Source organism: Ceratosolen solmsi, unplaced genomic scaffold (assembly GCF_000503995.2).
Source record: "Ceratosolen solmsi marchali unplaced genomic scaffold, CerSol_1.0 scaffold29, whole genome shotgun sequence".
Classification (NCBI taxonomy): Eukaryota; Metazoa; Arthropoda; class Insecta; order Hymenoptera; family Agaonidae; genus Ceratosolen; species Ceratosolen solmsi.
Genome location: NW_011948417.1, coordinates 11,995,653 through 12,139,831, shown reverse-complemented (window position 1 = coordinate 12,139,831; position 144,179 = coordinate 11,995,653). Strand labels below are relative to the sequence as shown.

The 144,179-nt window shown below is 25.0% G+C and overlaps 17 protein-coding genes across 25 annotated transcripts in view; 10 read left to right on the top strand and 7 right to left on the bottom strand.

The window, feature by feature from the left end:
- Positions 1–5,858: 5,858 nt before the first annotated feature.
- LOC105359933 (mitochondrial transcription factor A) lies at positions 5,859–6,782 on the bottom strand. 2 transcript variants are annotated; one of them, XM_011496701.1, is made up of 3 exons: positions 6,637–6,782; positions 6,340–6,575; positions 5,859–5,968 (listed from the first exon to the last, which is right to left on the bottom strand). In XM_011496701.1, the coding sequence occupies exons 1-3, from the start codon at positions 6,705–6,707 to the stop codon at positions 5,931–5,933; spliced, it is 345 nt and encodes a 114-aa protein (XP_011495003.1). In that variant the 5' UTR covers positions 6,708–6,782; the 3' UTR covers positions 5,859–5,930. The 2 variants fall into 2 exon arrangements, with proteins under 2 accessions (XP_011495003.1, XP_011495004.1); XM_011496702.1 differs by lacking the exon at positions 5,859–5,968 and adding an exon at positions 6,045–6,137.
- A 1,190-nt stretch (positions 6,783–7,972) lies between these two features.
- RabGGTa (Rab geranylgeranyltransferase subunit alpha) lies at positions 7,973–10,100 on the top strand. Its single transcript, XM_011496849.1, has 7 exons — positions 7,973–8,008; positions 8,075–8,185; positions 8,260–8,378; positions 8,487–8,674; positions 8,733–8,930; positions 8,995–9,480; positions 9,739–10,100. Exons 1-7 carry the CDS (start codon positions 8,006–8,008, stop codon positions 10,098–10,100), a joined length of 1,467 nt encoding a protein of 488 aa, XP_011495151.1. The 5' UTR covers positions 7,973–8,005.
- Positions 10,101–11,102: 1,002 nt separating this feature from the next.
- Positions 11,103–12,978, top strand: drongo (Arf GTPase activating protein drongo). The gene is made up of 6 exons (XM_011496700.1): positions 11,103–11,332; positions 11,499–11,992; positions 12,059–12,238; positions 12,300–12,515; positions 12,583–12,704; positions 12,782–12,978. The coding sequence occupies exons 1-6, from the start codon at positions 11,169–11,171 to the stop codon at positions 12,833–12,835; spliced, it is 1,230 nt and encodes a 409-aa protein (XP_011495002.1). The 5' UTR covers positions 11,103–11,168; the 3' UTR covers positions 12,836–12,978.
- Positions 12,979–13,948: 970 nt separating this feature from the next.
- On the bottom strand, positions 13,949–17,643 carry dock (SH2/SH3 adaptor protein dock). Of its 2 annotated transcripts, none has more exons than XM_011496699.1 (3): positions 17,268–17,643; positions 15,511–16,508; positions 13,949–14,237 (listed from the first exon to the last, which is right to left on the bottom strand). In XM_011496699.1, the coding sequence occupies exons 1-3, from the start codon at positions 17,284–17,286 to the stop codon at positions 14,013–14,015; spliced, it is 1,242 nt and encodes a 413-aa protein (XP_011495001.1). In that variant the 5' UTR covers positions 17,287–17,643; the 3' UTR covers positions 13,949–14,012. The 2 variants fall into 2 exon arrangements, with proteins under 2 accessions (XP_011495001.1, XP_011495000.1); XM_011496698.1 differs by lacking the exon at positions 17,268–17,643 and adding an exon at positions 16,625–16,721.
- Positions 17,644–28,123: 10,480 nt separating this feature from the next.
- Positions 28,124–29,802, top strand: LOC105359929 (integral membrane protein 2C). The gene is made up of 6 exons (XM_011496697.1): positions 28,124–28,220; positions 28,302–28,411; positions 28,732–29,220; positions 29,277–29,391; positions 29,458–29,604; positions 29,681–29,802. The coding sequence occupies exons 2-6, from the start codon at positions 28,322–28,324 to the stop codon at positions 29,785–29,787; spliced, it is 948 nt and encodes a 315-aa protein (XP_011494999.1). The 5' UTR covers positions 28,124–28,220; positions 28,302–28,321; the 3' UTR covers positions 29,788–29,802.
- A 19,090-nt stretch (positions 29,803–48,892) lies between these two features.
- On the top strand, positions 48,893–71,906 carry mnd (L-type amino acid transporter minidiscs). The gene is made up of 8 exons (XM_011496696.1): positions 48,893–49,238; positions 56,217–56,435; positions 56,974–57,244; positions 59,883–60,006; positions 64,445–64,645; positions 64,728–64,877; positions 70,347–70,524; positions 71,785–71,906. The coding sequence occupies exons 1-8, from the start codon at positions 48,917–48,919 to the stop codon at positions 71,844–71,846; spliced, it is 1,527 nt and encodes a 508-aa protein (XP_011494998.1). The 5' UTR covers positions 48,893–48,916; the 3' UTR covers positions 71,847–71,906.
- A 1,940-nt stretch (positions 71,907–73,846) lies between these two features.
- On the bottom strand, positions 73,847–74,953 carry LOC105359927 (uncharacterized). The gene is made up of 3 exons (XM_011496695.1): positions 74,679–74,953; positions 73,998–74,139; positions 73,847–73,931 (listed from the first exon to the last, which is right to left on the bottom strand). The coding sequence occupies exons 1-3, from the start codon at positions 74,890–74,892 to the stop codon at positions 73,847–73,849; spliced, it is 441 nt and encodes a 146-aa protein (XP_011494997.1). The 5' UTR covers positions 74,893–74,953.
- A 4,637-nt stretch (positions 74,954–79,590) lies between these two features.
- On the bottom strand, positions 79,591–85,742 carry LOC105360072 (fanconi-associated nuclease 1). The gene is made up of 9 exons (XM_011496848.1): positions 85,707–85,742; positions 84,774–85,248; positions 84,291–84,702; positions 84,106–84,225; positions 83,606–84,043; positions 83,133–83,544; positions 82,941–83,063; positions 82,752–82,863; positions 79,591–79,648 (listed from the first exon to the last, which is right to left on the bottom strand). The coding sequence occupies exons 1-9, from the start codon at positions 85,740–85,742 to the stop codon at positions 79,644–79,646; spliced, it is 2,133 nt and encodes a 710-aa protein (XP_011495150.1). The 3' UTR covers positions 79,591–79,643.
- On the top strand, positions 81,525–89,528 carry BCL7-like (chromatin remodeling complex subunit BCL7B-like protein). 3 transcript variants are annotated; one of them, XM_011496694.1, is made up of 5 exons: positions 81,525–81,627; positions 88,472–88,665; positions 88,756–88,831; positions 89,086–89,191; positions 89,250–89,528. In XM_011496694.1, the coding sequence occupies exons 2-5, from the start codon at positions 88,574–88,576 to the stop codon at positions 89,366–89,368; spliced, it is 393 nt and encodes a 130-aa protein (XP_011494996.1). In that variant the 5' UTR covers positions 81,525–81,627; positions 88,472–88,573; the 3' UTR covers positions 89,369–89,528. The 3 variants fall into 3 exon arrangements, with proteins under 3 accessions (XP_011494996.1, XP_011494994.1, XP_011494995.1); XM_011496692.1 differs by lacking the exon at positions 81,525–81,627 and adding an exon at positions 88,315–88,386; XM_011496693.1 differs by lacking the exon at positions 81,525–81,627 and adding an exon at positions 88,324–88,381.
- Positions 89,529–89,857: 329 nt separating this feature from the next.
- On the bottom strand, positions 89,858–94,201 carry sni (SDR family oxidoreductase sniffer). Its single transcript, XM_011496684.1, has 5 exons — positions 93,792–94,201; positions 90,729–90,780; positions 90,431–90,621; positions 90,197–90,349; positions 89,858–90,130 (listed from the first exon to the last, which is right to left on the bottom strand). Exons 1-5 carry the CDS (start codon positions 93,921–93,923, stop codon positions 89,906–89,908), a joined length of 753 nt encoding a protein of 250 aa, XP_011494986.1. The 5' UTR covers positions 93,924–94,201; the 3' UTR covers positions 89,858–89,905.
- On the top strand, positions 93,590–97,219 carry Trxr1 (Thioredoxin reductase 1). 5 transcript variants are annotated; one of them, XM_011496689.1, is made up of 8 exons: positions 93,590–93,606; positions 95,238–95,455; positions 95,539–95,669; positions 95,741–95,970; positions 96,042–96,253; positions 96,340–96,522; positions 96,582–96,940; positions 97,013–97,219. In XM_011496689.1, exons 1-8 carry the CDS (start codon positions 93,594–93,596, stop codon positions 97,140–97,142), a joined length of 1,476 nt encoding a protein of 491 aa, XP_011494991.1. In that variant the 5' UTR covers positions 93,590–93,593; the 3' UTR covers positions 97,143–97,219. The 5 variants fall into 5 exon arrangements, with proteins under 5 accessions (XP_011494991.1, XP_011494990.1, XP_011494989.1 ...); XM_011496688.1 differs by having other exon boundaries at positions 95,235–95,455; XM_011496687.1 differs by having other exon boundaries at positions 95,220–95,455.
- An 8,366-nt stretch (positions 97,220–105,585) lies between these two features.
- Positions 105,586–113,155, bottom strand: MESR4 (misexpression suppressor of ras 4). The gene is made up of 2 exons (XM_011496683.1): positions 112,222–113,155; positions 105,586–111,652 (listed from the first exon to the last, which is right to left on the bottom strand). The coding sequence occupies exon 2, from the start codon at positions 111,622–111,624 to the stop codon at positions 105,901–105,903; it is 5,724 nt and encodes a 1,907-aa protein (XP_011494985.1). The 5' UTR covers positions 111,625–111,652; positions 112,222–113,155; the 3' UTR covers positions 105,586–105,900.
- Positions 113,156–114,850: 1,695 nt separating this feature from the next.
- Positions 114,851–118,930, top strand: Not3 (CCR4-associated factor Not3). The gene is made up of 9 exons (XM_011496682.1): positions 114,851–115,083; positions 115,722–115,954; positions 116,029–116,184; positions 116,261–116,440; positions 116,542–116,829; positions 116,936–117,188; positions 117,272–117,960; positions 118,471–118,680; positions 118,756–118,930. Exons 1-9 carry the CDS (start codon positions 115,059–115,061, stop codon positions 118,852–118,854), a joined length of 2,133 nt encoding a protein of 710 aa, XP_011494984.1. The 5' UTR covers positions 114,851–115,058; the 3' UTR covers positions 118,855–118,930.
- A 1,160-nt stretch (positions 118,931–120,090) lies between these two features.
- pths (probable ATP-dependent RNA helicase DDX47) lies at positions 120,091–122,180 on the bottom strand. The gene is made up of 8 exons (XM_011496681.1): positions 122,089–122,180; positions 121,928–122,021; positions 121,692–121,856; positions 121,465–121,631; positions 121,165–121,401; positions 120,864–121,087; positions 120,538–120,799; positions 120,091–120,475 (listed from the first exon to the last, which is right to left on the bottom strand). The coding sequence occupies exons 1-8, from the start codon at positions 122,155–122,157 to the stop codon at positions 120,344–120,346; spliced, it is 1,350 nt and encodes a 449-aa protein (XP_011494983.1). The 5' UTR covers positions 122,158–122,180; the 3' UTR covers positions 120,091–120,343.
- A 4,210-nt stretch (positions 122,181–126,390) lies between these two features.
- LOC105360071 (uncharacterized) lies at positions 126,391–128,512 on the top strand (the record flags this gene model as incomplete). The annotated part of the gene is made up of 8 exons (XM_011496847.1): positions 126,391–126,458; positions 126,548–126,655; positions 126,727–126,832; positions 126,910–127,113; positions 127,273–127,419; positions 127,488–127,767; positions 127,828–127,854; positions 128,499–128,512. Coding segments are annotated over 8 exons (954 nt in total), but the record flags the coding sequence as incomplete, so codon positions are not given.
- A 5,513-nt stretch (positions 128,513–134,025) lies between these two features.
- LOC105359919 (uncharacterized) lies at positions 134,026–137,276 on the top strand. The gene is made up of 3 exons (XM_011496680.1): positions 134,026–134,442; positions 135,524–135,713; positions 137,047–137,276. Exons 1-3 carry the CDS (start codon positions 134,068–134,070, stop codon positions 137,256–137,258), a joined length of 777 nt encoding a protein of 258 aa, XP_011494982.1. The 5' UTR covers positions 134,026–134,067; the 3' UTR covers positions 137,259–137,276.
- A 6,658-nt stretch (positions 137,277–143,934) lies between these two features.
- The window catches only part of LOC105360070 (uncharacterized protein MAL13P1.304), a 24,954-nt gene continuing 24,709 nt past the window's right edge, over positions 143,935–144,179 (top strand). The window contains exon 1 of the mRNA XM_011496846.1: positions 143,935–144,179. This exon is cut by the window's right edge and continues 39 nt beyond it. Coding sequence (XP_011495148.1) covers positions 144,137–144,179 — 43 coding nt within the window. The 5' untranslated portion in view covers positions 143,935–144,136.

Genomic DNA, 144,179 nt, shown 5'->3' with positions numbered 1-144,179 from the left:
AAACGGAGTCTCTTATTCTCAAACATATAGTTTAAATTTAATTTGCATAAATGCAATTATACAGAACTTGTAATTCATTGAAATTTATATGTCTTTAGTATTGATTATAATAGAAATTTTATACGGCTATATAAAATGTAATAACTAAATTATAAATTTAGTATTGTTCGGGATTGACGCATTTTCCACGAATTTAAGCTAAAGAAGGGCATGCGTGCTCGGGCGATTGTTTATAAACACAACTTGATAAGTCGGAGCATGTTTTACGAGATAAAATCCAATATACTATAAGATCACACAAAGGAACGCCTACGAAACATTTAGAAGCTTCGTTTTATAACGCTACAAAGAAGTTTTCGGCATAGTGATAAGGGGCGGCATTGTTGCCCGCGTTGCATCCTGCTGCATGTATATTTAAGGGTAGCTCGTCATGCGGCGACGCTCATTGTAATTCTACCTCGTGCTCACTTAACTGTTACGACGGCTCAGTGTTTTAGTATATACTGTGACGATGACACGTGGCGAAATATTTGGCAGCCTACTAAAAATACACGTGCATTACTAAAAAGAAATCAGTAGATTAGGTAGTGATTGTACAGTGAAGCCAATTGGATTTGTAATCAAATGGGACACACAGCCACGCAGTAATTCAACATACCTTATCGGCAGTTCATAAGGTACATCTCCTTATATTATCAAATAAGCTAGGCATACGGACAAACTTATGCGCTCTCGAACTAACACTTCGACACCGTACAGGTCCACAAGAGCCGACACTAGTGGCGCAATACGTCAATTACATTGAATAATCGACTATAAACATTTTCATCAAGTCCTTCAAAGTTCGAAGGCTTGTCATTTATGACTCTTGCGTATGACTAGTCCTTTCTACTGTTCCCATTATAACTAAAACATAATTGATTACGCACCAATTTCCATCAAGACTTCTTACACTCTATCAAGTGTAGTTGTTCCATTAATGAAGCATACTTGATTCAAAAACCATATTCTCATGCTATCTCGTGAGCATGATTGACTACACAGGTTAATGTTTACATCAGCATAACCTCAATTTTCAAGACACAGTAATAGCCATAGAATCTGCAATAATCAAGAACACAAGGAAACACCCTCATTACTACAATAGAATAATCTTCTCTCTCAACAACAGTGCAATATTATTATAATAATTAACAAATAATAAACATTGTTTTTACTAAAATACATAATATTTTTCAGCCCTTCCACTTATTATTTACCTGAAGTTATTATGACGAGAGACTAATCCACTGAACTATTGAATTAGCAGTTCGAGCCATAAAGTAAATCCTTAAAATCGAACAAGTATATATGATTAAATCTACATAAAGTTCATTCGACAAAAATTGATTATTTTCATTTGGTTCCTTCCAATTAAGCTATTTTATTTAGTATATTATTGTCTGGGATCAGACTTAAGCCTCCTTATGATGGTGGGTGGAGGTGTTGCTGGCAAGTGGAAGGGGCAATGCAATTACTCAATACTGCCTTTAATGTTTATATTCTTTCCTTTTATTAAATATCATAAATATAACAATTAGTCAATGATCATAGATGTCTGAATGCAGGTGTGAGTGAATAAATATATGAATGTTTCTTCAATTGGTGTAAGTGTCGATGGTTGTGTGTGCCTACTTTCGATATAATGAGGCGCGATTCCTTCCCCTCGCAGGATGAATTGCTGTAGTGGTAGGCGCGCACTGGAAGGGAGAGTGGGACGATACTGCTCTTGCCGACGGTGTAGCGTAAGCGCCTCTGCTGTCGATGTGGTGGGGCGGATGTCCGTGCTGCGTCGCTGTTTGCGTGAGCGGGGGGTTCGATCGCGTGGTGTAGAGTAAATATCGGTAGTGTCCGTTACTTACATGGGCTTTGGGCCGCTCTTATACTTGTGGTTGTGAGTGATGTTCGTGGTACGTCACTGCTTCGGTAGTCGTGAGAACCGATGTAGTTGTGGTCGTAAGGAACATCCGTGATGCGTTGCTGCTTACGGTGATAATGGCGATTGTAGGTAGAATAGCTAGCCTGTCGTGAGGAGTGCTTGATTGAACTAGTAAGAGAGTGAGACGCGTCAAGCACTGCTCCTGAAATATTCTTGTACGAGCTTGCGACACCGGTACCGCCCTGGTGCCTGTTACTAAGCCGATTATTATCGTGATGTCACTAGGATATAGCTTTGGAGAGTTCATCGGCATTGTTAGTCGGAATTATAATGTAAATTCGGGTATTTTGCGTAGTGAAATTGTACTTTTGTATTCCGCCTTTAACTACTTCAATCCGTAACAATTATATATATAATTAATGTATAGATTTGTTAAAAAAATGTCTATAAATTAAATTTAATATATAAAACTTTTATTTTTTAAACAAAAACCTTTTATATTAAAAAAAAAGTGTTTCAAAAAGGTTCAAATAAGAATAATTTCTTAATATTACATTTTTACTAGTATTATAATAATTATTATTTAATAGACAAATACAAAAAGGATTAAAAAAAACAATTGATAAAGTAATTACTTTATTCAAATCACCGTATAATGGATCTATATTAAATAAAAAAATATTTAAAATATTTAAAACTAGTAGATATTTCTTAAATGACTATGTTTAATAAATATTCTAGAATAACTAGAATAGGAAAACAATTAAACGTTCTGCAATATAAATTATATTAAAACTTATTCCGTTAATTTTATTATTATTAATTAGATAAATAACATTTGAAAATGAGTAAGAAAACTAATAAAGATTAAAATTATCATAATCAAATAAAATAAAAAATAAAAAATGTGATAAATTAAATGAATATTTCAAACGATTTTGAGATTTTTAACTGTGACTGGCATCATGACAAAACTAGAATTGCTTTCATAGTAGTATTCAAATTAATATCGAAGAGATACGTTCTCGCTGAATCTATATTTCTCCAATAATTTTAAAGTAGATTTTGTAATATCTTTATAGAAATCATTACTGATTATACTGTTAGTTCGAAATTGAAGCATTTTTCAAGACCTTAGGCTCTCGGAAATTTATAACCCTTCTAGTTCTCGAATTTCTGTAAACACTTAATTACAAGAATTCTCAAATATTCCAAAGCTTTATATTCGAGCGTCCTATAATGTTTATCTCGTCTTCGTATAACAACGTCGGTTGGAATTCTCGTACCTTCTAAAGCTTTGCTTTCCCGGAATTCTCGAAACTTCTAAAGGGTTAGACTGGAAGGTCCTGTAATGTTTTTCGCATAGCAACACCTATGCATTGTTGTCAGCTAAGTAAGCTGCCTGGTGAATATTTAAAGAAAGCACACCACGAGACAAGACTTATTGTTACTCAGCCAGTAAACCAGTCAGTAATGTTAGTCAGCCAGTAAGCTATTCGCTACACACTATCAAGGTAAGGCCACCGAGAAAGGAAGACGCGTCTCCTGTGTTGCAAGATAAAAGAGTTGACACTATCCCCGTCAAATCAAGAAAATACCAGACTACAACTACAGTTAATTCATACATACGCAGCATCCGAAACGGTAAACCAAATTATCCATCATCAAGGAACATCTCGTCTAGGTAACTATTCACTACGGAATCAGCTCAAGCAACTGAATCATCATGATTGAATATAGTATTTACCCTTCCTTCACATAATTCCAACACAATACAATAATGTAATTGAGAATAAACTTTAATAGACCATATTAAACGCATACTGTATTTATGTAAAGTTCTTCCACTTAACTACTTCGCAAGCATCTACAAGGACGGGCGGCAAATTATAATAAGCTATCAAACATTTGCAGTTCTAGCCAGAACTTCACATTTTCGAACAAGATAATATATACAATACTTAACTTCATACTTATACTATAATAATACTTATAGTTAAATCTAAAAGCTATGAAGGTTATATAAATATATATATAGAAATTTTTAAAATATAAATTGAGTAAAAATTTATAAAGAAACAAATAAAAATGTTTACGAATAATTTAACAAAATTTTTTATTTATTGCGCTGATCAATTTCCAAGCGTGATAATAGTACTACTGCTATACACGCTTACTGAGAATTATTTGATAAATTTGTAAAAAAAAAAAAAAAAAAAAAAAAAAAAAGGAATAATATAAATTATATTAAATTTTATTAATTTTTCACTCATATTTACTATATATAAAATAAAATAATCGAATTAATCCGCGTAAAGCAGATTTACCATTTGCGCCTCCTATAGGAAAAAATTTATAATCGAGAATTGTATTTAGACATGGTTACATTTTTGTATAACGTGTAATCTATATTTTAAGTAACTAAGTTTTATATAATGTAAGGTGAAGTTATGTATAATTATATTAAAATAATTATTGATTAATATTTAAAGTAAATTGTAATATTAAAAATATAGAAATTATCATGGCTGAGCCTGGTATTAAAAGAGAAGCGAGAAGAAAACGTATTTTAGAAAATTTAGATGACCGGCTTAATAAAATTACTGGAAAAAATTGCATAAAAGGTAATGTACTCCAAAATAAAATTAAAAAATAAAATTAATAAAAATTATTTTATTTATTTTTAGAAAATTTAAGTAAGGATATGAATTTTTCAATAATACAATATTGAACTGATTATGTTGTTGCTAAGGCATACATAAATATAACTGCAAAAAAAAAAATTTCAAAATAAACCAAAAATTTTTTGTTTGGGAGGATATAATTCTATTATACCTACAAATTTATTATCATTAAAATACAATTACAATATAAGAATTAATATTAATTTTTATATTTGTGTATATTTAATAAAATATAGTTTATTGTATATACTTGTATTGTAAATTTTAATTGAATAAAAGATATAATTTATTCATTTTTATTATTTTTGATAATTAAGATTATGCTAGTAATTTAAATTTTTAACTCAAATTACACTGGTTTATTTAATTTAATAAATTAAATGTTTATGAGCAATACACTATGTATAATTATTCATAGTATTTAAATTAATTTTTGATACCTTACTTTTATACATATTACAGACAAAAATTTTGAAACTCAAGATAGTTTTAAACCAGATGAACAATTTCAGCATCCTTTAGGTTTCCAAAATTTAAATTATAAAAATTTTGATCAAGATAAAAAATGCAATGATTATAATATAAATGTCAATTCAACATTTAGTCCAGTTAATTATACTTGTAAAATATTTCAGTATTTATTTGTCAGTTCATTGTCTTATATATTTCTTGCTGCATTTATGAATATTTTACTTGTACATGTCGATTTTTATAAATATAAGGTATAAAATTAACATATATTAAAAATGTTTCAAATGAATAATATATTTTAATTTAATTTTTCAGGGGATTATAACACCTTATACAATAATGACAATAATGCATTTATTCATTGGAAATAAATTAAAAGAATTTAATAGCAGTATATTAATAGCTATATTAATTTTATGCAATATCAAACCTGAAATTTTACACAATGTGAAAAGAATAGTAATTTTATGCAGTACAGCTTTAAAAAATTTTGCATTATATTTAACCAGCTTTATATTTTTCAATTGGATTACATCTGTTTGGTATCATGACATTAATCAGATAGAATTTATTTGAAAAAATTAAATTATATAAGATTTTAATTTGAATAAGCAATATTATTCCGGTTTATAACATAAATTAAAATATATGAAAATACTTATTTTTACAATACAATTATAAAAGGTTTTATTCATATGCATTATTAAATTTTATCATTCAAAAGTTTTGTAGGGTGAACAACATCAGTATGCCGTTCTCTAATCATTTTCTCTTCCCAAGCTGTTATATCAGATTTATATTTTTTCAATTTTGATAAATATTCTGCTCTATATTGTTCTTTAATAAAATCTGATGTATTATGCATCCACTCTGTAGCTATAAGTTTTATCCATTCCTAAAAATACAAAGGTATAATTTTTTAATTATACAAGCATTCATACAAATACGATTATAATAAATCTCACTGTTTGTTTAATATTTTTATCTCTTTGATATTTTTTATCTAACCAAAATTTGATAAAAATTGATACTGGCTTTTTTGGTTTATTCAGTTCCAGACATTTCTGAAATTTTAACTAGAAATTATAAATTGCAAAACATTAAAATATAAAATAATCAATTGTAGTTTTACTCTTTTTGTTTTTAATAATTGTTTTTCTTTTTGCGCATCTTTTCTTAATTGTTTAATAATGTCTTGTTGCTCTATCGTTAAAGATTTTTTATATTTTTCATATTCTAAACAATAATTTTTTAATAATAATTTACTTTTGTTTTTTACTAATAACTTTTGTTCTGTGTTCAAATTATGCCAATCTTTTGCAATTAGTTTCATTATTTCTTGCTGTGACAAATGTGGTTGTGTTTGTAGCAGTTCAGGTCGACGTATTTGGGCAAATTCAAAGAATCCAGTTAATGGTTTCTTTGGTGGTAAAGGTAATCCGAATTCAACTCTTTGCTTGTTTGATATCCAGGCCTGCTGTTCATTACATTTAAAAAAAAAACTATAAACAGAAACATATTTATTAATAATTACTTATCAAATAAATATATTTTAGGGTTTACCTTAAATGGAAAAAATCTGTATAGTTTAATCTGCTATACGAATACAAATTGAAAAATTTATAAATAGACATAATTTATTTATTATTTTATCACTTTCTTTTCATCGAATTTAGTGTAATAGTTATTTAAAATTAACTTATTTAGATAGTATCTGTATTCTGTATAATTAATGAATTTCTTTTTAAAAACCCTACCTACATCCATACATCGTCTTAGATTATTTGTACCAGCATAAAATCAAAATTCCAAGGGAATAAATGAGATCAGCATATTTAATGACTGATGAAATATTACTCGTGAATTTTGAACATGCGCAACACAGCTCTAATTTTATTGGCTTTTCTAAATAAGCCTAGTTCAGTATAATGTTTAAAAAAATATTCCAACAATATAAATGATTCTATATAAATTTGTGAAAAAATTTAAGTTTAAATTAAATTGTGTTTATAATAATATTATCTACAATATGTAATTAAAAATTAAAGTACCATTTTTTAGATACAGTATTACCTATAAGAATTTAATATTATATAATTTGAATCTATAATTACATAAGTACATATTATATTAATATATTTTACCCATCTATAGATTAAAACATATATAAAATAATTTCTTTACCTATTTAATGTTATATTTGAATGAATATTTATCAATATATAATATTTTATACCTCTCTTAATTGAAATTAAATTAAAAGGATAGCTACATATAGTTTTTCATTTTAAGTAGATATTATTTATTCCAATATTAATAAAATATAATTAGTGTTATGTATTATAAATAATAAATATTACAATATTATTCAATGCAATATTCATACTTTAATAGGCAGAGAGTGTATTATAATATTGATATTATATATAATAAACATAAAAACAAATTTTTATAAATAATACATAGATGTTATAAAATTCTAATTTCTAAAAATTAAATATAATGAATTATTTAAAATTTATTTTGATTTTTTATTTATTATAAAGATATTATATTATTGTAAGTTATATTATTTATTAATTATAAACTTAATATTTATTTATATATGAACATATGTAGTTCGATTTTCATATATTGAAACCAATGGCCAATTAGCTTAGTCCTTAATTGCGCATGTCTGTAATTTATGCTTTCCATTTTCAGTTCTTGTGAATTAAGATCGTCCATTCTTTAATTTTAATTAAATATTAAACAATAATAATTATTCTTTTGTATATTTTTATATGTATTTAAACTTCAATTTTTATAAAAATTTTTTAATCTTTTTGCCTTGAACAAATAGCATGTTTTTTTAAAAACTATATATTTTAATCTAAAATAAAAGATTATCTAAATTATAAAAAAATATTGAAAACTAATTTTTATTCTAAACATGGTAATGGAAATTGATGTAATTATATAAATTTTTTATTTATTTTAAAAATATATTTTGAATTTATAGCATGGTAGAGTAAAAGTTCGTACAACTGAGCAACAAGAAAAAATTAAACAATTAGAGAAACAAAGAATAGCATTTGAATTTAAAAAAGAAATTACACTTGTTTTTGAAAAGGTATTTAATTTTTTTCTATTAAACATTTTATCTCCAATTTTTAATAATTCAATTTTAATGTTTATTATACTTAGAGAAAAAATCATAAATGGGATAATGAATTATTAATAATAACACAAAAACTTTTAATTAAACAACCTGATATTAATACTTTATGGAATATAAGAAGAGAAGCCTTTTTAAATAATAACTGGTAATTTATACATTTATATTTTAATTATATTTTCTACATAAATTTATTTATTATCTTATAATATTTTTAACTATTCATTTTAATCAGTATAGAATTATATATTTATAGGTCATCTAATGAGTGGAAACAAAAATTAGAAAATGAGTTGTTTCTGACTGAAATAAGTTTAAAAGAGAACCCAAAATCTTATTGTGTTTGGTTCCATCGTACATGGGTGATTCACCAATTATCAGATCCAGACTGGAAAAAAGAATTAAAATTATGCAATAAATGTCTTGATGTTGATGAAAGAAATTGTAAGTTTTTGATTATAAATATTTATTTGATTAATTTTGACTCATTATATTATTTTAGTTCATTGTTGGGATTATAGACAGTTTATAGTTAAAAAATCAAATTTGTCAAATGAAGAAGAACTTCAATTTACTACGTTTAAAATATTGAATAATTTTTCAAATTACTCATCATGGCATTATAGAAGTAAATTATTACAAAAATTGTATCCAAATTGTGGATATAATTCACCAATTAGTGATAATAAACTTATTGAAGGTATCGTTTTTGCAAAGTATATATTAACTATATAAATTATTTATTTTGTTTAATGTGTTTTTAGAATTAGATCTGGTAATGAATGCAACTTTCACTGATCCCGATGATTCAAGTTCTTGGTTTTATCAGAGATGGTTATTAGATTATAATAAATCATCCATTAAATTATGGCGAGCAATATTAACACAAACCACAATAACAGTTGCATTTCATGAAGAAGTATTATTAAATTTAGAGTTATTCTTCAATAATAAAAAAATTGATTGCAAATGGCAGTCTGCAAATGGAAAGAAATTTTCTGCTGTATGGTATGCAATATTTGAAAAGCCTTTATCTACTCTTCACAACAAAGTATGTTTGAAATTTGAAGAAAATATATATAAATTTAAGCAATCAAATTTATTTGAGTGGATTTATAAATGCGAAATATTAAATAGCAATTGTAACAATCGTAAATTACATGATCAAATTCATAATTATCTAATGCTTTCAAAAATGGAGCCTTCTAATAAATGGGCTAAATTAACTAGTGTATATTTTTTAATAATTAATAATTTTGTATATAAAAATATTAATATTATAGAAGAATTGAACGATTTAATAAAAATTGATCCTCTTCGAGCAAATTATTATAAAGATATGCGTAAGTATACAGTTATATTTCATTAAGACATAAAGTGTTTTTAATTATATAAATAACTATAAAAGAATAATAAATAGATTTTTACAGGTAGTAAATGTATTCTTATAAATAATATAGATGCCATTGAATTTGAAAATAGAAATAATACAAATCGTATTATTAACTTATCAAATATGCAACTAACAACTATTTATTTGCAAAAGCCTTATTTGACATTTTATAATGAAATAGATTTTAGTAATAACTCTCTTGGGTATCAGCTTTATCAACTTTATATTTTACAAGAGTGTATTAAACTTGATTTATCAAATAATAATATAAGTTCTTTAAAAGCATTTCCAACATTACATAATTTGAAGATTTTGTTATTATCAGAAAATAAAATAACAAACTTAGAAGAAGTTTTGGATTTGATAAGAAGACACAGTTTGAAACAATTAGATCTGAAAGCAAATCCACTCCTTAATTTCAGTTTATTAACCAAGGAAATAAAAAAGAGTTCTTTATACTTAGAAATAATATTTTAAAATATATAATGAAGTAATGTTTTAATTTCTTATATATAAAATAGTTTATTAATTTTAAATGGGCATTTAAAAACATTAAAAAATTTAAAAAGGTAATGAATTGAAAATCTTTGAAATATTTGGTTTATTTATTTTTACAGTTTTGAAAACAATTATTGTCTATAGTTATTAACATTTAATAAATTTTTATATTTTTAATTTTTTAATTACCATAAAGAAATAATTTATGTAATTAACAAATGAAGCCAGGAATAGTATAAAAATAACTGTTGCAATACAATTTAATCATACAATTCAAATTTGTCTATGATTTAGTTGAAATGGGAACAAATTTAATTTTAACTAATTGGTTGTATGTAATAAATAAAGTTATGTAGTAAAACTGTATGTGAGGAAAGTAATTTTCTATAGAGTTAAAATTGAAAGAATATAAATGATTCTTTTGAATGTGTAAATAAAAAAATGAATTGAATAATACTACAGAGGGCGCTCGCACGTGAACGTTCTTATTTTATATTTTCTTATATAGTTTTGACTGTTTAGTTTTATATATTTCTAACCTAATCTAATTCAAGAAATTTATGTACGCCAGTAAAGATTATATCGTTTTTTACGTGTTAGACTTAACAGGTTATCTAATTACGAAAATATAGATTATAGAATCAGAAGTGAAACGTCATCAAAAACTTTATGCTAATTTCAAAAAGCTGTAGAATTCAATAATACATGAAACGAGTGAAAGAAAAAAGAATACATTACTTAGTTATTACAAGCAGAGAAGTATTTATTTACATACTTTATATTCTGTAAAAAAATTGTTTTATGCAATTAATGAATACTAGTTTTGATGGGGCATGCAAAAGATAATTATTTATATAAACGATACCTCTCTCACTATACAAAACTTCTAGTTAAGTAAATTATCCAGCTGTGTTCAATCAACATTTTTTAAATTGAAACGTGTAAACAGCAATCTTCACAAATTTTTATAAATTTATTAAAATCAACTAATTACATCTTTAATTAAATATTTATATTGCAATACAAAATTTTTAAAATAAAGTTGACATGGCATCTGCAAAAAAGAAACAGGATGAAAAAAATTTAAAGACATTACGTGAATTAGTTTCACAATTTGGTAATAAAGAATGCTTTGATTGCCAACAGCGTGGACCAACTTATGTAAATATGACAATAGGTTCTTTTGTTTGTACAACTTGTTCAGGAATGCTGTGAGTATAATGGTATAAATTATACCTAGTTTTTGTGTAGTTAAAATAAAATTTCAAAAAAATTGAAGTTAAATATTCTTTTTTATTATTATTTATATTGGAAATATATAAATTATTAATATATTTTTTATTGGATCTATTAAAATTTTTTTTTTATGTATTTCAGGCGAGGATTGACTCCACCACATAGAGTAAAATCAATTTCTATGGCTACTTTTATACAAGAAGAAATTGATTTTCTAAAAGAACGTGGTAATGAATTCTGCCGAGCAATTTGGCTTGGCTTAATGACTCAAAGCAATGTATATAATAGTAAGGATGAACAAAAGATGAAAGATTTTATGAGTGCGAAATATGAATTAAAAAGGTATTACTTGGATCCTACTATGGCAAATCAATTTATAAACCAAAAAATCCCAAGTTTTACAAAATTGCAACCAAATGCTAAAACCATTAAAGTTTCTTCAGCTAAATCATTATCTTCTGTACCTATTTTGATTACAAATGTTAAGGAAAGTGAAATTTTAAATTCAAATTCAGTTGACTTCGTAGCTGATTTTAGTAATGTACCAGCTGCTTCATCACTTAACATTTCAACAAAATTTTCTCAACCTTCTTTTGCTAATTTTGATAATAATCCTATCTTCAATTTAAGTAAAGGTAAGTATGATTAATTGAATATAAGATTTGTTTATTATATTTTAATATTTTTAATTTTTGTATTAGAAAATAAAATATCACCAATGCCTGTTTCAAATACTAATGTAACAATAAATACACCACCTTCCGAAGATCGTTATGCTGCCTTAAAAGACTTGGATTCATTAATGAAACAAGCAAATATCAAAGATGATTCAACTTCTTTTGAAACATCATGGATTCTAAAAGAAACTAATGATACTACAGGTACTTAAAACCAAATTATGTAGTTAATATAAAACCAGTAACGATACAAAAAAAATTTTAGCTAATAATTCAACATGGTCTACATTTAATAAGAATAGTTCAGTTATTGGTAATCCTTTTGCTGAAGATACATGGCAGCCATCTGTTAATGTTCTCAATAATAATAATAATAATAATAATAATAATAATAATAATAATAATATTCATCAAAATGAAACAAATATTTTTAATACAGCAAATCCATTTAGATCAACACAAGTTCCTATGTTTCATGAGGGTAAGTGAAAATCACGTTTATTTCAATAAAAATTAATTTTTATACATAATTAAGACAATTTTTTTAGATTTTCATTGGTTTGGCCAAGAAACTCAAAATATAAATAATGTCCAATCTCATTTTTTATCATCTTTATCAAATAAATCATGGAAACAAAGTGTAACACAATTTAAAGCAAACCCATTTGTTGTATGTCATTTGTTGTATTTATGACTAACTTAAGCATATAAAATATAATCAATATTTAATATAAGTTCTTTTTATAGGTGGGTTCTGGCATTGGAGATATAACACGAAATTCAAACAATCCTTTCTTGTGATTATTTGCATTAAATTTTAGGACTTATAAAAAAATACCATACCATATATGTTGATAAAATAAGAAAATCTTTATTGTACATGACCTAAACGTGGTATTTACTGCTAATAATTTTAATTGCTCTAGGAGTAACAATCTTCTATTATTTTTAATTTACAATTGTAATTTTATTTATAAATTTAATTCACTTAGTTTTTAATAAAAATGAATTTGTATTGTTAATTATATAGATGTAAAGCTAAGACAGCATCTGTAAAATGCATTTAATGTATTTTTGAATATTTTCTTTTTATAGTACTTTTTTTATCAAGATAAAAATAAATTTCTATAACTGTTTTCAATAAACAAATCTTAATAAAAATACTTTTAATTAAACTACCTCTTTCAAGTGATGTAAACTTTGTTTTTTTTTTAATAAAAGTTTTAAAACAGATTGATTAAATTATTTATATATTATTGATTCAATAAATATCGGTAACTGATGTATTACCAATTATGAATGAACATATTTAAGAATAAAAATATGATTGCATAAGTATACATTTAAACATTTTATTTACTTAGAAATATTTTAATAAATACAAAATCACAAATAAATACTGAATTTAATGGTAGTAGGTCAATTCTTAATTGCACAAGTTTTATTCAGCTATTACACTAATTAATATAAGCTAAAAGGATGCATATTTTTATTAAATATTAAAATAATTAGTTTCTTATTTACACTTCTATTTTTATCTGCAATATGATAAAATGTAAAAATTTTTTAAATGATTCTGATTTTTCAGTTTTGTATACAAAAGCAATTAGCTTAAGAAAAGTTGAAAATCATTACTATTTCATTATAGGTCTATTTACTATACTAATGAACAATGAATTATCAAATATATTAAATTCATTGAAATTTATAAAAAATTAAATTAAAAATTATTTAAAAAAAGTGAAAATACCACTTTGTTTAATTTCTGTTGCATTATAAGATGTTATAACATAATGTATAACATAATCTATAGGAAAATTAAGTGTTATTTATAAGACCTGAGCATTTGATGAGATCTGATTTAAAAAAAAAAGGGATAGGAGATTAAATTCTGGAGGAGCATATAAACACATATAAACTAAACATTGTATAATTATTAATTGTTATTTTCAGTCGATAAAGAATGAAATGCACAAGCCTAGCAACCATTATTACTAGGATTTCCGGTTTTTGGTAATGATCGTACCAAGTACAATTTTTCTCCTTGTTTATTTGTATAAATTGGTGCTCGTTGATAATGATCTACGAGTTGATCCAATGTATGAAATTTTCTTTGACCAATACAATACAATGCACCTTCAACGTGTACCCTAAAATGTTTATTACGCCCTGGTGCTTTTAGTGAAACTGAGTAATCTCCCATCTAAAATAAAATAAAATAAAATAATATATTTTAGTTTTAAAATAAGTAATAAGTGAATTATTTCTACACTTTAAATACATCATAAACAGTTTAATAAATTTACCTGATAAAATTAATATTAATTTTATTTTTAAAATAATATTAAATATATTTACCCTATTTTATTTACACATATTTTCCATTATAAATATTAAAAATATAAATATATATGATCATTCAGTAATCTTGTTAAATGGTTAAATCTGATTAAATGGTTTATGCTAATGAACTGTTTTAATAGCATTTACTTTTAAAATAAATATATTCAATAACAACTTTTTATTTATATTGTTCAAATAATAATTTAAACAAAATTAATATAAGTATATAATTGCAATTAATGATTTACTTCATTTTTTATTATTTTAATCTTTACGTATATTAAAATTACTTGTAGAATTTGTAATAAATAAAATTGCTGTTCTTAGATAATTAAATACGAATTTAGTAAAGTAACTTTTAAATAAAAATTTAATTCTGGATATGTTCTTTAATTGAAGTTTTGAATCAATTTCTAAATATTTTTGAAACAATATTTAAAAAAAAAATGGTTTATAACATTTTAAGTAAATTTATTGAATTTGTTAAATTTATTTGAATGATTGAAAGATTATATACATTTATTTAGTAATTACTTCATTTTGAGATAGGATAAGTTTTGTTTATTTAATATATGAAAACTATGCACTGATTTGATTACACTATTTTGAATTATGTATACTATTACTATTATATAATTTATATTACAATACGTAGTATATTTACAACATACATATATATGCACTATAAATATTATTATATACTTTTTATAATTTGATACTTTATAAGTACAGAAATTGAATACTGAACATAGAAATTAAATACTGAAATATTAAATATATTAATCTTTTTTCATTTGATGATATTTTAGAATTATCTCATATATAAAATATATTTATAATATAAATATTTATTAAAAATAGATACAAACAAATTTTAATATATATGAAAATATTATTAGAAAGTAATATTAAAATATTATATTCTGATACTATCATAACAAATTCACATTTTTATAACAAATAGATTACCCAAAATATGTTTTCAATTTATTTGAAATTATTTAATTATTAATTAAATATGTGACATAAGACTACACAAATTTATATAGCATAACATAAATAGTAAATATATAAATGACTCTAATTTGTTTTAATCTTATATAAATATTAAATTCAAGTTTCAGTATACTTACATTGGTCTCACTGTCTCTTATTAAAAAGTCACCATCATGTCCATGTTGATTTAAAAGTGTGTCACATTGTGAACGTGTAATGCTACCATAATACCAGGGTTTTCCTAGTAAATGTGGTCTATCGGTTACAGTATTAGTAATACCAGTTGTAGAGTTGGAGCGAGGATGATCAGATCTTCTTTCTAAAGAATCACCTAACCCAATATCACTGCTAGTATTGGTACCACCACCACCTACTCCCACACGGTCACGATAAGGTTGCGTTAAGTATTCACTAAGTTCTTGAAGGTAATTTCGAGGAACCAGACCGATTTGTCCTTGACCATTTCTTGCTTTGTACCATTCTGGATCAGCTGGTGGCCGATCTAAAATTTCAAGGCGATCCCCTTTTTCAAATGAAAGTTCTTGATCATTATTCGATGAAAAGGAATAGAGAGCTACAACAATATCTAAAACATTTTCTGCCATTGCATAAGTATGAAGTGTATCATCAGCATCCCCTTCTTCTTGTGTATAATTAGATGGAAACCATCCAGCTTGTGTACCACTTTGTCCTCTCCACCAACCATCATTACTTTTCTCAAGTATTAAGATTCTTGTTCCTTTAACCAATGAAAGTTCGTCACTTTGTTGAGCTTGATAATTATACTTAACAACCGCAGATCCAATAGCTTCACTGGGATCAGCTGGTAATCGTCTAGGCATTATTGGAGACTCAACAACACGAGATGGTGAATTACTTGATGGTAAAGTCTTTGATCCGGAACCTTTTTTTACTTTTTTTTTAATGCTATCAAATAGTGACGGTTTTTCTTTTTTAACATAATTACTTGGTACATAACCTGCTTGACCTCTTGAACTCTGCACTCTCCACCAGTGTTTTGAATCATCCAGAAGTAAATATCGCTCATTTTTACGTAGATCCAATTCTTGAGCACCTTGAGCTTCATAATCATATTTTGCGACAACATAACAAACATCGTCTTGAATTGTTTTGCCTGTAAAAATCTTATTATTAACTACGCAACAATGATTGTTAAATGAGTAGAACTTAAATAATTAGGTAAAAATGAATAGATAAATTATCTAATTATTTTGTTAAAATATAACGTACCATGCCTCATGGCTGCCATGTGCGAACAAGAAAAGTGATATAATAATACTTGTGTATAAATGTTGATTTAATTATAGCTCTATTTTTCTACATATATCACGTGTATAAAATGAAAAATGTTCAAATACAAATTGTACAAATATTTCAAGAATTCATTCTTTATATTATTTCTTCCTTTAGTTTCTTTTTAATGTACAAGTATATTCCAATTAATCAACTTGAACTCTGTTTGCAGCAATACAAGTAGTAGATATATATTTAACACTTGATGAAAAGAATTTAAGAAATAGAAATAATTATTTATAACATTAAAAATTCTATTTCAATGTATTAATAATTTTTTTATTTTGTACAAAAAAGTAATTTAATTTGGTTCAATTAAAATTTTGAAAGAATTTTTATTATAAGATCATAATATTGAATCGAAATTTGATATAATTTTAAAATCAATACAGGTATTGTTTTAATAGAGATTTAGATATCACATAGTTATTATTAATATTAGAATACCTTTTATTGTTATAAAAAAATTTAAATTGAAATATAAAAATTAAATAAAAACACAAAAATAAAAGAATAACCAATACAAAGAAAACAAATGTAAGAATAGTTTAATGTTTATATTCTATCATTCGTATATTACCGATTCTTAAGCTCGTCATATTTCTTCATATGCAAGAAAGAACAAAATAAATAATCTCTAATCCTGCCTCTAGTTCTGCCTCGGATAAAGGGCCAAGGAGGGTGCACGACGACGCTCGGTGCAGGATACAACAGTAGTAACACCGACGGCTGTAGCAGCCATGAACGGATGAGCAAACTTGATCTAAGGAGCAATGCACTTTTTATAATGAAAATTAATTAAAAAGAGTAAAAGAACATTGAAAAGAGTATACAAATTTAAAAAAATTAAAACTCGTAATAAATCGGTTAATGCACATACACTTACATTATTGTTAAACGAAACACTGGTGTTTGTCTTTCTATCAATAAATAAAAAAAAACCAGGCAGAGAAACGCGCGCGCGCGCGTATAAGGTCCTCAAAAATCTAATATCAATTGATTTTTCGAAACTGTTGAAGGCATACACAATCTAAGGCCGGTACTAAGAGTAATTATAATTTGTGTCTTAATTACTTCAGCACTTCAGCATATAGTAAGTTTTAAAAATGCATATACTTTTCAAAAAATGAAGTAATAGTACACTTTATTTATACAAACTGAAAAAAACATTAAAATAAAATACTAACTATACTAGCAGAAATTCTGCTACTAGCAGTAGCTAATAGTTTTTTCTAGAGATGACATGAAAGATTGATAATCTAATGTTAAGACGGTTAAATTTTGATCATTACGAACCTAGCGGATGTTTAAACGAATTAATTTTACGATTTTCAGTAATATACAAAATAGTTAGAAAAGTGTTGAACGCATATATAAATATATATATATACATTTCTTTGACTCTTTTTAAGATTCGTAGAAATATGACAATATGACCTCTGAATTCTGTAAGCCTAAAGAAATCTGTACGAAGCTGCTTTGTGCCATGAACAAATATATCTGATAGAGAGATGAATAGATAGATAGATTGGTAGATAAATAAAAAGGTATGTATAAATATATATAGGTAGAGAGAAAGAGAGAGAGAGAAAGAGAGTGAGAGAAACAGATAGAAAGGTGTCTTAAAGTCGCTAAAATAATTGAATCGAGAAATATGTAATTAAACTTACTTTTATTTTAAATAGTTATATAATTACTAGTGTTAGTTTTATATGAAATATTGAATGTCTAGTCATGATTAACAGAAAAAAATTTAGATTAAGTAATAACACTTATAGTACATTTACTGAAAATTAATACAATTTTTTATAACATTTCATGTAATAAGATTCATGTACAATTAAGATTTTACTGAATGATTTTTTACTGAAATCTTTCAATGCTGTAACTTTCATTTCAAAGCGTTACTTTCCTGTATTTCTAAAATGAACTAATATGCTTCATTTGCATATTATGACCGCTCTACAGATGCAACATATGGAGTGCAATTACAAGATTTTATCAATCAAATAAAAATTTTGAGCGATGATTCGAATTTTGTTTCTAACTAAAATAATTTAAATACAAATTTAAACATATTAATAAAAATATTTTCATATACTTAAGCTAGTCATTTTTGTAAATTTTTTCTATTTCAAAAAATGCTCATATTTGCAAAAAATTTCATTACTTATATCTGGTTTTTTGTTTAACTGCTAATGGTTATTTTAATACATTTTGTACACTTTTAATATATCTTTATTACCATATATTAATTAATTTAAATAATAAATATTTATTTTTAAATTACTAGTATTCAAGGCTTGTATTTTCGCTATCATTTTATTTAATGTCAGTATCATCCATTTATATCAATAATCTATTCTTAAATCTCAAATTTATAAGAAAAATATATAAATTTTCATATAAATATATCTTTTAAATTGAAAAGTTTTTTTATAATTTTTTTAAAACTTTCAATATTTTTGACTTTGAGAATATCTTCGATTATCATAAAACAAATTAATGTATTTAAGACTTACCATAAAATTTTATAAATATGATTAAGAAATAGACCAAATGTATTTTTACCCTATCTAAAAAGTTTTTTATAATTTAAGAGTAATAAAATCATATATCTATATGTAATGAGGTTTGTATTATAAATTTTGTTATGGTTGAAAATAATCCACTCAGAAACGTGTAATAAGCAATGCATAATGTCTATAAGATGATTTAACAATTATTAGAACGAATGCTGAATATGCAATATGTATAGAATTTCCTTCATTGTTTCAATAACTACTAAGAATAATTCTTTTTTTCAAATAAGTAATAAATATCGTATTATTTAGTAATGCATTTAAGCGTGTAACTTCGTACGTGACAATTTAAAGAAATTAAATATATTTTAATTTCTAATTTAATATAACATTTAATATGTTTATAATAATTTTAAATTATTTAAAATCCATTGATTTTGTTATTTGATATAAAAACCAAAGATGGAGTTTATGTATGTAGAATATCTATCTTTAATATGAAATAATATAATATTAATTTGTGTGATAAAACTATTGTGAAAACATTTAGAAAAGAATAAGCGCTTATTTTCTAAAATTGTTCATGGTGATAAAAGTTAAAAAAATGATTAGTTATTTACATAGATATATACAACACAAAAATATAAAGTATTTATAATCTATAAACATTACTATGTTGTATATTATCTAAAACACTAATCGATAGTAATTATTTTAATTATACATTTAATTATTTTTGCAAAAATAATATATTCTTAAACATATAATAATAATTTTAAATATAAATATCACAAATTAATTATATTCAATAATAACGAATTATTATAAGCATTTTAAAAAGTTTGAATCCTTAAACTATAAGAAATCTGAACACAATACTAATATATAACTTGTTCAGGATTAAACTACCCAGCAATGAAAATTTATTGCTTTATTTAATATGATTCCATTATATTTATATTTATTATTAATGTGTAATATTTGAAGTATTTGCTACGAAAATTCTCAATGATATTTAAAACCTTATGCTGTATCCGCATAGCAATAAAGGAAGATTCTCGAATCTAATAAAGCTTGCTTTCCGAGAATTTGACAGGATTTCTAAGAATTATAAACTCTAAATGTACGAAATCATATAAAAGAAACAATAGACGACGAAGCAAATCAGTCTTATTGAGTAAGTCAAAGTGAAAATAGTGCGTCATAACAGTTAAAGTTCTGCACGTCTGTCTACAGGAATCCGTGCAAGGTATACTTATTTGTTTACATTATTTATTATCTATTGCTGGCCAGCTATCGGTGCGCCCTCCGCAACGTGACACTAGTCAGACCGCATTGTGAGTGACGACATTGACTGGCATCTCCAGCAAACTATATGTATCACATATTATTATTGCGGCTCAGCGTCGACACTATAGGTCAGGCCTCTGCAACTTGATTCTTATTAGACCGCTGAAGACGGCGCCGATACTGTCTGGTGGCCCCCACCACACTATCAGTACTGAGGCACAGCATCGATATTATCGGTCAGGACTGCAACTTGATTCTTATCTGACCCTGAAGAGGGCGCCGATACTGTTTGATATTCCCCACTAATTCATTTCTTGTGATCCACTTCCCAAGAATAATTGCCGATAAAAGCGCCCATGGATTCGCGACTCTTGCGATTCTCTCCCTCATTAAGAACAATAACGCGTACCCAGTACAACCAGCACAGTCTTTGCCTTGCACTCCCGGACGACGTTCTACAGTTTATGATCAACTGTTAAATCACGACGAGCTGAACAATTCTCATAACGATCGGTAACAACTACCTATGTAACATAACCTTAAATAAAGATCGCTAAAACCAATTGTGTTTACACTGAATTGATGTATTACCCCCACCCCATCGCCATTAAACCAGTTGTACGGTCTAATCCAACCACCTTGGTCTTAGATCAACTCTGGTGGCTGGCATTCCAAACATAACTATTATATACATTATTAAAAAAAGTTCTGTATAGATTTATATTTCTTATAAGTTATTTGAAATAAGAATAATATAACCAAAAGTTTTAAGCTTAATCTATCATTAAAAAGCTTTTCTCCTTCTTAATATTTATAAAACAAAAGTGACTAAATAAACAAATTTTTATCATCACAATATTTCACAAAGATATATACTCACATGTTAAAGACAGTAAAATATTAAATAAGTATATTGTTCGAAAATTAATGTTTTATTTTGTGGCTCGAACTACCATTTCAATAGTGCAGTGGATTAATCTCTCGCCATAGCGAAAGGCTGAAAAGTATAATGTAATATATTTGAGTTTAATTATTATTTATTCTGCTTATGAATTATAATTTTGTAGCGTTGTAGGTTGCTTCTATTGAGATAGAGAATTATTCTATTGTAGTGGTGCAGTTCTTTTTTGTGTTCTTGATTGTCGGAGATTTCAATTGAAGTTCGTGCTAGCGCAAGTGACACTGATGTGAGATGCACTAACTAATAATAACAATTAATGCACGAGGTGTAGAATTACAATGAGCACTAAACCGAATTGATAGTAGAAAACCTGTGAGTCAGATGTGTAGTGACTGAATGGATGTTAAACGAACAATGGCGCGGCGCGTGGCGTGCTGCTCTTAAATATTCTCGGCATAGTTTTTGATGCCGACAACAGCGCCATAGCCTGTTGCTACGCCGAAAACCGTTAAAATGTTGCTATGCGGAAGTATTGTTGCATATTAGACGCTATAGAGTGGGAAGAATTCCTGGAATCGGTCCCAATTTTAGATTAGAATTAAAAAACTGCTCAATCCCGAACATTCCGCTCGCCATCATCAATTTGTTGATGATAAAATTTGTGGTTCAGGGATTGGAAGTACAGCAAGCTTATGAACTGGCCTCGCCATGGTGGTAACAGCAGTTTTTAGTGTAACTACTCTCGTAAGTCCGTCACTACCGGGATGCAATTTTATTACTCGAGCGAGTGGCCACTTGCTGGGTGATGAGCGCTCATCGGTAATGAGTACCAAACTACCTTCCTTTGATATCATTACGTGGGTGATGCCATTTCGATATTGATTGTTGTTGTTGTAGGTAGTGAGCTGACCAAAGTGACCAAAATTGTTGGACACGTTGTTGGATAGAGATAGTCTAGGCATGGGTATTTCTTGGAGCGATGGTTCAGGAAGAGCCGTCAGCGGACCTCCTGTAAGGAAATGGCCAGGAGTGAGTGCGGTTAAATCTTCTGGATCGTCGCTGATTGATTCTAAGGGTCTGGAGTTCAGGATGGCTTCGAATTGAGCAAGCAGGGTAGTGAGCTTCTCAAAGGTCAGCAAAGTGTCTCCAATGGTGCGTCTGAGGTGATGTTTCACTGATTTGACTACCGCTTCCCACTTACACCCCATGCGGGGCGTTGAGGGTGGATTGAATTCCATTGTCTTGTACCATGATACCTTCGATTTGTTGCGGTTCGTGGGTGCCTTGAATAAATTGCATTTTTAGAGCAGCATCCGCACCTATGAAGGTAGTACCGCAATCCGAATGGATTATGCCTGGAATCCCTCGGCGAGCAACGAATCTTCTGTATGCGGAAATGAAGCCGCCAGTTGTGTAATCGGAAACTAATTCTATATGAATCGCTGAAGTGGAAAAACAGACGAAAGTGCAGATCCAGGCCTTATATGTTTTCGCACCTCCACCCCTTTTTGTTTTCAACGACATAGGGCCACGCCAGTGTGAGTGAATGGTCTCGCTGGTGTCACTCATGTGATTGGTAGTTGTCCCATTAGTTGTTTCGCGCGAATTGCCCTTTGTTGTGCGTTTAGATTTGAAGTAAAAAACTGCTCAATCCCGAACATATAATAAATTTAGAAGTAAAATATTTTATAATCATATTGTCTGGGATCAGACTGAAAACCTCCCGGTGATGTTGAGTGGAGGAGGCAAATGCAATTATTCAATTCTACACACAGTATATTTTGGTCTTTCCTTTATTAAATACAATAATATAATATTTGTTAATGGTATAGAAGTGTATGAATGGAGAGTATGAGTCACTTATGTATGAAGTTTCTTCAATTGCTTACCGTGCTGACGAGAGTGTGTGTACTCTCAGTAGTGTGAGGCGTGAATCCTTCTTTTCATGAGAAGTATCGCTGTTGTAGCCGGCGCGTACTAAAGGACTGATTGGGACGATGCTACTTTAGCCGCCGGTGTGAGCGTAAGCAACGTGCCTAACAACCGTTGCTGTTTGTGAGTGTGAGAGCCGCCGGTGTGATCCATCAATGTATGTTGTAGTTATAGTTTCGTTAATTTCACTCTTAATTTATATTTGCACTAGCGCTTCTTGAATATATGTTTAACGGATGCTGATAGTTATGGCGTCACTATTGGTTTGTTAGATTGGTTATTACTTGATGATTAAGTACTTGTATAGCTACAGACAGTGATAGCTATAAGTTGTATGCTTGAAGATAGAATAGTGAGCCCGTCATGGTGACTGCGTAATTGTTACTAGCACAGTGCACTGCGCATCAAGCTCTGCTCTTAAATATTCTCGTAGAAGCTTGCGACGCCAGCAGCGCACCGGTGCCTGTTGCTATGCCAAAATTTGTTGTCACGTCAATAGGATATAGCTTTGGAAGGTTCATTGGTATTGCTATTCGGAAATATAATCGTATATTCGAGTTTTCGACGTAGGAAATTTCCCGAATTCGCTTAATCGTGTTTACAAACATAAATATCATTATATTATAATTTATAATTTGATAATATTATATATTATATAATATATCGAAAGTGATTGTATTATACTCAAATTTGTAAAATAACGAAACATTAAATTCTTTTCTAAAGAAATTTTATAATGTTCGAGAATGCGAGAACGTTTTCTTGCCACGACTTCCCACGGTCGCTGGACATTCGAGTTGGTCAATACATCTGGAAAACTCCAGTGAATATTTAGCTATTTATTCTTTCTTATCTAAAAACGTGCTCATGCTTTTCCGGTGCAGTAAAAACTAATATGTTGTTTACTGTTAAGAAGACGTAGATTCTGATAGAGTATCAGATATACGTAAAAATACCGAATACTTACATTTCCTAAAATTCGCCGCAACCCAAAACTCTGCACGTGCGACAACAAGCAATAGGCGTACGTGCGCACACGGCTTTTAAAGGCAATGCTTGCTTTGTTCTTAACTATGCCGCATCTAGTCGATCGCATTGGAAGATCGACCACACCCAAGAGGACCCTTCGTTTAGCCAAGTCCCAAAGAAGGGAGAGGCGACCAAGGAGAGGTGACCAATAGTAAAACCTCCCCACTTTCCGACACTTTCCCGACTAGCATATTCGGAACTGAGCCCGGAAGAAAGTGGAAATGAAGGCGTGCATAATCCATTATGCTGCCCAAGGTCAACCTCTGATTGGATAATTAAAAGAAGAAGGGATTACAAGTGGAACCGGGTTAGTGAACTATTTAAGACGGGCAATGTAATGTACCGCTGCGTATTCTTTTCTAACCCTTCACACATAATTGAAGGATAAGTCACGACTTACTGTCACGGAGGAGGACCAGAGACAAAGTCGTTCAGCTGAGTCTAGTAAAAGTTCTTTTTATGACTGTGAATCAATATATAGTTAAGCATTGATCTCATCAAGATTAAATTGCATAGAACAGGCCTTTGTAATCTCACTTGGAGACAAGCAAGGAACTTAAGAGCTACAATTATTGAAAGGGAATTTCACATCAAGCCAACGAAGAGAGACTGGAAAATTCACGATACACTGCAAGTAAGTCCTTACCGCTAGTAGTGTGGAAGAATCACGCTACATTGCAAGTAAATCATTACTGCTAGTACTGATTTTATATCTCTCGGGTTTACTCTGAAAACGGACGGCTGAAGTCCAATTAGTGAAGCTTCCCAAACATACTCTAAAAAACAAGACCAGCAATAAACGCCACACAGTGGCTTTTCATTTCCTCCAACAAACAGCTATTCGCGACACACTGCACACGTGTTAAGGCAAAACACAATAAGATTGTAGTGTTCGATCAGAGCACTACAAGGATCATAACCTAAAAAAGTGATAATATTCAATAGATTATCACATATTTCTTTTTACAGTAAATCATAATCTCACCGGTATATGCAGAGAATGACAAATTGATTATCCTCTAGTTCTTCAATAAAGGGATATATCTCAAGCCACAAGAGTATTAAGAAATATAAAGGTCATTTGTAATTTCACCATGGTTAATGATCCAACTTGGAAATAAAGTGAAATAAATGGAATAAACAGCAATAATAAAGATATGTGTTAATTATTGAATCGGTGCATTAATCCTTTACGTGCCCAGCAATCCCACACAACATCAAGTGGTTTTTTTGTTCGAAGTTGATTTTGCACTTTTAGCTGACGAGTCAGATTTGTGGAATTATTTTTTGAACAGATAATAATTATTATGTATACTATTGATAATTGATAATTGATTCTACAGATACTAAAAATTCAATTCTAAGAATATAGACATACTTATTTCGTTTTTTCTAACCTTCACCACATATATAGTATCAGGTATTTTATATATTATTATAATTACTGTTGTCTATTATTATCAATTTTTAATATTACTATTATTATTTTCTGTTACATAAAAAAGTGTTATCTTAATTTATTTAATATTACTCGATAATATAAATTTTAGTTTAAGATAATTTAATGATAATTTTTTTCTTATATTTTCAAAATCAAATTTTTTGTATGCATACATTATTTGTTTATATGATTTATAAAATAGTAATTGAATATAATATTAATTGTTTTTTATGTTTGAAAATATTGTCTTTATTAATCGTACAAAATAAAATAAAAATATTTAATATACCTTAGTTTATTGCCCGATTTGATAAGTTTGGTGTATAATACAAAGCGATGTACTATTTACGCATGGTACGCCAGTTTTTTTGTAGATGATTAGTTCTTAAACTATTAGGTGTATCAATGTTTATTATTTGTTGTATGTAAAAGCTACTTTGGATTCGATGATCGGTCACTGTTTTCAAATATATAATATATTGTGTACAGTTATTTTATTACAATGAATATCAATAAAATTATTATACTACTATTGTATATAATCAAGTACAGGAACACACAATTAACCAACTTTAAATTACTCAGAATTCTTGTTTATATAAGTATCTCAAAAGTTTCTTATTCATAAAATATTTTAAATATTAAAAAATAGCAATGATTCACATTTTCAAAAGTTCATGATGCATTCCAAAATGTGAAATGCAAGTAAATGAAAGCAAATCGAAAAAGCCGTAAAAGCAGTTTTTTTAAATTCTTCAAATACGATTCAATATTATTAATATATTACAATTTTACAACTAATAAAACATATAATAAAATTGCAAATTACTTTATTTTTCGTATATGTAATATACTTATTTATAATAATTATCACATATAAATAAAATTATAATAGATTAAAATTATAATAAAAGTGGTATACATCAGTATCTAGGATTAGACTAAAACCTCCCAGTGATGTTCGGTGGGAGGATTGCTGGCAAGTGGAAAAGGAAGGCGCATTTATTCAATATTAGCACATAGCATGTCGTGGCGTTTTTTCTCTTTATGTATTGTCAGATTACATATAAATGTGATTCTAAGTCTATTCTATTCTTATATAAGGTAAATTAAGAACTTTTTAATATAGAAATATGAAAATATGTACGTAATATTAATAAGTGTATTCGAGTATTATTTTGTTTTCATTTTAATTTATTATTATTAAATGTATAAATATAAATATGACATTTAAAATAATGAGTTTATTATTTTCAGTTTGTTATTATCTGTAAATACAAAAATTATGTAATTTAATAAATTGAAATCTATAAAGATTCTTTTCCTGAAATAATTATTATTAGTTTTTATTTGACCAATTTGTGTCTATTTTTAAATTGCATGCATTTATAAGAGTCAATAAACTCTTAACACGATGCCTAATTTCTAATGCAACACTTCTTTTTTTTATATGAAATTATATTATTAGTATACATTTGTATTAATTTACTTTTTCATTTTATAAATGATTGATATCATAAATTTTTAATTAATTTAATAATTATGATTATATACCTTCGTTTTTTATTTATGATAAATAGTAAAATTAATAAATATATTTTAATGTGTAGTTTTGTATATTTTATAATAAAGATAGTGAATTAAAAAATATATTAAATAAAAATTGTATTATATTAAAATATTTATTTATTTTATCTAATAATTTGTACATTACTTATATTTTATATTCATAAAAAATAGTCATAGTTTTAATACATATCTAAGAAAAAACTTTTTTGTAAATATGCACTATTATTGAATTGGTTTCAAACCAATAAACTAAAACATCGTTTGCGCATGCTTTTACTAATTTTCAAGAGATTAACAATAGCAAAAACTAATCTTTACTTTTTGAATAATTTGTTCATTTTTTGCATCGAATGGAATAATTGTTTTGTAACCTTAAATACATTTCATAAATTGTGAGTTTTATTTTCTTTAAGTGGTTAATATTAGTCGATTTGTTTGGTAAAATGCATATACCTAAAATTTATTTTAGATATTAAAGAAAATTTAATATTAAACAAATTTATAATAGAAGTTAAATAAAAGTGTGGGCAATATCAATGTTAGACCGTAATAATTATTCCATTCATTGAATTTTTTTTCAAATGCAGGCATCATTAATAATAAATAATAGTACCAATTAGTGTAATGATTGTATTGAATAATTAAAATAATTTAATTTGAACCAATTAGCTTTTCTAATTAGTATTAGTAAAAACTAATTTATATATCTGACAATTAATTGTTATTTTCTCAATGTTTTATCTGTTTAATAGTTATTATTTAGTATAAATTTTGAGTATAGCTGAAACGGATGTAGTATTAAACTATCCTATTTATATTAGAATCAAGTTTGTATTCTTGTTGTAGCTGGTATTGTAATTTTTATTACATTAATTACAATCGTTGATTGATATTTAATCTCTACAAATTCTAATATTTTTTTTATTTGAGATATATTAATCAATTTAAAAATGACGGTTGTTACAAAAGTAATAAATGAGAAAAGAAAAAATTTAGAGAATGTGGAGCAACCATTAGTTGTTGGTATAGAAGATCAGACTGTAAGTAAACTTTTTTTTGCTCTTGTCCTTTAGGTTAAGTCAAATTAATTTTTTGTTTATATTTTTGTTCTGTATTAATTCTATTTTAAGTAAATACATAAAAACTAACTGATAGTATTTTGAAACAGATTATTATTTTATTACAAATAAATTAATAATACAGTCTACTAAATTTCATTGTTTATTATTTTATTATAGAGAATTAAAATTTTGTTCCAAAATATTTTAAATCAATCATTTGAATATGTCTAAGTTTTTTCCTAAATTATTAGTAATAATAATGTATAATATTTTGTTTATAAGGATCTTTTTATTGTTAGGATCAGGCTTGTATTGATTTAGAGGTTCAACATCATAAAAACGAATTTTTTATAAGAAAGAGATATCTCATTTTAAATAATAAGACATTTCGTTCAAGTATTAGAACAACATTATGTCTATTTATGACAGCAATTACAGTTATGAGCATCGGTGTTTTTGCTGGTGTTTGCATTTATAAACTACATGCAAGAGATCAGATGCAGTTATTTTGTACTGGATGGTACAGCATTCCATACGATATTTCAAATAAATTGCAGTATTCTATAGATGAAATTCATCAAAATCATCTGTTAAGTACAGATTTAGTATCTACTTTACCAAAAAATAATGGCCAACAAAAAATAACTTTAAAAGATTCAATGACAACTACTAAAAACTACTTCATGGAACATTTTGAAATTGATCTAGAAAATGAAAATTATGAAAAAATTGATGTACCTGATTTTCATGGTGGACGACAAGGACGATTTATCCATGACTTTAGTATGGTAAGTAATATTTTATTTTGTGTAGAAGTTTATATATTTAACATGAATGATTCCAGAATAAAACTGGAATTGTTGATATCGATGGGCAATGTTGTTTTGTCATGCCATTAAATCGTCAAAGAGTTTTAGCACCTCATAATATGCACGATCTCTTAAAAAAAATGTACAATGGTAATATATTAATTCTATTTAATAGGTAATTTTTATGAATGATAAATTAACTGTTTTATTATAAAGGATATTATGAAGTGAATACAGAAGTGGTTAGAGAATCTATGAGAGTAATTGTTCCTGAAATTGATAATTTATCTACTGTTGGAACATATATTGCTCATGAATGTTATAATATGCCAATATACTTATTACAGCCAGTTAATGAAATTAGTAAGTTAGAAATTTCAGAACAATAATTTTATTTCTTTGCTTTACATAGTATTAATTACAATTTTATAATTTACAGTATATAAACGAAGTTCATCTGATGGAATTTATGGACAATTTGCTGGAAAAAATATTATAGTATTTGATGTTCTTAATTTAGATAGTGTTATGTATATGAAAAAGTAATTATTATTTATATTGTATATGTTATTTGAATATTCAGATATAAATATAAGACTTAGATTCAAAACTTATCGTATTCTTTGATTTCTTGTCTAGAGTTATTTAAGATGTATTTCAAAAACGAAATATGAATATTTTAATGATTATTGAACAGCATATTGGAAGAATAACTATCCAATTATTGTAATGTCTACAATATATAATATATATTTGAGCGTAAATAAAATATTAAAGAAAATTATTACAAGAAAAACTTGTTAATCAGTTATTCAATTTAAATATCTGATAAGCAAGTTATAAATCACGAATAGCAATTAAAATTTTGAAGTACTGAAATAAATAAAAACTATCTGATGCTGATTATTTTTTTAATAAGTAAATATGATATGCTAATTATTGAATAATAAATTTTAAATATTTTTTAATGTATTGATCTGTTAAAATCTATATTTTATTTCATAGTAAAAATAATTCATTTATATTACTTTATGAATAAAGATTTTCAAAATAACATTCCTTTACCTGTATTGTAGTTTAAAAAAAAAATTATCTTTTCAAGAAAAATTTTCTTTCATTATTTATTTATTAACGACATTCATTATTATAATATTTTGTCATATGATAAAGGATAATAACTATAATTTGTATGAAAATTGAATTAGTTTAATATATAAGTGTTTATGAAATTTTTTAAAAGTTTAAAATATACAATTTGTATAAATTTTATTAATTATAATCTATAAAGGTATATTATTCTTAATAAACTTAAATATATTATTTCAATTAAAGAAATATATTAAACCAATCAATATTAAATAATTAAATTATTTATATTTCTTTAAAATAAAATGAACTTAATTGCTAATTTAAATGTTAGTAATATTATTTCTATAAAAAGTAATATGTTTGATTAAAGTAATTGCATATGTAATTTAAATTTTATAGAAAATGTTAGGTAAGATTGTAAATTAAACAAACTTAAACAGTTATGTATTCATTAAGTTTGTAAATTAATTTTCCAAATAAATATTTATTGCATTTAATAATAGATAATAATGAATTTTAAATTGTAATGTAGAAAAAACAAAAGTTTGAATAGTAAAATTAAGTATAGATTTCTATTGTTTCGAAATTGATTCTGAAAATAATCCTCAAGTACAATTGAATTCATTTACTACTTTTTGTCTTAACGAATACAATTTTTTTACCCATTTATCAAACTTCATTTCTTTGTCAACCATTATCTGAAAATAAGTTAAAATTAAATTATATTCAAAATAATGATAATATTACAAAATATAATATAAGGTATAACTATATCACCGATGTATGAAAAATACTATTGAAAGTGTCCAATGTTTTTGTAAATTGAGGAATATGTATAGTATCATTTATATCTATTTCAATATTTTTCATTTTCGTTTCCTTAATTTTCATTGATGAATTAAATTGTTTTGGAATAAATGTATCATTATCTATATCATTCAAAATAGATATTTTTATTTTTGTATCATTTATAAGATGGTTATCTAAATGGACATAAAAAATAAAGTATCAATTATTGCTACAAATATAAAAGCATAATACATACCTGTTGAAGTACTAGATTTAACAGAGTTTAAATTTTTAATATTTGATTGTGAAGTACTACATCTGTTTGTAAATTTTTCTCTAGAATCTGACCTTTTTCTTAAACAATTACGATCTCCAGAGATAGATCTTGATCTTTGGAAATGATATCGTCGTCGTTCTTTTGAACTACTTCTTAAGTGTTTATATTTTGTAAATTTATCTTTGCTTCTAGAGCGAGAACGATATTTTCTTACTTTAGAATATTTTACTCGCTTTTGATATGAAGAACTGTCACTAGATTCTAGTGAACTATAAATTTTTTATTAATTAAAAAAATATATAATTAACAAATTATTTATTTGATTTTTGTATTACTTTTTCATGTATTTCCAACATTATCATTAATTTTATAAATTTAACCTGCATTATGTAGCTTTCATTAAAATAAAATACATTAAACAAATTTTAAAAATGATTTGTTTATATTTTTTTTACTTATGAATAAAAAACAAAATTATTATTTTGAAAGTATTACAAATTTATATATAAGTCAATATCTGATATTCTTAATTTTTATTTTACCTTGATCTTCTTGTATGTTTATGACGATACTTGCTAGTATTTTGTTCAAAATCAGAATCAGAGGAATATTTAGCCATAATATTTATTATTTTAACTATACGAAAACATTTAATACAATTTGATTAATAACTTGATGATTGAAAACAAACTTATGGTCAAAGCCAAAAAGATTAATGTAAATAAAACTATAGATTGTAACTTTTAAATTTTCTATATTTACAACAATAATAATTTGAAATTTATTTATAATAATGCACTTATTTATTATATATTATTACGTAAAACACAATTTTTTCTTATATATAGTCTATGCAAGTTTCTAGTATTTTCAATTGACTATACTTTAAATAAGCTAATATAACAAAATTAATTAATTATTTATGTAAAATTAAAGTAAACAATTAGAAAAATTAGAAATTCATTTTAAAAATTTAATAAAGTATGATTTCAAAACAACGCGTTAAATATAGTTTTATAACCTTGCAAATAACTTTATTTGAATACAAAACTAATTATACTTTAAATTAGATTTTGTTTAAATTGGAAATATAAACAAATTGCATATGTTTCTGATCCTTCGAATTGTAATTGTTATAAATCAAATTATTAAAAAGGCATTAATTTTAAATATGCAAAATATTTCAATATAATCTAAAATTTATATATATGTATTTATTTTGTAATAAAATGCATCGTTTTCTGCTTTTTATGAGTATAGATCGTAACTAAAATTAATTTGCTTACGATAATTAAAAAAATGATTATATAAAACCAAAAAATTGGTGTCAAAACTGATAATTTTATAGTGTATATACATAGCATGTCCTTTTATTGACAATCTTGCTCGTTTGTGATATAAGAGTTCCTCCGATTTTTAAAAAGAATTAATAGTACAGCAGAACTCTTTTTAACCTGATAAAAGAAGTTTCCAAACCAATGTAGTTAAGAAAAATATTGAATATCATACGGCATTACCTGCTAGCGTATAATGCACAATTGATATTTTAGTACATTCCATAAAGAAAGTTTTTAAACAAAATGAATAGTGGATCCAGTCAGTACAGTACTAAATTATTACTTATATTATATTGAAATACCATATAATCTAAATCAGAAAAAAATAATAAACTATAAATAAAAATTGTCACAACAGATAATGTTTGAACGTTTGACCATCTTAATCAAAGAAACTTTAAGAAATCAGAAAATAATAAATTAAATTGACAAAGTGACATTAAGAAAGGGAACGATAAAACTATTTTCAAATTCCTTGAACTCGTTAATAAAGCTTGACAAAATTGGAGATAAAATACCTATATTTATTGGAGACGTTCGAATACATTCATAAAAAGGATATTTTTCATAAAAAAATACGCCTTGTTAATAATTTCAAGTAATAAATACTAAAAAGTGTTATTAATCGACAAAAGTAAGCCACCAATTGCCTACAATATTCCAAATAAGTTCAAAGCAGTTTACCATTCTACCATTATGATATCCACCCAATTACAATTCCATCCCTATATCCATTTGGATTATATTATAATAATAATTATCAATTTTTATAATCTGTTATGACTAGTATACGAATGGTTTTAAGATAAAATTAAGTCTATAATTATAAGAACGGTGTACTTAAGAAACAAAAATATCTGAAAGATAATTAAATAGAATTCCTAGAAAATTTGGAGTTCACAAGTTTAATAACTGGGTCACTTTTTCTATTTAATAGTTTATTATTTTAATAAAATGTCAATTGAACTGGAAAAAAATTTCAACAACAATGTGTAGTTTCATTACATTCTTATAAAGTTCTTTTTTTCTTTTAAGATTCATGTTCCAATGAATATGTGGTAAAGATTAGTATATCATTAATATTTGAAATATGAAAATGAATTTCGTAAATATTAAATTTATCAAATGGTGTGAAATAATTGTATTGTAAAAACCGTGAATATTTACCACAATTAAGAAAATATATTTTACACACATAATACAGTTCATTATATGCATTCAAAATTATTTAATTTTTATATTAATTTTAATTAACAATGTAGTGTATAAAATTAAATTACCTTTAATTTTAGAAAAATTAAAAAGTTTTATAATCGTGACAAATTTTAAAATTTTAATAATATGTACCTTATATTACTGTACCTTTATTAGTCGATTTAAAAAATATCTAAAAAACAGGGTATTTTTTATCACAATTACAAAAACGCTATTAATTCATTATCAAAAAAAATCATTTAAATATTTTTTATGTACTACAAAATGTATTATGGAAAAGTTTTGTGCTATCTTTCTCGACAAATTTGAGGAATTTATACTATTGTATACTACGTTTTTCCAAAAATTGGAATATTTAAAAATTTACTGCACTTAAAAGAATTATAAATAAAAAAGTACAAATAAAATAAATTTTTAAATAAATAACAGCTCAATTTTAATTTATACTATACTTTCATAATCAAATGATATATATTCTATATTGAAAGAGATTCATGATTCATACTTTAATTTTATAAATATAGTCTTTTAAAAATAAAAACCAAATATACTATTAAACACCAATAAATTTTTTTCAATTTTACAAGATTTTTTAAAAAATATCTTAAAGATTTATAAAAAACGTCAATTTGATTTTTCAATTTGCTTTAAATTAGTGCTTTCTGCTATACTATAATATTGTCAAAGTTAAAAAGATACTTTTATTGCATTATTTAACGAACATTTGACGTGAGTATAATAATATAATAATAATGTATTATTGCCGCACACTAACTGCATTTTATAATTTTGTGTCTAAATTTTTGGTCAAGGTGACTAATATTTAATAAATAATTAGTAATCTGATTATAATATATAGTCTTTATCGATTCTTTTATCGACGTGTACTTCAAAATTAATTATATTTAGCATTATTTTAAATATTTATAATACAATATTTATGACCTATTACAATAACTATAATGTTAATTATTTCATTATTCCATTTCATTCAATAGTATTTGGTAAATAATATTGTTCAATCTTTTATTATTATTTTTGAAATATATATTATCTTAAAGAATAATATAAACAGAATCTGCTTTACAATTGTTATATTATTTTATATAATTTTTACTATTTATTTATATTGTTGATTACTTAAGTCTAATTGATGAAATTAAATATTATTTTTAAAAAAAATACCTTGTATATCACTCTGAATACAAGTAGATATCGATATTGTTTTTATAATATTAACGAATGTTTTAATCATTTAAATTTTTTAACAATTATATTATATACAATTTTATCTATAAATTTGAGTTTCAATACTAATTCAAATTGATATTTTTCTTCTATATTCAACAAATTTTAAGTTGCTTTCCAATTCTGTTTCAATACATATATATATATATATATATATATATATATGTTTTTGACAATTATATTTTTGTAATATATATTTAAAATTTGTGAACTAATTTTCATTATATAAAAATATCAATATTAGGTGTATTGGTTGTTTTACAATTGAAAATCTTGAAAGCTATTTTTATGTATTGCATAAGACCTTTAAAATGGATTCTTTATACTATTTCGACACTATAAAAATTTCATTACAGATTAAAAATAAATGCTTTTTAATATCGAATAATTTATTTATAATAGAATTTGTTTGCTTGAATATCTATAGATAATAGATATTTCAAAAAATTTTTAGGTCAATAATCATTTTAAAAGTTATTAAACCTAAATTTTTAATATAATTTTATTAACCTATTCCATCATAGATAAAGTAATAGAAACTATATTAATTTAATTAAAAGTGTGTCTCATATTAATAAATATTTTATATTTATATATGTTTTTATACTATCAAATATTAATATTTTAAATCAATATCTTCTCTTTTTATATTAATATTTTATATTAATAATTATATTTTGAAATACTCAGAATGGAAAGCTACAACGGTTTTTCTTAAATATAATTTTTCGCAATCCTATTATATAATCTACAATCAATTTCTTGAAAAAATATGTTTATATTATTTTTATACTTATACTTATAAGTATATTTAGACTTATAATATTTTTATATTATTTTATTGTTTTAAATTCGGTAACAAATGAAGTGTTTAAATTAATTACATTCGAATAAAAAATTGATAAAAGAACCAATGTACGTTAGAATTTTCTGGAATACGACATTAGTACATATAATATTCAATATAAATTTTCAATATAATTAGAATGAATTATTAACTTAGAAAATTTCTTGGTAGTTAAAATAACAATGTTATTGGCATTGTTAGATATATTGTAATAAAATTTTTATACAATTTTTCGATTTATAGTATAGACATTAATGTAGAAAACTAGAATTGCTTAGTTTTTTTGTTTTAAATTTTTTTATGGTTCAAAAATAGTATTCAATTCTAAATTACATACATTTTTACTTAAGATTAATCAATAAAATTATTCAATATTTTAATTTTAATGCATTTATTTATACGCAAATGATTAAATTTTATAAAACCTTTCTATAAAATAATACAATAATAATTACTAATCAATAACATGAATAACAAATATTAGTAACATATTATCGTGAAAATAATTTTTAATCTAGAATTATATTTGAATCTTAAAAGGTTATTTTTTTTAAATAAAAATTGTGACTATGTTGCCATGTTGCGATACGCACGAAATCTGTTTTATTATTTAGCTGTAAAAATTGCCCGAGTCGTGGCGTGATCTAGTCGAGATATTAGAACAGCAACTATACTTGGGCACGGCCTTCACTCAGCATATATAACACATGTGTACGGAGTACATTGTTAATGCAGGAGTCATGAGACTCTCTTTGTAACAAATAAAATAAAAATTAGTGAATAATTATTAATATGTTAATAATAAAATTACTTATTTAATAAGTTTCTGTTATAGTAGATTTAATTGTATGAATATGCGAGTTAAATATAACATTCAGTGTATCTTAAATTCTAAAAAAATTTTGTTAATTATTTTTTATAGATTATTTTGTCACTATATATTTGTGTAATTAAACATAGACAATAAGGAACGGGACAACACATTTTATTTTATTTAGTTTTATTAGATATTATATTCTTTAATTTTTAAAGGATCTACCCGGAAATAAATCCTGCGATACAACTATCCAAGCGAAAAAGGAACTATCAGGGAAACCTGGTACTGTTACAAATATTAATAATTAATATGTAATATGTAAATTTAATAGAATATGAATAGGCAGTTTGTTTGAAAGTTAATAAATGTTAATTATTACGAATTTATATATATTTATGTATGTGTAGTGATAGTTAGGATATGTCATAACCATGATCTGACATATTATTTAAATATTAAGGAGTTCTAGTTTTGTAGATGTATTTAAATATGCATATGTACATTTTTATAAAGTAAAATAGTCTTAATATTATTATTCGTTGCGTAATAAAATAGCCTAATGCTGGATATACTTGGCCTCTATATTAAGCAATAACTGCCCTCTTGTTCTAATTTACCATTGATGTTAATACTTTCGTTCTTTGTAATAGATTGTAATAACTGTATCTTCGATTTATATTACTGGTTTTCAGTTATCCCAAATATTTCTATTATAGTATACTAAATATATATCGAAATGTTAAAATATTATAATTAGTTTACAATTTCATGTGATAATTTCAAATATTTGAATCTCATATATTTGTATTAAAAATTTTCTTTAATTTAATTGATCTTATAAACAATCAAGAAAAGTAGTTCGTACATTTCTTTTGTTGACAAAATTTTTTTTAAATAATATTATTTATTGAATAGTGATTGAAATTAAAAAATTAAAAATTTAATCAACAACTGAAGATACTATCTTATGTTTGCTATAAATAAAATATACTATAAATATTTAAATATGTTTTGTCCAATTTTTGACCAATGTTATTAGTGAAAATTGTAATGTCTTATTGTTTTATACATTACAAAAAATACTTGCATCCGTACATTGCATCGTTTTGAATAAATTAAGAATAAAATAACTCACAAGAAATATACCTTATGCACTGTCAATTTGCTTAACTAAAGATATAAAATGTAATCCCCAAATTTTTAAATTTTAACTTTAAAAATAAACCATGTTTGTAAACTAAATATCACTTGAATAAAACTTGAAGAATTTAATTTTATTCAATTTAAATATAAATAATATTCTTAAAACAATATTATAAAGAAAAAAGTTAGAGTTTTTTATTTTTTAAGAAATTTTGGAATTATTAATAATGTTTTAAATGCGCATTTCATCAAAAAAATTAATTTTCTAAATTTTTTTCAGTTCAATATTCTATATTAAATTATTAAAATTTGTATGTATATGAATACTTCAAATTCTAATCTACATCACCAATCAGTAATTAAATATATTGATATCAATTAAAAGTATTATTAAAATAAGTTTAAAATGAAATATTTAAAAAATTACAAAATTTCAAATGTACAATTGTAAAATATGAAAATAAAATTTATATGTTCTGTATTGAAAAATAGAGGCAGAAAATATTATCAATTAAATATATATAGTATGCTTCTGTAATAAGTAGGAAAAATGCATCGAAAGTTTATGAAATTAATATCCATAAAAATTGTTACTTGAATTACGTATCTATAGATAATAAATATTTTAGGTTTAAGGGAAAGTGAGGGAAAAATAGGCTAGTAAGGTTTTTAAAATTCGAATAAAAAAAGGGTGTTCAAGATTGCGAGAATCTCTTGAATATTATAATTTAGATGGAAAATCCTAATGGCTATCGCTTTGGGAAAAAACCCCAACGGCTATCATTTCGGGGAAAACTGCAACAGTTATAATTTTTGTGAAATTTTTAAAGGTCGTTGGAGATTCGGAAAAACAAGTGCATAATCGCACCCATTGTTGTTAGTACCACAATCGCATCCATTGTTTCAAGCACCACAATCGCCTCCTTATTATCAGCTAACAAATCTGCCGCGTGGATATTTAAGGCAAGCGCAGCATGAGATAGGCGCTACTCAGCCAAAAACAAGTCACTCCAGTTTCATACTAAGTAGAGTGTTATACACAGTGCCCCGAGTACGAAGCTGTTGCAGGCCGTTCTCAAACTAGCTGCCATCGTATACTCTATCAGCAGAGTCGTTACGAAATGACTCTCTTATAATCTGTGCCAATTGCACTCCCTCAAGTGGTTGTTTCTACAAGTCAGAGCAAGCAACTTCGACACCACATCAAGGTATCGAACCATTTTCTCACCCTTCTACACCACAAGACAGCTGGAGGAGATCAGAAATGAAATTACCACCAGATGATACTACACGAAGAAGTGTCAAGAAATTTATGACCTCTCACTTGTCAATGTAGTATTTCACCAAGCCCACTGCAACAAGAGGATTCGGAGATTTATGTCCTCCTTTCTCTACATGTAGTGCATGCTGACACCACGTGGCAACAACCATTAAGTGGCCAGATCTCACGATTCTCAACGTCCACGTAGAATCATTATATTGTAGTTGTAAAATAAACGAAACACTAAGCACGGAAAGCAGACGTGTTGAATACTGAATTCAAGAGCTCCACCTTCCACTTGCCCAAACTTTACTCCCTAATTATAAACAAAGAGAAAAAAAATCCTTTGACTATGTATGTCCTTGTATTATATTATATAAGTATCGACATATAATATTTATATAATTAAATATATCAACTACAAAATATTATTTGAGAATCTAATGAAAGTATAAAAAAATGTTTATCTTTAATAGAGGTAAAGAATCTTAAAGAAAAAATAATGTTTTTGGAGTTATACTAAAATCTAAATGTTCAATTAAAAAAACGATAAGAAAGAAGACATAAAGTTGATTTAAAAAGAAATTAAATTAACTTAAGTTACAAAATAATAATTCAACATACCATGTTTTGTTTGTTATTAAAACTATTCTTAAAAGATTTATTGAACAGATTTGCAATTTTTTAATGATGATTTGAAAATATATTAAAAATTGCATATGATGAAGACTCACGGAATAATAAATACAATAAAACGAATTGAATTTTTTATTAAGACATCATATTATTCAAACAGTTTAAGTAATAATTTAAAGAGTTGTATATAATATTTATATAATATATAGCATTCGAGATTGTACGAACGGTCCTTGCCAATAAAACATCTGGCAAAACAACATCGTAAATTTGTCGTTTTATATTTCGGGAATATCTTGCTCACAACCATCTAGTAATAGTGTCATATAACATCTGGCGAATCAAGATGATAAACTCGGGAAACCCCAACTCATTAGACATTTACATGAATTCGCTCCGCTCGGTAACTAAATTCACGTGGTATGTACTGGTCTTCTCCTTCACCCTGTCTACAAGCTATCATACTGTCGCCAGATGAGTCTTTAATTGACTATGAAGCCACAAGAGGCGCCGCCCTTGCATTGCAAATGAGGAACACTCTGATTGGACAGAAAATAAGGGAAAGGATTCAAGTGAAGTTCATGACCAGCAAACGTATTTAAAAGGCGCATTTTCAATATTCAAACACTCTCGATACAGTACTTATTCAAATAAGAAGTGAAAGACCCTTTTTAACGTAGTTCAAGATAACGGTCGTTACAAGTCCTAAAGAACAGGAGACGTATTCCCTTATCGGAGTCCGAACTCTCGTTAGAGAGACAGTTCGGAATAATTCCAAACTCGTCATCAAGTAAGTCATTCGCACCAGCTAATGCGAGTCTTGTCGGTCTTACTCTCACGTTGGTTTAAAATCTGGCACTTATGAATCTATACAGCGTGCCGTACGATACGTATCCTTCACGAGGTAAAATCCCTTCAAACTCTTATTTCCATCTGAATAACTATTGCAATATGACAATATCAGAACTAAGGAACGCTTGCTACGATCCGAGTATATTTTCAACTCATAACAGTTAAATGTGCCGCGCTACATTACAACTACGCTCACACGTGACGCACGTGCTCACACGAACAGCGCGAGAGTCGACGAATCAAACTTCGCTCCATTCTGCGCTCATATTCGAATCATCACGCTGCATTACATGAGTATATATTTGTCACAGCAAACGCAATAATCCACTACAAGAGAATTCAATAATTGATAATAGTAATACTAGTCAATGCCCTGTAATCGGATAAATAATAGAATAAACAGCATATACACCAGACATATTTATATTTAATTATTATAATATCCATTCCACTTTGACCTTTCATCGCTATTACACAACATCCGTGGTCTCTGAGTTGTCAACGGCATCAATTTGTATCCCTCTGACCGGTCTTGGTAAAATAAGCTGCAACGGGGAATACATTTTGCACATATATGAAATAAAATAATAATATTTTGAATCTTGTATACAAAAGTCGTAAGTTGATTTACGAAAAACTTTTTTATTATATTATAGATAAATCTAAAAAAAGTATGATTTAAATAAATCCATAACTAATTTAAAATATAGAATACATACTCTTTCAAAATGGAAGATCTTGAGTAATAAAGTTTGTCTTGAATTAAAAATTGAGAAACATTAATTCATTAGTTTTATCCGAAAACATAAATTGTTATCTGTTTATAATTAATTTATTAAACTTTTTTTTAATACTTCAAATAATATCTAATGATATTTTTATTTTTTGAAATAATGATTTTTATAATAAAAACCTTATGTAAACAGAGTCTTTAATATGATGGGTAGTCATATCACACAATAATAATAACTATATAGCAATAAGAGAAGTAAGTAATTTACGCAATAAATGTTTTTAATAAACTAGATGATTTATTAATTCACTTTAAAAATAATTTTTTTTTAATAATCCTTTTAACTGTTTGAATATCTTCAAATTCAGTATCTATCTCAATAGATACTAGAGAATACCTATCCATCTTTTCATTTTGATGTTAATTAATAAATAATAATTAATAATTAATTAATAAATTGCGTTACTTATAATTAGTTTTTTCAGAATTATGTCTCACCTTAATACTCCTAATTTATTATCTATTATTATCGAAAGCTAGAAAATCATTAAATAAGATTTTATAGATTTATGTGATATATGTACTTAAATAATACCATAATTTTTAATAATAATTTGTAATAGCATATTTATGGATAAGTAACTAAATCTATAATTTTAAATCCAAATTTTATTTGAAAATTTCTCTTTATGTAGTATAATAATTTTATGTCATTTCTGATTTATCTTGTTAGTTTAGAATTACATACAACATTGGTTATCAAATCCCAATTTAAAATATTAATAAAATATGATGAAAAACTATTATGTCCTGAACAGATCAGTTCTAATACATTAATACCTGTCAAAATTAAATACTGCCAATAAACTTAATCAAAAATCTTATTTCTAAGAATACCTGCAACAACATAACTAAGATTTTTCACACTCTCCCTACATTTCTATAAGAATTATACATTATATATATATATATATATTGTTCTATCAGAAGAATTATATATATTATTCTATAAGATTGTACTGTGTTCGAAAATGGTATTAGTTCCTGGCTCGAACTGCCTATGTTTCGATAGCTTTAATAATTTGACGCTGGCTCTAGCAGATGCTTGCGTGGGAGTCAAGTGGAAGGGTTATAAAAGCGTAGTATGTAGTATTCTTTAACACATGGTTTATTAACAGTTACATTTGTAATAAGCATGGTTCGCTTCTTATAGAAGAGTGTAAAACTCTGTCTTGTCTCAATGATGAGGTTACTCCTTGATGGTGACGATGTCGTGGCCTCTGCTAATGTTGTAAGGACTAGTAAAGATATATTCATACTCCTCTATAGGATGTGTGGCCTTAAAGTGTATATAATAAAGTGGCTTCTGCTCATATTGCCGAGAATTAATAGTAATATGCGCACGCTCCTATATAGGACGTGTGGCCTAAAAGTGTATGAATGCGTATACAATGCAAAGTGGCTTCTGCTAATGTTGCTGAAAGCGGCTGATTAGAAATGCTAGAATATAGCCGTTCCTTAAACGGGAACTCAGTGTCAAAGACCTTAAAAGGGGACGACACACACAAGGCTGATGTCTACCTGAAGAAGTCAAGGAAGATGGGGGTTCTCACTTAATGATGATGAAGTAGTGATTAAGTTCTAAGTGAACCACTGATAGAAGGAAGAAGCATCAACCCTCCTGTGCTGCAATCGAAAAGTGTTGACACTTTCTTCTTTATATTACGAGAGGGCCAGACTATTCAAGACACATTCCCGTATTTGGAGCATGCATAATCATTGCCGATCCTTGCAAAATCGGGAACAACTCATCACTATCAACAAGTAACATTTGTGATACTCATTACAGGATCATACCAAGGCTACTACATCACTATGAGTAAACAAAATCTGAGCTACTTAATTGTCGATTCTTACAAAATCAGCAACCGCATTATCTCTCAATTCGGGAGTATGCATATATTCGCTATTTCTTACAAGATTAGCAAGGCTATTATTATATAGCATAAGGCACCTTCTCTTACACCTAGTGTGCATTATTAGTTGTTGATTCTTACAAAATCAACAACAGCATTGTCTCCCACACATATATGGAGTGTGCATTCTCAGTTATTGATCCTTACAACATCAGCAACAACACACTACCTGACACGGAGCGTGCATACTTAGTTGTTGATTCTTACAAAATCAACACCATCATCAAGTAGCATCGCGTGTAAATAACTCATTCATCACAGGATCAGTTCGAAGCAACGGCTTCAACGTAATTGAATGTAGTATACACTCTTCCATCATATATTTCCAATGCAACAATAGTGTCATTCTTCGATTTTAAGGATTTATTTTATGGCTCGAACTACCAATACAATAGTTCGCTGGATTAGTCTCTCGTCATGATAACTTGAGGGAAATAATAAGTGGAAGGGTTCAAAAATATTATGTATTTTAGTAAAAACAATGTTTATTATTTATTAATTATTATAATAATATTGAACTGTTGTTGAGAGAGAAGATTATCTATTGTAGTAATGAGGGTCTTTCCTTGTGTTCTTGATTATTGTAGATTCTATGGAGAGTACAATGGATCTTGAATGTCGGTTTTTATGCTGATGTTATAAGGGTCAGCATGTATAGTCGATCATACTCATGAATGAGCATGAGAAGATGGTGTTGGAATCAAGTATGCTTGGTACAAAAAATGATCATACTTGATAGAGTGTAAAATGTCTTGATGGAAATTTGTGCGTAATAAATTATGTCTTTAGTTATAATGAGAACAGTATAAAGGACTAGTCACACGCAAGAGTCATGAATGACAAGCCTTCGAGCTTTAAAGGACTTGATCAAATGTATTTATAGTCGATTATTCTATAAATTGTTGTCTGGCCTTGACAACATAATTGACGTATTGCGTCACCTGTGTCGACTGTTTACGGGGCTGTATGGTGTTCGAAGTGTTAGTTCGAGAGAGCGTACTTATCGATTCTTTAAAGGATGTACGGTGTTCGAAGTGTTAGTTGGAGAGCGTACTGTTTGCGCGTATGTGCCTAACTTAATTGATAAAATAAAGAGATGTACCTTATAAACTGCCGACAAGGTGAGTTGATTTACTGCGTAGCTGTGTGTCCCGTTTGATTACGATTCCAACAGGCTTCACTGTAAATCACTACCTAAAGTTGAGTGAATGCGAGGTAGAATTACAATGAGCGTCGCCGCATGGTGAGCTGCCATTAAATATACGTGCAACAGGATGCAACGCCGGTGAGAGTGCTGGTGCTTATCGATATGCCGAAAACTTCTTTGTGGCGTTAGAAAACGAAGCTTCTAGAAGCTTCGTAAGCGTTCCTTTGTGTGATCTTATAGTGTATTGGATTTCATCTCGTAAAACATGCTCGGACTTGTCAAGATGTGTTTATAAACAATCGCCCAAGCGCGCGTGCCCTTCTTTGTATTAAATTCGTGGAAACTGCGTCGATCCCGAACAGTAATTGTAAATAGCCTATATTAAACATATTTGTCAAAGAAGCACATACTATATTTTTACAGCCCTTCCACTTAACTCCTTTCTAACCATCCATTAGGACGAGCGGTAACGAAATATTGGCAGTTCCAGCCAGAGAATAAAACAGTTTCGAACACATACCAATAATTATTTTTTATAAAAAATCCTGTTGTAAGCATATTTCTGCATAATTGATGATAGTATAAAATATATTATCCAATAATCATTTTTATTAAGTTAATTATATATATACACATATATATATATATATATATAAATTTAATACAAGTCTAATACTTGTAATAATGTTATATTAATATAATTCTTATATATATATGTGTTCTATATATATATATGTATATATAGAGTGAAAAGAAATCTGTCGAATTGTATTCATTAGGAAAATTTCAACGGCTATCATAAAAAGCATTATTGAACGGACATAAAATGTACATTAATTTTATTATTTGTACAAGCTAGTCACCCATGAGCGAATTACGTTTCATATAAAGTCTGCCGAAATAGTCGACACAGGTGCGCAATACGCTTTTGTAGGCTAACAAGCCGGAAAATGCACATTCATCGCAGGCTAACAAGCCGGAGAACGTACGTTCACCCAATACATGTAATTACATTGTCAAGGCCAGACTACAGTTTATCAAATAATCGACTATAACTTCATTTCAGCAGGTCCTTCCGAATTAGGAGGCTTACCATTTATTGTTTCTGGGTGTGACTAGCTTTCAACTATTCCCACCCTCACTAGAGGCATGATTGAGTACGTAACAACTACCACAGAGACTTTAGTATCCTCTTCCGTTAGAGTATAGTTTACTCTTCCTGCTAAGCACTACTAATTACCGTTACCATCTTCCCATGCTTGTCTCATGAGCATGGTCGACTACTTATGCTGATCCTTACAACATCAGCATACACCCAACATTCAACATCTTTTGCTAACATCAATAACAGTAGCGACATCGCCACCACTACAACAATGTGAACCATGCATATTATAAATGTAATTGTTAATAAATTATATGTTATAGAAGTTTGCATATAATACACCTCTATATACCCTTCCACTTGACTCCCATTCAAGCATCTGCTGGAGCGGGCGGCAAATTATTAAAGCTATCGAAACACTGGCAGTTCGAGCTAGAAAATAACATCATTTTCGAACAAATATAAAAGAAAGATGTAAAATTCATTTATATAATAACTATTATATTATTTTTAGGTAAGTAATAAAAATTAGTGATATTATTCATTACAATTTAATTATACAAAACAATGAAATAACAGTAAGAAATATTTCTTAAATAAAAAAAATAAAAATAAACATGTATAAATATTACAACTTTTCTACTTTAAAAAAATTTCGCGTTAACAATTTTTCAATTATTTTTATTATTTAATTGTTCATAAATATTTATATTGTAATATTATCAAATATTATCTTTGTTTTAAATCAATTGAATTAGTTTACTATGTGTTGGAAATTAGTGATGTAATTCTTGGCTCAAACTGCCAATGCTTCAATGCCGCCCGACCTAGTAGACACTTGGGAAAGAGATAGTTGGAAGGGCTGTACAAAGGTCGTGAGAATTTGTTAATTACACATTTATTATATAATTTATTATACAATTTACATATGGGTGTTTTGGAATATTCTTGAATCTAGTGTGAAGATACGATTTCTTGAACGGGTTCTTGTATTGAATGTTTCACTACACAAGATGTTCTTAAGATCGTTAAGTTGACGTTGAATTGAAAGGTTGTAAAGACAAACAATTACTGCGCACTTCTTGTTAGAGAGTGTGAGATACTGTTAATGGTAATGTTATGCCGGTTTTGACGCCGGCTGGTAATAATTGAGTAGGTAGCGCGGATTTATGTGCTCACAGCGATACAGTAATTTTGATCTGATCCAGGGGTGAGTGGTTCACCAGGGAATGCGGCAAAGCAAATGCGTGCAGGATGATCCTTGTACTCACAGGGATACAGTATTCTTAGTCGGGTCAGTGGGTCACCGCAATATACTTGTCTCTAGATTATTAATACGTACTACTGCGTTGCGTTCTCCTCAGACCTGGCTTCTCTAGGCGAATAGCCCTTTTTACTTGACTTTTTCTTCAAGACAGCATTTGGCTTGCCCACACGAGTAGCTTGTTCGAATTCTCCCCGCGAACAGTTGCTCTCAGCTGTATTGCCCCACCTTTAAGGCCTCTTGCCATGAGTCCCCACTGGAGGATCTTCTGGTCTTAGTTTTCCAATCAGGGCGCGCCGCTATGCGGCGGCATGATGAATGTGCACGCTCTTTTCCCAATTCAGAAGAAATTAAGCTTAAAGAATGAGAATATCGAAGGAGTATCTCTGGCCGCAGAGCATATTATGGAAAAATGCCCCTCTCCGGGCCTCAGCAATTTAAGGGACGCATTTTTAAAGATTCAAACACTTTCGATACAGTACTTATTCAAATAAGTGTCAAGTGGTAGTCCATCAACGCAGTTCAAGGCAACAGTCGTTACACGTCCTAGAAGAACGACGACATATCCCCGTATGTCCATTAACGCGGTTCAAGAAACCAACGTTACAAGTTCAAAAGGCTCAGAGTCCGAAGACAAGTTGACAATTAGTCTTCGTAAGTAGTAGCACCACTACAATAATCAAATAAAACTTAAGATTCAGAATACGTCATCGTCTCGATACAATACTTATTCGAATACGTGTCAAGTGGAAGTCTATTAACACAGTTCAAGGCAAGTCGTTACACGTCCTACAAGAACGACGACATATCCCTGTATGTTCATTAACGCAGTTCAAGAAGAGGCTCTCACCAGAGAGACAGTGCAGAATAATTCCAAGCTCATCGTCAAGGTCGCATCAACTGATGCGAGACTTGCCAGCCTTATCCTCACCTAGTTCAAAGTCTGACGCTTATGAATCCACAGCGAGCCATTCAACACTCGCAGAAGACACAACAAGTAGCAGTATCCTTCATGCGGTAAAAGCCCTTCAAACTCTTTCTTCCATCTGAATTTATTGCAGTACGCCAATATCAAGACAAGGTACGCTTGCTACGCTACGAGTACATCTCTCAAGTAACAATAGTTACATGTATTGCGGTACATAACAACCATAACCTCAATTACGTACGTGCTCATCCAAACAGCGCGAGTGTCGACGAATCAAACTTCGCGCCACTCTGCGCTCATATTCAAACCATCACGCTACATAGATGAGTATATGTTTACCGCCGCAAATACATTAATCCACCCCAAGAGTTATTTCAATAATTAATAATAGTAATACTAGTCAATGTCCTGTAATCGGATAAATAACAGAATAAACAGCATATACATCAGCCATATTTATATTGTATTATTAATAATATTCACTTGTGACCTTTCATCGCTACCACACAACACCCGTGGTCTCTGAGTTGTCAACGGTATCAATTTGTATCCTTCGAAACGGCCTTGGTAAAACAAGCCGGAACGGCGAATACATTTTGTACAAACATACAAAATCGAAGCTTTAATCCACTTTATTATTTTAATTGATTAGCTTTTGCTAATTTTTTATGTATTGTTATAAAAATTTAATATTCCTATCATTGTTATTAAATAATTTAGAAATATATATATTTTCATAATGTATTTGTTTGTACATTCGAATATTAACAAATTTATATAAAAAATATAAAAATAGATTAATAAACTTCATTAATAATAAAAATCTTTTAAAATTTAAAAAGATTTTAAAAACTCTTTTTTAGTGTCTTTTTTAATCTTAAATAATTATGAAATTAAAGTATACTTTTATTATTCATTCTACTGCTTTTCAGAGTAACTAAAATTAAATACTGTGAAAATATTAATATCAAAAAATTAATAATTTGACGATTGCTATATAACTGATCAAAGATGTCCAATTTAGTGATTCCTTGCAACCAAGACTGTTCAAAAGCAATTTTAGATTCCGACGATGCAAACATCAAATTGATTATTGCGAATGTGAATAACATTCAACAAACAAATAATGAATTAAATACTATCATCAAACTTAAAAAGGAAATTGGTCTTCTTGACGGAGTAGCCATCATCGTTGGTATTATCATTGGTGCTGGCATTTTCGTCTCACCTAAAGGTGTTTTAGTTAATAGTGGTAGTGTTGGCCAAGCACTTACAGTATGGATTTTTTCTGGTTTTTTGTCTCTTATAGGAGCGCTCTGTTATGCTGAACTCGGTAAGCTCATTTTATCTAGTATTAATTAAAATTTTGAATCGTAAAGACATAAATATATATAAAATACACAATAAACAATAAATATATAATGCACAATAAATATATGTTGAATCAAATGTTTTTAATTTCTTTCCAGTAAGCATATTTTATTATTTATAATTTTCAAGAAAAATATTGACATTAAATATTATACATTCAAATATTAGTGAAAAATATTGTATAAAATATGTAAAAATAAAATTCTTTTAAGAATATTAAAAAAATTTCATTATAATTTGATCGCTGTAAATTTTATATTTTTTATATCGTTCCACCCTCTAATTTTTTAAATAGTCAGTCTTTCAGTATCTTCTATCTTTTTCTTGAACACAACTACCCTTTATTTATGATATTATTAAAAGAATAAAATATATCTCAATTTCTATTCATCTTAGTCTGTTATATATTATTTTATATATGTAATTTAAAAGCTTAGTATATTTAGTCCATACTTTTGTTTTGTAGCTAACTTATTTAAAAAGCCATTATCATCGCGTCATTTAAACATATACTTTTCTATATATTTTTATATTTTTTTCCTCGAATTTCAGTGTGTTAGATTATTAACTATACTTGTGAATATTCTTACTTAAATTCGAAATTAATTATTAATATTTTTATAGTTGCTCGAAAGTTTTTGTATTTCATATCATCTGATACAATTGCAGAGATTTATAGTAAAAGTTATAAATCTATTGCAATTTTATTTCATTCTCCTTTAACTATTTTCCCATTAGAAATTCTAATATATAACCTTAGTATTCTCGCAGAAAAATTGAAAATAAAGGCAACTTTCAATAAAAGAAGAAACTCACGTGGAATATTTTTTACTGTTAGAAATTGGAACATTTTTTCCAAGACCTTGGGTTCTCAGAAATTTTACAAGCCTTCTAATTCTCGAATTTGTAAACATTTGACTCCTGGAATTCTCGAAGCTTCTATAACTTATTCTCGAATGTTCTATAATGTTTATCTAGTCTCTATGCGTCAATTGAATTCTTAAACCTTCCAAAGCTTCGTGTACAAAATGTATTCGCCGTTCCGGCTTGTTTTACCAAGGCCGGTTCGAAGGATACAAATTGATCCCGTTGACAACTCAGAGACCACAGGTGTTGTGTGGTAGCGATGAAAGGTCACAAGTGAATATTATTAATAATACAATATAAATATGACTGATGTATATGCTGTTTATTCTGTTATTTATTGATGACAACGTTGACTAGTATTACTATTATTAATTATTGACATACCTCTGGGGTGGATTATTGTGTTCTCATCTACGCAGCGTGATGGTTTATGTTCGGAAAATAATCCCACAATTTGACTAGTCAGCCAAACGTGCAATAATTAACGTAGAACAATAAAACCCACTAGATGTTATGTGGGGTTGCCGGGCAAGTAAAGGGTGAATGCACTGATTAATAATTAACACATGTCTTTATTATTTCTATTTATTTGAATTGATTTACAAAAGGGTGAATTACAGACGAACTTTATATTTCTTGATAATCTTGTGGTGTTGAAATATATTTACTATGAATGAAGCAGGTTATAATCTATTGAATATTATCACTAAGAGGTTATGGTGATTGTAATGCTCTGATCCAACACTGGAATGCTATTGTGTTTATCTTAATACGTGTGTAGTTGCCTTTAAATATCGGTCGTAAGAGAGCCGAGATGGAGGTTATGCGAAGCTGTGCGCCATCTGTGGCGGGAACAACTTGCAGTTGGAGGGATTGAGAAGCCAATGTGGCATTTATAGCTGGTCTTGTTCAAGAGTATGTCCGGGAAGCTTCCGTAGTTGGACTTTATCCGTCCGTCTTCTACATAAGCCGAGAAATCAAGAATGAGTACTAGCTGTAAGGACTTACTTGCAGTGTATCGTGATTTTCCAGTCTCTCTTCGATGGCTTGTTATTACGTTCCCTTGCAATGTTGCAACCCTTCAGTTCTTCCTTGTCTCCAAGTGAGACCACAAGTGGTCAGGTCCCACGCAATCCAGTCTTGATGAGATCAATTCAACTGTACACTAATTCACAATAGTGGAAAGAACTTATTATTAAAACTCAGCTAGCTAAACGACTCATCTCTCCGGTCCTCCTCCGTGAGAGTTGGTCGTGACTTATCCTTCACTGTAAGAAGTATTTGGAAAGAGTAAGTGAGGGTACATTACGTAGTCCCTTCTTAAAATGATTCACTGATCCCGCTCCACTTGGGATCCCTTCTTCCTTTATTAATTAACCAATCAGTGGTTGATCTTGGGTCGCACAATAGATTATGCACGCCTTCATTTCCACTTCCTTCCGGGCTCAGTTCCGAATTTGCTAATTGGGAAAGTGTCGGAAGGTGGCGAGCCTTTTCCATTGGTCACCTCTCTTTGGTTGCCTCATCCCTCTCTGGGACTTGGCTAGAAGAAGGGTCCGCTTGGGCGTGGTCAATTTTCCAATACGATCGACCAGATGTGGCATAGCCAAGAACAATGCAAGCATTGTCTTAAAGGCCGAGTGCGCACGTATGGTCATTGCATGTGTAGTACGTATGGGTTTTCGGTTGCAGTAAATATTTGTACTCAATGCTTCACGCATATCTGATATTCGTTTCGAATCTACTTTGGGGTTCTCCCGGCAGTAAACCCATTAGGTTCTACTGCACTGGGAGTATGAGCACGTTCCGCTAGAGTTTTCCAGATGTTTTATGACACTAGTACAAATAATTATGAGCAGGAAAGTTTTGAAGTCTTAAATACAATTTTCATGACATTACTTGTCAGATATTTTATTGCCTTATTAAACGGAGTCTCTTATTCTCAAACAAAGTTAAAAATTTGTATTTGAACAAACGCAAACAAACAAACAAACAAACAAACAAAAACACACGCGTACACACACACACACATACACACGCATATATATATATATATATAAATTATTTATTATCACTCCAATAATTCGCATAAGTCCGTGTATATGAAACATTGAGGTAAATACTATTGATTTTTATTAATTAATTTATACTTTAAATTGAATATAAAAAATAAATAATTTTTCGGGTCTCTTCATTAACTTTATTTCTGTATCACATTTCATAACTAATATTTAATAATTTCATTTTATACATAGAATTTTTTACAAGTACTGAGTTAAACGTAGTTTTATATGATTGTGAATACACATATTGAATATAAGTGTTAAGTAAATTCTTTTATATGCTGATTTCTTTGATGAAATTTTAGTTCATTAAAATTAGTATTACAGTTTTTGAATAATTTGTAGTTTAAACTTGTTTAAAATTCGAAATTTACTTAGTGAGATATACATGAGTTGAGTCAAATCTTCATAAAAAATAAGTATATTAATGCTCGTTATATTTTTCCTATTTTTTAGTTGCATTTAGTTGCAAATATTTCCTTTTTAATTGCAATAGATTTTTACTATGTCTGTTAACATTATTTATTTATATATAATTTACATTATTATTGCACATTAGTTACTTTTTCTTGTGTATAATGACGAGTTTTACATATTCTTCTCTTTCATAATTACATTATAAAAATTATTCCAACAGAATTCTAAGCTAATTCTAAAAGTAGAAAAGCTACTTATTATAAATTAATTATTAACAAATATAGAATAATTTTATGCATTGATTACTCTTTTCTATTGTATAGAAAATGCAAATTCCTCAAATACATAAATATTCAGGAATAAAATATAATATACTTAGGTGCTTATATCTACTTTTAAAATATATATTCTCTCTTACTGATACATCACATTTAATGTAATTACTGTTTTTCAGCAAAGTAGCAGGAATTTTACTGAATATAAGTAATTTACTTTATTACATATGATTTACCTACAATATATATTATCTAAAATAATATAAAAAATCGTAACATTTTCACCAATAACTGATTAGGTTATTAATTTATTATAAAAAATAATGTTTTACACCAGGTTATTCCGATATTGAATCAGTTTACAATATCATATAATAATAATAATAATATTAATAATAGGAACAAGAAGAATAAGAAAAATACTATAAGTAAAAATAATAATATATTTTTGGTGTTTTTAACCGTGAATAAATATAGTGAATAATAATTTAAATTAAAGTTATTAAAATGATGCTGCTGCTAATTGTTTATAATATTGTTTATCTTAATACGTGTGTAGTTGCCTTTAAATATCGGTCGTAAGAGAGCCGAGATGGAGGTTATGCGAAGCTGTGCGCCATCTGTGGTACCTTGTCGGTTTTGCAGAATCGATTACAATGTGCGCTGTGTAGCTAAAAAATCAGCTTACTTATATGAATATGTCTATGGTGGATATATGCGAAAGCTTGATGCTTGATTGGATCGCGGACATAATGTGAACTTGTGCTTATGAGGTGCTGACCACGAGCTTGAGTGTCGTGGAACTTGAGCGCGAGTTAAACTTGAATCTATCGCGGGTATAACGCGAATTATGAATTTCAATAGGTTGTATCGCGGGCAAGACGCGAGATATGAAATTGTGTGTATCGCGAGCAAGACGCGAGATCTGAAATGTGGGTATTGTTACCTCAATTCGGAGTACAGCACCGATTACAATGACATCTTATAGAAGGTGCAGCATCGACGCCTTATCCGAAGGTCAGGATCCGAAGACAGTAGTCTTTCAGAAGGCGCAGCGCCTCGTCCAGTGATCAAGTATGAGTGTGGTGGCCGCTTTTAGTTTAGCGCGTCTCCTCTTAGCTGACTCAAGCAAGAAATGCCCTTATAGCTGGTGTCGTTCTGTACACCTTTGGCCGTTCACCGGAGCTTTGCGATCGTATAGTGCCTATCACGGCTGGTGCATTCGCACCATCAGTGCCGTACGAGGCCGGGGCGTTTGCGCTTTCAGTATATGGCTTTTAATTTAATTCACACAAATTCTGATCTTACCTGTGATACGCAGTTGATACGCTTCTTATTTCGTAAGCACTCTTGGAATGCAATCAGCACTCTTGGCTGCTTGAACTATGGCGCGCTTAAATAGTTGTTAAATGTATTGGTTTCACTATTGGCTTACTAGCTTATTGTTACTTATGAATAATGTGCGTATATTTAGTAAAACTCACTGAAGCGCACCGGTGTCTGTTACTATGCCGATTATTATCATGACGTCACTAAGATATAGCCTTGGAGAGTTCATCGACATTCGATTCATCATCATTATTCATCAATATAAATACTTCGATCAATACTACGACATCGACATCAATATTCGAGCATTCTGCGTACTGAGATCTTCCGAAATCGCTGAATTGTGTTTACAACGTAATGTATAGATGTTGATACCTCTCCCACTTTTGTATTCCGCTTTATCTGCTTCAATCCGTAATTACTTTATTATTATATAATCTTGTTTTGAGTTAGACAATGTCCATCAGTTTCCTGGTGGGAAAATAGTGTGGATAAGTGAAAGGGGTAGCGCTTCAATTTCAGTATTCAACACATCTGCTTTTCGTGCTTGTTTATTGCGTTTTACTTACAACTAGACTATATTGTTTCTATGGTGACTATGAGAATCGCTGAGATCTTACTGTTCTTTGATTGTTGCCACGTGGTTTTAACATGCACTACATGTAGAGGTAGGTGGTTGTAAGTCTCCGAATCCGCTTGACGCTGTCCGCCTGGTGGTGGAGTACTACACGGACAAGTGGGAGGTCAGAAATCTCTAAACACCTCGTAGAAACTCCTCCCTGATGTCATGTGGCGTGTAAGTATGAAGAAATAGTTCAATACCTTAGTGTCTCGTTTAGTGGTGTTTGTTTTCACCGATTCGTAGAAGTGAAACTTGCTAATTTACTTACTATAAATGTGGCTCAGTGTCAGAATTGCTGTGGTCGTGAAAGTTGCTACGATCTCACTTGAATATTTCTCAAACTGAATTATATGTTATCACTACGCCACTGATTTATTCGTCCAACACCTTTTCCCTACCATTTATCTAGTTGAATACGCACACGAAACTAAAAGTGTGTTCCGTCTGCGGCAGCCCTGCTAAGAGAGAGAGAGAGAGAGAGAGATTCTCTCGTAGTGCTTACTTAAATACCCACGTGGCAGCCTAGTTAATGGTGACAACAATGGAAGCGATTGTGGTGCTAAAAAACAATGGATGCGATTGTGCACTTTTTTTCGGATGTTACAGCTTTTTTCCGAATGTCAACGATAGTTGGGGTTTTCCCAGAAATTATAACCGTTGGACGATTTCCCTGAAATTATAACGGTTGGGACTTTCTGAGAAATGATAGCGGTTGGGCTTTCCCCCGAAATGATAACATTCGAAAGATACTCGGAATCTCGAACAGTCATAGTATTAACATCTTTCAAACATTTATAGTGTATGTCTTATTGAATAACTGAAAAGGCCATTCAGTATATTTATAACAATTATAAAATTTAGCTTATACCGAGCACTACTACTTATCTATTTATATAAACAAATTTAATATCTGAAATATATTAATAATATGCATGCAGTAGTAAATTATAATATTTCTTAAAAATAATTTTAAATAGAATTTCAACAGATAAGAAAGTGTAAACGATATTCATTATTACCATGAAATTTAATTAGTAAATTCAATGTATGGATAAAATTACGTATGCAATGAAAAATGTTTTCACCATAGAATGTCATATTTGCTCTTCGGACAAAAGTTACTAATTTATGATATAACTACTAACTGTATAATAAAATTTAGCGACATTTATTTAGTTTTAATCTTTTTACTAACGTACTAATTACTAATACAAATCATATTCTTAAATAATATTTATTAATTAAAAATACTTTATATTTGGTTGAAGCATTATTTATTTTTTCCAATTGTTTCATTCCATTTGTTCTATAAATTTTAAGAATAATAATTAATAGAGTGTTTTAGAAAATTAATTTTAATTTTTCAGGCACTATGATATTGAAATCCGGCGGTGATTATGCATATATAAGTGATGCTTTTGGACCACTTCCAGCTTTTCTGTATTTATGGGTAGCATTATTTATTTTAGTTCCGACAGGAAATGCAATAACAGCACTCACCTTTGCCCAGTATATATTACAGCCTTTGTGGCCGGTTTGTGATCCGCCTTATGAAGCCGTTCGGCTACTCGCCGCCATTATTACTTGTTCGTGATATTTTCATGTAGCATATTACAAGACTTTATTAAACATTATTTGGTTATTAAAAAATATTATGTTATTAGCTTTAAATAGATGAAATAGTTATTTCAATTTATTTTTAACTATTTTTTAGTTTGAAATTAAAATGATTTACATTATGATATTTTATCTTATCGAATCTTTAAAATATTAATAATAATTTCTAAAATATATCAATCTATAAGTATATTTTTTAAATAGTTAATTTAGATAATCACTGATTCTTTTAGTAGACTTTGTTTCTTATATTTGAAAACCAAACTTTCAAAACTTTGATATGTTCACACCGACATAAACTTACATATAAATTACTTATAAATAATAAATAATATATATTGTAAGCTGTTTCAACTTTTTATGATATTGTCGATTGAAATCATAGTAACATTAAGAACACTCAATATATTTCTTACATATATTAAATATTGAAATATTACTAATTAGAATTTAGTTCTATATTTTAATTACTGTATATTTTAATCATATAAAATATTTGGTATACAGGCTTTTTAACAGCTATTAATTGTTGGAATGTCAAATGGGTTACAAGACTTCAAGATATTTTCACAGGAACAAAAATATTTGCACTTATAATAATTATGTTTTCTGGTCTGTGGTGGGTTTGTCTTGGCCATACAGAGAATTTTAACCATCCAACAGTAGGAACTAATACAGAACCAGGATATATTGCGCTCGCTATTTATTCCGGACTTTTTTCTTACTCTGGATGGAATTATTTGAATTTTGTTACCGAAGAACTTGAGGAACCTTATAGGTAATTTATAAATAAGATATAATGTTTCTGCAGAAATATATTTGAAGAAATAAACGGTAATTGATTGTTTTATAATGTTGAATTGATTATCACTCTATAAATTTACAGTAAATGTATAGTAAATTTAATGTAGAAGTAATCTTATTACTAAATTTATAACTTATAAAAATATTTTAAAATATACTCTTGTGATTTTTTGTTTTGTTTTTAACAATTTGAATAAATTCTTGTATTTTATTGTACTTTTATTCGTATTTTGTTAAAATTTTATTTCCACTACAAATATATTTTATTATATTCATTCTGAGAGCTATATTTTGTGCTTTTTCAAAAAATATTCAAATGTCTTGTAACAATTCAATATAATTACTTGAAATATTCAAATTCATAGTAATATACCTTAAAGATCTTTTTATGAAATTGGATGAATTTTCTGGCTGTGACATGAATCTTATATCTTTGTTAATCAAAATGCTTCAAAAATCAAACTGTAATTGTATTAATAATTTTCTAAGTTTATGCATATTATTACCATAATTTGTAATTTGATTACACCACTAAGATTTTATTTTGCACTATAATTAACAGACTTTTATTATTTATTGACTAACAAAATATTTTCGTTGCCTATTTTTTAATACATTTTTCATCTATACTATTTACACATTAATCTACGTTTTATATAATGTAGTTGTTCGAAATTGTAAAAATACTCCCAAATCATTAGAAATTTGGAAAACTAGCCATTAAGAGTTCCGAAAAATGCAGGCCCTTAAGTATCTAGCGAAAACAAGTCGTAAACACATTTGGCGAGAACATCCCATTAAGTATCTGATGAAAGCAAGTCATAAAACACATCGGTCGTAAACAAATCATAAAGACAGCGGGATGATACATGCCAGACGCTTCACTCAAAAACCACACTACACCTAATCATTACAACTTTTACGATACATAGCGCATATGATCATGAGATTTACTTGCAACGGTATTAGGATGGAGAGGGAAGAGCGCGTCAACAAGTCCCCATCATGGAGGGGATTCGAGTAAGACCCGCTCTCATTGGAGCCTCCATCATGAAAAAACGCACTGGTGGGAAACCCCGCCACTTCAGAAGCACTCTGATTGGAGATGCCATAAACTAAAGGAGACATCTGATTGGATACACTAAGAAGGAGAAATCTGATTGGAGACACCATAAACGACAGGAAAGCTTTGATTCGAGACGCCAAAAAGGAGGGAATTGTCATCAACCACCGCGAGACCGAGAGAATGCCCTTAAAAAGAAGGCGCCGGCAAGGCACAGAAGCTTTTAAAAAACAACAGCCAAGTAAAACGTGCACAAACAATCAGAAAAACCAAGAACAGATAATAACGCTAAAATTATTTAACTTACAATAAGTACCAGATAAATAAAACATTCACAGTCAGCGGTGAAAAAAAGGAAAAAAGGAACTAAAAAATAACAGTTCGCACAGAATACATAATCATAACCTACAAAGAGCTGCTCGAGGCAAATTCAGCAAACAATACGAAGAATAGCCAACAAAACATCATGTGCAGAACTATGAAGTAAAGTTCCATTCCTAATTAATACATAACTATCACGAGCCGTACGCGGCCAACCTGCGGATACGTAAACGCCATTAGAACTACCTGCAAAACCCAAAACCAAGCAATTCAAGCTATCGCCACGTGCCATTACAGAAGGAAGCGCAGGGGTTTACGACCTTGTTCTTCTGCGTGTATAACTCCACCACCACGTGCATTACATATAGAGGACTAGAAAAGTTATGACCTTCTACCTGTACATGCAACGCACATTACTCTGCAGCAATAGCAATACACGCTTAAGAAACGAAAACATTCAAACATCAACTAAAAATCATTATAATACAACTAATACCGTTATCACAATAAACTACAAGAAATAACGAAACTATTTATTAGCGAATACATGCACTATCCTGTCCACTTGCTCGCAATCCTCCTATCAACAATCTGGGAGTTTATACCTAACTTTAGATATTTGGCTCTCCTAGCCCGGTACTCTATTTTTAGATATATGTAATGAAAATTGTAAATTATATTTCTTTTCAGATATTTTATTAAATAACAGTTTTAATTATATTACATATAATAACATTTTTTCTATTTTTACCAAGTAGTGTATTTAATGATCTTATACAAATATTTTACTAAAATTTATTCATATTTGCATCCATTCTTCATATATTAAATGAAAATATTTTTAATATATTGCTTTGTATATATTTAACATTGATTATAAGATAAGTATTTAGCACGTAATTATATATCGAATTCATACCGATATTCTATATAGTTTGTTGCAGATAAGAACATTCAATGTTAAAAAATTTGAGTTTATTAATAATTAAATAATTATCATATTACCAAACTGCTGTTTTAATGTTCTCTTAGATTGTTGATTATGAGAGTAGTGATTCGTTACATTTTAAATATTAGTATAGAAATATACAAATACTCACAATCATTGTGTATAATAATTTATAATTATTTAATTTAATATATCCTACATAAATTTAAATAATTTTTAAAGAATATATTTAAATGAAAATTAGAAATTATATGACTTTGACGTAGATATTTTTTCTAGAAATCTTCCCCGTGCAATTTGTATTTCAATGCCTCTTGTTACTGTGATTTATGTTCTCGCAAATTTATCGTATTTTGTTGTTTTGACACGAGATGAAATACTTGCATCAAATGCTGTGGCAGTTGTAAGTATAAATAAGTTGTTATATCTGATGTGGATATAATAAATTATATGATTTCTATTTCATTAAATATTAACGAAATTTCTAGGAAACAATATTTTTATTTAAAAATTTTAAATACAATTTTATATAAATTTATAATTTAAATTTACTTATTAATTTTTAATATTTCATCAAGTATTTATAATTTTTCAGTACTACTTCAAGTATTACACGAAATTACTTACATCCTGACCCTATTTTGAAAACATTATTTCCTTGCAATTTTGATATTATAACAGTATTTTTATTGCTAGGAACATGTATTATGGAATTTTATAATTATTCAAAATAACTTTTTATACTTATTCATAAATAAGTAAAGAATTATATATATATGAGTATAGAAGCTATTTTTTATTATTATCAAATACTTTTAAATATTATTTGAAAAAATTTTTTAAATTTTCGAATGCGAATGGATGTTCGATATTAATGGTTTAGTTTATGGCTCAAACTACCAATTAAATATTTCAGTGGATTAGTCTCTCGGCAGGATAACTTTAAAAGGAAATAATAATTGACAAGGCTGAAAATATCATGTATTTAGTAAAACAATGTTTATTATTTGTAAATAATTATAATTAATATTGCAATGTTGTGTAAAGAGAGATTATTCTATTGAGGTAATGAGGGTGTGTCCTTGTAATCTTGATGGTGATAGACTCTATTGATGATACAGTGTATCTTGTAAATGCGGTTATGCTGATGTTGTAAGTATCAGCTGATGTAGTCAGACAATCATGCGTATGAGGTAGCATGACAAAATAATCTTTACGTCAAGTGTGCTAGATTATTTATTTAGATTATTATAATTAATTATAGGGGCAGTAGAAGAGCTAGTCATACAAAGGTGTCATAAATTATAAGCCTTAGAACTCTTGAAGGACTTATTGATGTGTATTAATGGTCGATTAGTCGATATACTGTAGTCTGGTCTTGAGAATGACCTTGACTTATTGCGTCATCTGTGTTGACTGTTTTGGGAATGCACGACGAAGGGATGCTTCGAGAGAGCGTGCTCTGTCACCGGACGACTGTTTGGGTCTGTGTGAGGTCGAAGCATTGGTTCGACCGAGAGAATGTGAAATTGCCCGTTTTATTCTTATGTGAGTTGTGACTAGCTTATTTATTAATATAAAAGAGGTACCTTGTAAACTGCTGACAAGGTCTATTGATTGCTGCGTAATTAATATCCCCTTTGATTACTATTTCATTGGCTTCACTGTAATCACTATCTAATCTGCACATTTCTTATTCTTATGCACACGTGTATTTTTAACTAGGTTGCCGAATATATGACCACGTGTCGTCTTCACAGTATACTGAAAACACTGAGCGGCAATTACACTTGAGTGAGCGCGAAGCGCTTAAATATGTATGCAGAAAATTCTTTGTGGCGTTAAAAAACGAAGCTTCTAGAAGTTTCGTAGGCGTTCTTCCTTTTTGAGATCTGATAGTATATTAGATTTCAGATCGTAAAACTTGCTCGGACTTGTCGATTTTTGTTTATAAACATTCGCCCGAACGCGCGTGCCGTACGCCGCACAGCGCGTATGAGCTACTCTTTCTGAAATTCATGGAACTGCATCAATCCCGAACAATGGATTATAGTAACATTACTTGAACACCATAAATAGAGCTGGTATTTATATAATAGAATATATACAGCTGTTCAGGATTGAACCACCCAACAAAAAATAACAATTTATTGTTTGTTATAATACGATTCCGATACATTATATTTAGATTATGGCGCAATATTTGGATTATACGTTACAAAAATTCACTGGAAATTTAGCCGCGCACTTTGTCCGCATAGCAACAAAAGAAGCTTCTCGAATTTATCAAAGCTTGCATCCAGAGAATTCACTAAAGCCTCCAAGAATTTATAACACCAAATGTACGCAATCGTATTTAAGAAGCAACGAACGGAGAAGAAAAGCAGTCTTGTTGAATTATTCAAGTGAAACTATTGCCAGTCATATCTGTGAAAGTCAAACTCGTCTAAGGGATTTCGTGCAAGGTATATTTATTATATATATTGATTATTCGATTATTATTATTGCTGGCCAGCTGTCGGTGCGTCTTCTGCAACGTGACGCTAGTTAGACCGCATTGAGGACGACAATATAGACTGGCGCGTCGAGCATATTACTTACACTTTTCGCGACCTCTCGCCGATTTCTCATGACCGTTCGTGGCCTACGTCTACCTTATCATATTTATTAGTAGAACTCGGCCTAGCTTTCCTCATCACTGTGAGATATTGCCGGTCACGCCACCCCGGGCAGACTTTTCGTGATCATTCGCGGCCCACGTCTACCTTATCAGTGAAGCCTGTGCGACTTGATTCTTCTCAAACCGCTAAAGAGGGCGCCGATACTGATTAGTAGACCTCGGTCTAATTCTCATTATCACTGCGAGACATTGCCGGTCACGCCACAACAAAGTGATTCTGATCAAACCATAAAAGAGGGTGACAACAATTCGTAATAATCCCCACCACCGCCACGAGCCAAATTCAATTCTAGCGTCAAGTCAAACGCCTAATTAGTCGCGAGCCGAATCTCGCTTAGTACGATTCGAGCGTCGACTCAAGCGTCTAAGCATCCGCGAGCCGGATAATGCCCAGTAAAATTCTAGCGTCGACTCACACGACACAACTGTCGAACAAGAAAGACTCCGTAGATTTATAAGCTAGAACCCGTAATCAGTACTCCCGAGTTACTTTACGAGGCTTGCACTCTCAGACGTTGTTCCGACTTAATATTAGCTGTCTAGTTACTATAATCAACAATACTCACTATAATTAACAACATCAATATTACTGTAACAGCTACTTGAATAAAGGTCACTAAAACCAATTGTGTTTACCTGAATTGACCCCCCCCCCCCCCCCCCCGTAGCCATTAAACCGGTGGTACGGTATAATCCACCCACCGTGATCTTCGATCATACTGGTGGTTGGAATTCCAAACAACAGCTATTTATATTAGTATTGGAATATTTAATTCCGTATCTTAATACAAAATTTGAAAATTTATTTGCAATTTGACATCAATTTTTATTTACAAAGAGATGTATGACTTAAGATACATAAACACAATCACACACACGTATACACATATTTATAGGATTGTATTTATCCTTTATTTAATAATTATTCTAAGATATAAATATGTGGAACATAAATTCACGTAATCATTTATATTTATTTAATATTGTTCGGTATTGGAGCATTTTATTTGAGGCCTTCCGTTCTCGGAATATTTACATTTTCTCACATTGATTGTCCAATTATCCAAAAGCAGAATTCTCGAACGTTCTACAAGACTGCCTAGCCTTCGCGTAGCAACGTCGATTGAATTCTCGAATCTTCCGAAAGCTTGGATTATCGATCGTTTCCGAAGGCTGCTTGGTCTCGAACGATTACGTTGCTTTCGCCAAATTCTCGAATAGCTGAAAGCTTGTTTCGAGCTACAGTTAGTTGCTACGCCGATACTTAAGTCAAGACTCCACGTAGTTTACATAAAGCAGTCATTCATTACACAGTGCCAGTTATTCCTCCGAATCAGTCACTCGTCCTAGCCAGTCATCTACGCCCAAGCCATGCTATCGCGCGGAGTATACACCAAGGAGGTCACGCAACACATGCTCTCTCAGCGCAGCCTTTATGAGGAACGCTCGTTCAGTTCTCCAGTGCACATAGACAACAATCTGTCAAAGGCTAACTGCCGTTCTAGAAAATAGTCCACTACACAAAGCATGGTATCTGATCCTTCTACACTCGAAGGTATATCATCTGTCTTTATTGAGAATAACTAGCACACAAATACACCCATACTCCCTTTATGAGTATGGCCGTCTCTTTGCTAACTATCACTACCACCTTCTCATGCTCACCTGATGAGCATGATCGACTCTTCTTGCTAACTTTTACAACGTCAGCATAGAACCCAACAAGCCATATTCCCCTTCAGGGAATATACAAAATTCATTGCTGATCCCCATAACATCATCAACGACATTGACACCATTACCAAGGAGCAACCACATCATTGCAATATAATAATTCCCTCTCTCGCATAGGAAGTGAACATAGAACTACAATACTATAATTGTTAATAAAAGAGAATAAACGATGTCTTAAACGCTGTACATATTTACAGCCCATCCACATGGGTGGTTTCCTAAGCATCGCTACGGCAAGATACTAATAAATTGAATTATTGAATTTGTAGTTCGAGCCAGAAAATAAACTTTCGAACAAATATAAATATTATATAAATATAATACTCACAAAAGTTTAATATAAATGAAATAGTCTATACAAATACAATAACAGAATGAATTAATAAATATAGATTTATTACGAAAAATTAATATTTTCTTGCTCTAGACTTTCGGTGATAAATTACTTGGACCTATGGCGTGGATAATACCATTTTTTGTAGCGTGCTCAACATTCGGTGCTTTGAATGGTGCAATTTTTGCCAGTTCAAGATTATTTTTCGTAGGTGCACGCAACGGTCATTTACCTATTGCAATATCTCTGATCAACGTGAAAAAACTTACACCGATACCATCTCTTATTTTCCTTGTTAGTATCAATATATTTCTCACAAAACAATCTATAAATGTTTTTTCAAGGCAAATTATTTATATATATTATTAATTTTCAGTGCATAATGACACATCTATTATTATTCATAAAAGATGTTTACGTCTTAATAAATTATGTAAGTTTCGTTGAAGCCCTTTTTACCATGTTATCAGTCATGGGCCTTCTTTGGCTGCGATACAAAAAACCGGATCTTCATAGACCTGTAAAAGTAAGTATAAAAATTTTGTTTTTATTACTACTTAATTAATAATAATTCCAATATAATATCAAAGCTTCTTATTAAATTTTGAAACTAACAAAGATATAAAAGTCAATTTCTTAATTAAATAATCGCCAGTCATTTTTTATATCTATTGAACATTATAAATTTTACTTATCATACATAAAATAAACGTTCATTTTAATTGTAACAAACTAATTTTTTAAAGTATTAAGATTTACTTAACATAAATTATGTAGTATGTTAAATTTGTAAGGAAATAAATATTTTTCATAATTTCTTCATAATATGTTAATAACAACAGATTATATAAAAAATTCGAGAACTAAAAGAACTTAAGAATTTTGGAAATACTGTTAAAAAAGAAAAAATATTTTGAATGCAAAAACAATAAAATTCTATAAGAGTTATTTTGACAACTTTAGAAGAAAACTGAAGAATCATAAGAATATTTTTATATCTCGAAGCAACAGAAGTTATTATTTTTTTATTATACTTATAAAAATTTATACTAATTTACAGTGTAATGAATGTGTTGATGAATGAATGAGTATGTGTTTCCTTGTGTTCTTGATTATTGTAGATTCTATGGAGAGTACAATGGATCTTGAATGACGGTTTTTATGCTGATGTTATAAGGGTCAGCATGTATAGTCGATCATACTCATGAATGAGCATAAGAAGATGGTGTTTGAATCAAGTATGCTTGATAGATGGAATAACTATACTTGATAGAGTGTAAGATGTTTTGATGGAAATTTGTGCGTAATCAACTATGGTTTTAATTATGTTGGGAATAGTAAAAAGACTAATCACAGGTAAGAGTCATAAATGATAAGCCTTAGAGCTTTAAAGGATTTCATTAAATCTATTTATAGTCGATTATTCTATCTATTGTTGTCTGGCTTTGACAATGTGCTTGACGTATTCCGTCATTTGTGTCGACTGTTTAAGGGACTGCACGATGACGAAGTATTAATTCGAGACAGCGTACTCTATCACCTGTTGACTGTTTGAGGGCCTGTACAGTTTCGAAGTGTTAGTGCGAGAGCGCGTAAGTTTACCCGATCGACTCGTGTGGGCCTATACGGTGTCGAAGTGTTAGTTCGAGAGCGCATAAGTTTGCCCGATCGACTCTTGTGAGCCTGTACGGTATCGAAGTGTTAGATCGAGAGAGAGTAAGTTTGCCCGTGTGATTAGCTTATTTAATAATATAAGGAGATGTACCTTTTGAATTGCCGATAAGGTATGTTGAATTACTGCGTGGCTGATGTGTCCCGTTTGATTACTATTCCAATTGGCTTCATTGTAAAATCACTACCTAATCTGTTGATTTCTTTTTATTTATGCACACGTGTATTTTTTACGAGTATGTGGTCACGTCATAATATTTTAAAACACTGAGTAATAATAACAGTTGAGTGAACGCGAGATATAATAACAATGAGCCTATAAGCCTTTTGAATACGCGCACAAAGTCGAAGGCTTGACCATTTCGTAGCGGCTCTGCTGAAAATACCGACTGTTCCATGGCGGTCCTGTTGAGGGCAGATCGAGACCCGTGTGCCATGGCTTCTACTGGTATATGGTTAGATCGGTTCACTGCGTTCGGGTCACGGCAAGATGTTAGCCGCAAGCGCAGTTGAGCGAGGGTGGTTCGATAAGAGATGATTAGCAAGAGAGGTGTTCAGTAGAGAGGCGTTCAGCAAGACAGCGAGGCGCGCCGCGTGCTTGCCTTATACGCAGTTGAGCGAGGGTGGTTCGATAAGAGATGATTAGCAAGAGAGGTGTTCAGTAGAGAGGCGTTCAGCAAGACAGCGAGGCGCGCCGCGTGCTTTCCTTATATGCGGCTCACTTAGCTGGCAACAAAGCATCGTCGTTGTTGCACTGGAATCTTACACGAGGCGTAGAAAGAAAAATTTAGAACTTTCGAAAATTCGACGAAAGAAAAAATAAGGCTTAATACCGACAGAAAACTTCCGGGCGATATTATTACCCGAAGACCGTATAAACATTACGGGCCACTTGAAACCAAAACAGAACAAGTAGACGAAAAATTCTCATCCAAGTGTTTACAGAAATCTGAGATTTAAAAGGGCTGTCGATGCCGACAATCGGCGGTCTTGAAACTGGCTTCAATCTCGAACAGTAGATGTTACTAGAATTTAAATTTTCTTAGAAAATGATTTCATATGAAATCTTATATAAAAACTGTTTAATGACTTATTTTTTATGCAATGCATATATTTAAAAAATAATTTTTATATATAATAAAATAATATTGAATATTTTTACATTATTTATAATTTTTAATTTCCAATAAAATATTCGTTTATATACTTGATTTGGTAACTGCACCCATCCATCTTCTTTGTTTTAAACTACCAACATTTTTAAGACATTCCTTCTGGCCAGATTGCCTCAATAAATTAAAGATTATGTTTATTTTCAGAATTTTACATTTTGCACAAAGTTATTTTATTCATGAGTAAAATATATTCTTTGCTATACTATAAATCTAGCATAATTTATCTTTGTCGATAGATATTCCTAAAAATTGTTTTGTTTATACATTTTTAATACGATATAAACATTTGATTGAACTAGCTTGCTTTATTAATTATGTGAAATAGTTATGGACAAAATGAAAATTTCTTATTGTACTAATTTAATATTAATAACGATTTTTCCTTTTAATTAATTTTTTTCATTTGAAAAATATGTTATAAGACTTATATTTCTAGTAAAACCAATTCAAGTTTATTATTTTGAATTCAAAGAAGTTTGTAGTTTTATAGACTTTGCAGGTTACTCAATTATATAATTTGAAAAACAGTCATCCGAGTAAGAATTGCAAATGCGGACTAGTTTATATCGATAAATAAATGAATGTAAACGTTATATCATTCTATAATCAATTGTTGCAAGTTTAATTGAAGAGCTTATCAGAGAAGAAAAACAATAGCACTACTTTCTAGTTTTTCCCAGCATTAATTAAATTATTTTATTCTACTTATAACTATAATCTGCGAAAAGCTTTTAACTTTCCCAGGGATATACATTTTCCAAGAATATTGGACACAAGATCTCATATCCAAAATTTATTTCAGATTGAGGTAGTTTCAAGCAGAACTTTAAAACACAAGCTAGGATTATTTTCTATGTATTTAAACCAATTACTTAGCAATATTTATCCTAGTCTATATTAAATACGACCAGATGTTTATTCTGTTCTAATCGAGATCACTTGATTAAATGTTATAAATAATAAATTAATAATCATTGCAGGATGAGCTGCTTAAAGAAATTTAGAAAGGAAATATTAGATAAAAATTTCCTATTGATCGGATTTAAATAAATATATTATCTGTATTTATGAATTTGCTGATGTATCGAAGAAAACTGATGCTGTATTGATTTAAGAACTTAATATTTAGTTGATTTCTTTAATTAAAATCTACAAATTTTATGTACAATTTATTTATTTTCAATTTGCATTATAAAATAGTTAAATTTTGAAACATATTAAATAATATATCAAATTCTTCGAATAATGTTTTTCAAGTTTCTGTTAAATTTATTATATATAGTATCTTCTGAAAAAAATAATGTAAAAATAAGTAAAAACAAATAGATTATAAAACGTTTGAAAATTTGTTTATTTTTCTGTGTAACTTAGTTAACTCACTAAATTAAGCTAATAAAAGGTGTTCTGAGAAAATTTAGACAATGTGGACAATTCGAATTAATAGTCTTTGCTACAATTGGTTTTCACTCTATATTTTACATAAACTTTACTTCCATTATGATTTCCTAATTATGCAATTTCTCAGTGTACTCATTCTTTTTTTCATTGTACTGTTCCTTCATTCTACAGCTTGACATGGCTCTTAGTTTTTCATTGACTTCACATTTATAGTCCCTGTTATAAAGTGATATTTTTAAAATTCGTCTTCAAAATGTTTTAAAATATTATTATCTACTGATTTTGATTTGATTAAATCCTCTTTATTCAGACTTTTCATTCCATATTGATCATATAAATATAATTTTATGAAGCTAGAGCTAAATTTCATTAATATTTTGAAAACAGTTTTTTGCTGTTAATCTCAATAAAAAATTCACAATTTGAACAATTATCCTCAGAAGTTACACTGAAATTTGTTCTAAACTATTACCACTAACACAATTTTAAGTAGCTATTATATTTTTATTTAATCTTGAACATTTTGTTGATTTTCTACCAGATTTCTATGTAGTCCTAACTTTAAACACTTCATCAAAGAAACATGATTTTTTCAGACAAATCAACTTCCTAAAAACAACTTAAAAAATATATAGAATATGGGAAATATAGACAAGATAATGTCTCAATAATTTATATTGAAAGAAAAATATAACGTAAACATCATAAAGGTAAATCATCGCTAAATATATAGTGAAATTGACAAAGTTTACCATCATGTTACTGATCAATATCGAAGTATGTAATTTTAAACAGAATTTTGTTAAAAAGACTTCAGTCAATGTAAACATTACACACTTTCTTATATCCTTTGTTCAATGGATAATTTTTCCCATTTTAGTTTTGAATAAAATTGTTAAATCATAAATTATTAAATTTTAGCTTTCTAATAATATATAACATTAGTTGATTTTTACTTATTCTGTACCTCAATGTGCTAAAATTGTATCACACCTGCTATTTCAATTGTTAAACTTTTTTCTGATTGTAGTGTACATTTAGCTATTGTAATTTTCTACTCTACATACTTTTCACACCAATATGTCTCATTGCTTTTAGCTACTTTTTTGAGATAACAATACATCAAAGGATGAGTTACTTTGTATCTACTTATGCTTTTTATACATTGACAATTTAACGTATCATATATTTTCCTTGATGTCTCTAATATATTTCACTAAGTTCAGGAAAAATAATGTTTTTACTGCATCAGCAAATGTTTAACGAATTTATAAAATTGTGGTATTTTACATTTTATTAAGACACCACAGGTAGAAATCGAAAGGAATAATGAATGTTATCTGAGAAAAACACACTCCTGGTAACTCTCTATTGATACAGAGAAATTACACTTGCTCCATCCTGCACTTAACAGTACTTAGATTCTCAATTAACACATTTATAATTTCTCTTTATAATTCTTTTTTCATATATACAATGTTACAATAGTTATACTTAAAATATTAGCAAATTATGATAAAAAAATATGTTTTTATCATTTATGTAATAATAACTATGAGTTGTATTATATCTTTTAGAGTATTCAAATATACATGTTTAAATTCGTTTTTAATTGAATCTTTTTAATTTTTTAAAACTGTACAAAGACAAAAAAAAATTAAAAAATTATGTTTTAGTAAGCAAACTTAAAATCTGTTTAACTCGTACATTTTATAATCCAATATTATTAATGTTAATTTTATATTTTTAAGGTATCATTAGCATTACCCATAATATTCTTCATCATTTGTGCCTTTCTCGTAACATTTCCATGTTACGTTTCACCTTGGGAAGTTGGTGTAGGTGTTATATTTATATTATCTGGTATTCCTGTTTATTGGATCTTTATCTATTGGTCCAAAAAACCCAGGTGGTTGATATCTACTTCTTGTAAGTTTAATAATTATTCTTGAGAATATATTTTATTTTTAAATAGTATATATTTGTCTAAATTTAATAATTAAATATATTGATTTTCGTATTTTAGGTAATTTTATATATACGTTTATTTATTTTGTCACATCTAATTAACTATCCGTAATATATTAAGATAATATACCTTAATTATAATAAATTCTTAATAAATTAACATGATTATTTCTTAATAGCAAAGTATAATAAATTTAATTTAAAAAATATATAATGAAAAAGTATTTAATTTATATCATTTTAGTTTATAATTCTTATAATTTTAAAGATAATAATACACTGTTTATGCAATTAACACTATATTTGTAAATAAAAGATCATCTTTTTAGAATGTAATATACAATGTGCTGATCCTACGAATTCATTTTTTTCCCTGAAACTAAGATATTAGTAGTAGTAATGTAAAAAGCAAGAAATTTTTGGTAGTATAATACAAGTACAAGATAAATAGTTACAAGACCATTACAAAGTATAACATTTATAGATTGTATTATACTTAGCTAATTTCAATATATTGTTCATATTAAGATAGCAGAATTACTTATTGAATGAATCGTTGTTAATCTATCTCTGTTATTTTCTGCCAATTTCTATTTATATGTTACTAGTACCTAATAATAGCAAAATAAACTTTATTTAAAATAGCTATTAATCTTCTAAAATGAAATATTTATAAGTAAACAATAATTTGTTTTAAATATGTGATTTATATGATTTTTGTTTAGGATATTGTTAAAATAATAATTGGAGAATTATTTATATATTTATTTTACCTAATCAATTTCTAATTTGATAATTGGTTTCAATATACCTACATTAAAAAATTTAATATTATTATGATAATATAATATTTATAAACGTTTCTTTAATTTTGTATTTGTTAAATGTATATTTTTAAATAATTGAATAGAAAACTAAATTTTTTAAAAATAGTCTATATTATAAAGAAATTTCCTTATAATATTGGATTAAAATAATGGATATTTACATAAAAATATTTATTTATATATTGTATATTTTCTGGTATTTATGTAATACTAATGGGAAAATATTTAATTTTATTAATATTTTATATCAATAATTATGTATAAGTAAATATAAAAATGATTTCTTTTACAAATTTAATATTTAATTTTGAAGTGATAAATTTTTTAAAAGTATTTAAATTACTTAATCTACATATTATCAATATTTGTTTTTAACTTACATATTTATTTACAGATACATTCAACATAATATGTGCTAAAATATTTTTATCCGAACAAGAAGAGAAAAATTATTAAATAGTATTTAGTAAAAATATAAATTTTTTATAACAATAATCTACATATTTGAAAGAAGTGTAACACAATGAAACATATAAGAAAAATAAATAATTTAAACATATTTCTTAAATATACAAAAAGTACAAAGTTCTCATTATTTAACAATGTGAATTAACATATTTTGTTTCTTATTATTATAAGATAAATTTTAATATTGTAATGTATAATTGAGTTTAATCTAACATAAGTTAAGGTACATACAGTCATTCAATTCTTATAGATACTGGCAAAAATTTATTTGATTGTAATATCTTAAATTAGTATAATAATAATAATGATAATAGAAATAATTTATTTAATATAATCAAAATTTGAATAAAATATATTTTAGTGTATTGTACTTACTTTTAGTTTACTGTATTGTATTTATTTTAGGTATTAAAATTTTCAGTTATATATTGTATATATTATCGAAATGTAATAATTATTAATAATTTATATTTATATTTGTTCATTATTTAAAAAAATAATATATTTACTTTATATTGTTTGTTTGATAAAAATGAATGTCTTTATTCAACAGATTAAATAATAAAGATGATATAATTATATTTTAAACATTATATAAAAAATTAACTATGAAAATTATTTTAATTATCAAATAAAGTTTAGTAATGTTTTTCATAACAATATTAATACCAATGTTATTATTGAGTAATACTTTTAAATAAATAATAACATAATAATGATAAAACAATAAAAATGGTATTCCAAATTATTACATGCAGATATTTAAAATTTTTAATGTAGATATAATAAATAAATATATTTTATTTATCTAGTAATATTGAAATAATATTAAATTATTATTTTTAAAAATTCTGTATATTTATATTTGCAAGTTCAGTCTAATTACTAAATTTTTATAAATATTCTATTTTAATTGCACTATATATATGTAGGAGTGTGTAATGTTTACAATAGAAAAAAAGTTTAAATTAGTATTTTCTACAAATTTTGAAATAAATTTTATTTGATTTATTTTGTATTATATACCCAAGCTCTTTTTATACAAATTAAAATGTATTTTCTTCTAATTATATTATCAAAATTCATTGATGAAATAACAAATTTAAAAAATAAATTGTCATATATGTTGAATAATCCACCATAATTTATAATTAAAAATCAAAAGTTATATTGAACAATAATTTATTATTACATCACTAGTCTCCATTACCATTTACAAGAATTAAGTTTCTTGTTATTTATTTATTACATTACATATACTAGTATTTTAAACAATAATTGTGTAAACTTGTGTACTATAACAATAAGAAAAAGTAAGTAACTAATGTAATTTGTAAAACGATTAATACCAATTATAACAATTCACTCAATAATTTGTTATAATTAACTGTTACTTTACCTATTAACTATTAAATAAAATTCTATTAAAATATATATCAAGAATTATTTGATAATACTTTTTTCTATAATGCAAGAATATTTCATATTGATAATATGGTACATATAATGTAATATAAATTGATTTAATTCAATTGAATTTGATAAATGCAGTGATTTGAACTATTTTGTTAAAAAAATTATGCATTAAGTTCAAGTTTTTTATTATATTTTTGAAACGGATAAATAAATTTTTCATTCATGAAAATTTCCATAGTATATTTTTAAAATATATTATTTGACGATTCTTACATAGAATTATTTGTTTGAATTTATTTATAAGAAAACATGAATCAACTTTTCATAGCTCAAAAATATTCATGTATATGAAATAATTAAATTCTGAAAGCATATATTAATTTAGTTATCTACAATATTTATCAATTAATCAATTTTCAATAATAATACATTAAAACCTTGAATAAAAAAGTATATTCCAAATTATCTTTTGATTAATAAATAAAAAAAATTATAAGTTTTTATTACAGACATATAGTGGTATAATAAGCATTAAATATGCTTTATAATATTTCATTTTATGTTACATTTTTTTAAATACACATATAAAAAAATATAAGTAATCCATTCAAAAATCCAACAAAATAATTTATTTGTAATGATTGAGATTCAATGGATCTAAAAATAAAATATAATAATTAAAAATTTGTATACTTTCTTTTGTTTAAGTAATAGTTTTATTACCTTCTCTTTATAGGGCTAAATGGAGAAGGTGGATTGACACCAGGCACAGTACTATCTTTATAAATAATAAACCAAGTAATTCCAATAGTAGCTAAGCCACTAAAAGTTGCCTTAAATAGGTAATTATATCTATTTGAAGGTCCTATAAAGGCTTTATTTTTAATATTGTTTAATATAGAGTAGCTTCTATTATTGATCGGTTGTATAATTTGATCAATGTCGAGTTTAATATTCACTAAATCATTAAAATCTGTAAGAGTAAATATCTATTCCTATACATTTAAAGTAGTTCATAAGTTAGGTTTATTATAAATTTTATATCGCAATATCAAATACGGAAAAAAAACCACATATAAAACAACATTGTATTATATATTGTATTTATTTTATTATTGGAAGAATTAGTATTACAATGTTATCATTACAACTTTGTGTTATAATAAAGATGATTTTAACTACTACAATTTAAAAATAGTTTAATAAAAACTTTTAATCAGTTATAAATAAGAATAAAGCAAACAATTAAAAAATATAATTAATTAAATAAAACAAATTAATGAATTAAGAAATAGTTTTATAAACTTTATAGTTTATATTATTATAATTAAATTATAATTAAAACAATTAAAATAATACAGTTAGCGAATTTTATTATTACTAATAATGGAATGTATTTCTTACTGTGATTAAGAGATAATTTTCCAAGAAGAATAGACAAAGAAAATGTGAAGAGAAGTAGTGTAAATGTCCACTCATTAAATCGTAATTGTTTCCACAGTCTTTTAACAATTTTTCTAATAGAACCTGTTGATTTATTTTCTATTAACTGACAGTTTAAACTTATATATATCTTTTTCTCGTTTATCATGAATTGTGTTCGATGTTCCTCACACATTATTAATATAAAAAATGCGATCTTTTGATTGTATAGTTTACAAAAAATTAAAAATTATGAATCTTATTTCGAGACAGCATTAATTGTGCACAAAATTTTGTCTGCTATTATATTTATATTCTAGGATTTAATATCACGCAACAATTCATTTCTATTATCATTATAAATTTTCTCATACAGATTCATTATTTTATTAATAGTTAGAATGCAATCATTAAGCGTAGACAGATTCTGTTTTGAGACACGCGCACTGGAGATTTAGGCTTAATTTCAAATTTATATTTAAACTGATGTTTAAAAATATATATTGTATATATTTATTTATTAATATAAAATTAAAATAAAGAATATAATTGACTTTATTATTTTTATAAAAATATTTGTTTCTATTTACTTAGCTTATTTAAATTTAAAATACAGAAATAAGCATTTACTTTCATTTGCGTCGTTAGCTTGAATTATAAAATATATTGTAACCATATATGTCCGTTTTATGGTTCCTATAAATTTTGTTTGTTTTTACAACATTGCGAGAAAGAACAGAAATACAATGTGTAACCTACATTATTACAGGGGATAAAATAGCTTTATATTGGACACTCGCATACTCTAGTGGTAAGTGTATAAAAAGCAAAAAGGGAAAATTGAAAAAATACCCAACAATACAAATATAATAGAGAATGAAATAAGAAATACGACGTTCACTTGAATTTAAAGAAATTGGCTAAACATATAAATTGATAAATTGATATAAACTAATAAAGTGTTATCGCTAGAATCTAAATCTTAATATCTAAATTATTGAAAATGTTGAATAAGCTGATATTTTTGTGCACGTTGTCTCTTCTTCTGTAATTGTTTTCTCCGTTATTCTAGATGTATCCAAATTTTACTTATTACAAAAAAATTATATTAGGTGTGGGATATTAAAGAATTTTACTCGAAACGAATATTTTAATATATTAAATTTCGAAACTATAAGACATAGAAGTTTCAATCTGAACTTTATACATGTCAAGATTATTGTTATTCACTTGAGAATGAAAAGTCAATTTCGTTCATATTAATGCGTATCTTAACCTATTTTATAAAATATTAACAGTACAAATTTGTTCAACAATAAAAAAATCTTTAATTATGATACCCAGACTGAATAAGTATCAATAAGATTATTAAAGGAATTGTTTGTCTAATGTTCTTATACTATACAATTTATTTAAATTGAAAGATATCATCTAATAAATATAATTTTTTGTAATTGCAAACTGTAGTCGATTTGAATTAAGTATAAAAAGAATATCAACAGAAGTATAACAATGATAAAAATTAAAAATAATTTAAATAAAGGATCCTATAAAATGAAAAAACTGAATAATATTTATTCCATTGTAATTACAAATGTATATCATGAATGATTATATTGGTAATGTTAATTTTAATAACCATTTTAATTTTAAGAATTGTAGTTATCTAGTGTTATTTTAATTGAGGACATAGATTAAAATGAACAAATCTTAATTGAGAAATATACAGTAGTGTTTACTATAGAAATGTAATGGCATTAGGTAATTGAAAAAAAAATTAAGTAAAAGAAAATGATATTAATTTAGAACATAATAAAATTGTTGAAAAATAAATATACAATAGAATAAAATAGAAATTTTTAATATATTGGAATTATAGCTGTTATAACGCTAAATTTCAAATTATGCAAAATGTTTTAGTATTTATATTTCATATTTTTAAAACTTTAGCATATGTTTTTACTACTCTCTAAATTTACAGTCTCAGAATATAAAATAAACTATCCTATCTTGTGACTACAAACATGGAGTATTAATAATTATTTAAAAATAATTTTGATTTAGGTTATATTAATTAAAATTAATATTATTCATGTCCAATGTATTTATTTGTATTTGATATATGATCCTTTATTTAGACTATTGTTGAAAATTATAAATTATAAATTATCTGATTAAGATATTACATCTATTTTTAAATTTCATGATACTGTATTTTACAAACTATTGAGGATTACTGTTATAAATTAATAATTGTGTAAATTATTATTTCTTATTAAATTATAAGAACTGTTTCTATTTATATCAATATTTTATGCGCGTGTGTGTATGCATATGTGTGCGTATCTGTGTTCTATTAGAATTTGTTATATTTTTAATCATGAGAAAATGAGAATAGCAAATAAAATAATTTGGTAAAATGTAAATAGTAAAAATTTATATTGCCAATTACATTTGTATTCACTATTGTAATTGTTTGAAGGTTTCTTATTATTCTAAACATACTAAATATTAATGAAAATTTTAAAAAAGTATTGTAGCAAATGATAATATAAATGGAATCGGAATTTGGTACTAGACTTGACAAATAAACTAATTAATAAAGTTTGGTGCTACTGGCACTCTGGTACTAAACTTTGTAAATTGTATTAAAGATTTTAAATAATGTAATTACAAACACATTTTTACTAAGAAAATTTAAAATACCTTTTAACGGAAAATTGCAGAGTTTAATCGCGGTCATTTACGAACGTCTGCATCTTTTATTTTTTTAATAATGAATCAGAATTGTTAATTTATTACTTATTAAAAAGAACGATTTTAGAATAGCGATGGTATACAAACGTATGTGCTCCTTGCATTAAAATAATATATTCATAAATAACAATTTCATTAGGTTGTTTAAAGGTAAATACTATTAGTCACTTGAAATGTTATTACGATTTATATAAAATCTTTTTTTCCACCGACCCCGAAAATAATATTGTATTTATTTTATTTTCTAACACTGGAAGAGAATATTGAATAAAATTGGGTACAATAAACATGCATTAAGGTATACTTAAAAATTTCATAGCTATAATCGATAAGTTCTTTCAATATTTATTTGTTTTTCAAAATTGGTATAAGGTTTAAAATATAGCGAAATTTTTTCAAAAATCATTGAAATTGATGTAAATCTGATGGAAATCGAAATGGAGTAGTCTTACTAGAATGATAATCACTTACAATAATAAAGTTGTAGAATTATTGTAGCTTATGTGGATTAGCTACTAATGATATATCACGAACCTGTGCAATCCACATTGTATTCTATTTAAATATTAAAATTCCACTATGTAACACTGAATAATAAAATATTCCAATGCTTAATCGATAAGCAATTAACAACTTTTATTATCTTCTAATTTTAAGTTCTGGGTAATATTCGTCAACATAGATTGATTCTGAATTATTTTAATTATAATAGTTTAAAATGCAATATTAAATTATATTTTTTCCATTTAACAGATTATGTCTAGAATTTAATTTTGATTCTTCAGAAAGCTTGATTAGCTTATTAAATATTCTTTATACATTATAGAAATTTCTTTCAATCTCCACATGTAAGATTGAAATTGGTAATAAAAAAGTATGAAAATTATATGTATCAATGCTCAATAAAATAACTAAAAAATTATGTCATTTCATAGATATTATTTTGCTTTAAATAGGAATCTCGTAATATATTTAATTTTAATATATTTAAATAATAACATAGTTTGTTCACTAAACTTAATAGTAATTGTTCTTTAAATTGATTGTGTTACAAATGTGATAATAATTGCTATTTTTAATGATATTAACATAAGCGCGTTAGAATGAATGATATTTTTCTTGGCATTAGTATAAAATTTTTTTCTAAATATATGTACGTGAATACAATACAACAATTCTAATTACTATTCAAATTTAAATTTGAAGATTTTAGAATATTTTTAAAACTATATATATTGATAAGTTGCATAACAGGCAAACTTACATCATTATAACAGAATTATTTTTATAAAATATGTTATATATTTCAATTTTCAAAACAAGTTTTACAGTTATTTATTAACTAATCGATACTTATTATTTTAAATATACTAAAAATGTATAAGTTTATTGAAAATATTTTACATATAATTTTTAAAATAATTATTTAAACTATCGTGTACATCAATAGTTTTATTAAATGAACTTCTTTATGTAAGTAGCAAAATGCTCAAAATACTTTTTTTATAATCATTTAAATCGAATTTATTAGATTAAAATATACTTCTATTCCGTTGATTTCATTTTTTAAAACTTTTTATAAATATACATATTTTTAAATAATTTATATTAAAAGATTTTAATTCTGTAGTAAAATTTTAAAGTACAATTTAAAAAATGATTGGGAAAATCGACAATTTCTTTTATAATTTTATTCAGCATAAAATTACTTAAATAAAAATTATAATTTATTACTTTTTAAAAATCAATACATACTACTTTAACTAAATTATTAATAGTTTTATTTTAATTGTCATTATGTTTATGAAAATAAGAATTTGTGTTTTTTTCTTTTATCCAAACTGGTAAAGACATATTCCAATTGTCTGGAGGCTTGTCCCTTTTTTGCCAAATATCATTTTCATAATGTCCTTTTAAACGTTCATTTCTACGTTTCCTTTCACTTATAAGTAACTTTTCCTGTAATACATAATCTTGATTAAATCTTTGAATTTGTATGTGAATTTACATATATATAGAAATATTTGTACACAAGCTGTTTTATTTTTGAAATGTTTACAAAGTAGACAGTTTTCATAATCTTTTTGCCATTGAGAACAATTACGAAAATTTCCATAAATAAAGTATTGATGAAAGCGTCCTTTTAATGTTACACATTCATCAAATTCTTCACCATAAGAATAACATGGTCTAATCTAAAATAATATTAATAAATTAAATATAAATTAAAAAAGGTATGATATAAAAATCTGTAGAAAATATCACCAGGTTTTCATTTAAGTTTGGTAATTTAATCCTCTCATTTAAAAACATTTTTAAATAGATGTACCAGAAGTTCTATTCTAAAACAACAATGATAAGATACAAATAATATATTTTACTTTTTTATCTTAATTTTCAATAAATTACATTCTATGAACAATATTTTGTTTTTACTTATTAATTTTATTGATACAATTTAAAACATCGTAGCATAATATTAATCCAAAATACAGCATTAAGATAACATAATAAAATTAAAAAATTTTTATTTAAAAATAAAAAATATAAGTTATATATTCATATTAATTTATAATTTTTACTATAAAAATTAGTGATAATTTGTAACTATTTATTCCAGAACGATGTAACTTTTATTATATTACTATTATTACACACTGTATGAAACAATTATATATATATATATATATATATATATATATCAACTATTCACCTTAACTGTTTTTAGTTTTAATTTCATTTGATGCACTAGAACTCTTAATTCAATTCAATTAAGGTAATGTATATATACAATTAATTTTATTATCAAAAACTATTGAATATTAAATAATTTTTATTTAAGATAAGTAAAATAATCTATTTTAACAGAATAGATCAAACATATATTATTTCAAATTTTGTTAAAAAATTTTATAAATGAGAGTAACTTGAAATAATACGTTAATTATTGCACAACAAAAATCTAAATTATTAGAAATTATTCAAATTGCTGTACTCATCTTCAATAAGCTTTGAATATTTATTTATAAATGTCTATTTCACTTGAATAATATAAAAGTTTGTTCATCTCTCCATTATCTAACTTGCTAACTTTAACAATGTATTTTAAAACAATGCTTATTATTCTGCAATCATTGATTAATAAGTAAACATTATTCATTCGTTTAGATTCAATTAAATTTTATATAATATAGCCTAATAAAGGCTTACACAATGCAATTAATTTTTTATTACATACTTGATAATGATCATATTATTAATTAAATTAATGATCACAATAATTAATAATGATCACATTAATGAATGCTAAATATTAATATAGGCATTTTCTATTAAAATTATGTATGATATTCTCCCTATTAACAGCTTTATGTCTATGCCTTAATGCATACTACAAATACAAAATTTTATAAAATATACTTTAATTTATGTTCATAAACATAAATTGCAACATAAATTAGCACGTTTCTCTTCACAATTTTCTTTTATAATTTCAAATGAATTAATTTAATATAAATAAAAATACTGATATCATACGTGTATTTTTAGTTTGCGGACAAGCAAATAATAAAACCATAGATAATATTTTTAAGTGAATTTTTTATCATATTGACATTTTACTGTAATAGTTTGTTATATAAGCTGTCATTAGACAACCTATTTTTAATATAAATTTTATAATTATGAAAAAAGTGTATTATTTAACATAATTAAATAATCAAAAACTTACAGCTTCTTCGTATTTGTAATTATTTAAAATTCTAATTATAGTAAAAAAAAAAGTTTCTATTCCCATTCTTTTAGTTTATAAACGATAATTTTATTTTTACATAACGTTTTAATCGCGTAATTAAACTAGCCTGAGTTTTATAATATATTTAAAATAATGTTGACATTCTACGTGAAAACAGTTAATTTGTAAACCAACTGTGATTTATGACTTTACTTAATTGTTTATGTATTTTAAACTTCCGATGTTGATAAATTAACCATAAATACTAAAGAATGTTAATATAATTATTGTAATTAGTACAGGAGATATTAAAAAAAAAACAATAAAATTAAAAAATTTATAATATGATAGTAAAAAGTTTATCCATCTTCAAATGTAACGGATTACCCGATATCGGTCTAATGGTAAAAAATAAAAAAGCTCATGGTCTATCAATAAAGGGTTCGTATCTTAAGATATTTGAAATATTTTTTAAATGAAATGAAGTTTAAAATATTACAGTTATAACTATAATAGTGGCTATGGTTTTGATTATCCTGCAATCTAATTGATTAACTCATGCAATCTACAAAACTTTAAAATGCTAGCTCTTAATTAATAATAAGAATGAATTTTTTATTAATTCTAATAAGCTACTTAAATATAAGGTTTGCTATAGACAAGTTCTCTGAACTTAAAAAAATAAAAGAGAAAGTACTATTGTTATATTTAAAAAGTTTAATTTAAAAAATGTATTTTAAATATTTAATAATAATAGGACTTGTATATTCAATATATGCCCCTTCTACATCTGTACATACAAGTATGTATTACTTATAAATTTACTGAATTTTATATCAAAATAACAGAGGTAAAAAGAGATACAGAATAATGATAATGTATAATCATCTTTCAAAATTTAAAGTATAAATGTATCAGAATCAAAGAAACTAAAATTCAAAACAAATATAAAATTTTCTAAAGCTACTTTATATAGAATCCAATATCAACATCACCTTCATTAGCTGTGATAATAAAAAAATATTTGAAATCAATTTTTGTATCATATTTGTTTTAGAATAACCAGAAGCAAACATTGCCTGAGATTCTTACTATCGCATTCCAGTTGATTATAGATGAGGTTGTATATTTAATTAAATGTTTACAAAACCAAAAAGTTGTTTATTAAAGTGTTTTCATAATTACAATTAGAAAGAAATTTCAATAAAAATGTTTATATAACTTTCAAGTTTTTATTTATAATAAATGATTAACATATTTTCAGTTTTTTGGATTTGAATTAAAAAAATTGACTATAATTGCTATTTGAATTTCCATTAACATTATTTGGAAACAAACAATAATATATTAACGCCAACTTTCCCTTAAAGCTGAAGCTGTAATGGAAATTAATGGTTATATGAACTTTTCTGGAAGATTGATTAATTAAAATCTTTTAAAAGAGAAATTCTGTAAGTACCAATTAAAGAGATTATTTGCAATGGTATCCAAAAAATTGATGTTTTATAATTATTAATACATTTTACATATTTAATCTTATTTTTAAATTAAAAATCTTTTTATACCTTCAACACGACATAATTCTATATCAATCCCAAGATTATCTAAATATTGAAGCCACAATTTTTGTTTTTCAGATAAAGAATCAGTTGGTCCTTTAACTTCTACAATTTTATTCTAAATATTCAAATCAAAAACACAATAGATTATCATTACTATTATTAAAATAATTTTTTGTGATTTTATTTATATACCTTTAAAGTTACTGCATTCCACATAATAAGATCTGGAAATCCAGATCTCCAAAGTCTAAAATTCGAAATTAATTTTTCACATATACCTATTACTGTATTCATACCCAGACAAGTTACCATTTCCTGAAATACCCATAAATAAAATAATTGAACATCTATTATATTATGAAGATACTCAGAAATTATAAATACTTTAAATTGTTGATGATTTTTAAATAAATTATTTGGCATTAAAGATTTGTATTTACTATAATTGGAATATCTTTCCTGCATCCAATGAGCAAACAGATCTAGATTTAATTCATGTATAAATTTAATTTTTTTTTCGATAAATTGTTTTCTATTAATAAAGAATTCAGCAGTAAAGAGATCTAAGGGTGCATCTTGATAATATGATATAAAAGAGCTTGGTACCAAATCATTATATATTTCTTCCCAAAAACATACTACAAATAATGTAATTGGCAGTGAACCTTCACAATGAAGTCCTTCGTGAAAATTTTCTTTGCTGATGTAATATTGTAAAACAACCATTTCGATAGTTCCATAATAGTTTTCATTATTAATATTGATAGACCATGTACTTTTCCCCTTATGTTTAATTCTGAGTACAAATATACATTTTTCTATAATTTGAATTTTTAATTATTGTATAATAACATTACCTATTTGCCATATTCATTCTGATACTTTTAGTAGTGAATTTAGGACTTATGAAACTGTTTATCTCTTTTTTAATTAATATTTTAGTTTTTTTAGATATTCCAGTTTTTCTCTTCTCTAAATTCTTTAATTTTTTTATTAGATTTAACACATCAACTTCTGTCAATATTTTTTGTTTTAAAGTATGTAAGATTAATGCAGCACTACTTTCTAAATCTTTTTGATAATGCATTTTGATTAATACAAGTTCATTATACCATTGACCTTGACGGTTTTCAAAAAAATGCTTATAACTTATAAGAGTTTTTAATATGTTCATGGCTTGAATTATAGTTTCTGGTGTTTTCTTAAATGCTTCAACACTTTTCGATAAAACTTTTATCCATATATATTCTGGCATAAATTTTTCTACATGTAATGGAAGTGAAGTTTTTTTATCTCTACAAAACAAAAATACGTGGTAAAATAAAAATATTTAAAAATTGAAAAACAATTATCTTACATAATTTTTGTTTCTAATAAATACTTAAGTGCCAGATGCCCTAAGTTTCTCACTTCATCCCATTTTTTTTTTTGAATAGCCATTAATATATCTTTCAATAGATTTTTACTATTAACAAAACTACAACATAAATACGATTATTAGTTTTATAAAATATACATCACATATATTAGATTTTTAATTACTCAATTAAATGGATACGATTCTTAAATACAGGAAAAGCTTCTTTGTGTAAAATAAATGGATATAATAATAAACCTTCTTCAATTTTGGTCAGCATAATAAATAAGTCTGAAATATTTTCAGATGGATCTTGAACTGGACAAAATAAAGTTAAAAGTCTATTAAATAAATTAATTATATCTTTAGGTAAATAAATACATGTTTGTAAAAAAAATAATGCCATTGATCTTAATACAGATTTTGGACTTTTTGATCCTATAAAAAGTGATTTTGAAGTTGTTCCATATTTCAAAAGTCTCTCTATTAATACTCTTTTACTTTCAAGATGATTAATTTTTAATGTTTTACAAATACTTCTAATTTCTTGTAATTGAAGCATATTTAATAAAATGATTATATTTGTTGATTCTAAATCTAAAAATAATATTTAAAAATATATATTATTATAAAAAATATATTTATTAAATGTGCATCTAAAATATTACCAGATTTACAAAATCCATTTTGTATTAAATCAAAGAAAAAAGGATTCAAATTATCAGCGATTTCTGGATACTTAATCTTACTTGCTCTGTAACATACTGATTTTCTTTTCAAAAGTCTTACAAATAACATTTGTGACTTTGGTGAAAGTGTGAAAAGTGAAAATATTAAATCAAGTTCATTTTTTAAAAAATATCCACAATTTACAGGGTTAGAAAAAATATACATAACTATCATCAATAAATAATCAGCATTTTTTTCATGAGGAAATTGAATATCTTTTAATTTAAATTTTTGTGAATTTGAACAAGCAATAGCATAACTAAAATTAAATATGTTATCACTATATATTTTCTGAAGATCAAACTCATTAAGAACAATATTACCTTGTCTTACAAAATTTAAATGATTGATAGCTAGCTGTAAATTATCACTAATTATTTTTTCAGAAAAAAAAACATTTGCAAAACAGAATTTCTGATTTTGAATAAATTTATTGATTTGTGTAGTGTTTTTAAAATAAGAACTAGATCTTTCCTCTAAAAAATTAATATTATTGTACGTTTTTAATGTATCATATATGTCATGATTTGTGTTATTAGATTTGTATTTTTTTGTTAATTTTTGAAATTCAATCGAATTTTTTCTTTTTTGATGATTAATATTTTTATCTAAATTTGTTGAAATTTCGTTCTCACAAATTTGTTTATTTCTCGTTGTTAAAAACATTTTATTCACTTTTTTTTTTAATTTCATTTCTAATTTATGCTACAACAAACAATAAAATATTCAAATTATTAATAGCATTAAATAACTTAAGAAATTATAAATCGTGAGAAAATTGATTTTCATAGAATTTTTATTCTAACCTCTTGATTAAATTCATTCTGAGTATTTGTATTTGTTTCAGATCCATTATTTTTACTATATGTAACTTTATAAAATTGATCTATTCTAGTCTGCTTTAGCATTTTGGAGATATTACTACTATTTTTTGTACAAAATCTAAAATAAATTGGTTCATAAATACTTTTAAATACTAAACGTAGAATTTATAAATAATACAACATGGCACAAAATCTTTCTACTCCATTTTATCTGATTTAAAATTCTTTTGAAGGAATGAGCAAATAGGAGCATTTAAAAAATATTAACAATAAAGCCTTATTATATTATAAACAATTCTGAATTTGTATTTATGAAAAAAAAGATCTTAAAATAATTTATAGATTGCTTTAAGATTTATATTTTATTCTGATTTTTTTTAATATATATTTTATCTATTCGATTAAAATTATAATGATAAATTTGATATTATAAAATTATAAAAAAGATAAAATTTGCCAGTTGGATAAATATATTTCTGTATTTCTATATTTATATATTTTTAATTATAATATTACGATGAATAATATTTTATTAATATTTTTTTAAAATCGTGATATAAAAAAAATATTTTTTAAACAATACAAGACGGCCCTTTTATATCGAACATTATCACTACATATATATACATACATTGCTCGAATTTCACAAAGTGTTTGAAAACTATAAAGCATCACAATTTTTATAATTTTCATAATTTTTATATTTTATTTAGATTAATTGTTACATTCACACTCATTAAAAATCGTTATGTAAAAAATGAAAATAGTAAGAAAGAAATTTGATAAAAACCAGAGACAAATAATATAAAATCATACAAAATATTCTACTATTATACATAATTATGTACTATTAATTATCAGACAAGAAATACATTATAATATAATTAAAATAATTCTTAGAATACTATATTATTCATCATTATAATGTAAAATATTTTATATATTTCAACATTATAATGATCAAACATTTTACATTATAAAGTATTTTTATATTTTCATCAAAGAATGTGCAAACATGGATGTTTTGAATTATAATAATTAAGTTTCATTTTCATCTTGAACCTACATTTCTGAGCATGGAAATATGTTCAATTATGCTTTTTTTTAAGTACCAGATAAAACATTTTTTAAACTTAAAATTAATTCTTTTTTGGCTTATACACTTGCTTGAATGCATACGATTTATTTAAACAGTATTATACTTTCATGTGTATACAATTTTTTGTACACTGACAATTACTTTAAAAAGTCAAATAATTCAATCAGATAGATCAGAATTAATCAAAAATTATTAAAGCCAATCTTGGAATGATAATACATCTACATCAACCATGCAAATGAAACTTTACAACTATTTTTTTGACAAACTTTTCTTGCATGATTTCTTAATATTTTTATTTCTTAATAAATATTTGGGTCATATTTATATTAAAAAAAAAACAGTATGAAAATATAACATAGTTAATTATAGCATATAAATAATGCATTTACTTAAACTATTCATGAAATTTATCAATATACTTATATGTTTATAAACTCTTATCAGATGATACTGCTGTACATTTAAGAAATATTAGTTTGATATATATTGTATACTACTAGAATAAATTATTTTTAATAAATTTTAAATAAATACTTTTTCTTATTTAATACTTTTTTTAAACTAATTTTTCTCCAAATGCAGTGAGTAAAATTTACAGCTTTTATTTATTACTTTTTGAATAACATCTTTCATATAAATATTTGTATTTCCTATTTAATAAAAATGTACAGTCCAACAAAAATTTATAAAAACGAAATTTTTTGTAATTGTGCATCTTTTGTAAAATAATAAAATAAAATTAATATAATGTAACATAATAGCTTTTATAAATCTTTTACAAATTTAAACAAAATGTGTAGGAAAAAAATTTTAATTTAATTTTTAAATTTTATTTCTGATTCTTATCATATTAATAAATAAATTAATATCTAAAATAATTAATATTTTAGATATTATTACTAATATTTTTTTAATCCTGTATTAGATGAATGAAAAATGATTTCAGGTTTTTGTTGTTGTTTTTCAACGGTACCTCTGTATTTGAAAATTTTTGTATAGATTTTTAAATTTATGTAACTTGGGACATGCATTATAGTGTACTAATCAATTCATATAAATTAACATAAAATATAATGTAACTAATGTAATTATTTTTAAGATGCACTTTAGCTACAAACAAAGTTTTTCATAATAAAGTTTTTTCAATCGTATAAATACTTAAATAATATTTGCACATATTTGGTTGAAGTTAAAAAATATTTTAAAAAAATAATGGGACCATTACACTAACAGTAATTTTTATATGATTTACAGTGAAAGTGCAGGAAATACAATTTATTTAATCAACGTGTATAATTTATTATATATAAATTTATACAAATACCATTTTATGTAAAATTAATTTTAATTATATAATTTGATTAAACTGATATTGATATTGTTTTTTTTTATTCCATGGCTTCAACCAATACTAATATGATGGTCAAAAATGAAATTTAATTTTATATGCATTACATATTTTATTTATTGCTGTTGCTAGTAGACATTCTTATTATGTACAAAATGCATTTTATTCAGAACCTTTCCACATTTTAGCATTGAAATATATACGTTATAATTGGACAAAAGTTTAATTTTTGGGAATTTCAATATCAATTTTTCATGGACAAGTTTTTGAAATGTTTGGTGCTGATAATTTTTTTAGTTATACTATATTAAATTTAATATTGTTAAAAATTTTATTTTATTTATAACCTAATTTCCATTGCAGTACAACCTTTTAACTTATGTTTAAACATATGATCAAATATAAATTGTATAAGTAAAAGGAATTACAAAAACAATTTCATACCGATTTATAAATTAAGATAATATGATGTCTCGGTCTGTACGAGCAGAAACTCGAAGTAGAGCAAAAGATGACATTAAAAGAGTTATGCAAGTGGTTGACAAAGTTCGACATTGGTAAATTTTTCTTATATTTGATTATTATAAAATTTTTAATATTAATTTATAACTCATTGTTTAATTTTATAATAATATCGTATATTTTAGGGAAAAAAAATGGGTTACAATAGGGGAAACTACAATGAAAATTTACAAATGGGTTCCCATATCAACATTAGATCAAGTAAGAATTTAAATTATACAATTCAAATATGAAAAATGAGAATACAAATTAATTTTATTGATAAATAAAATTATTAATATGTATTTTTAAATTATAACATTTTAATTATTACATTGATGTTTTTATATATTTATATATTATTGTAAATGTTCATAAAAATATTTTTATGTGAACTGATAGATTCATTTTTGAAATAAATATTTTTAAGTATATTATTTTTTTATAATTGATTATTCAGCTTGATTTATTAACAGAAGAAGAAAATTAAATCATCGATGGAAAAAGAAAATGGCTTGGCAAGAAAAAGTGGCATAGATTCTTCAAATTCTAATTTTGGACTTACAGAAGATTCAAATACATGTAAGTTTATAAATATGTTTTGAAATATAACAAAAAAATAATTTTATGTACTCGATAGGCTTCTCTACTGTTAGTGATTCTCAAGGATTGACAGACTTTTCAGTTCATTTAGGATTTTCAGAAGATTCGAATTCTCAAAATAGTGAACCTATGCCCAAAAGATTAAAGACTGAATAAAATTATACTTTGTACAATTACAAATTAATTAAGTAATGAATGAATTTTTCAATGTGTGAATCATAAAATAGACGAATGACATAAGTTGAAAGTTTGATTAACTTTCAATACATTTATATTTAGTGATATTTTTACAAATAAATTGGCTTATCTATATATGAAATTGAAAACAGTTAATATAATATTAATCATTAAATTTTATTTATATTATGTTAGTTTCAAATATACTTAATTAATTAAACAAGGACAAATGTATTTGGCCTTCAAAGAATGTGTACAAAAATGTCTCAATCCCTTTTATTTATGTTACAAAAAAAGTACCATCGACGTATATGAAATTGTACATATTTTAAACTATAGTTCATACAATAAAAAGTATTGATTAAATTTATAAATAAAATGATTTATTAATTTTCATTTTATTTTACTGCAACTAAAGATAATCAATTCATTATTTATTACTATTATATTTAATACAATGGTTTATCATGGGGTTATAAAATAAAATAACAGTTAATTGAGCTAAAAATATTAAATTTACCAGGGTAATATTTTACCATCATACTGAAAAAAAGAACCTGTATCTTTTTCTGAAATAGATTTTAAAGTATTAAAAATACTATCAACAGAAGTTTTTATATCTATTGGAGCATTTGGTCCTCCTAAAGATGTTTTTACCCATCCAGGGTGTAAAGATACTACTAAAATATTATATTTTTTTAAATCTATACTCATTGATATTGTTGCAGCATTTAAAGCAGCCTAAAAATAATAAAAAGTATTAAATTTAAAACTTGATTTATTACTTAAGTAAAATATAATACAAACTTTACTACAGCGATAGGGATAAAATCCACCAATATCATTATTTTTTAAACTTCCAAGAATAGATGACATATTGATTATAGCAGCCTTGGTCAAGCTCATACCTTTTTTAGTTGAATGATTAATAGATGCTTGTCTTAGTAAAGGCAAAAACTCCTATACATTTTTTAACATTACATTATTCAAAAACATAATTTCGAATAAAAATGGATTCAGTAATTAAGTGAGTTTATTTACTTTTGCTAAAAGAATTGGTGCAACTGTATTAATTTTATAAGATTCAAAAAGTTGTTCTTCTTTTACAAAAGGAAGGCGGGTAAATTTAGTAGACATTCCAGCATTATTAAATAATACTGTAAGACCATCATCACCTACAATACTTTTAACCTTGTTCACAATCGTGGGATATTCATTTACATTTTTCAAGTCTAAAAATAATATATTTACAATATATTAATTCTAAATTTAAGCAGAATTTTATTTATTTTTTTCATTCAAGAAATACTGACTAAAAATATAAAATAAATAATCTTACCTATTTCAAATATATGAATATTTTCAACATGTTTAGCAAGATTTAATAGTTCCTGAAAAAAATTACAGTTTAAAAATAAATATAATAATAATTAATTTTACTATATAACACATTTTCAATTTATAATAATTGTTTTTCAAACATTTATATATCATATTTTTAATAAATTATATAATATAATTATAATAAAATTATATAATTTAATATACTATATTAAAAGAACTTTAAAAATATTATATTATTAGATTTCATATTAGAGGATCATTAAATATAATTGTCAGAACAAAAAGTTTAAAAATTTAATTTCATTTATAAACAAATGGTATATAGATATTTTCATGAACTAAATAAAAGTATACTTGCAAGTATAAAGTTATCTGTTTATACGTATAATAATAAAGATGACAGTATAATAAGGCCATAGTTTTTTGCATTCCAAAAGTTTAATAATAATAGTTTAAAAAAAATTATATTTTCATTGTTTTTTCATCGAATGAAATATGAAAAATTAAATTATTAATTTATAATAGTTCATAAAAAAGAGTATAATATAAAAAACATTTTAATATATAGAATTATTAAATATATTCTTTTAAACAGATTTTTTCATTCTTCAACAATATTCTAAAAATATTTTAAAATGATTATAAAATAAAATTTTATTAATTATATTTTTCAAATGTAACATACAACGATAAATTAATAATAAGGAATAAAGTATTGTAAGTTCCCTTAAGTTTTAAATAGATAATATCGATTAATAAAATTAATATCTATGTTATCGAATTTTAGCAGATAACCATAATTTAGGAGCGAAAAGTATAAATTTTAATTGCTTAACTGCAAGATGTCAAGAACCTGTTTTGAAAAAAAAATTCAATAAAATTTATATCAAAACTGTTTAAAAAATATATAATTTTATATTTTCTAGTTTAATGTAAACAAAAATTGTATATTTTATTTGTATTTGTTTATTAATTTATGTATTTTTATATTATTTAAATCTAAAAGTTAATATTTTTCTTTGTGATTAAATAAAATGTAATCACTACCCGTTATATTAATATATTTAATAAAAAAGGAAACAAAACATTTCTAAAGAAACAAATATTGTATTAATGCATTTACTTAAAATTTTAAACTAAATTTTAAAGTCTTGTATAATCAGTTAATCTATTGCTATTCGTATGCATATAGTATATTATATAATAAATATCATTTAATATACATAAGATGTATTTTATGTGTTTATATTAATAAGAAATAATAAGCTATGAATGAAAAGTATAATCATAATTACTATCAAAATAGATGTGCATAAATTATGTTACATTTATGTACATAGATATCAATTAGGCAATGAAAGTATAGACAAATATTTTTATAATATTCTGTGTACCTATATCTATTTTTATATGTACTTTTATACATATTTTTCACGAAAAACATTTCTAGTTCTTACAATTACATCTACAATAATCTAAATGTTAATATTTTTAATAAACAGTATTCTGTATTATAATATAATACAGTTAAATAATTATAGTAAATATTTTTAGCCCTTTTATTATCATAATTATTAACTTAAAGTGAAGTGTGTTCTTGTACTATCGTCTAAATATAATTTCATATAGTTGATAAAAATAGTCTGTACAGTTGTCCCCAAAAGCATGATTTGATTTTGCGATTGTTTATCATTACAGAATAGTGATTAGCCTTCCTGAAATGAATTAATACATCCTTTCAAAGTCAAATTTTTAAAAGCATACTACAGTTCATTAGTTTGAACATGTCCCCTTTTTGATTTTATCAAAAATAAGCTGAAAATTCATATACATGTATTCACAAGGCGGAGGTAAACAACACACTTCAAGATTCAATATTTCCAATAAAATTATCTTTAATTAATACATTAATAAATAATTCATATTTTCATTTTTTTAAAATACCTTTTTTCATCATAGTTTAAAAAAATATTTAATATTTCTCTTAATTTCAGTTTAAGAAAATATGAACAAGTCCGTTTGGTCATATATATACTAAAAATACATTTATTATATTTATCATTGGTATGGTAATAACAGTAATTTTAATATTATATTTTTTAAAACTTTCACATTATTTTTATTCTATTTATTATAAAAAAAACTTAACTAATTCGGTTTTCATCTATTTACAAATTTACAAATATTGTTTTTAACTTTATGTTCAGAAAACTGTAATATTTTAGATAAAGTACTGCAAATAAATTATGAAAATATTACTTTTATATTATTTTATATATTATTTTTATACTATAATTTGTAATACAAATTTATATATTTCGTAATATATATATCATTACATTTATGAACACATACATTGTATGCATTATTGAAATTGCAAAACAAAAATATTAGGTTTAATTAATTTAATGAATTTCGTTGAAGTTAGAAAGCTAAATTAACTCATGATAATACTTCATCATTAATTATATATATGCAGAATTTTTTCAAAAAGAAAAATGATGTGATCCTATAATGTTCTTTTAGATTTCTTTTACACATAGATGGCGGTGTATTATTTGAAGGTCGGAATGTTATATAGCCTCGGTTTAACTTTTCAGTCACAGTTTAACTGTTTAAAGCATAGGTTTATAAGTGTTACTTTATATCTTTTATAAAAAAGGTGTAGTTCGATCAAATATTATTAAACAGTTTAAGATCAGTTCACCAGGATTATTGCAAATTGTATTAATCACTAATTATGAGTAATGTTTAATTTGAACAAAACTAAAATACTACATTCATTTTTAACTATAATTTAGTATCGTACCTTATACATTCATATTTATTAAACTTTTTAATAAAAATAAGAAGAAGAAATATGCCGCCTATTGGTAAGTATTAGATAGTATATAAGTATATCTCAACCGTCTAATACTATAGTTTTTTCAACGTATTTCTTAATAAAGTTGTTTTATATATGTATTATTATGTAACTATGATATTAATTAGCTATATTAACATATAATTTATACGAATATATTTTTAAAATTTTATACTAAATTTAATTAAAACTCACCGTAGCTTTTTGAATATTTCGACAAGTTGCAAAAATTTTTTCTGTTGGTGTCTTTAATAATGCAAGATATTTTACCAATCCAAGGCCCAAACCTTGATTGCAACCGGTAATAAATATTGAACGAATATTCATTTTCAATTTCTATCAATAATTACAATTGTACAAAAATATTTAATAATTTTATTATAGTAATAATTTGATACTAGAGTATAAAGTTTGTCAAACTCTTTTACCTAAAGTAAAAAATCTCATAGGATAATTATAATATTCGACTACCATCAAACTTGATAGGTAAAATCGTATGAACGATGATAAATAAATATATAGTGTAAATGTAATAAAGATGTATATTACATTGCTGTACTTGAGAATTAGTGAATATTTGAACTTGAAATACTCTACATTATATTTTAAAATTTGTAACATATAACTTTCGAATATGGTTTTGACTTAATATATTAATATAAATTATAACGTAAAACAAATTTGTTTAATTTTTCTTCCTTTTTCTTCCCCCTCCTTCGTTTCTTATTATCTCGCGCTTTTTATCCCCTCTCTTTTTTCTAACCGTTAGCTTTATTCTACAAGTCATGGACGAAGCTATATCATGGCAACGTTACTGTTTTTACCAAGTTTTGTGCTATCATTCCGTAGACCTCCTGTTAAGATAATTAATTTAGCTTGTACAATATCCAGACACTATACCTACACTCAGGTTATATGCACTAACTTGTCTAGTAAGTTATTTTTGTATTTTAATATGTGCATTTTTCACTTTGTTTTCTTTAACAGTAAAACGTTACTTGCTTATGTAAATATATTGATTTTACTTACGCATTTTGTTACTTTATTAATGTACGTGGCCAGTTATATCATCAATTAAGTTGATCAAATTTTGGGCATTATTTACAAATCTATTGTTATTTGATATTAATTAAGTTGATAACATTATAAATTATTGAATAGATATTAATAAAATAAGTATATTATTCAAGGTAGATGTTAAGTAATTTTTTTTGTTATTTATACATTTATGAATTATATTTTATACTTTGAAATCCTCCCATTCCTTATTATACTTTAAAACAATTTAAAAATGATTAAATATAATTAAATTTCAATTATTTTATTTATAATTGAATTTATTAAAATAAGATGAGGTTACAAAAAGAAGAAAATTATGATTACTTTTTATGTCATCCATTTACAACACAAATATGTTTATTTTAATATTTGTATTTTAATTTTATTTTAATCATTTAATTATTTTAATAGTTTTATAATTTATATTTACCATTATTTGGCAAATAAGCAATGAATAAAATAAAATATTATTGAAAAGTATAAAACAGTTATCATTATATACATATATTAAAGTGTAAAATAATATAACATTATTAAATTTGGTATTTAAATATTTTTATAAAGTCTATATTTTTTCAGAAGAACAGTATATGTATGACTTAGTTGTACTAGGAGGAGGTTCAGGAGGTTTGGCTGCAGCCAAACAAGCAGCAGAACTTGGAGCACGTGTTGCTGTTTTTGATTATGTAACGCCATCTCCAAAAGGAACAAAATGGGGTTTAGGTGGAACATGCGTCAACGTCGGGTGCATACCTAAAAAATTAATGCATCAAGCAGCTTTATTAGGAGAAGCTGTACATGTAAAAAATATTTTAATCAATATTTTTAAACTTGTATAAATTAATTGAGCAATAGTTCAAAGAATTGATATTTATTTTTTTAGGAAGCTGCAGCATTTGGTTGGGTAATACCTGATATTAAATCTGTTCAAATTAATTGGGAGGCTTTATCAGTTGCTGTACAAAATCATATTAAGTCTGTAAATTGGGTTACAAGAGTGGATCTTAAGAATAAGTATAGAATTATAATTTTAATTGTTATTTATTTTGTTTATAAATTTGTTCACAATATAACTAATATTATAGAAAAGTGGAATATATCAATGCACTTGGTTATTTCAAAGATCCACATACTATTGGTGGTATTATGAAAAATGGAGAAGAAAATGTTGTAACTGCTAAAAATATTTTAATTGCTGTTGGTGGTAGACCGAAATATCCAGATATTCCTGGTGCAATTGAAAATGGTATCACCAGTGATGATATATTTAGTTTGAGTCAACCACCAGGTAAAACTCTTATTGTTGGTGCTGGATGTATCCTTTTTATTTGAATTTAAAGATTTTGGAACATAATCTATTAGAATATTTCCTAAAGTATTATTCAGATATTGGTTTAGAATGTGCAGGATTTTTAAATGGATTAGGATATAATACCACTGTAATGGTACGTTCTATTATTCTTAGAGGTTTTGATCAACAAATGGCAAATATTATTGCTGAAGAGATGGAGCAACGTGGAGTTCATTTTATTTATCAAGCTAAGCCAAAATTAATAAAAAAAGAAGCAGATGGTATTCTTGTACATTGGGTGGATAAAGTAACAATTACAAATAAAAAAATTAGTTTATACTTTATTTTAATTTAATTTTTAACAATTGTACGATTACTGTAAATTTTATTTAGCTAGGTCAAGTTCAGAAAGATGTATATGATACAGTATTGTTTGCCATTGGTCGCAGAGCACTTACGAAAGATTTAAAATTGGAAAATGCTGGTGTTATTTGTATTCCTGATGATGATAAAATTGATGCTGTAGATGAACAAACTAATGTGCCTCATATTTATGCAGTTGGAGATATATTACATGTGAGTTTTTAATTTTTAACTATTTGGAGATAAGATATTTATTATAAGAATTGTTACAGAAAAAACCTGAGTTAACACCAGTAGCAATTCACGCTGGAAAATTATTATCTAAACGATTATTTGCAAATAGTTCAGAAACTATGGATTATACAAATATTGCAACAACTGTCTTTAGCCCTTTAGAATATGGATGTGTCGGTTTAAGTGAAGAGCAGGCTAATATAATTTATGGCGAAGATAACATTGAAATTTATCATGCTTATTATAAACCAACAGAATTCTTCATACCTCAAAAAGATAATAGTCATTGTTACTTAAAAGTAGTTACTTTGAGAAATAATGATCAAAAAGTTATTGGTATGCACTTTATTGGGCCTAATGCAGGAGAGGTTATTCAAGGATTTGCCACAGCTATAAAGTATGTTTATGAAAATTTCTTAATCAATATTTTAATTGTCACACAATTATATCTCTTTCATTTTTGTCATAGATCTAACTTAACATTCCCTATTTTGAAATCGACTGTTGGCATTCACCCAACATCTGCTGAAGAATTGATTCGTGTATTTATCACGAAAAGATCAAAGATGGATCCAAAACCACAAAGTTGCTGCAGTTAGAGAAAATTCAAACGATAAAATTTTTATTTATGATTAATACTTCTTTATAATCACGGCAATAAAAATATTATAATGTATACTGTCATCGTGTAACATTTTAGTTAGAATTTAAATTTTCTTTCACAGAATATCTATAATTTAAATAGATAGTACTTCAATAGAAATTTAAATTTAAGAATGTTTTAATAAAAAGAATAAAATAAATATTTACTTATATTATACAAATTTAGATGAATTATTTTAAATACTATATTTTCTATAGTTTTAATAAAAGCATTTTAGTTTAATAATTTAACTAATTGTTAACAACAGAAATGGGTATAAATATTTTTGATATCAAAAATTTTTAAATAATTTGAAAATTTTATTCAATAGTTTACTGAATGAATATTAAATAATAAAAATTTGTAATATAAAAACTATCCATTAGTTTACTTAATATAAGTTTATTTTATATATTTAAATAAAAAATTATAATAAAAAATTTTCGATTAATATAGTGTGTTGTAATTATAAATATCAAGAAATGTTTATCCTACAGGAATACGTTTATATATTTATAATTTTTTTATATAATAATTCAATATTTTCATTTAATTGCTTAATTTTAATGGTAATGTATTATAATTTTATCAATTAATCAAACTAGTATTTAATAACGTAGTAAATTTTTGGAATAACAATCCAATTCTTTTTGGAATATACCTAATATATTTTTTTCTTCAATTACTTATATAAACTTCATTATTTACTTTATCAATAAGTATGTATAAATATTAATTATAAATAAATATTGAACATGAGCATTACTTTAAATCATTTTTATTTGCAATTCATTTGTACATGTATTTAAGAAATCGATAATATTTATATTTTCAAAAATTATGTATCAATTATTTCATTTTAGAAAAATGTACATAAAAATAATTAAATAAAAATTAAATAGATATATTTTAACTGATCGTTTGTATTTTCACGTTATCTAATTTTCATGAGTACAATGAAGTTAGTAATACAAATGTTTAACTTCTTAAACTTGAGTTGTGAATGTTTGTTTAAACACAATTATTAATATAAAAAATGTTCAAATATGCTAAATTCATGTGCTTATATGTAAAAAGATAACAATTATTTCCTATTTTATTATACAATTTACTATGTAAATTATACATTTTCTTAGAATTACTTAACATTTATAAAACTATCAATTTAACAAATTTATTACTATAAATTTTATGTGAATCAAATTTATATATTTATATTCATATTATCAATTTTATATATTTAACTAATTGGTAATTATTAGATTATCTTTAAAAATAAAATTAATTTTTATACAAGTTTTCCTTTTGTAATAATTTTCTGTATTTATTTTATTTATTTCAGGCTATATTTTGAAAATATTTAACATTATATTGTGACATTCAATTCACGTAATAATTGATACATATTATAATGATTGATTCATGAAATTATTTTATTATAAAAAAGTTATCGATTAAAAGTATTTAAGGAAGATTATGTAAATAAATTAAAACAAATTTTTTTAAATGTTTTGACTTGATATAACCAACTAAATTTTAATTTATTAAAACATACCTGTTCAGAATTTTTATAAATGTTTCATAAATATATAAAAATTATTTCTTTTTATATAATAAACTATTTATTATGGAATATACGACGATTCTTATGCTTTTAAGCTTTACTATAATCTATTCAAAATTATTCAAAATTTCCTTTTTTAAAAAACTAGATTCTTATGTCTTAATTATAAGAACCTAAAAATATATTTTTATAGATTCATTAAACATGAAAAAAAATAGTTTTTTAATGAATAATGAATATATTGCATTTGCTGAAATCTTACATTAGAGAAATATCTAAGTGCGTTCGCGTGTCCAAGTAATCTCGATTGTCAAAAAAACCTTATTTGCACTTGGATATTAATTAGTAATTATAATAAAAAGTTTCATATAATTTTATAAAAGAAAATTTTTACGAGATTTAACTTAATAAATTTTTAAAACTTATTTGTGCTAGAAATGTATTTATCAAAAGAAAATGTAATTATGAGAAAAAATATGACTTCGACAATCTATAAGTTACAAAAACTTAATGATAGGTAAATATTCTGAATGCATATGATTAGAATTAAAATTATTCATAAATAATTTAAACCTCTATTATAAGAAATTATAAACTATAATAATATATTTAAATTAAATAAAAAGTAGTTATGTATTAAGTGATTCAGCGTGATTATATTTCCTGGATAAATATTTATGATTAAATAGTTATAATAAATACATTCAAAAACTGTAATCGATTATTTACCATGAAACTTTAAATAATGAAATAAATGCAGAATTGTATGAAATTTTAAAATATACGATACTAAGTAAACTTTAATCACTCACAATAAAAATGCAATATTCGAAGAACTTGTTTAATAGTATGCCTTTAGATTTTACATACATGTAACACAAGTAATAATTAATTATATAATTAAACTAACAACAAATAAATAGTTAATGTCAAAATAACAAAAATATATCAATTCATAATATATACCTAAATATAACCACTTTTAAGAATATGACTCAAGTAAAAATCGAATAATTTCGTTCACAAGTATCGATTTACTTCAATAATTTAGGATTTATTATAAGACAAAATAGTTACTCATATTAAATTTATATGAATTCTATATAATAAATACTCTATATACTATAACGTTTTTTCTATAGTTTGAATGATTGATGATAATAATAGAATACCTTACATGCTTTAATTTTTTTTTTAAGCTAGTTGTTATTTGCTAATATACATAAGATACGCGAATAAAAAATTTATAATACAAAATCTTATATTAATAGTAATACTTATTAAATTGTTATTAACAAATTTGAATTTACAATAAGCATCATTTGACAACGTAAGTTATATACATAAAATTGAACCAATGAAACTATATGCCAATAAATCAGCACATTAAAATTGTGTTTATTAACGTTTACAATTTATATATATATATATATATATATATATATATATATATACATATACTTTATATAAATTATATAATTAATTATACATGTACGTAAATGTTTTATTAATTATATATATATGTAAATATATATAAACATTCTGTTTTCAAACTATCATTCCATATTTTTTTCGGATTATTGAATCGGTAAACTGTAGTAAAATTGTAATTCTTTCAATTATAAAATAAGGAAATTACTTGTATACTTTATATGAAGGCTTTTATTCATTAGAATAAAACCAAGTAGAGGCATTTGAATAATACAAGAGGCTTCTTATAACGTAAAAGTAAAATAATTCTATGATTACATATAAATTAGTGTGTTTAAACATGATAAAAAATGAATATAGTAAGGAATCACATTATAAACGTAATATATGATAAATAAAATAATCCTGAAGCGTTATCTCTTATTAATGTTGACTACTAAGAAAAGATTCTAAAATTTTGTATAAATATATGTTAATAGATACATGTTTTACATAGAAAATAGATACATATTTTGTCTTTCTGTGCATACACGCACTGTACTATTAACATCGAAATATTAAAATTATTAATGATTAAGTTTTTATTTGGTAAAAGTCTAAATATTAAATAACATGTAAATTATTGTAAGTTTATTTATATCTATAAAAGGTAAAAATATATTAATATAATGTATATACACTAATTTACATTTTTTTTATCTTTTGACAATAGAATTTTTCAATTTTACTTATGAAATATGTTCGACTGTATTTTATATATTATTAAACTAATTTTTAATTTTATCTATATTCAACATAAATTATGTTTTCGTCGTATGATTATTATATTTAAAAAAGTGTGTATATATCAATTAATCACTAAATTCCTATTTTTATATCAATTTAATATAATTCACTGGTTTATCATTGTATTATTTGTTATGTATTAATAGTCTTTTCTGAATTTTATGTTTACATTTGAATGATTATATATTTTAAAATCAATATATAAAAATTATTAATATAGCTATTGAAATAATTTAAGATTTAATCAGAATTATAATATTTATAAGCTATCATAAATTAAAATACACAGACACACACAGAGATATACATGGTTTAATGCACGTTCAATTTGACATGATCACAAAAGTTTTATATTTAATTATATGTATTTATTCTATAGAAGTTTATATTATGCATATGTTTATGTACATAATTCTTTACTTACAGAATTATTTCATAATCAGAAACTTTTAAATAAATTGATATTTAATATTGACACATTTAATATTTTAACATTCATATAAGTAATTAATATATTTAGTATTTTTATAAATATTTTTAATAATATTTAAAACTAATAAATACTTTTGATATAATTATTATAAAGCTATATTTCACTAATTTTTAGTTCACTTTAAATTAAAAAATTTTTTATAGTAGTCGAATATAAAAATTATTTTGAATATAAAAATATTGGTTATAAATCTTAATAGTATTAGTACAGTTATAACAAGTTAAAAAATAAAATATATTTATTTCTGACTTACTTTGAATATTTCAATGCAACATTAAAAGTATATAATATACTATATGAAAACAAGAAAATTTTTAAAATGTTATATTTCAGAAATGGTGATTTTTCAAATTTTATTGGGTTTACGATTAATGATTTAATGAATTTGAACAAAGAATAGAAAATTATAATCATCAAGTTAATAAATTGTTATATTATTGTGAGATATTATAAAATAATTATTTATCAATAAAAAAAACTTAAAATTATTTCAAATACATAATACTTCAAAATTTGATTGAAAAATTTTCAGCAAAATCTACATTCATTTGTAATATTTAATTATAAAAAATAAAATGTACTACTGGTGCTTAACACATTGAAAGCATAAATTGTAAATATTTTCATACTATACTTATCTATATTTATTATTTGAAACAGAACATTATGAAATATTCCCATGTTAATAAATTTAGTTAGAAACATTCGTACAGTACTAAAATGACTAAATAATACCAAGTTACTGAAAGAAACAGAACAGTTTTGTTTTTGATGATAATGTATTCGTATTTTTGCATCGTGTGTCTTATAAAGATTTACTGTCAATATCGTAAAAATCAATTTGACAAAGAAAATGAGGACTGACAATGTAGAGAAATTATTTGTTAAGAATAATTTATATTAAAAGTACTAAAGTTTATTATAATCTATTGCAGTAAATAAAACAATATTGAAGTTTTTAAATATTTGTAATAATATATAAAATATAAACATCAGGTAAATATGTCTATTAAAAAATTAAAACCTTTTAAAAACTTTTATAATTTTTATTTGATTTAATTATAGAATTTATTTATATACAAATTATTTTTAACAATCTAAAGTTCTTGTATAAATTCATATAATTAATTGATATAATTAAAAAATTCATTTTATTTTTGTCAATAGCTACAGTACATAATTTTCAGTATAAAATTAAAATAAAATTAGATATATATGTTTATTTTTGCTAAAAAAAATTTAATTTATATACAGCTATTTGTGACATTTATATTAGTCCATATTTTTAAATTTTTTGTTTAAATTCAATACTTGTTATTTTAAAAAATCAAATTGTATGATATACCATATAAACAAAATATATGAAACAATGAATTATTTTAAATGAAATTTAAGTACAAAATTAAATAACAAAATTTTTTGTTATTTTATCTTTTATGGTATACACTTTCACAATGAGTCAAAAATAGAAAAATCTTTTTAATAGTAATCATAAATAGTATTGCCACGACTTTTAAATTTATAAAATATGAGTACTTAAAACTTAAATATATATTTTAAAACACTGCATTTAAAAAATAAAGTTATATCAGAACTAATACAATGTTAACTAGACTTTACTTTTAAGATTGTGAAGAGTATAAGAAATTTTTTAATTTTAGTTTTTAAAATGATAACTAAGATTTCAAATGGATGGAGCTTTTTCTATACAGATGAAGAAAGAGTTTTAAACGAATATTAAATATACATATTTAAATTATAAATTCTATGTATTTAAAAATAATTTTTTAATTGAGTATTTGTAAAAAATACTAATTTTAAATAGAATTTTATATACAATAACTTCAAAAACTTGAGTTTTAAAAATGATAATCATATTTAAAGTGTATTGAAATGTTATACTATTTCATACAAATTTGTCGCTACATTCCATATTTTCTATTTTTATAATAGAAAAAAAATTGGGTATTGATACTAAAACTTATTTTTGTTATTTATAAAAGGTTTCATTCATTTATAATATTATATTCTTTATTTTAAAAATTTTTAATTAATCAATTTTTCACACAGTTCACGATATTTAAATTAAAGTCTATTCATTAGAAGTTTTATATAGACTATTATTCATCTTTAAAATGTCTAAAGTTCATATAATTTTTGGACTCAAGGTATAGAATAAACCTTTTTTTTATTGATATGTTTAAAACTTCACTATTGTCATTATGCTTACGGGAAGAGACATTAAAATTATCAAATTAAATTAAAACAGTTCATCACAACTCTGAACTTAGTTATAAATGTAAATTTAAAAAAATAATAACTATAAATCTTCATATTTTCATAAATATATTTAATACCAGTTATTACTAAATATAAAAGATTCTTTAAATTATATAAGATGTGTTCTACAATGTCAAATAAATTATAGTATACACATTTTTAATTTACTATCATAACAAATATAATTATCTGATTTTATGTTTTTTATATTCTATATACCATAATCATATTTTACGAGATATATATTAGCATCTTACGAGTAATAAAAATGATCAAAGCAACTTTATTTTTTAATTATTGAAGAATTTAATTTTAGAATATATTTTTAACAATACGTACTGATTATTTGCAATTATATACACAAATATTATGAAACACCACACTAATTTTTATTACCCTTTTAATTTAATTCATAAATCACAAATAATGCCTGAAGTCTAATTCTCTAAGTTTATATAAGATTTAAAATAATGATACTTTAAACACTAAATGAAATTGATTTGAACTATCTATTAATTAAAATATTATTCTTACATTTTATAAATAAGCTAAAAAATTAAAATAACAGAGTTATTTGCAAAAGGATGGAATAAATATTCTCTATTTGAATTAAATATAAATACTTAAAACTTAAAATTATTTATATAATATATTTTTAAAGTTTATACGCAGTAAAGAAAGTTAAATAATTTTGAATCAATTTGCGACAAAGTTTGACAAAATTGAGTATAACAGTACATATAAATTTTATAATTTATTAGGTATTTCTTAAATAATGTAATAATTTTCTGTAGATGGAACTTTTTAATTTTATCTTAATATTAATAGATGGCGCTGCTTATAGATGAATTGTGAAATGTAGAGATTTTCCACATTGAAGGATTTCGGCTGACATTTTGAAAAACATTGAGATGAAGTTCTTTTATATATTTTCAGATATATTTAATGGTTTTATCGATTGAATATTATAATTATATATTTTGATTTTATAAATACTTAAATTTCATAAAATTTTTGTTTCTTAATAAATCTAATTTCTTAAAACAAATACTAATAATTATACTTCTACTATTCCATGGCATTTATTTTATAAAGAATCTGCATGTATTCTATTTTATTAAAAATAATTATGTTCAACATATATTCATTATAACTTTACTTCCATAATTGTAAAAGTAGAATGTACTTCAAAATAATTATTATCCACATGAATACATATGTATGCTTTTAAAAAACTTAATATTTTTATTACACCTGATAAAACATATTTGTTAAATTAGCTTGTAAAATTAATATTGTTTTTTACATATTATATTATTTGCAATCCATTAAATATATCAGAAATTAAATTTCAGAATTATATATTACTGTTTTTATAATTCTATTACAAACTTTCCTTAAGCTTAGAGAGTTAGGCCACAATAATAAAAATGAATTAACTCATAGATTATAAAACATTTTAATATTTAGTAATATTTTTGGTAAATATTGTTCCAATTATAACTCAGTAGCATAAAGTTTGCAAAATTAATTTTTTTCAATTTAAGCATTTCATTAATCCTGTAATTGTTGTACTTAGCAATTTTTTTTAAATATAATCAAGTAGTTGAATTAATTTTATTACTATTAATCACATATTTTATGATTAAAAAGTTCAATCAAATTTTAATATGTTACATTTTTCCATTGTATAACATTAAAAATAAATTTTACTCAATTTTTTCAGCCCTCCTACTGTTCACATGTACAAGACTATGTCTGTATGCAAGTAATTGTGTAAGTAATTATATAATGCTTTATATAATATATAAATTTACGTTGATGTATCATTTTAAGAAATACATAGAAATTTACACAAAAACTTAATTTGTTCATTATCATATAAACTTTAAGATATATTTACAAATGTTATATACAAACGCGTTTGAGATTATGTCAATAATAAGAAAAATATCAACATGGAACGCTGAATATATATTCTGTGTAATGCTTCGGATGCTTTATATTCTGAATATTTTCTTACTTTTTAGTTTAAAAAGCGTAATAAGCAATATTGAAGGAGTATTAAAATACTCATTACAAGCATTACTCTCTAATTGAGTTCTGTTAAAATACGTAGTGAAAATAATTATTAGTCCAATAAACATTGTTTTATTATTATTATCCATTAACGAAGTCATCGACGTCATCCGGTATACCCAACTTCCGTCGACAATCTGGGCAGTACCACTTACCCTTGGGTGGCACCATAATTCCTACACACTCGAAGTGAAACCACTCGATTTGACAATCATCCCCGTCACAGGCTATCATTTCAGATACCTCGTCGTATGGGCACTGACAATAACAGTATAAGTTGTTCGCGCGTTCAAGTTTTGGTGGATGAAGCTGTGGATAATGTATTTGTGTTTGTGACATAACATTTTCACTTTCATTGTTTGAATCATTTGCGTCACTACTGGTATCTACTGGTTCATTTGAGTCACTACCAGAAGCTGTAATTACTAACATTCTTTCATTTTCAACCACATGATTTTCATTGCCTTCTTCTTCTTTGTACCTTTGTTGTAATATTTTTTCCTGCTGTAATTGTAATTGTTGTTGCTGTTGAAGATTTTGTTTATAATTTATGTTTCTACTTGTCGATGGTAATTGAGGCTTTATTGGTGTTGGTATATCAACTCGTCTCCATTTTAACATTTGCTGTTTATGATTTTCTTCGTCGCTAGAATCTCCATAAAAACGTTTTGGGACACGTTTTCTTTTGGATGATCTTTTTATATCAGTTTCAGAACCACTACCCCTGATATTTTGAGACATATTTATAATTGATGATTCAGAAGCCATCATTTTATTCATTTCAAATACTGACTGATTAGCTGTAAAATTAGACGATGAATATCTTTTTACAGACGATGGTTTTGAAGCATATTCTTTTTTTTGGTACATTAATTTTGGAATGTGCAGTTTTATCGATGCTATAGTTTTTGCAGGATTTCTAACTTTTCCATGTTCATCCCTTTTATATTTTCTTGTTTTAATTTTTTTTCTTAATGATATTTTTTTTAAATGGTGAGCTGGTGTTGATGGAGCAGATGAATGCAATGTTGTGTCAGTATCAATAACACCATTATTTACAGGGGTTGATATGCCAGAATTCATAGAAGCTGTGGTAACATCAGTAACTAACATTAGTTTATTTCGTTTTTCTGCTAATAGCTTATTTGCTAATTGTTGAGGTTGCTCGTCATAAAAATCTTCATCAGTTTCTGTTTCACTTGTATCAAGATCAGATTCCATTATCACGAATTGCATTGAATTTAATGAATCAGCAATTTTATCTATTTCATTATTTTCAATTATTTCTAAAGCTTCATCAATATTTTTTGTAACTTCAACTTTTTCGTCTTGCTTAACTATTTCTTTTTCTTTTTTATGTTTTTCTCGATTTGTATTTAACTTTCGTTGCAAATTTATTGAAGAACTTCCTGAATCTGAGCTACTGCTGGAACTGGAACTACTACTAGATGAGGAACTACTACAACTGCAATTAGTTCCACAAGAACAACTACTAGATTCGCTATCACTCGAAGAATCACTGGAAGATGTACTGACATTTTGTTTTTTCTTTTTGAAAGATTTACTTTTTTTTTTAATATAATCATTTTCCATATTTTGTTTATTTATTATATTAGATGACGTTATTTCTAATTTTACATCAGAACTGTGATTGATTCTGATATTGTCATCAATTTTTGAGGAAGATTTATTACAAGACTCTTCAACTTTATCTGAATATATAATACAATAATCATGATCAGCCAGTACTAGATGTTTTAAATGTTCTGGATCATTATTTTCTTTATATTTTGCATTTTCTTGTTTTTCCTTTTCAATAGAGTCTGATTCTATTGCAATCATACTGGAAGAGTCTTGCTTTTCTAAACTTGCTGTATATGATTTAAAATTATCCCAAATTCCATCCATTATCTGTTCTTCTTGTTTTTTTTCTTCTTCATTTCTTTCAACTTCAACAATAATATCAGTATTAAGATCGATATTAACTTTAGCATTAAATGTTGATTCAATTTTATCGTTTGATTCTTTTTCAATCTTGTTCGATATTTCATCAAATTTATTATTATTAATTTTATTATCTTCAATTTCACTATCACTATCAGAAGATAAATTCAACGGTGGCAAGTCATATACATCTACTACTTTCTTAACTGCTTCTTTAACAATAATTTCAGAATTCAGAACTGTATTACCCTCTTCATTAGTTTTCATGTTACAAACATCAATGTGAATTTCTTCAGTTAATATTTGTTTATAATTTACATTTGATAATGTACTATGACATGGTAATAAGGGTTCTTTATGACTTTGTTCATGTTTAGCTAGCAATTTTTTTGATATAAATTTATTAGAACATTCAAAACAAGAATAAGGAAAATCACCAGTATGAATTCTTTTGTGCACTTTTAATGCAACAGCTTTAGAAAAACTAAATCCACATTCTTCGCAAGAAAAAGCTGTGGGTGGAATGCAAAAATGATAGATATGAGGCCATTTTTTTTGCAAACATTTTTTACAAAGCACACTTTCAGTTCCATGTTTCCAAAAAAGATGTTTTGTTATATCAGGCTTATTTCGATAAGATATACCACATCTATAGCATAGATGGTGTAATTTATGTTTCCATACATGATTTGATAAACGTTGCTGATTACCTGTAGATTCTAAACAAACATCACAAGCATGATGATGTTTGCGTAAATGAACCATTAATCTAAATGCTGATGGAAGATTAGTTAGTGAACAGAGACAACAACGATATTGAACATTAATGTTAGCAGCATATACACCTGGACATAAATGGCATAATAACTCACTATAGCTACAAAATGTTGATTTACACATTATACATATTAAAATTGGCTTTTGATGCATTTTTCTATTATGTAAATATAGTTCTTTGTGAATAGAAGAACAAAACCGACAAAGAAAACATTCATATACTTTTACAGTTGAAATATTGTAAGTGCCTTCTTTACTGTTATAGGAATCTAGATTAAAATAATAAGATTTTAAATCTTCTAAGCATTTTTTAATTTTTGCTATGAATTGTTCTTGATGTATAATTACAGCAGGATGTTGAGGTTGAAATCTATGTTCTGTAAGCATATGAAGACACAATTGCTTGCCATTAACAGCTATGTGTCGAGCATGATTGCAATAAACACAAATTGCACATACAGCTTTAATACAAAGTTTCAATAAATCTTCTATATTCATACTTTCTAAAAGGCCATCTACGTTTAAATCAATCATTGGAATTTCTTCTCCAGCTAATAAAATTCCATCAGTATTTTCAGTACTGGTAGTTACTGTACTAATTATTTGTTTATCCTGTAAATTAAATGATTCTTCTATCTTCTTTTCTCGATGATTCTCAAAGTTATTTACAGTCACATTGGATTTATCTTCATCACTAACATATGACACAATTGTTGAGTTATGAATTTTATTTTCATCTTCACAATTATCAATCAAAACCAGATTATCACTGCCAGAGTCGTTATTTTCTTTGTTTGTACAAAATTTATCTTTAATACTATCATTTTCTTCGTGTATTAAAACTTTACCATTAGAAACTTCACCATTATTGTTTTCTTCAGATTCTTTAGAATTATCATGATTTTCAGTTAAATTTGTTTCAAGTGTTGGGGTTCTAATGGAAAACACTGAATTATTTTTAGTACAAATTTTAATAACTAAACTTCTGTCTGTTAGAGGTGTAATATTTGAAATGGATTTACTCTTCAATCCAGATTTTCTCAAATCTTTCTTAGTTTTAATTGAAGTATTTTGTATTTCACAAATAGGGCTAAATACAGATCTACTTGTAGGACTGCTAGGACTATTAATTATTTGAGATTTAGAATCTGAATTGGAATCTGTGTGCATATCATTGAATAACTTATCGTCCATATCGATGTCTTTAATTTCAACAGACTTGCTAATAACCTCATTTAATCTTACATCATCTTCGTTCTTAGGATTTGAAGACTCAACTGTTCCCTTACTTATGATACAATTTGGAATGTTCACTGTACTATTTTTGATAGGTGTTACTTTATCTGCATATGATATATTAATATAATTATGCTTACAACAAGATACTTCCATAATTGTTTTGGTGACATTATCATAAATATTATTAATAGTATCATTGTTTAATGATTTATTTTCATTTATAGCTTTATTATTATTCAGAGTTATATTGCTCTGGTATTTGTTACTCACATTGCTACCTAAATCTTCCCTAAATTTGGATACTTCCATGATAGTTTCAGCAACAGTATCTTCTATTAAATCATGCATAAGTTTTTGAGATTCAATAGCTGATTTATCAAAATTATCTGCTTGAAATTCTGAATTAATACATTTATTTATTTCATTAATATCTGATGTATTTTGCATTTTAGTTCGTTTAGCACGAACATTTGTTAACTTAGTATATAAATAAACATCATCGTTTGACCTGTTAGGTTTTATTGTTCTTTTTGAATATCTTCGAATACCAGTTATAGTTGGATTTGAAGTCAAATAATCAACATTACATAATTTTATATTACTCATTGATTGTTGGTTTTGATGATTTTTTTGTGTAGTCAAATTACATGTTCTAATATGAGTTCCTACTTGTTTATGTAATGAACATAATTCAGAAGTTTGATTATGTTGCAGTGAACAAAAATGATTATAAAAATTATCAGTTTCTGAAAATATTTTTTCACATGAACAACAGACAATATAACAAGAACCTTTAAAAGTTTTATAAAATTCTTCTACAGAATGAAATGATACTTCTGGAATATTATGCTTCTTTGATAAATGACGAGATAATCTTTCTGCTTGTCCGAACATACCAAGACAAAATAAACATATATGACGGTTGTGTACTTCACGCATGTGCAAAAACAGATTCCAATTTTCAAAGTATGTTTCACATGCTGCACATAAATAAACTTTTCTTGTAATTTTGAAATTTGATGCTTGAGAAAGAGGTAATATTTCAGAATTTGTAGTAGAAGATAATTCAGATGTATAAGTAGATGATAATCCAAAGTTATAATTAATTGGTATTTCAGAGCTATTACTACATGGTAGTTCATAACTATTGGTAGATGGAAGTTCAGAACTACAACTAAATGATTGTCTATAATTAGTATATGGTATTTCAGAATTACTATTTGGTGGTATATTTGTGCTACTTGTAGACTGAAATTTACATGTAATAATCGAAGATGATTCAGACTTATTAGTAGATAATTTGGAACCATTATTTAGAGATAATTCAAGAGTACTAATATTTTCTTGCAGTGGAGTTATTATTGTTGAACAATTACATTGATTTACATTGGATGTACAAGAATTATTTTCCATGGAATTGCATTTAGTACATTCAGATTTTGTTAATGTAGGTTGAAGACCTAAATATTGAGTATACTCTGCCATTTTTTTTGTCTTTCTTTCTATCATTTTAACTTCCTTTATCGTATCATTACTATGTTTTACTCGTTCCATAGATATATCATCAAATAAATCTGTTTGATTTTCTTGTGTATGTTTTATCATATTTCTTTTAAATCCTTTAATTACATTTTTTACACTTGTATTAGAATTTTTATTATTATCTGACTCACAGGAATAAGCAGAATAGAAATAATCTTCCTTATTCTTTTCTATTTCATTAAAGCAAAGACTTGAGTTATTTATTTGTGTTAATGATGTATCAATTACTGTATCTTTATAATATGCCTCTTCCCATAAGCTCCATGTATCCACAAGCCCATTTTCACTATCTTCATCTTCCATAATAGTGTAATAAATTTACACTTATTATCTACAACATAAAACAATAGAGCTGTAAAATTACTTTTAATGTTATATAAAATTTGATATTAATAATCTAGACTCTTATACAACATGAAGATATTTCTATTTGAACAATATTTAATAAATTAGAAAGCTAATTTCAAGTATATTAAAAAAATGAATGTCTAATATAACCATTTTCTATTATTTTTCTTTACAAGCTAAATAATTCATTGTATTAATTTATTGAGTATTTATCAAATCAATCTTCGATAAAAATATATTAAAATTAAAAAGCAATTATTAAAATTATAATGGATAAAAAATATTATAAATATAATTCATTTTGTTTTTGTAAAGATTAACGTGTGGCCTCAAAAAAATTATTGATAAAAAGTAATTCTATAAAGATCTTTTTGGGTTGAATTGGCTTTCTCATAATAATTCAATAAAAAACGATCACACAAAACTTTTAAGAAAGCAATAGACTTAACATTTTTAACGTGTGTAATAGAGTATTTATAATAACGAAAAGTATTCATGTAATTCTAAATTACGTAGAAGTCTTGTATTTAAAAAGTTAAACTTCATACACACCTTACGTATTAATAGTTCGGCAGCTGCAACTTTTACTCCAATAAGCAATAAAAAGGCTATAAGCAGCAACCACGATTATTAGATTGCCATCCACGTAACAATTAAATAACTAATAAAGATTTCGATTCTATTGCTTTACTTATTAAACATTAATTATCCGTTGAAAGGGATTTATTGATAATTTTCTTGTAACAATTCTTTTACAACTATTGCCCTGGGCTCTTTGGGTTTGTAGTATCGAACAATCGCAAGAGGTTAGTAAAATGGCGTCATATCATTACGAATGCGGCAGCGGCTAGCTGTTTCCTCTTGTGCTGCAACAACAACTCCAAGACTTTGACCACTAATACCATCCTTCCTCATGGTAGCGCCGATCAAACACAATTTTTTTTCTCTCTGTCTTCGTTCTCCCGGTTAATTTAAACTAAATATTTATAAATTGTTTTGTGCTATACTATTTCTGACCCTCTCAAAGGTAACCGCGCAGTAGTTAAAAATGCTTAAATTGGACGAAGTTGTTGCAAAGAAAAAAATGCGCTGTATGCGTTCCAAGTCCTAATGTCTTAGACCTTATAGGTCTCAATTCCTCTAAATCAAGGTGCAAATTTACAATCGTACATTGATTATTATGCGAAAATCTCACTGGCTTTATAATTTAATGACAAGGATTTCTACTTTCGATCTTGTCCTTGTATTTGAGAATCCTTGAACTTGCGTGCTTGAAGCCGGTATACGACTGCTAATAAATATATTAAACGTAATGGAGCTATTGCGCTGTTGTTTTCGTCCCCGTCGGCGTGAACGTGCAAAAAATTGAGTGGCCAGGCAAAAGCAATGGCTAGGCATCTCGTTTCTTCGTGTGACAAGCCAATGTAACCGCCGTATTTACAGCACCGTTTCACTTAACAGTTAACAACTAACCGCGAAGAAAGAACAAAAATAACCCCCTCTTTTCTTGGGCTTACCTATATAATATAGACTGGTACAGTAATGTTAAAGAGTAGAGACAATTTAATGTACTGAGGTAATAAGAGGAGGTACGTGCGCATACAAAATTTATTGGGCGAATATTGCAGTTTCCATTGTTATTTACTTTTATTTATATATAACGACCACATTCGCATTTATACAGGTTCTAGATCTAATTTTGATAGAAATGTTTTTACAAATTTTAATTATTTATTTTCGTTAACATAATCGTAATTTATATTAAAAATTAAACAACGCTAAATATATATCTTTTTTTAATCAATTAACTCAATTATTTTTAAATCTAAATTTCATTAAAAAAGAGTTGTATTTAGAAAAGTTTTATTTATTAAAATAGTAAAATTGTATCTTTCTTTAGTATATTAAAATTTAACATGATACAGTTATGCTAAATTTTAAACGAAAACTGCACAGATTTATTTGTCTATATATTTGCATCACGCAGCTTATTAATATTTTAGACATAATTTCTTGATATTTTCGTATAAAAAAATCAATTATTACAATATAAATATTTTAAAAATTGAGCTAATACGTTATTCACATGTGCGCTCACATTTTAAAAACGATTTGAATTCATATAATGAGTGCTTTTAAATGTTTGCAAAACAAACATTTTGTGAAAATTTTCGTTAACTATATTATAAATAATAATTTTATATATAATGATTTTATAATATAACATATAATTAGTATAAATATAAAATTATAAATACATTAATCATATATATTAATAATTTACTAATATTTTATAGTAATTTTTTTTTAATAATAATGTCTAATTTTTTGTAATTGAGTCACATAAATCTTAATTTTATTGAAAACGAGTATAAACATAACTTAAAGTTATTCCTTTGTTAATGATTATTATATGTTCGCAGTTTTAAATTTTCGTTTTAATTAAAAAATTGTTATATAATAAATATATATTATAATCTTGCTACATTTCAGATTTTTCATTAGTTGATTAAATGTTTAATTAGCTATTGAATGTATACAAAATTTGTTTGTAATTTCAATACTAAATTTCTAAACAAAAATATTCAACATATGTTTTATTATGAATATAAAATATTTATGATAAAGTCATTTTAATGAAAAATTATAAAAATAAAAATACATATTTGTATATTTATTTCTTTATATATTATAAGTTACATTTTTATTAGTTTTTAAATAGAATTTATTAAATCAAAATTAATTATTTTTTGTGAATTGATTATATATATGTAAAACATTCATTTTGATAATAACGACAATATCAATAATGAAACAAAGCATTATATAGAAAGAATTAGTAATCATGCACTATTTTAGCTTACGACGTATTGCGTAGGACGGATTGTGGGAAAATTAAATATCTTGAAGTTATTCACTTTATAAATTTCGATATTTTTCTTAACTCCTTTCAAGCAACTATATTCAGACTTCCAAAGTTGATGAAAAAGTTACAAATGTGGTATCAGAATAGTTTGTACCATTTCATGAATTCGTAATGTACTAAATATTGGTTTATTTATTCGATATTTAATGTATATTGTTTTTTGACGCTGACATTGTTTGTGTTTTTATAAGCTATTTAAATAGTATTTAAAATTGCCAAAGATTGATCAAGTACTTAGGGTTAAAGATTGGTCAAGTTGAGAAGAGAGCTAAGAGTGTAGCATCTCGCTTAGACGAGTCGGTCGGTCGTTGTCATTTGAAAACGGAAGCCATCTTGTGGCAGAATCTCATATATTATACGACGGATTAATAGTTGCTGACTATTTCTATCGAAAAGTTACTCTGCATTTTTTTCATTACGTCTAGACTATGCACGAATCATTGTACCATACGTTTGCATAGCCATGGCTGCGACGAGAAAGTTGCAAGGTGAGGTGATACTATTTTCAGAATGTTTACATGTAAATTAACTGCAATTTCTTGCATTGTTCTATAATCTTTTTATCAATTCATCTACAATTATTAGTTTCTACAGTATATTTTCTTTGGTTTACACATTCGATTATTTCATTTTATAAAACCGATATGCAAGTATATTTTTTGTTAGATTTTTTTTATTTCAAGTTGAAAGTTAACCAAATATTCTTTTTTATCAATTCTTTATTCCAAATATTAATGCTGATTGTAATATATGGTTTTAAACTTATTATTTATTATCATTAATATATATTTTCATGTTAATATTGATTTTTATGTAACATTAATTAATAAAATCTGTTAATGAACAGAGTATACAATATTAAATATTGATTATAAAATATGTAAAATAAGTAATATATTTATAAAAAAAATATAAATTGTATTGTATTAATATACGATAATGTGGAAACATTTAAATAAATGTTATATGTACAATTTTTGGATTGCAAATTCTACTTAAATAACAGTTATATATAAATATAAATATTAATTCATTTGTATATATAATTAAAATTATTTAACAAAATTCCTTAATAAATATTTAAAAATATATTATTGTTTTACAAATACTGAAATTTTATTTCAAGGTGAAATTGATAGGTGCCTTAAGAAAGTAACAGAAGGTGTTGAAACATTTGAAGATATTTGGCAAAAAGTTCATAATGCAACAAATAGTAATCAAAAAGAAAAATATGAAGCTGATCTCAAAAAAGAGATCAAAAAGCTTCAAAGGTTACGAGATCAAATCAAAAGTTGGATTGCATCAGGAGAAATTAAAGATAAGAGTACCTTACTTGATTACCGTAAACTTATTGAAACAGTAAGTTTTATAAAAGCTTTTATAAATAATTTAAGATCTAAAAAAGTTATTAGTATTTTATTTATACTTTTAAGCAAATGGAAAGATTTAAAGTTGTAGAAAGAGAAACAAAAACAAAAGCTTATTCTAAAGAAGGCTTAGGCGCTGCTCAAAAATTGGATCCTGCACAAAAAGAAAGAGAAGAAGTTAGTAATTGGCTTGCAAATTCTATAGACACTCTTAATTTGCAGGTATAGAAAATTTTGGGTTTAATTTATTTAAAATAAATTCACTATTTTAAAATTAAATTTTCTATTTTTTTTGTAGCTTGATACATTTGAGTCAGAAATAGAATCTTTACTTGCTGGTAAAAAAAAAAGATTAGATAAAGATAAACAAGATAGAATGGACGAGCTCAAAGGAAAACTTGATAAACATCGATATCATATTAGAAAGCTGGAAACTTTGTTGCGTATGTTAGATAATATGTCTGTTGAAGTTAACACAGTAAGTTTGTATTTGATATATTTTCAAATTTAAACTATTCATATATTTTATTAAAATCTACAATTTTGTTTAAATAATGTATTGTAAAACATAATTCATAGATTAAAAGGATAAAAGATGATGTTGAATATTATATAGAATCATCTCAAGAGCCTGATTTTGAAGAAAATGAATATATTTATGATGACATTATTGGTCTAGATGAAGTTGAATTATCTGGTGTTACGATACCATCTTCAGCAACAACAGATAGTAATAATAGTAATGAAACTGGTGGTACACCTACATCAACTAATTCTGGAACTTCACCAATACCATCACCTCCATTGAGTTCAACAATGCATAATCATTCAAGCGATAGTTCTATAGATAATGATAAGAAAACGAAGGTATATATACATTAAAAATATCCAGATTAACATGTTTATTATGAGTATTATAACTATAAATGTATATATTTGCACATTTGTTATGTATATATATACATATTTTTAGCCTGTAAAACCAACAGCAGTTAGACCATTAGTTAATACTCAAGTGAACATTTCAACATCAGGAAGCACTGCCAATATAAAATCATTACTGTCAAGTAGCACTCCAAGTAAGACCATTCTTACAACACTTAGTCACAGCTCACCTAGCTCTACAATCAACCACATTTCTACAACCAATCCTGGTAATTTTGCAACTGTGGCTGCTTCACACAGCAATTCACAAACTATTCATACAAATTCTAGCAAAATAATATGTAAGTATAATATCTATTTATATGGTGACAGATATAAATTAAAAGAGTTTATTTAATTTATTTAAACAATCATTGTTTTTCAGCGCATAGCAGTGAAAATGGGTTATCATTATCTTCATCCTTGATTTCTAATGTGCCACAAATAATTTCCCAACAACATCAGCAATCACCTTCACAATCAGTACAGCAAATATCACAACTACAGCAGCAACAACAGCCACAACAATCACAACTACCGCAACATATCAATTCAGCTTCCTCACAAATACTACATATTTTACACAATCAACAAAATCAGAATTATAATAATGAAGTAGAAATGACAACTTCCATAATAACGTCAACCTCACCTCAATCATCCGTTAGCAACTGTTCTTCGCCTATTCTAACAAATTCTTGTTCACCAGCACCATCAACTGCTAATGGTCTCATAACTAAACTTCCTGATGGCATGTCTACTTTAAAGTCTATTGCTCAACAAGTAATTGTTCGAGCAGGTTTAGAAATGCCAACTTCTGAATCAACAAGAAGTATTTTTGATAACTCCAAAACAAATAATGTTATCGGTAATAATAATGCTACTGCAGAAGCTCACATTCCACCTTTACTTGGAGTCGCTCCACTAGGACCAGTTCCACTGCAAAAAGAGCATCAACACCAGTTTCAAATGATGGAATCAGCTTATTACCATATGCCTCATCCATCTGATTCTGAACGATTGAGACCATATTTACCTCGAAATAATTGTCCTACACCTCCATATTATCAACAGGTATAAATTTTTAAACCTATTTAATATTAATAAACATAAATAATTAAATAAAATATATAAAATATATAAAATAAATACATTCAAAATTTGACTACAATACAATATTAAGCACCAATTTACAAAAATGTTGTGAAATCATTGTAATAATTAAATTTATATTTTATGTATAAAATTACATGATAAATTTGAGTAAATAGTTAAAAAAGAGATATATTATAACTTTGTTATTTATCCTATTATTTTATTGTCTAAAAAATCTAAATGAATTTTAATGTTAAATTTTTCACATAGCATCGACATAATATTGAAGGTTTTAAATCTATCAATAATTTATATTTTAAAATCTAAAGAAATTAAAACTAATATTTTCTTTATTGTACTTAATTACTTATACAAAAAATACAAAATAAAATAATATGAAAAAAATTGATATATTCATTATATTTCTTTTAATATTACATAGATAATTAAAATTGTAAAAATTGGTAATTTATAAATTTTTATATTCAGGTACAGCTTCCTCATTCTGATACTGTGGAGTTTTTCCAACGCCTTTCAACAGAAACATTATTTTTCATATTTTATTATATGGAAGGTTCTAAAGGTCAATATTTAGCAGCTAAAGCTTTAAAAAAACAAAGTTGGAGGTTTCATACTAAATACATGATGTGGTTTCAAAGGCATGAAGAACCAAAAGTTATCAATGAGGAATATGAACAGGTGGGAAAATTAAAATTTATGTTAATTAATAAGATCTAAAATCAATAATATTCATGATTTTATTAATAACTTTAGGGAACTTACATTTATTTTGACTATGAAAAGTGGGGACAAAGGAAAAAGGAAGGCTTTACTTTTGAGTATAAGTACTTAGAGGACAGAGATCTCAACTAATCTCAATCCTGTTATTTTCAAAATCATTGAAATATATTATTTCTGTATCGGTATTATTGAAAATTTATGGACAGATATTTTTACAGTTCAATATTTTCACAAAATATATTTTTATTGTTTTAAAAAGATGTATACAAAAAAGCATCTAATGATGGGGACGTGTCAAGAAAACTTGATTGCATAGCAATTTTGTAGTGTTAAATTGCTAGCTATTTTTTTTGAAGAGTAAAATGAAAGATTCATAATAAGAACAAAGGAAATTTATTATTTGCGTTTATTCGGGACAGTAAATTGTATCTATAAATAATACTATGAAAGGCACCAAATACACACTGTAGCGTTTTATAGTGTGTGGTGTGTGATAATAAGAGGAAGAAGTTATACTTGTTGGCGACTGACTCTGTAATACCAGTACAAACATGCGTGCAAACCACCTACCATTTCACAGTAAGGTGAAGGGCGCACATGCCATGGTATGTCTTAATGTTAGATTATAAGTAGCCTTTTTGTATAAAGTTTATTGAGGTATAAGTCCTTAAGATGAATTACTGTACAGATTGTGTAGAAATAGTAAAAAATAATATTATGGAATATACTTTATTTCTCATTTAAAAGAAAGTTTAGTTGTTTCAACTATCATTTTCTGAATTGTAACCTAAATTTAAGAAAAACATTCCATCCAGTGAATTGTTTACTAATCATTGTTAAATCAATGATTTTAAATTTCATACTATCACTCATAATACTTAAAATTCATTTTTTCAAATTTTTTATAAAATTATCTTTAATGTTTACATGTACTTAATTTTTCTTTTACTTATTTAAAGTGGTCATAATACTGTTACATAATTGCAACTAGACAGTTTTAAAACAAGATGGATGAACTATATAAATCTTTTTTTTCTACGTGACATTTTAAGTATTTGTTGAATAAAAATATAAACAAACAGAATTATTCTAAGATTTTAATAAACAAAATTAAATATGTATATACATTCTTACAAGCATGGTGTTCACTACTTTATGGCCTTCAACGACAACAACAGAATGTCATTAGTAATACATGTATCATAAAATTATTAAAATTTCAGCACAGTGAGGGAAATAGTGATACTATTAAGTAAAAGAATATTTTAAATTGAAATATTGAAAACATTAAATTTTTTGTAAACTAGTTTAAATGTAACAAAGTATCGTTTAAATTATGAACATAATTTAAAATTAACTTTTTAACAAGAACAAATTTACTTTGTTATAAAAATGATGTATAAAAACACTATAAAAGTAGTTTCAGTTTAAAAGTATAAAGAAACTACTCTTTTCATAAATTATTCTTGGATATAATGTAAGTAGAACCTATGCATTTAGTATAACCATTTTCTGTTTTGCTTCTTGAATATTACGATAATACAATAAATTTTTGCTAAGCAAAATATTATTGAGTTAAACAATTATTATTGAAAGAAGTTGAAATATTCATAAATTTTTATCAATACTTTTTCCTTTTTCCTTTCATTCGTTTTCTAATCCCAACAGATTGTTCTGTGTCATCATCTTCAATATCTCTTGACTGTTTCTTTTTTTTACCTGATTTTTTATTTTCTTCTATGTCTTTTAGTTCCTTAATAATAAATTAAACTTATTATTTAAAATAAAAATATTAAAACACAATATACTTTTTACCATTTTTATTAAACGTTGAGCCTCTGCTATTCTATCTTGAAGTATCATTACTTCATCTTCTTCGGTTTTATATTCTGGAAGTTCTTTACCAATAAGATGTTCTATTCGTTGATATAATTCAACATCATATTGGGTTACAAATGTAATAGCAATACCAGAACGTCCAGCTCTAGCAGTTCTTCCAACCCTATGAATATAATCTTTACTATGCATTGGAATATCAAAATTAATCACAACGTCAACATGTGGAATATCAATTCCTCTAAAAAAAAATTAAATAGAAAATTATAAATTAAAAAATATCTAATTATTACAATTTTATTAACCTGCTTGCAACATCTGTGGAAATTAAAATAGATCTATTTTTTGCTTTAAATTTTGTAAGAGCAGCAATTCTTTTATTTTGTGACATTTGTCCATGTAAAGGAACAGCCATAAATCCTAAGCTACGCAATAGAAGTGATGTTCTTATAGTATTATTACATGTAGAACAAAATATCATAAAACTATTTCCAGATAGTTCATTTAAAAGATGAACTAAATATACATCCTGATCAATAGAAAAAAATATAAAATATTTAAAATCTAAAATATATAAATTTATTTTGATATATTACTTTATTATACTTTAAATTTTATAGGGATAAAAACATAATATTGTTTTAGTTTTTCTACTGTTTGATACTTGGTTGACACTTCTATTTTAACTGGATTTTGTAAAGAAGCACGTTGTAATTTGTGTACTTTTTTTGTCATAGTTGCCGAAAATAATAACGTTCTTCGTTCACGAGGGATTACTCGCAATATTTTATCTACTTCAACTTCAAAATCCATATTCAAAATTCTATCTGCTTCATCCATAACCTATAAATTTTATTTATTTTTAGATATAGTGCTTGATATAATAATTTTAAATGGTTTTATTACCAAAAATTTTAATGAACGTAAATTGAATCCTTTTGTATTTTCTAAATGATCAACTAATCGACCTGGAGTAGCAACAATAATATGTGGTTTTTTAGCAAGCATTAATGCTTGAGTCATCATGTCAATACCTCCCACGACAACAACACATTTAACACCAATACTACATCCTATAGAAATATTGATCATTAAAATTATTTTTGTTAAGTACATTTATGTTACAGTATTACCAAGTGCCTCAAATTGTTCAGAAATTTGAAAAGCTAATTCTCTTGTTGGTGTAAGAATCAGAGCAAAATATCTTTGAGGCTTTTCTAAAAGCCCTTGGAGTATTGGAAGAACAAATGCTGCAGTTTTTCCAGAACCTGTTTCAGCTAATCCTATAACATCTTTTCCTATTATTTAATAAATAATAAAACGTTTTTAATCATATTTACATTGTATATATTTTTTAATAAAATGATACCTTGAAGTGTAAGAGGAATGGCTTCTTTTTGAATTTTTGTTGGTGCATTCCATTTTAAATCTTTACAAGCTTGGCATAATAATTCTACAATACCCTAAAATAAATAATCGCTGAATAGTAATAAAAAAAAAAAAATATATATATTCAATATTAATACTAACCAAATCTTCCCATGTCAATCTTTCTAGATTTTTTGATTTGTTATAAATATTATCTATAGTATTTGACATTTGTATATTAATTTAGTTATTTTTAATACAATATGATTAAAGTTAAAGGTTAAAGTAATTTATATTTTTAAATACGTATATTTTTTTATGAGAGCAAGATTAAAGATAGTAAATCTGCTAAACCACCATTTTATCTTTAATGTTTATTTCATTTATAAATTTTTAACGAAATTGAACCGCATATACCGAAATATTCAATGATGCCTTAGAAATTTCAATCTAAAATATGAAAATTGAAAGAACACAAAGAGATTTCTAAATGAGGAACAAGATTTACTTTTTTATATAAAATATTAAATATATTGGGATACAAAAGAACAGAATAAAGAAATTATTAAAATTAATAATTTATTAGCAATACATTTATAACGCATGCGCGAATTTTTCAAATAAAATATTATAATTATATATGAAAATTGTTAGTTGAAGGATACTTAAGTAAATGTCTCCCGCGTATATAGGAAATATAAAGAAGAATAAAATGCAATTATATTACGAAAAAAAAGGGAAAAAATAGATTTATAAATTTTATAAACTTATATATTTATAAATATTAAATATGTTTATGTAATCAACTATTTTTTTTGTTTTAAAAATGGCACTTTCGTTAATTTTGATTGCGAAATTAATTAAAATTAATTAGAATTATTTATAATTAATTGTGTACTGTTAGAAAAAACTACTTTATTATGTTTTGCGCATGCGCAAACATTTTTGTAAATCAAATTTAACACTATAATTTTGCAATAGTGATAATTGTTTAACTATGTATTATAATTTATATATTCGAGTCCTGTAATTCATTAAAATTTAATTAAAAGAAAGCAGTCACATATAACATTATAAATTCAAGATTATAGAAATACTTTGTATTAAAATTTTATAAACTTTAAATTTAAAATGAAATTAAATAAAATTTGTAAAAATATTATATATATATTATATTTAATTTGCTTAACTTTCTGGTATAAAAGTAAACTTTCTAAATGTTTTATATTTACATTTCATTGTACATTATTACAGGAAATTTTGAAATTTGATCCTAAAATAATTAAATATATTAGCATGTATAAGTATACTATTACTTCTGTAGATCTATTAATGTCATAATTATTCCAATGGTTTGTTAATTAAAAAATTTTTAATTTACTGATTTAGTCATTTATCATATACTTCGGTTTAAAATATTATGTATAACTTTTATATTTTATGTTTAAGGTTTTCATATAATAAGTTTAAATTAATTTAATTACGTTTAAATTCTGATTAATTTATAATTGACCATTAACTGTAATTAAATCATTTGTTATTAAAATAAATCTACCGTTTCACGAATTTTGCTGAAAAATATTGAAATTAGACATATTTATATTATCCTGACTTTGTAACTGATATGTTCTAGAGTGTATTAATTAATACTATATATACTATATAATAAGATAAATCTTATAATATATAAAATTCTTACGTAGTATCAAGTTTGATATAGATAAGTTCATTTTTGTAGGTTTTTACCGTAGTACCATATTTAATATTATTTTTTGAAAAGCAGCAATGATAGTAAAAAATAAATACTTTTAATTAACAGATTTAACTCAAACCAATGGGATTAGGAGAGCTCGAAAAGATTTATGACATAAAATATTTATTTGCGGAGAAATTATAATTTGAAAAATTCTACAAATGACTATAGAATCGAATTTTGTAATGAACAAAGTAGTTAAATTTCAATATGGAATTAGACATATAGAACTAAATCCACAAGGATAACACATTTTATAAATTTGTGTACATATATTTTTTAATATTTAAATAAATATTTATATATTTTATAAATTAATATTTTGAATTATTAATCATAGTATGTATTGGACTTTTAGTATAAAAAAAATTTTTAATTTGTTTGGAAAGTATAGTATTTGGCACATAATTAAATGTTTTTTACATATTCAACTTTATAAATTCTTTAACTTAGAAATGGTTACAAATTCCATGGTTCCAAATTGAGAATAACATTTTAATAATATGATTAACATACAGAATAAAATAAAATAAAATATACCATGGAATACTATATCGGTGGGTAGAACATACTTGAAAAGAAGATAAAAAAGTGAAATTAACGTATAAAGAAATTGTTCAAAGAAAAATTGATATAATACATTTTAAATTTGAAATACTCCACTAAAAATCCTACTTATTATCTTATTTATCTGCTTATTAAGCAACAATATATAAACAAAAATAATTTTTTACATAATTGTTTTATAGAAATACTTTCGCTTTTATATAACTTAAAGAATCTAGAGGAGTGGTATCTGAAAAAATATAAAAATATAAAAAGGTGCATAGTGATAGAATGTATTGCCTTACTTCGTTTTACCCTGTTGATTAATAAAAAATTAAACCATAATTTTCAAAGATAAAATCAAAAGGTATGGCATTTAATTATATGTCAATAATATCCACTCAGTCAAATTTACTGTTAATCTTCTATAACTTTATTCAATTTAATGACGATAATAGAGAGGTAATAACTAATGACAAGTAAGCAAAATTTTGGTAAATCATATCAATCTTATTTATAATATTTGAGATATGATTTGATTTAACTAGCTATTTTTCATGAAACAATATTCGATCTGCGTTAAACTTTTATGAATATCGGATAAGTACAGATAGAGTGTAGTAATTATTTTAAACAACGTGGACACATTTATTTTATTGTTAGTTACTAATCTTGGATAGTAGATAGTGTAGTAAAAGTTACTATAATTTCAGGAGGATCTATAAAAACAAATGTTATGCGTATAATCATCTTCTACAGCATATATAGAATAAATATTAATTATAAAGAAAATTATGTATACAGGGTACAATTAAATATAGGTGATATATGATAATTCTGTAAGGATAATTAAATAATAAATAATGATTTTAATATTTATGATCAAACAAATATTTTACTTTCATTTTTTTAGCAAATTTAAGATTTGTTTACAAATATTATAAAATAATATAACATTTTATTTTATAAGTAATGTTTAACTGATCATATAGCCATCAAATGTGTATACTTATATATTCCAAAAATTTTTAAAATATTTTTATCTGTATTCTAATTTGTATCCGACTGATGTTAATACAGTAATATTTAAATATATCTTTCTAAAATTATTTATAATTTATATATTCATTTTATTAAAATAAATACTTAGTTTCGACTAATTTAACAAAAATATAATCAAATACATAATAAGGCTACTATTAAATAAATTTAAATAAAATAAATCAGTTTTATGTAAATATCAATTTAAAATAATAAGAACGAAATAATTAATATTAATACATCAAACTATTTTTAATTAGAAAAAATGATTCTATAAGTTATCATTAGAGTAATAAATGGCTTTACCTTAATCCCATAGAATTAAATTAAAATAATTAACAATATACCAGTTTCATCGATTCGAAGTAGGAAATCTGTAATGATTGTCTTCCCGTGTAAACGTTATCACGTTTCTATCGAATGAAATAATGATATCTCTCAGTGAATAACATAGTTGATTAAGTACATATTCACTTGAAATTAAGTGAACTATCTCGATTAAGCAAGATAGGAAAAATAAAAAATTGTAATTAATATAGGATGGATTACAAAAAAAGATTATTAATAATATCAAATTTTTATTTAAAATATATTTTTATTTTTAGGAAGCTTGAGAATGAGAACAAATATTCATGATGTGTATATTTTAATTATATGATTTCTTAATTATTTGTTAATTTCATTTATTGAAAAAATTTTATTTTCAATAAGCAATGTTCAATTTGTTTGAACTAAAATTTTTTTCAAATATTTTGTTTATTTTTTAATAACCTTTTATTTTTTATTTTGAACTATAAAGTTATTAATGTTATTATTGGTTCTGTTTACTCGTACTATAAGACATCAGTTTCTCAACAAAACGGAGAAATATAGATGCGTATTTTTCATCATATTTATTTAAGCAATTGATCTTGTTTTTCAACAAACTCCATGTTTGTCTTATTTAAATAAATAAAATATTTCTTTTTGGTGTTCATCAATAAATGGAATTTTAAAAGTTCAGTATACAACAAGAAAATAAATTTACTAATAAAAACCGTGAAATATTTTTAATAGATTTTATTATACGGCTGAAATATTAAATCATGAAAATGTTTAATCAATATTTATTTCTTCTTTATTTTTATATTTTATATTTGTTTGATATTAGTTTGTGCATTGACAATGTTTATGAACAAATTTCACCTTACATGTAAGCTATTTTTGAACGTGTATATTTTAATTCTAAATATTGTTAAGGCATCATTTTAATTTTATATATTTATGTTTAAAAATACAAAGGCAAGATTCTCAAATTATTGATCCGAATTCTTTATTCTATAACCGTCAGTCTCAGACAATTCAGATACCAAAGAATTATAAATACGAAGATGTGGTTAATAATAAAATGTAATTAATTTTTTTATTGGAAAAAGTATAATATTGAATATAGTCAATTTTAATTATTTATTAACTTTTAGTATAGTGAGAAATGTATTTGATCATCACTTATATTGCAAGGACAATTATTATGAAGTTTTTATTACAAGATTAATAAATATGTTAATTTTCAAATCAAATTTTCAGGTGAAATATTTTATTTATACTTAGTTAATAAAGTTTTATTAATTATTAACATTTACTTTTGTCAATATTTTATGTAGATAATTAATGATATAGCCTTTGGAAAATTAGATTTAGAAGCAACTATTGAAGAATTAGAAGTCTTGCAAAGTTTCAGAGAAAGAAATATTTCTATTAGACAAATTGATACCATTATTAGTAATATTGTACGTCCAGTTCCAATTAGTTCATTCGATAAAATTATTTCTTATTCAGATATATTAATGATATATTTTTATGAAAATGTGAGTAAATTTTAGTTAAATATAATTTTAAATATTTTAAAAATAGTTCTTTTTTTTTATTTTTAATGTCGTATAAATATATTTTAACAGATAAACCATTTTATTAAAATTATATAATAAAATTTCTTTAAACATGAATTTCCAATTTTTTTATTTTAGAGGATATTTCTTGGAACGATAATTTTAATTTTATTTATTATTAGAATATGTCTTAAGATAAAGTGGACAAGACCTAAAATAATTATTTTAACTTTCGATGTTATGATTTCAATTTCTTATATAATAACTTATTGGGATCTTGTACAGGTTAGTAAATATTTACTTCTTATTTATATTATTTGAATATTATTTTTAGTTATATTTTATATATGCAGGATAAACAGATTAAGTTAGCAGCTCAAGAAAAGATGTATTCATCATTATATAAAATGTGCAATCGAAATGAAATTAATTTTTTTTCGAAAGTATATTTTTTTTTTAGTTACAGAGGTTTTGGCAATGATGCTTGTTTACAATATTTTGAAACAATTATCACAAATCCTGCCTTAAAAGTAACACCACTACATGTTTTAACTCATATGTGTAGTACATGTGTATTCTATCCATTTTCAATTGCTGGTCATTATTTATCTGATTTTATAGAAAATTATACAGGTAAATTTAATTACAATTATAGTTTTATAAATTATTAATTATTTCTTTTGAATATCATAGGATCATTATTTTTTCCTTTGAGAATATTAATAAAAGTATTTTTACTTTTATTTATACCCATTGGTGTTGGTGTATTAATATTTTTTCTTTTTCCTGGATCGATGGGAGCCTTTGTTCATTTTTATCTAAGTGGCAGGCCATCTTTTCTTCAATCCACTAAGTTTTCTAAGAATGATAGACAAGCCATCGAAATTATTCAATTAGTAAGTAAAATATTAGTTAAAAATAGCTTTTTAAAATTATGATAAATATTTCACTCAAAATGTTTTAAGATAATTTTACCACTTATTAAAAATTAAAAATCTAAAAATTGGGTGAAAAAGGAAAAATACAAAGCGAAGAATATTTTATTTAAGTTTTCAATAAGATTTTTTTTTATTACACAAATACTGAAGCGGAATTAGATTAAATCAAATTAAAATATTAAATCCATCTTCTAGGATTTTAGTATTATTAATATGTTTTATTCTAATAAAGTATTAAATTAAACAAATATTTTGGACATTTCTGGATAAAAATAAACTTTAATAAATATTTGACTTCACCCAACAATTAAAAAATTCGAATTTGTTAAAAAAAAAATTTAATTTTAGAATATTGATAAAGATATCTCTGGAAAAAAACATATACTGGACATAAGAAAAAATTTAAATGGTTGCACAAATATTCAGATCCAAGTCTCTGATAAAGCAGTCAATAATATAAACAGTGAATTTTCAGGAGAAGAATGTGAAAAAATACTCAAGAAAAACACTGAGAATAAAATGAATAAAGTTAATATTATAAAGAGGCGTAATAGTTTACAGCAAAAAAAAAAAATTATGAGAATTAAAAATAAAATATGAGATATCTTCCGAAGATTGAATGGAAATCATTCAAATTCAAGTTATATATTAAGCTTTATTTAAGATTTATATACATAGAAAAATTTCCTTTTATAATGAAGATGTATGTTATATAAAATAATATGATTATATTATTTTGTTTCACTTTTATATAGATAAAATTATTCTTTTACAAATTGTATAATAACCATAATTTTATTAAATTTTGTATACATAATGTTAATTTATTACTTGCAAAACATATGATCAATTCATATTTTATTATTTTTAAGGCAATATAGCATTAGTTGGAATATAAGTATGTAGATAAAATTAAAAGTAATGTCACAAAAATAATTGAATTTTTCAATAAAAAATAAAAGACGTTCAGACAAGTAAATTTAAATAAAAAATTGAAAAATACCATTTACGAAATTGAAGAAACACTTTACAAATCGATTTTCAGTGAGCATATATTTTGAATCATGTGATTTAACAACATATTCAATATTAAAAATCTGTTTTAAAAATTCCATAATAAAAATAGTTGAGTACATAACAGTATTATAATATATTATTTATGGTAAAGTTTAAATATTAATAAATGCTGTATAAGCATAACTTACTTTTAAAAAAAATTAGTTAATTCGTTATTAATAATACAAACTTAATCTAAAGAGTAATAAGCCACAAAATTATGTATAATGCATATATTTTAATGAATGATACCTTCTAATTTGCATTGTAAATATTAATACTGTTGCTAAAAATGGAAAAGATTTATATAAAATATTATCATTATTAAAAACATGTCTTTTTATTATATAATATGAATATAAACCCATAAGCATTAATATATATATTTTTTTTCTTAATATTTATAATTATATATATTTTTTCTGATTTTTTAAATTTAATTTTTACAATATTTGCTAATTGCATTTTCATGTTATTTCCATTAGATTTAGAATATTTCATTAATCTTCAATTATATATTAGTAGTATATTAATAATTCCTTTAATAATTGCCAAATGAAGAACCGAAAGAATTTATTCTATATTTTAAATGATTATTTAATTTCAATGCTTCAAATGTAAAGAATTCAATAAATTTGTAATTTATGTGTAGATTGTAAAATAATTTAATATAGATTTTTTATTTTATATAGGGTATAAATTATATGTTATAAAGATAAATATTTTAAAATCTATATAGTATTTTAACTATTTCTGTGAGTTCAAAATATTTTACAAACGTTTATTTCAAATCTTTTAAAGTATTCAACATATCTTATATATGTTATTTAATTACTAATATGTTATGAAATAAGTCTTTCATAAATGAAAAATATATTGAATATTAATAACCATTTATTTCTGTAGTAAAAATTTCAGTCAATAATATGTCTCAAATATCTTTGGAATTATATTAGATTAAATCTTTGGAATTACAACTAATTAAAGTAGTTTTCAAAAAATATTATCTATTAATTATTTAATATAGTCTTCTTTGAATTTAAATTACAAAAAGATTTTGTTTTTGAAAAAATGTAACTGAACTTTAATAATTTATCAAGTACTGATTTTTTTTAATCACTAAAATAGAATCAAATCAGTTCATTTCTCAAATTTATCGATATATTAAGAAAATTGTCTTATAGATATATAATAATTCAAGCTTTAGCAAGAACATACAAAATATTTCGATTATTACAATATATAGTATTGAATATTTAATGTAGAATAAATAACTAATTATACAAATACATTTAAAATTTAAAAAAAAATTTAAGATTAATATATAAATAAAATTGACTAAAAACGTTTGTATATATTTAAACACATTTATTTTATGTTGAAGTTTATAATTTATCAATCAAAAATATATTATTTATAAATCAATTTTAAAAGAATAAATAGATGTCTAAATCTCAATTTATATTGACTTTTCATACTGTATTACTTATTTATACCATTCAAATTAATACAAATGTAACATAAGTATTTGCATTTGCATATCCAAAGAAATGATTAATAGATTACTTATAATTTTTTAAACAAGTAGATTTTACTGAAAATTTTAATAGCATATAGTTGTATATAAAAAATTATAAAAATTTATCAATCTTGTATAGTTGAAGTTACTTTCAATATTAGAAAAAATTATTGTAAATATTAGATTTTTTGACATATTTCTGCATATTACAATAAAACATATGTTTCTAGAATATTTAAAATTTATAGATGTTTTATTAGGATTAAGAAATTAACAAAATGAACACTTATTCGTTAGATTTAGACGAAAACGAAATATCATTTCGGACTATCTACTTGCTGAATTTTCCGTATGAAATTATCTACATATTCAATAAGAATATTGAATCGTAGCATTCTAGAAATATTATCGATGATGAATGTATCGGTTGCAAAATTAATAGATGTATTCGATAGAAATAAGAATTTGATTTTTAGTCTATAAATGATGGTTCAAAAAAGTTTTTTTAACATTATTATATATTAGTTTCAAACAGTAAAATACAATTACTAAATTAAAAAAAAATCTTAAAATGTAAATATCATATATTTATTCAATTTTCAATAAATAAAAGAAACAATATTTTAACAATATTTTTTAAATATTAAATTTTTGATGCTTTACTTTTTATAAAATTTTCTTTCATTATATGGCAATTTATATTATTTTTTATTAAAAAACCTACTAAAATGATTATAACAAAAAATATTATTAAAATGTTTAATGTTTAATTACGAATGAAAAAGTATTAAAATTCTTTCAAATGGTTAAAGTTTACGAGTTTGACTTAATTAGTTAATAAAATCACGATTTCATCGACAAGACCCAATTATATTGTATAAAAATTGTTTAAGATATGAAATTTTTAATCTGATAAATTAATAAATATTATTTATTTAGTAATAACCACGTTCTACATTAACATTACAAAACTTTTTATAAAATTGGTGATCTTAAGTAATCAAATTTATTCTGTGAACGTCTTTTTAGTTCGTACTAAACATTGAAAAATCAAGTATATTTTTAATTACTCGATACATAGCATGATTTCTGTGTGAGTATAAAATTTATTAATCTTAAATTATATCAAATTCTTCTACTGTCTGTGTATTATAGAGTTTATGAATAAGAGTTTCATCTTGTATTGAATAAATAAATTTGTTTTTTATAAAGTTTATGTTTTTAAATTATATAACAATATGATAGAATTACTAGGTATTTTCATATTATCTGAAAAAAACTCTATTTTTTATAATGTTTTTAAATTCTGTTTATTCGTAAAAAATAATTAGTTAACAATTAGAGTATTGAATTATATAATTATAATCAATTATGCAAATGTAACTCTTAATTTTATATTAAATATTTTTATAAACATTAAATACTTGTATTGTAATATGTACGATCTTTGAACAATTACAAATTATCTTTTTCTTTAAATACTTGATTTTATAATTTTTTATTAATACAAAATGTTAATATTGTTTATGTACATTTTAACAATTAAAACATTCACAACTAAGAAAATATTTCAAAACTATAAATAATAGAAATATTTATAAGAAATACAAATATGAAAAAACATGAATAATAAATATATATGTGTATTTTATTTGTCCACGTTTTTCTTTTTTAACAACATTTTACATTATAATTTTGACTATTTTGTTCTATACATTTGTTATTTTTATCAACTTTATTAAAAATAAAAGAAAAAAATTATATAAATTAAATTCATTATGCAGTTTATAAATTCAATCGTACTTATTTTTGTAATATATATGCTTACGACTATACACGTCGCCACTATATTTTTAAACGAGTCACCGGTGAACTCAATAAAATGCATTATCACCTACGCGTTAGTTGAGCTTTGCCACCCATATATGTGCAAGGGTATATCGCAGTACATAAATACGAGATAAAGACTCAATAGCTAATATCGTGGAAGAAATTCATAGTACAAAATCGTTCTTAAGAGAAAGAAAATAAGTAATTTTATCCATATGTGATGATATTTACTGAAATTTGTTATAAATAATTCTTGTTTAAGCATATGTATATAATAGTGTTTCAAAGAATAATTAAAAAAATTTTATGTTATCGTAAGTAAGCTAATACATAACATGTTTATAAAATTTATAACACATTTGACAAATGTTAAAAAAAATTTTTTAATTATTTATTTATTTATATTTATATTATCTATTAAAATAAATATAAATAATTTTTTATGTATATCTTTTACAGATAATTATTTAATATAGTCTTATATACTAATATTGCTCTGATTATTTATTACTGTAAATTTATGTAAATGAAATGATAAAAATTGTATTCTAATAAATATAACTAAATTATTAGCAATTACATCTAAAATAATGATGACAAAACAGATATATAGAAATACTAAATAATAATTTGTTACTTATTTTTATTGTTTAAATAAAATTATAGATTATCTATTGGGGTTACATTTTATACTTTGAAAACTAATTTTTACTGTCTTATTTAAAATTAAAATTTTAGTAATGTTTTAGGCAATGAAAAATATACTTCAAAAATATATTTTATAGTATTTTAGAGAAACTTTCCTTATAAACCCTAAAATTATTTGTTTTATACATTCATTATTAATTAATAATATCCTTATTGAAAGATAATACTGAATACTAGGTGTAACATCTTAAATCTTGTAAATGATTACATAATTCAATTAATTATATATGAATAATTAATTTCAAATTTGGATGTATATATAATTTAATATACATTTAAATATTTTTTCTATAAATTTTAAATTATAGCTTTATGAGTATTTGTATATTATTAGCCTCATTTTAATATATTAATTTATGCTACATACATTTGTTTCAATCATTGAAAATTATTCAAAAATATATAAAAATTTTTGTAAAAATTAATATAAACAATCGATAGCTTTTATAAAAAAATAAATATCAAAAACTAAAAACAATTTTTAAAATATAAAAATATATAATTAAAAAAATTGTTCAATATGTATGCAATTAAATTCATATTTTATAAGAATTATTTAATAAAAATGTTGTATCTAGATAAAATAAAAAAAATACATTCAAATTATTTAATGTCTATAATTTACTTTATGTATGTTGTATATAAATTTAATCTTATAGAAAAGAAACAAAAGAGTGTAATGCGAGAATATAAGAGAAAAGAATATTTCGAGAAAAGTAAAATTTTTTGTGTTTATAAAAATAAATATAACATGATTTCATATTTCTTTACACATAGCTCATTTTAATGTTTGAACTACTATCTTTTGTTATTTTTCATAAATGTAACAGAATTTATTTGAAGGATAATTAATTTAGACAAGGGTGAAGCAGAATATAAAATATGAAATGTTGGGTAACACCAATTACTGGTTACAATATAGAGCCCAGATATCGCGTCAAGTGCGTTGTAGTGGAAAGCGAGCGTATTTTTAAAGATATTACTATTGCGCCGAGGAACTCTGCTGACTTATTACCCATATATAAGAATAAGCGTCAAAATCTTATTCGTCATTATATGGAAGGTCCGAATTTTTATGAGTTAAATCGACTAGTTAATTTCGACACGAAATGTCGAAGCATCACGACAATGCGACCAAATCGGAATAGTAATATGGATATCAATATGCTAATAAGGACTAAATTATCAAAATATTTCTTAATAGAAAAAAATCATGACGAAGATAATTCCTTTCTGAAAACTTTGGAATGTTCCAAGGTAAAAACATAATGTATTAGGACTTACATTTAATCCATTTTTTTTATTCATTTTTATGTTTGTTCAATTATACGTAGAACAATTGTAAATAATTTTATATACTCCATTTTTTATATTGTATGAAAAATACGTTACATAAAAAAAATTGTTTATAAATTTTTTTATCTGATAACACAATACAGTATTATTAACTATTTTATAAAAACATCGGTTTTTATTTAAATTTTTCTTATAATAAAATTTATGTTTATTATAATTATATTACTAGATGATATAAGATAAAATTGATTTAACATTCAAAGAAATTCAAAAGCATTATTTCTATTAATAACATTATAATTAGCATATAACATTTTTTTTTTAAATGATCTATAAATTTAAATACTTTTTGTATAAAATACGATTCTACATTCATATACTATAAATAAATTTTATCAAAGTATAAATATAGTAAATTATCGACATAATTTTATAATGAATAAACTTATTCATTTTAATACTATAAAATAAAATTATAAAAAAATCACTATCGAAATAAAATATTCAATTTATCAGGATAGTTAATTGTATTCCGGAAAAAAGAATTTAAAAAATGTATAAGGTTCCTCTTTAAGCTAAGTATATGAATTTGAATTTTATATCTTACTCTAATGAAAGTGCTAATGTAAATGATTTTCAGAGATACTTTTACTAACATTTGTAAAATATATTAAACCATCAATTATATAAAGCGGAATTGCTTTAATATAACATTTTTTATACAGAAATATTCAATTGTGTAAATATTTTTTATCTTTTTATTATAAACAATTATTTGCTTTCTTAAAATAATTTATTTTTTAAATAAAATCTAAATATTTTTACGAATAATATTGAATAATCAATAGTTTTTATATTACTGATAATATATATTGTATTATAATTATTTATATACAAATATATTATACAAATATATTCATACTTAATTTTAACATAATTGATCCTTTTTTTATTTGTAATATTTTATTTATGTATCTTTGATATATATTATTAATATATTCTTATTTTTTGGACTATTTAACTGATTAATCAACTACATAAGATATATCGACACCCAGAAATAATAATGAAGCAGGAGATTGTGGTGTTATCTTTAATAAACCAACTATTAATAGATATTTACGGATATTCAAATAACAGCAAGAATAGATTTAAAAATAAATCTATTAATTCTTTGAGATTGCGCCAATATAGCAGACCATATTTACAGAGAAGTCAATTGGAATTAAAATGTATGAAAACAATTAAACTTAAAAAAATTATTTCAATTAACATATAGTTTATATATAATTTAATATTAAATTTAGTACATAGATCAATTCTTAAATAAAAATTATTAGTGTATAATTAAAAGGAATTGATTATAATTTGATGATTTGTCAACTACAAATTAAATAAAGTCAAATATTGAAACTTAATTATATTATTCAAATTTTCTATTAAATTACTCTTTGATTTATGCTCCTCTGCTATGAATAACCATACATCAGCATCTTTAAATGTAAAACATAATGTAGGTTATGTTATATAATAAAATATTTATTCTCCGGTAAAAAATTTTAAAAATTAATGTACTTGGAACATTTTAATGATAATATTTTAAGAACTTTAAAATATGTTATTTCAAAAACATTTACTAGAAGAACAATAATAATCGTGAGAAAAAACTAATATATTGTATGAAAGTATAGAATTAATTATAAATTAATTAGTGTAGATTGTCATGTACACAATTTTACTAATTATGAATAAAAAACCGATTTATCCAGGTTTTCAAAAAAATAATTTATTTGACAACTATAATCTTATAAGATATTATATAAAATTTTTAAGACAAAATTAAATAAAAAACATTAACAAAATAATTTAGAATTATGAAATCAATTGATATATTCTAAAAAATTGCATTTTTAAATTTTATTAAGTTTAAAATAATGTAATAAAGTGTTTTTGATAAAACAGTTGTACATGAATAAATAGTAAAAAACTTATATTATAAACCTTTTTTTATCTAATTTTATTTAAATAAAAATACTTTTAACAATACACAAAATGTATTGTTGAATAAAATTTAACAAACACACATAAAAAACAATACACAAAACAACTATAAAAGATATAATTTTATTTTCATAATATTCACATTTAAACTTAAAAATATAAATAATTAGATAAAATAAAACACTTTAAAGCAATTTATATGGGATTTACAGATACAAAGTACTAAAATTTAGGTTAGTTTGGTGAATATTTGTATATTACTAATGTAAATTAATTTTATATCTAATTTTCTTTGTTTTTTCAATTACTAATTTTGTGTAATATAGTTTACAATGTAATATGCGATTATCATTTACAAGCCAACGATGTCACTTAATTAAGATATACGATTTACGAAATAAGTACTAAAGACGTTTAAAATACAATAAAATAAAATACTATATATTAAATTAATCTGTAAATATATTTTGTGATTAACTTGCTTAAAATAAAAAGTAAAAATGAAACAGTAAATATATAACAACGAATGCATTTTTAATTTCATTTATTTTATTTACTTTTTAGGTACAAGTGAGCTTCAAACTATAGTAAAATCAATAAGTGAGCATATAAATCATATCAACGGATTTTTGATTCATCAGCTACTTCGTAGAGAATATTTACAAACAAAGCGCAAGGGATTTTATAATGTTGTTACTGCGTACTTACTGGCCCATAGCAACAAAGAAAGTAAGCACAAACAAATCAATTACATAAAAAACATTTTCAAAATATAATTTGAGTATGTAATTTAAGTAAAGGGTATGTAATAAAATAAAAATATTATATTAATATTAAAATTAAAGTTATTACTTTAATAAAAATAAACTTTTATCGCTATATATCCATAAATAATGAGAAATTTTCATATATAAGTATACACACACAGACAGCAGGCAGACAAAAATACACACATAAAGTAGAATTATTAATTTTCAAAAATATTAGATTAATATTATTAAATAAAATCTTTTTGTAATTCTTTGTAGACGTTAAATCAGGATTTTTTATTCACATAGCTAAAATATGCGGATAAATGTTTAATTCAATTTTTTATTTAACAAACACTAAACATAATTATATAAACTTAATATTAGTATAGTTACATCAAAATGTCTATATTTACATTTTATTGATATAAAATATGTATTTTTGATAAGAAATTAATATTATAACTTTAAAATATATGTTCAACAATTATTTATTATAATCATACATGAAAAATAAACGAGTAAATAATTTAAAATACTAAAATAATTTAGAGTAAATAATTTAAATCGTTAATTGTTAATTACACATATTTTGCCATGTTTTTCTTCATTCTATCTTAATTTCTAATAGTAAATGCATTATACCGTATAGATTTGAATTTTTATGTATAGAGATCAGCATAAAGAAGTAAAGTATGCAATTAGTAAAAATATTGTAATTTATCATACAGTAGGAATTGTACATAACAAGTGTTCTAAGGGTCGCGTGATTTATTTCTACATGTGGAAGGTATATATATATATATACGAAAAAGAAGAAGAAAAGAGAAGAAAGAGGGGATGAATAAGAGAATAAGAGTCAGCACTTACAATCGGGTTACTGCTCTAGTGTAAGTAGCAAATCTTGGTTGATTAATGTATTTCATAGGCAAGAAATTTCAGTGATTACAAAAAAGTTAAGTATTTTTATCTTAATGGATAACCGAGCAATATTAAAAAGAATAATCAAATTATAAAATAAACTTTCAAATTAAATGTATCTAAATGTATTATATTTTCATATTTTTATAATTTAACCAAAATTTTTTAGGTACTCCACTAAAGTCATTATATGCTTCAATTTACATTGCTTTTTTAAATCGATAGGTATTTTCTTCTTAAGAATTTATATAGCATTAACATGATCTGATTTAAGTAATGAATAATTTATAAATGTATACATTTTTGATGTAATAACAAACTACACATATTTTTCTGATCAATTTTCAATTTGAATAGGCCCCTATTATATATTGTATATACACGCCTGATACCCAATAAATTCTTAATCTGTACCTTTAAAATATATTAGATAATGATGTTAACACATGTATTGTACATATATGACACACATATGTTGCATTAGTTAATTTAGGCTTATATAGATAATAATCTTGATGTACCAGGACTCAAATCAATAATTTTTTATACGAATTGAATAAGAATATAATATTTATATTTTTTAATTCATATGAAGTGTGCTAACTAATGTCCTTAATAATGATTACTATCTGTTCTGAAAAAAATGTTTCTACGTAGTATTTGAAACAATATTGTTGTTATATTGGTCCTATTTGTTTAGTTTGTTGATAACATCATGATTGTTTCTAGCATATAATGTTACTTTTAAGAATCTCAGAAATTTGATTGTTCATTTCTAGTCTAACTCTTATAAGTTACATCAATTAAAGATCAGATTTCTTTAATATTGCGAGATATTATTTTATGATATTACCCAGAAATTTTCTATCATATTGACACGTACTCAACAATCTCATCTTCAGAATCCTAAACTTCCTTTTTGTTTATAAATCAGGATCTTCCAGAATTTCTAATAATTGTTAATAATTAAATTGTCTAGTGGATGTATTCATATTAGTTCTATAGTTAATTAATTCCAATTAAAATGCATTTTCAGTTATAATAGTATTTTTTTTATATTATCTGCTTGGCAGGTGTAAAAAATACAAAATGATGGATATCAATTAACTACTAAATCCTGGTTTCAATCTTATTTTATTTTTCTATTTGTAAATAACTTGATTGTAACTTACCCAAAAGTGTTCTATTTTCTATTACTTTTTAATAGTTTATGCTCACCATCATGAACTTTTAGTACGTAGTTTAATAAATAGTTTTTTATACTTTGTAGACAGTATTATTGATAAACTTTTTTATTCTTTTCCTATTTGCTGATTCTTCTAATTCAAATATCTAGAAATTATCGATGGAGTTTGCTAACAGATTTCAACTTTTATTAATCTTTTCAAACTCAGTATAATATAGGTGCACAATTTTAAGAATAATATATTATTTTACATTGCTTGTTCCACATGAAAGCAATATAGTTTAACTCTATGTTAAAATTATTCTTAATGATTTATCAGTAACATTTGCTATATCTTAAATTGAAATTTGAAATAAACTATAGTTTATATAGTCAGAGATATCTTATGGATTATATAATACACTAAACGTCGTCGATCATTAAATCTTATTTTAAACATTATATTTTTATATAAAAAGTTATAAAGTAGTTTTGCGAATTTCGCACTTGTTGAATTTAGAACTTGTTTTACTGCTTGTAATTCTTTTCTTTTTAAATCAATTTTTTTCCATAGGTGCATAATTAATTGATTCACAATTAATTGAAAACAACCATCCTTATATTCATTAAAAAATTGAGAAAGTCAAGTTATAACAGTGCATCTTAGCGTACATTATATTACTTACGCAGGTATTGTAAAAATCTTGGATGAAATATACAAATGAAAGATTTGGAAAATATTAATTTTTATACGTGTGATAAAAGTCTATTTTATGTAACAATGAAAGCATATTCGAAAAAAGATCATACAATAGTATATTAGATTTTATTTAATGCGTCATTAAAATAGTTATATTATATATATATATATATATATATATATATATAATTAGTTATTTATACTGCATTTTTTTTTTAATAAATACACAATGAATTATTACATGTAATAAGATAGTCTAGATCAAATAGTTATAGAAAAGTTAGAAATATGAGACATATAAGAAAATAATAGTTATGACTCTTTCTATGTCGCTAAAATAATGGTTTACAAATAATATTTAAAAAACGAAAAGCAATAACGGTAGTATATATCAGATAGTATGCTATGCAGTAAGTTCTGTACTTATAAGTGTAACATATGTATATAATATGTATGAAATATAAAAAATATTTAATTTTTTAATTACTTATAATTTAAAGAAACATATAAATAAACATATAATTATTTACTTTCGTATAATGCGAGCTTTTTGTATAAATTACATTGGAAAGAAATAAAGTACAAAATAAAAAATGAAACTGGTTTAATAGTGATTTTCCATTGAGAGTAAATGAGCGAACAGGTGAAGAGTGTTCACTATAAGAGAAAAGTATAAATTTATTTGAAATTTAATGAATAGTTAAATACTTATAATAAATTCAAAAAGTGTAGTAAAATGTTTAAATACAAACATACTGCTCAATGGCAAATTCAACAAAAAATACTTTGTATCTAAGAAAAATATGTAATGATAAAAAGTATTTAAAGAAAAAAATATTAAATTGATACTTTATATTATTAAAAGTTAATAATTTTTGATTTGTAATGATAATCTATATCATTTCATTATTGTTGATTAACGACAATACTTGAAAGATAGATACATCGGCAAAAGAAATTAACTAGGTTAACCGAATGATACTGATTACGAACTCTATGAAACATAAAAATTATTGGAACTATATGTTTCTGTTTACTGCACTTGAAAGCAATATTTATTTTTGCTTGTAATATTGTGGTGATAATACTCTAAGAAAATTATATTTATAAAATATATATGAAACTGAAGATTTGAAATTGTAATATGCCACACTATCAATGACGATCAATCTACAGTAGCATACTTGGAAATACCTGCATCAACACGTACAGTTCACATACATTGGAATGCCACAATTTATATTTAAATTTAAAGAGATTCTATGTAATAGCATGTTTAAGCTACATTGTAATAAATGTTTTCATACAAATATAAATTATGTTTTACATTGTATTATAATGTATTAAATTATATTATAATTTTAATGTAAAAAAATTTGTAACTTATAAAAACATAAATTTTAATTTTTAATTCTTATATTAATTTGAAAAGATATTCATTTGAAAATTTGCTTGATAATATTATACTAGCACTGAACATTTCAATTATAAAAGTAATATATCAAAGAATGTTCATAGCATTTTCTTTCACTATTAAGTATATTTTTGTTTATTACAAGAAAAGAACTAATTTTATCGAATGTCTGCTTAAGTTCTTAATTTTAGTAAATTGAAAGTTACATATACGGTAAAATAGTCGAATATATAGTCGATAGCTGCGTGCGCACATAACTGCTTTTGGGCTTAGTTAATCAAGAAATTAATCATGCAACTGTTATTTTTTAGCTTTAATGCTTTGTGCGCGTGCCTGAATTTGGACGTCTAAAAACTGACGAAAATGAGAGAGAAAGAGAGAGATGAAAAACAGTGTTACAAGGGAAAACTTCATTCGACATGGAATTATTAATCTAATTTTTACAACGATTCTATTTCCAAAAACAAACTTCATGATGAAAAGCTCTCTTTGAATCCATGTTCTGTTTGCATAATGAAAGATGGTACCACTGATAGAAATTTAATCAGTATAAGGTGAAGTGAAGCTAAGTGCGTCAGCATGAAACAGGTTATAGGCAGAAAATAATATAATTAAGAGTGCACATGGATACGCGACCATCTAAAAAAATAAAGTGTCATTGTTGCGCTATTAGTCATATCGATATTGTATATGCGATGATGTAACTTCGACATTCATTATAATCGCTGGTGAGAGTGGATCTATAGATTAATAGTAAACGAGATAAGTTGTCACCTTCTTCTATACCGGTGTCATTTAAATTAATTTTTGGTGTAATTTATGAATTTGTGAATTATATAGTGTTCTAGTTAATTATTTAAAAAAATTTATTCAGATATTTGAGTGTATAAAAAATAAAAAAAAAATTAATTTAATATGTTTATACTAAGTGAAAATGTGTCCTTAAAATCATTATACTATTAAATATCATTATAGTATAATCATCACTATGACATTAAATATCAATCTATAAAATCTTATAAATACAATATTAAAGATATAATTTTAATGAGACTTCTGATCATTATTTATTATATGAATATATATACAACATATGTATATTAAAAAATTATGTATGTTTGTTTAATACTACTAATAATTTGATAAAGTTCAATTCGTATTAAAAGAATAACAGAATTATTTACAGGTAGTTTTGAGTATTATTCTATATTATTGTTTAATACTTTTAATAATATATTTTATATAATTTTTGATCAATTATATCACTATTCACCAAATTAGCCTTGTTATACAAGTTTTCATTTTAATATTTTGAAAATCTGTAACACATTAGGTAAACACAATAGAAGTAAAATTTTAGAATTAAATTTTTGTATTACTTTAGTAAAACTTGTATCAAATATAATATTAATGAATTAATCAAAGGTAGCGTCTAATAAAAAATTATCTTTATAAAATTTTAATTTCAAATTAATATATTACATATTGAAATTATCACTTAGCTTAAAAATTTAAAAAATTGTTTGCTACTTATTAATATTGATACAAATTATTTTAATTGAAATTTTTAATTCTTAAATATTATTTACAAATAATATAATTATTGTATCATAATTATTATAAATGTTATTACAGGATTGAATGGTATTTCTATATTATGATTGTAGAAATTATAAACTTAAATTAATTTGGTGCCATTAAGGTATTAAGTAATTTTTTGGGAATAGTTATATGCACATTATAATTTTATAGAAATTTTAAAAATAATTTTTGTAATTGAATATAAATTTTCTACTATTAATAATAATACAGTGAATGTAGTTAGAATAGCTAATGTCATTAAATTAATTAGTAATTAAATCAGCATTTTATAGTTATTATATTATATTCCTTTATATATATTATATCCTTTATATCTTTATCTTTTATATATTTTATCCTTTATATATATTATAGCATATTCCTAGTTCAAATTTCTTCATTTTTCGGAAAACACAAACTGTATTCTTTGTGTTATTTTAAAGTGAGCTATAGTTTTCAAAATTTTCAAATGTATGAAAAGTATTTTAGATTCTTGTATTATGATAAATTTATATTATTGTAAAATAATATCTAATTTTATTACATTTAAAGAAATATGTTTGAACCTTAGAATGTAATGTTATATATTTAAATTATTGGCACTTAGTGCAATTTCAGAATCATTGTTGTTTTAGCGTATTTTTATTGTTATTAAATTGAATAATATTAACATTTTATTATATAATTTTTATTAAAGATAAAAACGAACAATGTAAACATTTGTATTGTATTAAAAGTTTTGTAACATCACACACAAGTCTCTGAGCCTGCTATAAATAGGTAAAGAAACTTTTGTTTATTAAAAAAATTTCCTTTAAACATTCACAAGTGTTTTTAAGAAATACGAAATTATTTTATATCATAATACCAACCAATAAATATTGACCTTCAATTGTATGCGATTGATATTTCGGAGAATTTATATCGGTATTACAATACAACAAGCAACAAGTGAAACTATCGCAATAATACCGCGAGTTAAAAACTGTTTGAGCCTTGTCATGTGTAGAGAGCATATATAAAAATGAAGTTTGAAAATGGTTAAGAACTGTAAAGAAAAGTTGATGTAATTGAATTATAAGTAAAATATAGAAGACGAGTAGACGATATCAAGATTAAAGAGAATGAGTAGATTTTTAAGCTCACTACGAAATCTGGCATCTGTAG

Excerpts from the sequence above, each read along its gene's own strand:
- LOC105359933 (XM_011496701.1), bottom strand. The coding sequence starts at position 6,707 with ATGTCTATTTATAAATTTTTCAATTTGTATTCGTATAGCAGATTAAAC. Across the intron at positions 6,576-6,636 it reads ACAGATTTTTTCCATTTAAG|TTTTTTTTTTAAATGTAATG; the intron begins GTAAACCCTAAA and ends TTCTGTTTATAG. Across the intron at positions 5,969-6,339 it reads GTTATTAGTAAAAAACAAAA|GAATGGATAAAACTTATAGC; the intron begins GTAAATTATTAT and ends TTGTATTTTTAG.
- RabGGTa (XM_011496849.1), top strand. Across the intron at positions 8,675-8,732 it reads TGATGTTGATGAAAGAAATT|TTCATTGTTGGGATTATAGA; the intron begins GTAAGTTTTTGA and ends ATATTATTTTAG. Across the intron at positions 8,931-8,994 it reads TGATAATAAACTTATTGAAG|AATTAGATCTGGTAATGAAT; the intron begins GTATCGTTTTTG and ends ATGTGTTTTTAG.
- drongo (XM_011496700.1), top strand. The coding sequence starts at position 11,169 with ATGGCATCTGCAAAAAAGAAACAGGATGAAAAAAATTTAAAGACATTA. Across the intron at positions 11,333-11,498 it reads ACAACTTGTTCAGGAATGCT|GCGAGGATTGACTCCACCAC; the intron begins GTGAGTATAATG and ends TATGTATTTCAG. Across the intron at positions 12,516-12,582 it reads AGTTCCTATGTTTCATGAGG|ATTTTCATTGGTTTGGCCAA; the intron begins GTAAGTGAAAAT and ends CAATTTTTTTAG.
- dock (XM_011496699.1), bottom strand. Across the intron at positions 14,238-15,510 it reads TAAGAGACAGTGAGACCAAT|ATGGGAGATTACTCAGTTTC; the intron begins GTAAGTATACTG and ends ATTTTATTTTAG.
- LOC105359929 (XM_011496697.1), top strand. The coding sequence starts at position 28,322 with ATGACGGTTGTTACAAAAGTAATAAATGAGAAAAGAAAAAATTTAGAG. Across the intron at positions 28,412-28,731 it reads TTGGTATAGAAGATCAGACT|GATCAGGCTTGTATTGATTT; the intron begins GTAAGTAAACTT and ends TTTTATTGTTAG. Across the intron at positions 29,392-29,457 it reads CTTAAAAAAAATGTACAATG|GATATTATGAAGTGAATACA; the intron begins GTAATATATTAA and ends TTTATTATAAAG.
- mnd (XM_011496696.1), top strand. The coding sequence starts at position 48,917 with ATGTCCAATTTAGTGATTCCTTGCAACCAAGACTGTTCAAAAGCAATT. Across the intron at positions 57,245-59,882 it reads GAACTTGAGGAACCTTATAG|AAATCTTCCCCGTGCAATTT; the intron begins GTAATTTATAAA and ends TATTTTTTCTAG. Across the intron at positions 70,525-71,784 it reads GTGGTTGATATCTACTTCTT|ATACATTCAACATAATATGT; the intron begins GTAAGTTTAATA and ends ATTTATTTACAG.
- LOC105359927 (XM_011496695.1), bottom strand. The coding sequence starts at position 74,892 with ATGTGTGAGGAACATCGAACACAATTCATGATAAACGAGAAAAAGATA. Across the intron at positions 74,140-74,678 it reads AAAATTATCTCTTAATCACA|GACCTTCAAATAGATATAAT; the intron begins GTAAGAAATACA and ends AAGCCTTTATAG. Across the intron at positions 73,932-73,997 it reads TTTAGCCCTATAAAGAGAAG|ATCCATTGAATCTCAATCAT; the intron begins GTAATAAAACTA and ends TTTTATTTTTAG.
- LOC105360072 (XM_011496848.1), bottom strand. The coding sequence starts at position 85,742 with ATGCTAAAGCAGACTAGAATAGATCAATTTTATAAA. Across the intron at positions 85,249-85,706 it reads GAATAGATCAATTTTATAAA|AAATTCTGTTTTGCAAATGT; the intron begins GTTACATATAGT and ends ATTCAAAATCAG. Across the intron at positions 84,703-84,773 it reads AAATGGATTTTGTAAATCTG|ATTTAGAATCAACAAATATA; the intron begins GTAATATTTTAG and ends TATTATTTTTAG.
- BCL7-like (XM_011496694.1), top strand. The coding sequence starts at position 88,574 with ATGATGTCTCGGTCTGTACGAGCAGAAACTCGAAGTAGAGCAAAAGAT. Across the intron at positions 88,666-88,755 it reads GTTGACAAAGTTCGACATTG|GGAAAAAAAATGGGTTACAA; the intron begins GTAAATTTTTCT and ends CGTATATTTTAG. Across the intron at positions 88,832-89,085 it reads CCATATCAACATTAGATCAA|AAGAAGAAAATTAAATCATC; the intron begins GTAAGAATTTAA and ends ATTTATTAACAG.
- sni (XM_011496684.1), bottom strand. The coding sequence starts at position 93,923 with ATGAATATTCGTTCAATATTTATTACCGGTTGCAATCAAGGTTTGGGC. Across the intron at positions 90,350-90,430 it reads CACCAATTCTTTTAGCAAAA|GAGTTTTTGCCTTTACTAAG; the intron begins GTAAATAAACTC and ends AAAAATGTATAG. Across the intron at positions 90,131-90,196 it reads ATCCCTATCGCTGTAGTAAA|GCTGCTTTAAATGCTGCAAC; the intron begins GTTTGTATTATA and ends TATTATTTTTAG.
- Trxr1 (XM_011496685.1), top strand. The coding sequence starts at position 94,399 with ATGGCAACGTTACTGTTTTTACCAAGTTTTGTGCTATCATTCCGTAGA. Across the intron at positions 95,456-95,538 it reads TATTAGGAGAAGCTGTACAT|GAAGCTGCAGCATTTGGTTG; the intron begins GTAAAAAATATT and ends TTATTTTTTTAG. Across the intron at positions 95,670-95,740 it reads AGAGTGGATCTTAAGAATAA|AAAAGTGGAATATATCAATG; the intron begins GTATAGAATTAT and ends CTAATATTATAG.
- MESR4 (XM_011496683.1), bottom strand. The coding sequence starts at position 111,624 with ATGGAAGATGAAGATAGTGAAAATGGGCTTGTGGATACATGGAGCTTA.
- Not3 (XM_011496682.1), top strand. The coding sequence starts at position 115,059 with ATGGCTGCGACGAGAAAGTTGCAAG. Across the intron at positions 115,084-115,721 it reads TGCGACGAGAAAGTTGCAAG|GTGAAATTGATAGGTGCCTT; the intron begins GTGAGGTGATAC and ends TTTTATTTCAAG. Across the intron at positions 117,961-118,470 it reads CACCTCCATATTATCAACAG|GTACAGCTTCCTCATTCTGA; the intron begins GTATAAATTTTT and ends TTTTATATTCAG.
- pths (XM_011496681.1), bottom strand. The coding sequence starts at position 122,157 with ATGTCAAATACTATAGATAATATTTATAACAAATCAAAAAATCTAGAA. Across the intron at positions 121,857-121,927 it reads CATTCCTCTTACACTTCAAG|GAAAAGATGTTATAGGATTA; the intron begins GTATCATTTTAT and ends ATTAAATAATAG. Across the intron at positions 121,632-121,691 it reads TGAACAATTTGAGGCACTTG|GATGTAGTATTGGTGTTAAA; the intron begins GTAATACTGTAA and ends ATATTTCTATAG.
- LOC105359919 (XM_011496680.1), top strand. The coding sequence starts at position 134,068 with ATGAAATGTTGGGTAACACCAATTACTGGTTACAATATAGAGCCCAGA. Across the intron at positions 134,443-135,523 it reads AAACTTTGGAATGTTCCAAG|ATATATCGACACCCAGAAAT; the intron begins GTAAAAACATAA and ends CAACTACATAAG. Across the intron at positions 135,714-137,046 it reads AAGTCAATTGGAATTAAAAT|GTACAAGTGAGCTTCAAACT; the intron begins GTATGAAAACAA and ends TTTACTTTTTAG.